The sequence below is a fragment of the Accipiter gentilis genome, chromosome 3 (genome assembly GCF_929443795.1).
Source record: "Accipiter gentilis chromosome 3, bAccGen1.1, whole genome shotgun sequence".
NCBI classification, from domain to species: Eukaryota; Metazoa; Chordata; class Aves; order Accipitriformes; family Accipitridae; genus Astur; species Astur gentilis.
The window spans coordinates 42,750,637-42,870,286 of NC_064882.1; the positions used below are offsets into that span (position 1 = coordinate 42,750,637).

Consider the following 119,650-nt stretch of genomic DNA (forward strand, 5'->3'; position numbering starts at 1 on the left):
GTGATGCTTTGGCTTTATATACAATTCTTTGCCAACCCAATATTGTATTTGCAGGAAAAACATCACAGCAGCATTTCTGCCATCCCTGGAAGTTATCTAACTCCAGTCCTCTCTGGAGGCCACCCTGAAAGAGGTGAGACATGAAGGAGGAGGAGACTATAGGAAGGCCATACGGAGTTCCTCCTTTGACTAAGAAAGGGCTGGAGGGCTTAGGAGAAGAGGGAGGTGGTGAAGATCTGTGAGATGGAGAACAGCTTGGAGATCCCCAGGCAGCTGGGAGTGCCTGCAGGTCGTGGGGACCAGCCCGTCCTGGTTGGGATCGGGGCACGGGGTGTCAGGTGGGTGTGAGGATGGAACATTTTGTGGTTTGGGGAGCAAATTGCTATAGGTTAAAAGAAGTTTGGGAGTAGTCTTTGAACTGGAATCAGGCCTTCTACCTTCAGTGACACATTTCTAGCTTTTAAGTAATAGGGCAGGAAAGCAGAAGAACTTGAGGAAAGACAATACTCAGTCTTCTGGAAAATTATAATGGGTTTTTTTTCCATTCATTTTTGACTTAATGTGATCACCAACCTTTCCCAGGGCAGAGTCAGCTGTCCCTACAGTCAGCAGCATCCTAACCATGTTAGCATGTGGTGTTTGGTGAAACCCACCTGAATTTTTAAATGACTTTGTGATCAAAAGGTTTTTCCAATATGAAAGAATGCTGCATTGAAGGGGACCCTCCCCTTGCCCCCAAATTTCATTTCTGGGAAGGAGGGGGAAAGTGCCCAAGTGTGAGCCCCAGACTCCCAGGACCGCATCTTCTGGGGAAGGAAGGACTGGATGGACTGGGGGTGGTCCTGGGGATGGGGCTTGCCAGACAGGACAGAAATCTCAGCAGCTGGAGATGGAACTCTCCTGCTGAGTCACCTCAGCTCTGCAATGCAGGTGCTTTCCCGTCGCTGTATTCCCAACTGTTTTGACCACTCTTCTGGGGATGACCAATGTCTGAGTCATCCTCTCATAAAGATGCTTCTGGATTCACGTTTTCCACGGTTACTGCACATCCTGTAATAGATGTTTTCCTATGCAAGCACTGGATTTTTTTTTCTCCTTGGAAATAGAAGGAACCCACTCCTCTGTCCGTTGTTCACTCAAAAACTTGATCAATATGAATAATTAATAGTCTTACCTGGTGGATGGCATTGAAAACTGTTTTTTTTAATTGTTTCCACATTTCAACGAAGCATGGAGAATGGGGTTAAAAGGAATCCTGAAGGCACACCTATGCTGCTAAATGAGAGGGCCAGGGAAATCAGCTGAAGCCCTGGACCACTATGGTCCACATAACTGAATTGGCAGCTGACTGCATGGCTCTCCAAGTCAAACCTGCTATAGAGGATTAACCTTAATTAGTGTGGATGAAAGCCAGTTCTGGCTGCTCAGCCTTGTGGCCAGGGTTTGGTCTTGACCATTTTATATTTAGTACTGTGTGCCTATACATTTGTGTGTATGTATGTATATATATGTGTGTGTCTCGACCTAATTATAGGCACTTTACTGTATTTGCAGGAAAAATAGCATGAGCACCCCACATTCCGGATGCCCAGCATCCAAAATGTCCAAGTTACAGCTCCTCTTAATCAGTCCCTTTGCATCATACCATACCTCCGGCACCCAGTTACCTCCTGCCATTTATCTACCACGAACTGTTCATTTATAAGAGTCTTTTATCTGCTTGCTAAGCACCCAGGAAAGCTCCAGTAATTATGAGCTTTGGGAGTTCAGTTCAAGCTTTTAATGCCATACCTTCCTCCATATAGTACCACTTACTGCGGGCCAACCTTTGCTCATCTTGTGATACTCTGTAGACATTTACTGAGAGATATGAAACAACAATAAACATTCATCTCTTCTGGCCTGCGTCAGGTGCCGTCATCATTTAGTTTTTCTGGCAGCAAAGACTGCAGAGAGCTGAAAACGGATGGTTACATATCTGATGCAGCGTGGGAAGGAAGCATATTTAACTGCCAGATCACAAATGGTAAGCGGTGATATCCATTAATGCCAGCAGCATCGCGGTGGTCCCTGTGTGCCCTTCACCTCCAGCTTAGCACTAATTGCATTGCCAGGCTTGGCCGCACAGCACAACATGCAGTGACAACTAAAATCACTTTTCTTGTGAAGCAAGCTCGGAGATATTAACTAGCTGGATATAAATCTCCACTGGCAACTCATGAAATCTGCATTTTCCCTCCCATTTTGTGGCCAGAAATACAGCAACTGTATGTTGCTGAAGCCTATTACAGGTCAGTGGGCATTTCACAGTTATAAAATAGGGTAGGTACTTGCTTCAGTCAGTCTATTTGTTGTGCCAGGGGCAAAATGAGACCTCAGCTTTTCGTGTTGTGAATAAAATATTAAACTCCCTGGGTTTTGGTTTGTTTCATGATGAGACCATGTGGCAATGGATAACAAGAGGATTGGTTTGGCCTGACACTGAGCTGGGAACTTCACGCAGCTCATACAATTTTATCCTCAGCCTTTTTCTGACCTTCAGCCTCAGACTTTCTTTTTTCATTGCAGAAGAACTTGCTCCCAAGGGTGGACCACTGATGACTACCAACACAGATGTGTTTCACCTCTCTGGGGTTTTGAATTCAAATGATCATACTGTAGCAGCGATACAATTTGGCAAGGGAGCAGCAGATCACCAGTTGGAGTCTCACGGAGCACAGTTGGAAAACCAGTACGGCCAGAGATCTCACCGAGGCATTTGGTTTATAGCAGGAATCTCAAGAACATCTTCAGGACAAGCAGGAACACTGCAAGTAGGTTTAAATCCTTCGTGCATCCCTGTTCAGACCCATGGCTTGTTTTCCTCCAGGTATTTCCAAGCTGCAGTGAGTGCCTTGGCCATGGCTAGTAAGGCTGACCATAGGATGTGCTGTATGTGGCACTGCAATGGATGTTAGGGGCAGACTGTACATGCCATGGAGGAGTGGGTGCTCCTCTGTGGGGATCCAGAAAGCTGTAGGTCGGTCCTGCTGTGGAGATCTGTGGTGGTTTTGTGAACAGATCTCCAAGTGCCTACAAGAGCCCTGCAGGCTCCCACAGCTTTCTCCCACGTATTTGTTCATCCCCAGCTGACATCCCAGCTGACCACGCTTGGCAGGCGCTCTGATGCATTTGCTGAAGGATTCCTGCAGGCAAAAAGGAAAATAAAACTTTTTTTTTTTTTTTTTAATCGGCGTTGAAAATGTGTTTTCTAAATGTGGGTTGTTTCCCAAAGTGTCCTAGTGACTTAGAGGTCAATGGCTATGCCATAAAGGGATTACACAAGTCCAAATTATGGCTTTGAAAGCTGCACCGAGCCAGTACTGGAAGTCCATTTGCCCCTGTGGTTTTGGTAGGAAGGGTCTTTAGGGTGTTGTCCATCTGTCAAAGAAAGAGGATCCTGATTCCTCTTCAGGGATGGTCTAAGCCTATCTGTTATTCACGTTTAGTGGTTTATCTCAATTTTCTCAGTCGGGACTGATGCTGAAAACAAACTTTTCAAACAGGACCTCATCAAGAACATCCACTGAGAAGACAGAGGCTGGAAACAAGGCTGGGATGGGGGATGCTGTCCAAACCCTTCTGCTTTGGTGTGGTTCCTCTCCACACCAAGTTCCCACCATGCTTCAGGGTTGGCTGGGACCTGTGGGTCCAGGCTCCCGCAAAGCACTGGAAAATTGTCTAAGTATTGCAGCAAGGTGCTCTTTGGTGAGGGTGACCAGAAATGCTCAGAGCATTCATCTCACAGTACTATTATCCTCTTTCAGGCACTCTTCTGCCTGAGTTTGGTGCCTTCAACCCCATGGTAAAGCAAGGGGAGAACTGGACATGTGGGAAACATGATCCAGAAACAGTGGGAAGGGGAAGTTGTTGAACATGCCCACGGGGAGATGCTGAGCCCAGCCCTTCCCAGGGAAATCAGGCAACTTCCCCCACTTTGGATAGACAAGAAGAAATTGCTCGTGCAGTTTATGGTCTTTTCTATGCAGCTTAGTCAGGGCTGCCTCCTTACGCTGGGATCTGGTGGTAAAAGGCTGTGGCCGGGGGGAGATGACACTCGGATTGCTGAGGAAGGGCATCTGAAAAGTTTATTCTGGTCATTTGTTCTCCAAAACTAGCTTCTACCTGCTATCAGATAAAAAACTGTAACATTTGTTTCTCAGTTTGGATAAAAAAATTCTTTGGGTTTCTCTTTTCCCAGTGTTTTTGCCAACTTGAAAAAGGCACTTCAGGGCCCTATTTAAAGGGATAAAGAATGACAAATAGCAGGAAATGAAAGCTTTAAAAAGCAAACAGGCTTTTTTTTCCCTGAAACATGGAACTGGAAGGGTAAATCCAAGCACTAAGTCAAAACAGGCTATTTTTCATGTGTCAAAGTTTGAAATTAAAAATATAGATTGGCTCCAGCTGCAGTATTTTTATACCACATTTGTCCTTGATAGGGATGAGTGTGAATCACGGGAGAAGGATGCCACTTCAGAAGGAACAGCCAAGTGTGACATTGTCGCCAGTAACCTATAAATTATACACAGATAATTGCTGCTTGTTTAATCTTATACTCAAAGCCAATCAATACATTTTCTAGTTTGCACCGATGGAAGTGCACAGGCTCTCCCGGATACCTTGGCGGCATGTGTTGGGTGAGCGTTGCCTTTGCTGCTAATTCATCTACCTCTGATAACCCACTTCTGCCTCTGCAATGAATTTTCACATTGCTGCAGTAGCATATTTTCATTATTTTATGTTACACCACAAGCCAGTGAAGAAGTGCTGCTAGGTACCTTTACTTCAGGAGTTTAGAAAGTCTTCAAAGACAGATATCTTTCTTCTTTGAAAAGATATGAGCACTGGATTTTCCCTTTATTGCTTTCATATAGATTTGGTCTTACAGAAAAGCAATTTCACCTGAGATTAACTTATCCTTATAAAATATTCCTGTCTTCACTTTAAAGCTGGTTGGTTTTCCACTGTACATGATTTATTTTTTCAACCAAACAACAAGATTTTTGCATTATGGTGGGATTTTTCATTTTCTAATTAAATGCATCATCAGCCTATCATGCAGTCAAGTTTATGAAGATTCAGAAATAAGTTTCCCTTTCCCTGCTATCAAACATGAAAGACTGCGTTTCAGACTCAACCTGCTAACAGAAATGTTTTCTGTAACCTGCTGTCCCATTGGTATGGGATTCTGTGTGTTTGGGGTAAGCACAGAGCAATAAGCAGACTGAAGTCTTTTTTTAAACCAACCTCATCAGCCACCTCTTCTGGACACCGAATGTCTAAATACCCTCTCAAGACATTGCACGGAGAAGACTCAATAACATTCTCTTTTATCATATCTTTTTTTTTTGGATCTCTTCAGGCATTTTTTTGCTGGGCTCATTCTAGTTTTTAAGACCAATCTGTTTAAAACATGTATTATCATTCAAGTGGTGGAGGATGCTGGCACAGATCAATTACTGAACATGCTCTTGCTTTAACAGCCTCGCTGCAGAACTGCATATATTGGCTTTGCAATCCACAGAAGCACAGTGCCTACAAATGAAATGCTGCTTATTTTTTAAATGACAGCCTTTCTATCAGAGGAACCTGGGGAGTATGATCAATACATAAATCAACACATTGGGAAAAAGAAATAGAGTTGCAGGGTTCTGCTCCGCGATCTTCAATTTTGTGAGTCATGCAATTCACAAGTGAAGGTTAAAAATGTTCTTGGGCTTTAACTTGTTGTAATGTTGGGGTTGCCAAACTTTACTGATTGCTGTGTCTCTTAAAAAAGATGTGGAGAAATTTCATATTCAAGATTCTCCTCCTAACGCATGTTTAAGTAAAAACTTAATTGGCTTGAGCTAAGATTTCTGAACTCTGGTAAAGTAAATGAACATTTAAAGCTCCCTTGAGGCCATTATAACAAGCACTAGTCAGAAAAAAATAGGATTTTGTTCAACCAAAAATAAAGGCTTTAGTACGACACGATGTCACACCACGACCTGTCAAACAGCCAAAAGGGCAGTGGGCAGGACAGCCAGGTCTGAACTGGGCAGTGTGGGGGGAGCCTGGACTATTTCAGGGTATTTTTCTTTTGCCAGAAACTGTTTTGTTTTCTGTTCCCCAACAATTTTTTCTCTATTCTTTTTTTTTTTTTTTTTTTTTGGGGGGGGGGCTATATTTCTGTAATATGTCTTATTCTTTTTAATAGAGTAACATTTCCCAAGGAGTCACCTTGCTGGAAAGCGCTTGAATTGCTCTCATTAGAGCAGCCTTTGAGGACATCTTGTGTTTTCATTAAAAAAGGAACAGCATACAGTACTCTCCATTAATGCTCTGTGCAACATGAACTATAACAAAAAAAGAAAAAAACCCAATTATCAGAAAAAAAAAATCTTCATATCCCTCTTAATATTCTGCAATAATCTAGAAAAAAGATCTAGCCTAAGATCTGATGACCCATCAAAGGGACCTGTTCCCTGGGATGAAGCTTTGGGAAATGTAGGATTTTGTATTCGGGGGCTTGACTTGTAGCTAAATCTCTGCTGGGTTTTCCATACAAACCTCAGAAATTTGGAGACCACTCACAGGGATGGCCACCTTTGGGAAGGTGATCCAAGGGAAGAGGGGCAGAGACCATGCCTGATAGTCACTTTGAGCCAAAAAGCTGGAGCTCTGCCTCGTGTAGGGTCTGATTTTAGCACATCAGAAACACAAGTTGCCCATTGCTCGGTCTTCCTCTGTAGACTCATCCCCATGCCGCAGGGTGGTACTTACCATTCAGCATTAACGCAGCAGAGAATTTAAAATGCTTTAAATTCAATCTCTTACGTGAGAAGTGTTCAGATCCCCCCTGTGATGCTTTGGGGACCTGTTGATCACTCAGAGCATCAAGCTGAAGCTGGCAGAGTCCTACCACGGCTTGTGAAGTCTTTCCTATCTGCGGTGATGGCTTCAGCTGGGGTTATTGTCCTCATCTTATTCCTGGTATAATGTGGGATTCAGCCTTCAGAGCCAAAGGACTCTGCTTCATCCACAGTTTTAATGGATGAGCGCTAATTATTGACCATGACTTTCTGCAAAAGGCAGCCGATTCCAGCTCGTTCATGTCAGATTGCCCGAAGGCTCCTGGAGACGCTCTGCCAGCAGTGCTGGGCGAACTGGTCTCCCGCTGGATGGTGGGACGGGAAGGTTTCCTCAGCCCGTGCACTGGGTTGTCCTCCTGCACCTGCCCAGCCAGCCAGCCCTCCTGGCTGAACGGAGCGGCCAGGAAACCTTCTCCTGCTCCTCAGGCATTTTGCCATGTACTTGAGCTCCTGAGTTAGCTGCTGAGCTCAAAAGGTCATTTAGAAGAACATCTGGAAAAATAAGAAAAAATAAACTCCCACTCTAGATGAACCCACATCCCACCAGTGACAGAGGTACCGCAGATCTCCTCTGATGTGAGTCCGTGTCTCTGTACTACCACACATCCCTGCCCATGTCCACATACGTCCCAGCTGAGTGGACCATGCGGACAAGAAATCAGAGGACAGCATGCATTTTTGTCATTGTCAACCTTTATTTCTCCATAAAGGGATTGTTTTTCTATTGATTTTGAGACAAGTCCAAGCAAATTCCCCATCCTGATAGCTGGATGCGTCTTCTCCAGAGCTTAGAGAGGTCCTTGGTGTGAGGTGGTGAATGAAGAATACCTCAGGTCCATACATTTTCTAGGTAAAGGAGAGAGAAGTCCTGCTTAACTCACTCTCAGACAGAAGGGAGCTAAGAAAGTCTTCCTGAAATTGCCTGGGCTGCATCCAGCTTCTCGCTTTGCCACAACGAGGGCAGATAACGGCTGCCTGGTCCTCTGACAGAGGATGCAGATGTACAAAGCAAATGTCCAAGAACAAAACCTACGCTACAGAGACTGAACTGGGCAGCCCACAGCTTCAGAAGTACCATGAGCTCAGGCAAACATCACCATGCAAACTGCTTTTTTTCAGCTAAGGAGACTTTTTAGTGAGCTTGAGGAAGCTGAGATAAAGCAACCCCCCAGGTCCTCTTCCAAACTAAGCTCTGCTTATACTGGTCTTGCTGAGCTTGGAGCACTCTGGTGTTCAGCCCAGTGAGAGGAGGGAAGGGCCCTCAGTGCAGAGCTGTGATTTCTTTGGGTTGGCTCTCCTGACTTTGAAAGGGGGGAGTTGCGCAGCCCGAGTGATACAACGCAGAGAGCAAAGCTTTGCTACAGGTAGTGCTAGCAGTTAGACTTACACTTGACGGTGCCTCTCACTGATGTCCTGGCGAGCCTGAAGGTCACTCTGTCCTTAATCTGCTTTTGTGGGTGTGCCTGATTTGGGAAATGCCAGCTTTGTGGCTATGGATCGTGTCACCTTAGATCTAAGGGGTGAATGACAACTTCATCATAATAATCTGAAAAGGGTAGTTTTGCGAAGAAAAGAAAAGGTGCCAGAACATCTTACAACCTGTGTCTTTGTTTATATCTGGTTCCTTTTCTATATTCAGATTTTATTTCTCTTAACTTGATTAAAACTGATTCAGTAAAACCGCTAACATACATAGTCTGGATATCAATTCTTTGAATCCAACCTATATTTATCCAGCATAAATCATCTTTATCTAGCATAAGTCGGTGTCAAATAAACCAACATAGCCTGGCTTGTATGGAGGAATATTGTGCCTCTTTTGCATTGTCTAGCTGGATTAAAAGGGGATATCTCTGTAACCACCTTTGGAGACAGAAGAGGGGTACCTCTCACCAGCTACTGAGCACCCCTCTTCTGCCAGTGCCTGATCTTGACCCTCTCCAATTGAGCTATCTGTGAGAGCTTTCTAGGCATTTCAGTCAAAATTACCCAGGTTATCTTAAATGTAGCTGACAGGTCTACATCTAGCAGCTGATTTTTGACTAAAATCGATATTAGTGCGTACACACAAGCAGTCCTCTGGCACGCCAGCAAGAGACGTGGGGACAGGAACACGGGGCGCTGATCCTGTGCAACCCAACACGGGCATCGCTCCCTTAGTGCCTCTGCTGTGAATACGGGCACAGGCTTTAGGCAAATACCTCCTTTGAGCAATAAAAGAGGCTTTATTTAGATCCTGATCTAGCAGCTACACTGGACATTGGAGCAGATCCATTGACGAAGAGTTAAAGTGCAGCTTTGGCAGAATCTAAGCATTTAAGTACAATAAACCAAGTATTAAAACAAGCAGCCAAAACATAAAGAGAGCCAAGCACCTGAGATGTCATAGACACCTGTCCCAGGGAATTTCTACCAGGAAAACTTGTTTAGAAACCTAAAATCCTCCTATGTGTGCCTAGAAGAGCCCACGTCATGGCTTTGGGTAAACACCCAGCTACTTACTTATCTCTAGGCTGATGCTGTCTGGGAATTAATAAGTAAGGCAAGTCTGCACTTAAAACCTTTCCAAATCACACACAGCATGGCTAGGGTGCACAGAGAGGAGGGAACAGCTGACTTTAATAGTAATAATAGTAAGAATTTAGTTCAACAAGGAGAAGTGCAAAGTCCTGCACCTGGGGAGGAGCATCTCTGTGCACCAATATATGCCGGAGGATATCCAGCTGAAAAGCAGCTTGGCAGAAAAGGATCTGGGGGTCCTGGTGAGCACCAAGTCGAACATGAGCCAGCAATGTGCACTTGCGGCCAAGAAGACGGGAAGCTTTCTGTTGTGTGCAGATGACAGGATTTGAGTGTAGTGCAACCACAGAGCTAATACAGACATGAAAACATATAAACTTTTACTTCAGCACTCTGCTTTCCAAAGGACGGGAACAGAATTCATGGAAGAAAGCAGAAGAGGAGGAATATTTCTCCTTTTTTATAGAAATCATAACTTTTGCTCTGTAATGTTGAATCCCGATTTCGCATGAATGCAGTCCTTTGACTGAAAATATAACATAGCCACCCTACTCTTATCAAGTACAGAGTTTTCTTAGTGCATGCACACACATATCCATAAATATATATCACATCTTTGAATACTCCATCTTAGATATGTCAGTGATAGAAACTAAAACACGAAAAGCACGTAAAATGGAAATAGGAGAAAAGTGTGCATTCTCTCATTATGATGACAAAGGTGTTCAGCAGAATTAAAGATTTCCAAACTCTATTAAGATCAGATTGCCAGACCTGAAGCCAGCCATGAAAAATAGAATAACCAAAAAGTTGGTAAACCTGTGTTTTAGTATTCCAGATCAGGCAGTGGAAAGCAGATGATGATGATGATGATGATGATGATGATGATGATGATTGTGAAAGGAGGTCTTTTGGGGTCCTTAGGACTCAGTCTGACACAGTTGTCAACAGAAATACATTTTTGGACTTTGTTCATAAGTTATTGGCTAGATAAAGTAACTTGTGTTATAGACCCACACAGAGACAGCACCTGGTGCATTGCTTTACGCGAATGGCTAGGAGAGAATTACAGAGCTGGAAGATCAGGGGGAAAGGGGGAAAAAAAAGCAAATACAAGAAAGCAAAGAGGTGATACAGAGATCTGCAGGGCAGGTGGAGTTCACTAGCAGGGCATTGTTGTTCCCTCCCTGCCAGTTTCTGTTGTCCTCATCAATGATGCTGTAAGTTTTTCATTCCCTTCTCCACTTTCTTTATATTTGTTCCTGGAAAGGATAGGGTTTTGATGAGATGGGTTTTTGTCCTGCTCCTGAAGAGCCATGTGTTCCAGCTCACAGTAGTTCATCTTCCTAGCAGACAAGATGTATTATCCTCTTTTCAGCCTCTTTTATATCATGACTTACCAAATGAAGTTTCCCTCTCTCCTGCTCTTCTGAGACCCAGCAGATACAACTGCGCAGTGGCAGGAGGCACAGCTGGGCGTCCCAGCAGAAGTGCCAGGAGCTGCTGCTGCACTCCACGCAAGCCCTTAACAAGTGCCAGCATGTGCAATAATTCTTGCTGGCTCCCAAACAGTTTAATTTTTGTGTTTTCCTTCACTGACCTTGCATTTAAATTCTAGCCCTTCTCTTGCCATCCTGATTTTATGACCAAGTAAGATTCACACATTGTACAAAAAAAAAAAAAATCCTTGGAGTATAATATCTAATTTCTAACACAAGCTCCTTTAATCTCCCCAGGGCTTACTTACCTTTGGAGCAAAATACCATTGCCAGAGTTTGATTTCCCATCGCAGTGAAGCAGCATGTTTCTCATCTTGCTAGTTTAAACACATCCTCATTTCTACAAACACTTCCATAGATATTCAGATCAGGTGTGTATTCTCAGCACAACCGTGGGCAATTATCCCACACTTTCCGGTGGAACAGCAACGCTTTGACTGCTCTGTTCAACTTTCCACCCATGGAGCTGCAAGGCATATTACAGCATTAGTTAAGCTTAAAAAGACAAGTGATGGTATGTTTTTTATATGTGAATGCTCTATGGACTTAGCATCACCAAGTTACTGAAGTTAGTAAAAGTTTCTTCTATACTGGCAAGGGAATTAAGTTATGCAGCTCTAAAGTATTTTGTAACCCAAACTTGATTTTATTGAGAATTACTGCAGGGGGGAGGGGTAATCATGTTCTTAATTTAAAAAAAAATGAAAATTTGCTGCAAAAAATTGTGTGTAGATCAGGCTTTAAGGTTTGTAAATATTTTGAGATCCTCAGGTGAAAATCCATATTAAAATGTGAAATATCAACCTTGCCAGATAATATTTTATTCTTCAGCCATGAATCACATCAGTAAACAAGTCTCTCCTGGATTTGAGATAAAATGCCTGCGAAAAAAGATTATTAATTTGCTGTTGCTGTGCTCTTCAGCATAAGGTAGTCTACGTTATGTTTGTATTTATTTCCGTTCCACTTGATCTGGGTGGGCAGTGATAAGATTTGAAAGGAGATATTCAATTAAAGCTAAAAATAAACCACAGTTATATTTGCCTAATGACAAAAACATAACGTAGCTGTTTGTAGAGGAGAGCACAATATCTCAATGCAGCATAGGATGCTCCGAGATTTAAACAGTCTAGAGCCAAAAAAGCATCATGCCTAGATCTTTTACTTTCCACAATTTCCCTGTCTACCTGAGTATTTCTTCCTGATTTGTAATTTTCTACTGTGAATCTTCTCCGAAGATCAGGCACCACCGTGCTGACATCACCCAGCGAGATAAAGTCTTTGCTCCAGGCGTGTCAGAAGGAGCCGGTGGAGTGGAAGCACACGCGTTTCACAGCTCAGCAGCCAGCCTTGGCTCGAACCGTGCTGGGAAATGCCGTGCATGGGAATGAGACCGAGTGCTGCGCTCCGGGGATGGGAAATTAAACAGCGAGGGGATGCATTTTCAAATGGGCTTGTAAAATCAAAATGAGAATGGCTCTTGTTGGGCCAGACAGGTCCTGGCACCAGGATCTGTGGCAGCAGATCGGTGCCATGAAAGCTGAAGAAGAGCACTTCAGAAACACTGCGTTTCAGAAATACACCGCCCGCCTCGCTATGAAGGGATGAGTTTCTTCGAAGTTCTCCAGCATTTCAGAAGCAACTTTGATTTTTTATTTATTTATTTGATTTTAAAAGCTTACCTATACCAGATTCGTGGTGTCTAATGCCCTGAGACTGAGACGTACTCTTTTGGCCCCATCTTCTACTCAGCCCAATGCACTTCTCTTTGGCTCTGCTCTGCCCCAACACGTGTGGTCCCAGGGCAGAAGACAAGCTGTGCTGCACCTAGCCGGGCCCCCATCTTCCAGTGGGGTCTGCAAGGAAATAAAATGCATTTACTGTGCAGCACTGCCTGCAGCCATGTGAGAAGGTGCACCCTGGTGAGGATGTCCAGGGTCTCACCACGGTCTACTGGAAACCCTTCTCCTCACCCCCTGGTCCGGAGCAGGGCTTTCAGGGATCAGCCTCACGCCTGCACAGGAGGTGGCCATGAAGACGTAAGCCGGAGAGGGGTCGACTTTTTGTTTTAAAGCAGAAGGCCCAAGTTCTGTTTTCACAGCCCTTTATTTTAGATGCAAGGCTAAATTTGACTTCCTGGATCAGAACTGGACAGCCTGATTAAGGCAGAGCAACCCCAACGAAGAACTCAACTTGTGTTTGTGCTACAAGCGGAGTTTGTGGTCCCATTCCACACGCTTCCCAAGGTCTATCCGGGGTGGGAAGTTCAAGTGATGATAGCAGAGACTCAATAGTCTGAGCTTTGGTTTCTGGGGCTGCCGCAGCAAGAGGGTGCATGAGAAGAAAACCATTCCCAGGGAATGGTTGTGTTCAAGACATTACTGTCCTTAGGTGTTGCTAAATGTGGGTGTCTCTTCTTCCACTTGGACAACGCTCTGTTTCTTCATGTCTTCTGGGCTGCACAAACCATAATGCCCTGCAATGGGGATTGCCGTTGAAAGCACTAGATGACTGCCTTTTGGTGGTTTATCTTCTGCAATGTTTCCAGCACACAGTAATCTCAGATGCCCAGTCAAATCTTCCTCCCAACTTCTCCCAATTACTCAGCCTAATCCTTGCCAGCCTGTAATCAAGCCAAGCAGCCTTGTGAGACACTAATGTGTTTCGTGGTTGTAGTTTGCTTGCCAGCATTTATGACATTTGGAAAGACAGTGGTGAGTCATGCGAGACAAATGGTTAGTGCCGTCTATTTTTTTATGTATGTATATAATTAGATTTTGCAGCATGAAGGAAAACAGCCCCTGTCCAGCTTGTCAGGAAAACAATAAAAAGGGAAAAGAAAAATTTGCTTTGGCAACTTTTTTTTCAGTCTGACAGGTGGTTTTGATAATAAGTTTCTTAGGTGCCTTTTTTTCCCCGAGTTATAAAATAATTTCAGCACTGTTGCTAGAAGTACATAATAGAGCCATGAAACAGAATTGTTGGAAGCAAGTAAAAAAATGGCAGCTATTCAAATAGATACTGCGTCCTGATACAGTGTGTAGGATATACTGTCTTTTTTCCCCCGGTGTTTTTTTCTGTGGGCATTTAGTGCTCTCCTCTCTCTCAGGACACTGTTTTGCGTATCGCTGTGCCCACTGGTGGTCTTTTCTTCCAAGGTCAACGAAAGCCTTTGCAACTCCCCTTGGTGGTCTCTGCAGCAGATCTCTAGTGTCTGCTCAGTGGGATTTCTGACTAGATTTATATTTTTCTCTCTCCCTCACATCAGACATGGTCTAATAGTTAACACACAGAACTGAGGGGTTTTGTTCCAGACCATGATGTTGAGTCATTATGCAGTTTCTGGCGAGCAACGGAGGCTTTCAAAAACGTCCACTCATTTCTGATGACTCAGTTTGAGCTTCTTCATACCTCTTGGGCTTGAATTTTCTGAAGGTCTTTGAGAACTCAAAGCACACACAAGACCTAGTTACACAACCCTGCTGCAAACCCAGCCAAGGTATCCCAATCTGGATGCTTAGGAACGGAGGTGCCCATAATTAGAGAGCACTTTGGGGAATGTCTGTCTTACTCACTGGGTTTCGGTTTATTCCTCATTAACATAAGCATAAAAATACCAAGGCTCCTTCTTGACAATGGGGTTTTGTTTGCAAAACAGAGTTATCCTCAGGTGAAAGTGCAGTGGTGTAAACAAGGGAAAGGAGTGTGCCCATGTTGAAAACCTGACCATCTGATAACTAGGACATGCCCTTTTACAGGCAAACCCATTTTGCTTAGAAGTACCATCAAATTTCTGGAGAAATCTCCCACACAAATACAAGGCATCTGCCCAGCAGCTACAAAGAGATAAACAAGCCACTTCAGAGATGTGAGCAAGCAATTTCATTAGAATATATAGCAGATGCATGCACACTTCAATGCAAGCTAACCAAAGTTTGCAGAAAGTCTCCTGATACGTAACAGCTGGTCCTACTGTAAAAATCTTGATTGCTTTCATGTAAACACAGGGCTATTCTCCTGCCAGTCTTCGATACCTCTATTTGAATTACAGGATATCTCAGGCATAACTATGGCTATCGGATTATCAGTCAGTGCGACAGGACTGTGGTCTGACAGGATTAGATCTACTGCAGTTCTGTGGGATAAAATGCCCAAGGTCTCCTCAAGGTGTGATGAAGATTCAGCTGAAGCTGCTCACTCCTTGTGGAGTGAAGTCTGTGTGTGGCTGAGCTGAAAAGAAGGGATAACAAAAATTCAAACGTTGAAGCAGGAGAGCGTTCGGGAACTGTCACCATTGTAAGTCATGGGCAGTGCTATGCAAACATGCTTTTGCAGCTTAGAAGCCTCAAACTTTTCTGTAGCTCAAGGGAAAATCATAACTGAGCAGAATTTGGACACGTAACTCCATGTAAAAATTAAATTGGTTCAGTACCTACAGCCTTGCAATTGAGGGGTTGTGAGCAGACGTATGGGGAGAGACCACAGGTCCTTCTGGAAACTGCACTTTGCTTGCTTGTACCAATGCGAAACCCATGTAGAATAATAGAATAGGGATTTTGAAACTCATTTTCATGAACAAGCAGTTACCAAGGATACACTGTCCTCTCCACATGAGTCACACAGGCCATGCTTTTGGAGTTCTCCTGCAAAACTGCCCTCTTCTTTGCCCTGATCTCTATTGCAGCTGCCTAATCCTGCTCTTTGTCAGACATTACGTTTGCATCCTCAACACCGAGAAGGACTGAGATAGATCAGCGCTTGGATGGGAGACTTCTACCCCATTTTAGAGTTTGGTTTTGGAAGTTTTCCAATTACAACTGCTCTTCTTCCTCTCCAAATGGGATTTATCCAATGACCCCAAAAGGCCCCACAAGACCAAAACCATTGAGCAATTCCATAAAAACCTCCTGATGCTTACAAACACTCGCTGCCTTGAGGCAGTTTCAATTTTGAGGATTGCTTTTCTTTTATTCTTTCTATAATTCCATAACTATACATTCATCTTCCTGCCTTGAATTAATGGGTGCTGTGATAACAAGTGTCTGATAAACACTGTCCCAGGCTCCAGTAATGTCCATGGATTTCAGTAGGAATGTTTTGGGGATTTCTAGTTTCCTTGAAAACCAGGAGGAACCTGATTTTTCAACAGAATGGCACAGGCTATGGTTCAGCTAGGGCATGAACAAAGGCATGGAGGCGTTTGTAGAAGTGTATCAACAGAAACATTACTGGAAGCCAAATGTGGAAGGCCAGTGGGAGTATCTGTATTATTTACTTCCAGAATATAAATTAGATACAATTGAGACAGGAAAAATTAGGAGTGTATATCCCCTACACAGCAACTGTAGAAAAGTGAGACCAATTTTGGGGTCAGAGTGGCAAGTGGAAGCAGCGTAGAACAGTTGAGCTGGATGCCTGCAGCAGGCAATAAGAGTAATCCCTCGGTGTTCATTTTAGGAGTGAATATATCAAGGTAGAAGGATTACAAATCCCACCTGAAAGAGAAAATATAAATATACGGGGTCTGATGAGGGAAAATGGAAAGGGAAGTTGTCAGATAGAATTCATCAAGTACAAGAAATGTCTCAAACACAACGGCACAGAAGATATTTCAAAAAAGCACAATCCGTGAGCACAGCAGGTATCGTGTGTCAAAGGAACTTCATTGCTTCAGCTGGTGACTAACACCGTTCATACAGAAATCGAGCATAGCGTGCCAATGCGACCTGACAGAGAGCTCATCCCAGAGGCGGCTGCCTCTGATCCGTAGTGCTGCTAGAAAAGCAGTGGTTAGCAAGCGTCTTTGGTGGCTTCTGTTCAGAAACCCTGCCAATCAGTGGAGTTATTAAAGAGTTATTTAACAGTAGAGACAACTGGTTGTACAGTTTCACACCTGGCTAAATCAAGACCGACAGGAAAGCGAATGCTCCGTTCTTCCTTCTACCTTTCATGCAGCTGCCCTAAGAAAGGTGCTGAACATGGGGCAAGTACCGTCAGGACAGGCTCCCCCTCAAAAGACAGAGGAAGAGGAAACACAAAACCAAACCTGCCACTCCTATGGGACTGTATTTACCCAATGCCATGGGATTTACAGGCCTTTTTATTCTCTTTATTCCCTGTGCATTTGGCAAATCTGCTTGTGTGATGGGGTTATCATACGTCATGGCTATCCTCCCTGCCAAAGCCTCGATGTCCAAACCCCACCGTTTCCTTGTATCCTTCCACCTGGCAACACAAGACATTCGTCTGAGATCCTCCCCCCTTCCCAGGGGTTTTTACAATGCTTTCCAAGTGGGTACCAAGTGGAAATGAAGCCTCAAAGCGTTTCTAAGTATTCCACACCCTGTACCCTCTTATTTAGCAATTTCAGGAGATTTGTTGCATTCTACCTTTGGCTGTACCTCGGTGTCTGCACGAACACAGCTCTACTACTGTTCAGGTTTTCTGAGATCAAGCTGCTTTTGATACGCAAAAGACTCTAGGTTGTGCATTTCCTATTACTCTTCTTGTTGCCAAGATCAGAAAGTCAATTAGATTCTATTTTTCCTCACTTCTCCCTTTCCAGATAACATTGCATATAATGTAAAACCAAAACTCCAGCAACCCATGAGATGATACCCTAGAGATTCCTGCTTGACAATATCCTAGAAATGCCACTAAATATTAAATCGTGCCATGTTTTTTGATGGTTTGTGACATGCTGACAGGTGATATCGATCACGGATGACATTAATATGAGTGGCTGACTCAGCATTTGCAGCACTTTGTCCGAACCACGTTCTTCTTGCTGTTGTCCATCTTCTTGGTGAGTTTTTTGGGGGGAAGGGGATGGGTGCTATTATGCTTGAAGAGCTGCAGGCCTTTATAATTACCCTCTACTATGTCAAAACTCTATTATTCGAGTCCGACAGCCTGCCTAGGTCACAGGAAGATAAAGAAAGCCTATATATCATAATTATATATCATATACTGAATATAATGATATATACTGATATATCATGAAATTATATATCATATACTATATATCATAATTTATAATTTTATATATTATATATATAATTTCATACTAGTTCTTGATATTTTGTGGGCAGCACTGGAGAAATAACAGAGTTTGGTACAAGCTTTTTAATAAAACCCTCAATCCCTCAATTATTTTTATTACAACTTCTTCCCCTTTGTTTATCTTCCCTGGTCAGGTGCTCCTGTTTGGCTCAGTGGCATTAACGGTGTGAGGAAGAAGGTCAGAAAGTGGCTTCAAGAGTTTGGCTTGCAATGAAGGTTGGTGATCAGTACACAAAACCTTTTCTTCAGGTTTGAAAATTTTTCTTTTTGATCAGAAATAAAATATTTTTATCAGATTCCAAGTTTTATAAAAGCCTTTAATTTTTTTAAATTAAATGTAAATTAGAAGATAACTTTAAACACAATAATGTTAACATATTTTACACAGAAGTTGCCAAAACTGACTTTTTTAGAAATACACAGAACTTTATGTTGACTAAAGCAATGAAATCTGTCTAGATTCACAAAATACTCTGATCCATCCAAATCTTATTTCTCCATCTCCATAGAAAATATTTTATACAACTTTATTAAAGAAAATACAGAGATGAGATCATGTTTGGCTGTGATACAAATAGTTTCTTCTTTCTTTCTTTCTTTCTTTCTTTCTTTCTTTCTTTCTTTCTTTCTTTCTTTCTTTTTTCTTTCTTTCCATTTCTGGAGTCAAAAAACATCATTTAAAGTAGATCTTATTATTTTCAAAGGGTAATCTGCTATTTCTGAAGCATGATACAAAATGTTCCAAACATGCTCATCCATCACAGTTTGATTGTTAATGTCAAACACAAGTTTGAAACCTGAAAGGCCAATGGCCAGCCAAGAGTTGAGCTGTTCCAGGGAAAGGACAATAAATCTGGGTTTCTTTATTTTCCACCAACCCTCCTCAAGACGTTTTCTCTCCAGACACATTGAGAAAATGCTCCAAGGACATTTTTCGTGATGGGTCCAAAACCTTAGTGATTGTCTTTGGAAAACAGGTGGGAAAGGAGAAGGACTTTTTGGTGATAGCAAGCAAGTGTGAAGAGTTGATGGATTTGGGGGGGATTTGGGGGGCGGGGTGGTTTAGGACAGGAGCTAGGGGCAGGGTTTACACACTCCCAGCTTCATGTGTGACACTCACCCAAGCTTTCAAAGAACCAGAATTTTTTACCTTTCCTTGCCGAGTTCATTTTCTGCCAGACCATTTTGCTGAATCACCTCCCTGAGGAGTCCAAGAGGTGCCAGTTAGTCCCCCGAGCCCAGACCTGCACCTGGAAGGAGGACCTCTCCTTTCCAAGCAGCCACTTTAATCATAGAATTGTTTAGGTTGGAAAAGACCTTTAAGATCATCGAGTCCAACCGTCAACCCAACACCACCATGCCCACTAAACCATGTCATGAAGTGCCTCATCTATGTGTTTTTTGAACACCTCCAGGGATGGTGACTCAACCACTCCCCTGGGCAGCTTGTTCCAGTGCTTGACAACCCTTTTGGTGAAGAAATTTTTCCTGATACCCAGTCTAAACCTCCCCTGGTGAAACTTGAGGCCATTTCCTCTCATCCTATCACTAGTTACTTGATAGAAGATACCAGTACCCACGTCACCACAACCTCCTTTCAGGTAGTTGTAGAGAGTGATAAGGTCTCCCCTCAGCCTCCTTTTCTCCAGAACTTAGCCAGGTTTCCCCCAGGGACATGCCTAAACAACCCACTGCCCAGTTTCCACCCTGGCCAGCTCTGCTCTAAAACCCAACAGCTGCCATCCCATCCCACCACCCCATCGCACCAGCTCATCCCTCCATCCGATCCCACCATCCCATTGCAGCATCCCATCCCACCATCCCATCCCACTATCCCATCCCATCCCACCATCCCATTGCACCATCCCATCTCACCGTCCCATCCCACCATCCTATCCCATCATTCCATCCCACCATCCCATTGCACAATCCCATCCCATCCCACTGTCCCATCCCACCATCCCATCCCATCATCCCATCCCACTGCACCATCCCATCCCATCCCACCATCCCATCCCACTATCCCATCCCATCCCACCATCCTATCCCATCATTCCATCCCACCATCCCATTGCACAATCCCATCCCATCCCACCATCCCATCCCACCATCCCATCCCGTCATCCCATCCCACTGCACCATCCCATCCCATCCCACTACCCCATTGCACCACCTCATCCCTCCATCCAATCCCACCATCCCATCCCACCATCCCGTTGCATCATCCCATTGCACCATCCCATCCCATCCCACCATCCCATCCCATCCCACCATCCCATTGCACCATCCCATTGCACCATCCCATCCCATCCCACTGTCCCATCCCACCATCCCATCCCATCCTACTGTCCCATCCCACCATCCCATCCCATCCCACCATCCCATCCCACCATCCCATCCCATCCCACCGTCCCATCCCACCATCCCATCCCATCATCCCATCCCATTGCACCATCCCATCCCATCCCACCATCCCATCGCACCGAGCCCGACTCAGCCTCCCTGGCAAGGCAAAGAGGGGCTGGACAGGTAACATCTCACCAACGCTGAAGCTAACAGGTTCCTCTTTAGTTAAAATCTGGGATTTTTTAGCATTTTCCTTCACTTTATGAACAAAGCACCCCTTTGCTTTTAGCAACAGGGAAGCCAATCCGATTGAACGCCTCTTTTTTTTTTTTTTTTTTTTTTTGTTTTTTTTTTTTTTTTATACAGTTGTGCACTCGCCGCGCCCGTGCAGCTGCTGTGTGTTATAGGAAGGACTGGTTTGAAAGCAGAAACAAAGCACCGTTTCCACGGGGAGCCAGGACCACCCGGGGGGGGCTGGATGAACCTCCTCCCGGCTGGAAGCAGGACGGAGGAGCAGAGCTGCTGCACCGGCCCCCCCCTCCGCTGCCGGTAAGTACGGCTGCCGGTATCCCCCTCCCCATCCCCGGGCAGGGCTGACCCCCACACCCCCGTAGATCCATCCCACCCCCCCTTCCCAGGCAGGTCCTGCTCCCTTCGGGCACTAGTCCCCCCCAAAGTGACACCTCCCCCCCCAAACACTGCTTCTCCCCAGGCAGGGGTCCCCCCATTCCTTCCCTACCTCCAAGACAGACCCCCTTCCCGGGCAGGACCCCCCCAGCCTCTTCCCAGGCAGTGTGTCCCCTGGCTCCAGGCTGGGGTGTGTGTGTGTGTGTGGGGGGGTGCCCTTTAGCATCGTTGGCATTTTACTCTCCCTGGAATTGGGGGATTTTGCCTACCCCCCCTCCCCCCCCCCCCAGGGGTTGGGATTTTTGACCCCCAGTGGGTGGGATTTGGCACCCCAGCGCTGGGGTTTTGCACCTTAGGGTTTGGGGGGGTTTCACCCTAGGGCTTGGGGGTTTTGCAACCCAAGGGTAGGGGGGTTTTGCCCCCCCCCCCCCCATCCCAGGGGGGCTGGGGTTTGGCACCCTGGCTCAGTCACCCCCCTAACGCCAACGGGTACCCCCACATTTGAGGCAGGGGTTTAACTTTGCCTTGAGTTTTAATGCTGTGCTCAGGCTTCAGTCTCTCCTCGCAGAGGTGGTTGCGATAGACTTGCTTTTGCTGCGGAAGAGCGGGCGGTTCTGCTGGGGGCACGTCTCAAAGGGCTCTGCTGGCTCATAGGTGCACGTTCGTCATCCTGCACCTGGGACAGAAACCATCAGCCTCGCACAGCCGGATTGGGAGCAGCTCCGTGGGATGGGATCTGGGAGCCCTGCGAACTGGCCTCAGTCCCTCGGACCCTGTTGCTGGGAAAAGCACCGTGCAGCCAGCTCAGCCGTACTGCCGAGCTGCTCCAAGGCGGCTGGCTGCGTTCAACGGTCAGTTTTGAAGGTAAGGATCGCGCCTTGGCCTCTGCTGCGTTTCCAGACCTGGGGCTGGTTAGCTGTTGGAAAGGTTGTAGGAGTTGTTCTGCGCTGATTTGGGGGCGGAAAGAAACCGTGCCCTGAGAAATGCTGCCCTTCAAATGGGAAAGTTGGCTGGAGGAAGAGAGAGAGAGAGAGAAGGAAAGTCAGTGCAAAGGCTTTCTTGCTGCCTGGCCTCCTTGAATTCATGTTTTACAGGTGGAAGCATCCCCAGGGATGTTCCTCCTCTTTATCACCGCACAGCAGCCTTGCAGAGCAATGCACTGTTTGACAAATTACTGAGCTGCTGCCGTCTCGGCTCGCAGCAGAGAGGAGGAGGGAAATGTGTTTTGAGGTCCTGGGGCAGGTACGGTTGCATGCTGCCGTACGCTGATTCGTACTTGGTTTAGTAGAGGAGCAGAGTCTGGCAGCAAATATATTTCCAATTTTCGTAATTCCTCTCAGATTTTAAAGTGCAGTCAGCCTTGAGATTGCAGAGCTTTTTTTTTCCTCCTCTGTCATCCAAAGATACCATTTAATGATGAAATTAACCTTTTACTTGGGATTTGCCTGCTGAATAAATTAGGTCAAACTTTCTGTATATTAAAGGAAAACTACTGAAATGATGGGGTTGCCTCTCAGGTAGACTGAGAGCAGAACCTAGCCCATCAGTTTTTGAAGGGAAGCAAAACTGTGATGTCCAAATGAGAACAACGCAAACCCTAAGGCAGCTGAGATCCCCAGGGAATCTGGTATGATCCCACACCATGGTACAAATGGGCATTTATCCCATTGATTTAAGAAGACTCCTTACAGGAAAGGCTGAAAGACTGACGTTAAAGAAAGACACTGTGCCGTATCAGCAGCGTAACCACACGAGCTGCTGCAGCTCATAGGAAAACTTAAAAGCTCCAATATTTAAGTCGTGGAAGTACATCCTTGGGAAGGATGGCACATCCTGCTTTGTCCCAGAGATTTCCACAGAGATTGTATCACCCCCTGCTTTCCTGTGTTCACAATTCTCCAGATGGTTCAGGAGTAGCACCTCTTTGCTTAGATAAGTTGCTGGCTGCCCAGCGAAAGGCAAAAAGGATGACAGACATCAACCTTGGGTGCTTGGCTGTGACACAGGCTGCGGATGAGCTGCCAGGGACTCTCTGCCTGGGGATCCTTGAAAAGGAGCCAGGAGCAGCAGGACCCCGTTATCTGCACCCTGAATTAGAGCTCAGGGCTCAAACCTGAAGTTTCAAGCATCCATCATCCCTTCTTTTTGTTGCCGGAGGAATCACGGATGTCAAATGAGCGGAGTCTCGTTTCCAGCCCCTCAGCCTGTCTTTGTGTTGACCAAAAACCAGTATGACCAAGAGAGGGTTTCTCTAACGTTTCGTGAGCGTGGACACATTTGATGCCTGTATTTGTGCGTCGTTGTGTCGTGCTCCTAGATGTATCCTTGTGATGGGTTAACCCTGGCTGAACACCAGGTGCCCACCAAAGCCGTTCTATCACTCCCCCATCCTCAGCTGGACAGGGGAGAGAAAATATAACAAAAGGCTCACGGGTCGAGATAAGAACAGGAAAGAGCATTCACTATTACCGTCACGGGCAAAACAGACTCAATTTGCAAAACATACTCAATTTATTACAAATCAACCAGAGCAAGGTAATGAGAAGTAAAATGAAATCTCAGAACACCTTCCCACCACCCCTCCCTTCTTCCCGGGCACAACTACCCTCCCGGATTTCACCACCAAGCCCCCCCAGCGGCACAGGGGGACAGGGATGGGGTTTATGGTCATCACACGTTATTTTCTGCCGCTTCACCTCCTCAGGACGAGGGCTGATCACACTCTTCCCCTGCTCCAGCGTGGGGTCCCACCCACGGGAGACAGTCCTCCACGAACTCCTCCAACGTGGGCCATTCCCACGGGCTGCAGTTCTTCACGAACTGCTCCAGCATGGGTCCATTCCACGGGGTGCAGTCCTTCAGGAGCTCACTGCTCCAGCGTGGGTCCCCCACGGGGTCACAAGTCCTGCCAGAAAACCTGCTCCATGGACTCCTCTCTCCACAGATCCGCAGGTCCTGCCAGGAGCCTGCTCCAGCCCAGGGTTCCCACGGGGTCACAGCCTCCTTCGGGAACCCACCTGCTCCGGCCTGGGGTCCTCCACGGGCTACAGGTGGAGATCTGCTCCACCGTGGACCTCCCTGGGCTGCAGGGGGACAGCCTGCCTCACCAGGGGCTTCACCACGGGCTGCAGGGGAATCTTTGCTCCGGCACCTGGAGCATCTCCTCCCCCTCCTTCTGCACTGACCTTGGTGTCCGCAGGCTTGTTTCTCTTACATGTTCTCGCTCCTCACTCCGGCGGCTGTTTCTCTCCGTCCCAACTTTTTTTCCTTCTTAAAAATGTTATCACAGAGGCGTTACCACTATCACTGATTGGCTCGGTCTTGGCTGGCGGTGGGTCCGTCTTAGAGCCGGCTGGTATGGGCTCGCTCTCTCTCGAACACAGGGGAAGCTTCCAGCAGCTTCTTACAGAAGCCACCCCTGTAACCCCACCCCCCCCCGCTACCAAAACCTTGCCAAACAAAACCAATACAATCCTGCATTAAGCAACCTGCCGTTACTTTTTCATTTGGTAAGACCTTTTAACCCAGGCTGGTGGCTGAGGTGGTACTTGAGTAGCATAGGGAGCTTGCAGAGATGAACTCTAATAGCTGTGTCCTAATTCGACCTAAAGTTTGAGTGCAGTGTGTGTTCAGAGATCAGTACCAGAGCCACACTGTGTAAATAATGATATGCTTTAATCACAGTTGTACTAACACCGATACATACTTAACAACTGTGTGAGCACCGTCATTGTTTGCAGAAGGAAAATGTGACTGCTAAATCTTCTTGTTTCAGTGTTACATCTAAAAAAAACAAGGAACGAATCCAGCATTCTCATCTGTGATTAGTCAAGGCCATCGACCAAAAATTTGACATTGATTTTTTTGAACCTTAAGACCTGATTTTTTAAAACTTTAAAATTCAACATTGTTCTCTTTAAACCATTGATTTTTCATTAAACCTGTTTTTTGCCGTTCATGTCTTGGGAGCCTATCTTAATGCTGCACACTCTTCTGGGAGAACACAGGGCTAACTGGGTGGTGTTCATGTGCTTAAACTGGTTAGGGAGTCAACTCGAGCTGGAAATCAGAGGCAGTTTCCATACCTTGGAGAGGCTCCAGAGGACACCGGCATCTCCCAGCAAGTATGGGAGACGGTGGATGTCCAGATGAGCTGGAGGATGGACGCGGACCATGTAACGGACCTTGCAGTGGCAGGTTCTGCAGCTCGGCTGCTGTGCGGCCAGGCGTTGTCACCACCTGGTTTTGCCAGCCAGCAGTCACTGTGCCATCCGTGCGGACCATGTCGGGAGGAGAACGGGCTGAACAATTTTTCTGCCAGAAAGTGCGGTTGCATTGAAATCAAATCGTTCCGCAGGAGTTCTTCCAGTTTGATGACATCCTCGGCAGGGTTGTTAGAAAGAATAGCGTAGATTGTCCTCTTTCCTGTCAATAACGTGAGAGCTGGAGACAGGACTTTTTATTTTATTCTTATGGGCTGACATCAGGATGTGAAATGTTGTCCAAGGAACATTTTCATTAAGACTGATGTACTTAAGACACCCTGTAGACTTTTAGCAGCACCTGCTCGGGGGCTTGCCACAGAGCTTGATGTCCAACAGACCTGCTTGTTGTCAGTGCTGGAGGAGCAGGAGAGCTTCAGATCTCAGTCAGAAAGTCCCAACTCCGGTGAGGAGGGGCAAAGGAAGAGCTTTCCTTCTTAACTTTTTCTAGACAGCTTTAGTTATTTCTTGATTTTTGTTTTTTAACCTGTAAGAAAGGAAACCACTGAATCCAGCAAGTAAATAGAAGTCAAAGGAGGGAGCTGAGGATTTTGAAGGATGAGTGGGTGCATGTAATACATGATTACAGCCAAGGGAAAGGCCAGTACTGCTTTTACAAAAGGCAGCCCAGCTTCACAGTCATACGGGAGTGCTTGAAAGAAGTCAGCAAGTATGGGGATGAGAAGCACCTAGTTGGTGTAGTCTGCCTGCATTTCTGAAAGGTTTTCAATATGGTCCCTCACGGCGGGGGCTTTTAAGGAAACTTAAAATTCCTGAGTTAAGAAGGAAGTTCCTTGTGTGAATAAGTACTTGTCTAAAAGGTGAAATACAGGGGGGAAGTGGATGGTGTTACCATGTGGAAGAGAGGTCAGCAATCCTCATTCCAGGGACAGGGGCTGGGATATGTGGGGTTCAATACACCTCTAGCCGGAAAAGCTGTGTATCGTGAAGTGGTGATATTTGCAAGTGAAACAAAGTTTAATCAGGCCATGGAGGATAAGGCCTGACATAAAGAATTGCAGAGAAGCTTTCATGAGGCTCGGTGAGCATTAAAATGGAAGAGTAAATTCGACTGTGAAGTGGCGGAGTTTGGGGAAGATGGAGAGAACCTAATTTCCTCATTTCATCCTATTTCCCTATCTAAAGCAGCGGGCTCCGAGCTGACTGTTGCTGCTGTGGAACGAGCTCTTTGCATGGCGATAGGCAGTCCTGCGGAAAGGTCAGCTCAGTGCTAAGTGCCAATCAAAAGCAGCAAACCACATTAGGGATTGTTATGAAAGGGAAGCAGGACAAGAGAACATCATTACGGCCTCATATAAATCCACAGTGCATTTTCCTCTCGGAAATTGCAGTTTCGGTCCATCTCAGAGGCTCAGAAGAGCGGGAGGGATGGTCAGGAGTCCTCAATGGCTTCTGTACAAGGAATGAGAAAGGCTCCTCAGCCTGATCAAGAGATGACAAGGGGGCTGGGGATGTGACAGAGATTAAAGAGCCCACCAGTGGCATTGAGAGAGTGGATGGGGATTGCTTGTGTGATGTCTCTTCCAATAAAAGGGCCAGAGGCCATCAAATGAAACTAGCTGGTGACGGGCTCAAAAAAAGCAAAAAGAAGTGTTTCTTTGCATGGCGCATAGCTAAGCTGTGAAAGTTGTTGCTATAGGAGGTCATGGATGCTAAAACTTTGTGTGGGCCAAAGGGGAAGCAGGACAACTTCATGATACAGACATTCTTGAAACCATCTGCAGAAGTAACTCTGGATCATGGGCTGCGGGAAGGAAAAGCAGGCATTGGGGAAATTTTGATACATTGCTGTCTTGTTCTTTTAATCTTCCTGAAGGCAAAGTTTGGCCACCGTGAGATAAGGCATGTTGGACTATATGGATGTTTATCCTGACCCATTCTCATGCTGCACTCAGTAGTGATGCCCTGGAGATGTGGGATTTACCTGAGGGTACTGTGGAAGCAGAGCCCAGTCACAGCAGCAGTGGTGGTATTCAAATATAACAATTTGATGTCTGGAAATATTTCTATAATTTTCTTTTTTCCCCACAGGTTTTGTCTTTGTGTTCCCATTAGCCACATCAGTGCATTTTGAACGGCCAGAATTTTTGCAGCACGTCATTCCCACCTTCCCAGGTACCCGTGACACCGCTCAGTCAAAGGCTGGGAACTGAGCTGTGGACACGAGCACATGAATTTCCTTGACTTGAAGTCCCCAGTTGTGGAGTCGGGAGCATCCTCTCCCAGCTGGGTACAGAAGGGCACATAAATCCGAGGTCACTGCTGCACCTGAGACACCTCGATTACTTGCTTACTTGCTCCTTGTGTGGTTGCTGGCAGCTCTGCGTGGCCATTCAGACTGTAGGATGGAGCTGCCCACCATGGGAGTAAAAAGCTCTTAACTTCAGAGCCTAAAAAAGTACCAGGGCAGAGCATGTACTGAATAGTGGGGTTATGGAGGCAGCCAGCCTGGGCAAACAGCCTCATCTGGTCTGTGGGTGGCAAAGATGATAATGAGAATATAGAATCATAGAACGGTTTGGGTTGGAAGGGACCTTAAAGATCATCTGGCTCCAACCCCCATATTTTGTGAACAGGGCACGCTGTTCAGTGGTATTTAGCAGAGCTGCTTTAATTTTGGATTTCAGTCACTTGCTTGTCCTCTCTCTGCTCTCAGTGCTTTTGTCTTTTTTTTGTATCAAGCTTCACCCGATGATGCATTTTCGTTCACAGGAGTGCTTCTAATTGCCATGAAGAACCTCAGTCAGTACCGCAATATATTTATCCTCATCCTCAGGATTCCAGGCACTTCTAACAGACTGATAACCATGGGACAGTGATGGCACAGACACAGCAGGGTGTGTGGGTTTTTCTTGCAGTAAAAGAAGGATAAACATTATTTCTGTACTTCCTTTCATAGACCTACAAGTCACGTGCATTAAAGTCCTTCTTTATTTTTTTTCCCCTTTCCTCTTTTTCAGATTTTAACGGTGGGAAGATGCTGACGGACAAAAATGAATCTTGGTTCTCTAATTTCTCCTCTGCTGCCTCCTCCTTTGTGAAAGGAGGTGGCAGCTGGGCAGGGATCGGCCTCCACGAGGTGGTCGTTGGGCTGATACTAACCCTCATTGACTTGATCACGCTCCTGGGAAATACAGTAGTCTTCATCTGCCCGGTGGTGGAAAAGAGGCTGCGCACCGTCACCTATATGTTTATCATGTCCTTAGCCATGGCAGACTTCCTCGTAGCCTGCCTGGTCATGCCCTTTAGGTAAGAAGTGCCTGTAAGGTCAGGTCAGACGGCGGTGTGAGCGTGCAACGTCATTTCTCCCAGCTCAGCAGCCGCTCTTCGAGCAGGGCTGGCTAGAAGTTCACGCGCTGTGCTTAGGGCTGGGCTTTCCAAAGAGCTTAACTGTGGGCCGGTCATTAGATGCGCTTCCGTGCCTCAGTTTCCCTACCCTTTATAATGGGTCCGCTTATAATGAATGGAGAGAGACTTCCCAAGGGTATTTTTCCTGTTGGCTGCATAGGGACCCTGGCTGCTGGTCTGAACTAGCTATCCAGTGTCTCGGGCGGCTCCGGTGCGATGAGTCCCCTCTTCCAGGACTAGTTCTGCGTTGCACACAGGGCCAACGTGGTTGCTGGATGATTTTGCACGCTCTGAGTGTTTGGGGAATGTGAGATGAAGACTGCCGCTGGTGCGTCAGCGTTAAGTGCAATGATTGCGCTGGTCCTGCTAACTTCTCAAAGGTAGAGCAAATCACGGAGTATATTTTTCCCCCTATTTTTCTTAGTCAAGAATGACTATTAAGATCAGTGGATTTAAATTCTGTGCTTTTGGTTTTACACTTCTTCAACCTTATCTTTTATTTTCTGGTAGGGGGAGAGAAAAGTAAAATAGTTCCTTACTAGCATAAGAAAATGGATGATTTCGTATTGCTGAACTTGACAGGCAGAGATGTTATTCTTCATATTCTTGGTGAAACACAGAATTTTGATTGCTTCTTCCGGTTCAGACAACATACCACTGGAGTTCATGGGGAAAGCTGGTGACCTTGCAAAATAAATCTTTTGCCTGCATAAACAGACTAGAAGAACCGCGCTCTGCAGTGGGATAACAAATGGGATTCGCTGCCTTTGGGGAATTGTTTTGCCCCTATTACCTGACTGCATTGCACATGGATAACTGGCAGTGGTGACATGGGGACAAAGGCCATTTCCCCTCTCTCTGTGTAAATGTAAGGGTTTTATTTTAGTATAAGTAGGGTAATTTAGGATCCCCCTATATTTAATGGAGGAAGAGGCACTTCAGAGGGCAGTTCTCCCTGCATGAGGTTTATATTTACAGGAGCTTCACTACCTGGCTAAAACATAGTAAAACAAATCCAGAAACCAGTTTACTTGTAGGTTCTGTATGTCTTGTGCTGAAAAAGGGCCAGAGGTTTGTGTAAAATGGGGGGCTGCACCCTATTTAGTGTTCCTGGAGCAATATTAAGCAGCTGAACTCTTGTCACATTCTGTGCTTCAGTTCTCACGGGGCTGCCCACGCTTTTGAATTTGGCACTGAAAGATATTTTTCCAGCAAGCACTTACAAACTGAGTTATAAGTTTATAGCGTCAGGTGAAAAAAAAGCAGTTAATGACGCCCTTTAAGAAATATTACTGCCAATTTCAGTTCTAAGCTCGGTGAATTTTTAAGTTCAGGTTCTGAAATCATCCATCTGTATTCACCTGTATTCTCTCCCCTCCACCTGGTGCTACAAATACCTGCCCGAAGGGCTCGGACTGCAGCTTAGTTGAGGACGATCTAGCCTCTCCTACCCTTTTAAAGCCGGTGGGAATGAGGGTAGTGACTTAACCAGGAGATTTGTATCGCTGAGAGCGGGGGTTTTGCTCTACGTTGGAGAAAGACGGGATTGTGGAAGTGGCTCTTTGCCAGACAGGGGTGGAAAGGGTCTCCAGGTCGGCTGATCTTGTTCCCTGAGGATCACCAGTGGGTGTGTGGGTGAGGACCTGGCTGGCGTGGCTGCCGCAGTCTGGCTATCCGCTTCCTTCCCCATTTCCAGCTACCAGGCTAAACTGGGCTGGAGCTGGGCTGCAACTGGTGATGGTGGAGTCTGCAGGGCCTGAGCTGGGCTTGCCTGCAAAACAACGTGGTTCCCCCTGCCCTACCTAGAGAGGATACAAAAATGATCCGTGTGCTCCTGTCAACAGCAGCACCCACTAATTTTTCCCAAGAGAAGCTCTGATTTTTCCCAGTGCGTGGATGAGGTCACTGCAATAAAATGTGGCAGACAATTTCAGCCTCCTAGAAAGAGAAAAAGAGTGTGTCAGTCACCAAAGATGAGCTAAAGCGACAATCTTTCTGCTACCTGGCATTTCCCTGGGCTATTTTTTTTTTTTTTTTCTTTCCATGTTCTTGTTAAGCCCAGAAATGAGAGGTTTGCATCCCAGTTCAACCCAGGTGTCTTAAGGGCTCCTCTCTGGGAATGCACAGCATCACCTGCTCTTCCACCCATTCCAACCATCCCTCCAGGAGATCACCTTCTTCATTACCCCAGTTGAACCCAGGAATGGCAGCACCCCATTTGCTCAAAGAAGACAAATCTGAACAATTTCTTCTTTGGAGTGAGTTCCAGCTGATAACCTCTACCACTGCTTCCTCTCTGATTTTGTCTGTTGTCTACTTGATGACTCCTCTGGTGTCTCCACGTTCTGCTCGTGCTTGGCAATATCTGTCCTCGATTTCTTTTCTTCTAAATGGAGTTTGGGCATTTCTAGTTACCCAGCATCCTCGTTACTTCTGCCTCCCACCTACTGACATGGTATTTGCAATCTGGGCAATGGGAGGGAGAGGTAGCAAAAAGTGAAGGCAGGTGGGTGTCTCGGCAGCTGTAATTTCCCCTGTAAGACTGGTAGCATCCCTCAAAACCGGAGTAAGACATCTTCCTTGGCAAGGGGAAAAAGGGAATTTGGCACTAGGTTTTGCTCAGTTAGGAATGCAAAGGGGAAGGAAATTGGTCAATTCCTACTCCTAGGCTCCCAGGAAGGTGTGGAAGAAATGAGAAGAAGCAGATGAAAATACGTTTCATTGGGAAATCTGTCTGTGGCTTCTCATGCCCACCAAGGAAGGAGAAGGGCACAACAAGGATGAGGAGGGGACCATAGCTGTAAAGAATATGAGGGGAAAGATCATAGAACCATAGAGTAGTTTGGGTTGGAGGGGACCTTTAAAGGTCATCTAGTTCAACCCCCCTGCCATGATCAGGGACATCTTTCACTAGATCAGGTTGCTCCGAGCCCCGTCCAGCCTGACCTGGAATGTTCCCAGGGATGGGGCATCGACCACCTCTCTGGGCAACCTGTGCCAGGATTTCACCACCTTCATCGTAAGACATTTCTTCCTTATTTCTAGTCTGAATCTACCTTCTTTTTAGCTTAAAACCATTACCCCTTGTCTTATCAAAGGATGGTAGAGGGGGGGAAGTCCTTCCATGAAAACCAATGGATTTGCTATGTAGCCAGAGAGAAAACAGCCCACCTAGGAGAGCGATGTCTTATTTCACACACACACAGAAAACCACAACAAAAAACTATGAAGGTGACCAAAGAGCAGAGCACGACCGATGCTTTGTGCCCCTCCTGAATGTCCTGGTGTTGCCTGGTGTGAAGACTTGCCGGCTCTTGGTGGGCCACGTGGTGAGGAACGGACCCTGCCAGCTCCATTGGGCGTTGTTTGGCCCTGCTGCTGGAGTGACTGTTGTTTCACATCTTTCCCACTGTTTTGAATTCTTATCTACGTTGCTCTTTTGAATTGCAGTTTGCTCCTCAGTTGGCAAGTTAGCACATGCCAAAGAGAAGGAAAAGAAATTACCTTAGGAGCCAGTTTGGCTCAGGAAAATGTGATAGAAAGGAAAGACAAGGTTTTTGCCTGGTCCCTTAATTTCGTAAGAGTAAGACTTCTGTTTTGTTCCTGGCTTCGTTTGTTTGCAGGAGCAGTGCAGCTGTGCTTAGCTTGTCGCCTGGGTACTCCAGCCAACCCAGTCATTTCCAGGCTGAATACTTCCAGCTACTCGTTTATTTTGCAAGCATAAGTAAAACACAGAGGTGACTTCGCTTCTGCTTATACTGTGCGTTTCTTTGGGCTTTTATTATTCCTTTTGAACTAGCATCACTTCCAAGCTGCAGAGACCTTTCACATCAGAGGAGAGGGAACAGGTACCCACCACCCTGCCCTGTGAGAACATCTGCTAGGTCAGGTGCATCCCACCAGACGCGTGCTGAGGAGATCTAGGTCCCCGCTCCGCCGGGATCCGTGTGCGGGAATATTCATGACAGCAGCATGGTCTACTTCTGGAAGGCCACGGTGCTCACCCCGCAGGCTTTGCAGCATCTCTGGGGGTAAGGAAGGCTCCTGAGGAGTGGCAACAAGGCACCCAAGTCCGTTACCGAACCCGTGCTTCGACTTCTACATGTCTTGTTTCCCCATCTGAGAAAGAGCCCTGAAACCTGTCCATGGGACCCTCCATGCTGCCCGTGTGGAGGCCACCACGGCGTAGGGACAGGTTCTGCTGTAGATTAAGGTTTGCTTGAATTCTTGCGTAGCATCCCACATAACAAAAAGCTGCCGAGGGCTGGGGGCCCTTCAGCAGCACCGTACCCACCCACAGCAGCTGTCGTGCTCTATAACAACCTTCACAAGTCCTTTTAATGAATTGTTGCTAATTAGTTGCAGAGCAGGCGCTGGTTTCTGACTCCTCTGACATCAGGTTGACTCTTTTTGCCGTTGCCAGACGGCAGAGCTCGCAGTGCACTGCAGTGCAGCAGCCCTATTTTCACTATATTTGACCAGCAATCTGTGAGGCTACAGGATAATTAAAGCTTTGCAGGACTAGGCAGTTACTCAGTCTTTCGCATCAAATTCCCACACAGTGGTTATTTCAGCAGCACCCCAGGAGTTGCAGAAAGCTGTCGAAAGAAAGGGGAAGCGCACGGCATCTAATTGAATGCTATAGAAACAAGCATCAGCCTTCCTACAGCTGCCATATGTTCCTTCCTTTGCTGCTCACTTCTTACAGGCCCCTCTTGACTTTGTTAGAAATAATTTTGGCATAATGTCTGCTTTTTTGCTGGTGTGTTTACCTCGCTGAGGCATTTGTGAGCTACATAACGTACAAGCCATATAGGCTTCCTCCTAGGATTTTAATTTTTTTTAACCAAGAGTTGAAATCCTCTAGTTTTGAAGCATGAGACCAGGTGAAAAGTGAGTTTCTTGGAGGAGGGAGCCTCTTCCATGCCACAGGAATTGGGGAGGAATCATAAAAGTTTGTGCTGCATGGAGCACTGGAAAAAGCTGTGATAAACAAAGCTGTGCAGATGTAAATTTGGGGAGCTTTGCGGGGCAAAGCACCTCTATCAAGGCACCTGCTTATAACAGAGTGCAGGCAAGAAGCATAGGTTTGGTCTTCTTCAACCATGTCCCACCTGGGGGTTATTGCCGTGGGTTGCCCTTTGAGGATGAAACCCTGCTGTCTAACTGAGCCGTACGCCCATCTTTAGTCCCTCCGTGTTAAAATGTGGTGTTACTTCAGCGGAGTCTTGAAGAAATGCATAAAATCGGTCCTTCTAGCTTTGGTCTCTCCCCGTTTTCTCTCGCAGTATCATTTACGAGGTGACGGGGATGTGGTTGTTCGGGAAGCTGTTCTGCAAAGTCTGGATCTCTTTTGACGTCATGTTCTGCACCGCATCCATTGTCACGTTGTGTTTCATCAGCCTGGACAGATACTGCTCCGTGGTGACCCCGTACCACTATTCAAGAAGGATGTCCCGTGGCAGGTGAGTGGAGTTGCTCCTCACTTAGGGTCCCTCCAAATTTTTCTTTGGCTATGGTCTATATTGTCTCGGGACCAAACGAGCTATTGACAGTTGCTGCCCAAAAGCAGAGCGAGGTGGCAAAAGGATCTTCGCACCATTTAAAACTTTGCAGACAATTTTTAATGTGGTGCAGGAGAAAAGGAGAATGCAGCTGAGCTGGTTTGATGGTGCTCCTGGGAAAGCACCTTTTGAGCTAAGGATAGATCAAAATGGGGTAGAAGCCAGTGATGTAGGCTGACTCGTACCTACAACTTCTGCCCTTTGCAGGAATTTCATGGGAATTTTCCCAAGGACTAGGGGAAATGACACCCAGAAGAATGCACGTAGCGGTAGTCTTCCCCTTCTTAAATTCACAGTGTTTTCCGAAGCGATATTCATGGGGGAAATGCGGAGAAAACGGGACGAGTTTCTAAGCTCCTGTCAAGGTTTGACGTGAAATGTCGAAATGAGGACTGCAGGGTGGGGAAAGTTGTCTGAGGGTGGGCAGAGAGGACGCCGCAGCTGCAGGGTGCTTTAGGAGGTGGTTTCAGGCTCTTTTGGGGATGCTTTTCCCACTGCAACCCTTGCCGTGTACGATTTGTGGAGGGCAAGCAGCTGCCGAACCGAGGAGGGAGCCCACCGTGCCGCAGAGCGAGTGCTGCAGCGGTACTGAGCATCCAGTGTCCACCAGCTCCAGCCCTATCGCTCCTCAGAGGGTAGCGACCAGATATTAAAGCTGAAACCAAATAGAAAAATCTACATGCTGTTGTTTTAAATGTTAATGAAAATCCTCTGTACAGCCCTTCCTCCTCTTTTTTTGAGTCCGCTCTGAGCATCCCTTACACCGACCCCAGTTTTGTAAACCGCAGACCCAATTACCCAGTCGTTAGAGATATTCACGTATGGACTTAATTGTACCCCAGCTTTTTCCCTTCTCCAAGCCCTGTGGGACTGCTGAGCAGCGATATCCCACACGGGTTACCAGGGGGATTGAATTGTACTGGATGTCCTCAACTCTAAAAATTACTCAGACCCTCTCTCCCCTCCCCGACTCTTTCCTTTCGCAGATGCATCATGATGACCTGCATGGTCTGGGTGTATTCCTCCCTCATTTCCTTCCTTCCCGTCATGCAAGGCTGGAACGAGATCCCCGGGGTGGACTTTGATGCAGGCAGAGAATGCATCTTTGTCACCAACTGGATTTTTGCCATTGTGGCTTCTGCTCTGGCATTTTTTGTCCCCTTCATGGTCATGTGCAGCATGTATTTCTTCATCTACCGAGCTTCGCGGCTCAAGGCCACCCGTATCATGTCTCAGACCCTGGAGATTCACTACCACCCCAACAGCAAGCGGCAGAACCATCTGCAGCTGGAGAACAAGGCCACGCGGACCATTTGCATTATCATTTCGGTCTTTGTGCTGTGCTGGCTGCCCTACTTTGTCCTGAACGTCTGGCTCGCTGCCAGAGGCACCGACTCCACCAGCACGGTCTTGGTTGACACCTTCAAGATCATCACTTGGTTAGGGTATTGCAACTCCACCATCAACCCAATGCTCTACGCTTTCCTGAACCGGGACTTCCAACGGGCCCTGAAGAAGCTGCTCATTTGCAGGCACAGGTCTCAGGTGGACATTGGAGAAGACATGGTTTCCATAGCCACGTTTTCCAAGACTGCTCCAGACCTAGAATATAGCGTTACGGTGCCAGTGCCTAATGGTGCCCTAAAGGGCAAACCCAAATAATCGGGATTCAGAATCAGTTGCTGGAGGTGGTGGTACAGAAAGTGCCAGAGCACAGCCTAATGGAAAAATAATGGGTAGGAAAATAAGGGAAGGACGAGTTGGAATATTACAGCTGGGGGCATAGAACAAAGATGCATTTCTTCTTCTTCCACAGTTTTACGGACAAGGAACTTTGATATTTTAGGGGCAATTTGTTATAACTAATGGAGCTAATTCCTTCCTGGGTAATTATTTTTTTAATGAGCATTTCCTAAGACAAAATCAACCTTCATGCTGGGGGGGGGGGGGGGGGGTGGAATCTGCGTGATAACGTGAACTTGTCTTTGTGTACATCCTGGTGATCCACAATGTAAGGTGGGACAGTATTTCTTTCTTATCAAGCCACTGTAGCTCTCATCTTGCAGCTTACATTACAATTTGACCAGTTTTGGTAACTCCACATGCGTCAATCTGTGTATGGGAGGTAGGAGGGACGTGGTCAAAGAGCAGAGGTCACTTCTTTGCAAAGGCACCACGCTGCAGTCTGGGCTGTTGCTCAGTGTTCAACTCACTCGCTTCTGAAATATCAACAGGTTCAGAGCTTTCAGTGGCTTTCTGTGAACCATCTGTGAGTGTCCTTATTAATTCTGGAAGGGAATATCCTATGTGGCAGACCCCAGGAGACGAGCAAGACTTGCTCTAACACTGAGAGCACCTAGTGCCCAGGGGGTTCAAAGGGAGCTACAGGTGACCGACACCAGCCAAAGAGGGGCTGTGAAGAGGAATTATTATTTACTTGTGGGTTTTGTGCTGTGATGTCTATGCCTCAATGCTAGGAGCGTAGCTATAGAATATTGCTGGACCACGCAGCCATAAAAAAGAGAAACGATGATAAATGGGAATGATTATTTTTACCACTCCCAAGTGCTTGTCTGGACTTCAACCAGCATCAAAGAGCACCGGCTCCCCTCAGGAGGGCCATGGAGTAGCTCACTGAAGGATTACCCTGAAAAGGCAGGACTGCTCCCAAACGACTCTGCAGCATCGTAACAGTGAGTAGAAGGAGAAGCTGAGCCCCCAGGACCACTGCTTTTCTGTAGCAGGGTCACGCGAGGGCTGGTGACCGCTCAGGCAACAGCCATCGCTTCCCCTGGCACAGTTCTGGTGGGGTCTCACGCTGGTTTACACGGGACAGTCACTGCGCTCAGAGCCTGCTCTTAGATCGGTCTTCTATGGACATGACACACTTCAAGGAGGGTTTCTAAAATAGCTTTTTCTGAGTGCTCAGTCACCTACTTGGGACAGGCAAGGCTTCTGCAGCCTGGGAAGCAGAGCAAACACAGCAGAAAGATATCCAGGCTAACATTTAATGCTAAAACTACCGGACTGAGGCACTCAGAAGGGTTAAGAATGTCACTTTGTTAATAAATAAAAAAAAAAAAGGGAGGGTTAGTAAAAGTCCCAAGTCCAGCTCAAAGGTAGCAGAGGATTGTCCTCAGAGGCATAGCAAAAAGCAACTAGCTACTACCTGGAGCAGCTCAGCTACTGAAGACACTGGTACGAGGGCACTGGTACTGATTTTCGTGGCCGCAAGAAGTCCCGAGACAGTCAGATAGTTGGTTTCTAGATGTTAAACTAACAGAAGGCAAATAAACTTGTCTATGAGCCATCAGATGTTCCTGGCACCAGGGCTGTCGGGTAAAGACTGGGCTCTCACAGACAAGGTGGAAAGCTGCTGCTGTCATCTGTACAGAGCAGAGAAAAGCCTGCCTTCACTGCTTTCCCTTCCAGGATGTGAGCATAGAGCAAATGCACATTAGACCAAAGCCTTTTGGTCTTTTCAGTCACGTTTGACCATTTGGTCCGAGTTGACCGAAGAACATCCTCCGGCAGAAGGACAGGGATAGAACATGGAAGTGTAGTATAATTAAAACGTGACTTAAAGAAGGGAAACAACACGGGAGGTGCATCCCTCTGGTTAGCCTGGTTCTGAAGAACTGGTAAAATAGTCTTGGAGCTGATGGGGGTGTTGAAGCCCAGGTGGATATTTCATAGCACAAAGAAGTGTCCTCTTCCCCACTGGTGGGGCACAGCAAGTGGAGCTGCCAGAGGCAAGGAAATGAGTGCTTGAAGGCATGACCTGAGGTCAGAAGAAAACCTGTCTGGTTAAAGACTTTCTTAGCCACACCCTGGAGCAAAAAGGAGCAAAGACAGGGGCAACACACTCCAGCATCCAGTGCCAAGAGAAGCAAAGACTCACTGACACAGGCAGTTAAGAGCTGAGCGTGGCCAGCTGCTTTTGTGGCTGGGCATGCACCACACAGGGTAGGATTCATAGATGCCTTCGAGGATAACTGTAACAGCCCTGAACACATAGACACACCTACTGTGAACACGTATGCCATTTTTGGTAATGAAATGCTGCAGGGCCCTTGGAATAGGCTGCTACTTACATCCAGCACAGATATACAGCAAGTTAAAAATACCTTATTCTTAATTTCCTGTGCTCCACCTGTAATCACTGAACTGGCAGGGAAGCTAGAGAGGCTTCAAACGTGGCCATTTAACTGTGCATTTATAGCTGACGCTAACAGGGAAATCCAAGGCAAGAGGATGCACTTAACTGTCTTCTGGTTTAACCCAGCTAAACTCAATAAAGTTCTGTTTCTGACCAAATATTCACTGCAGCATTCTGGCTTCAACTGGACAAGCCGGTTATCTAGGAGAGTTATCCAAGAGCAGAAGGAAGACAATCTTTGTAATTTACTTTTGCTTTCTCATAAGGCTGCAGAGTGTCAGCTGGTTTAATTGCCAATCGTAGTGTCACACCACAGTGCAGTGATCCCCAGAAGGACCTGAACCCAGCATCTTTTCTAAAAACTGATTTCAGAGCATACAACTTCAGAAATTTAAACCTGTAAAACAGGCAAACGCATTTATGCAAAAACAGTTCTAACAGCGTAAGAATTATCCCTTCAAGACTTCCCTCCCTGTTAACAGTTGAGATTGCCTCCATAATCCACGCAGTTTAGAAGAGCTCAGTTCCCTTCTTTCTTCAGATAGTATCTCACTTACAAGCAGCATACGCATCTTTGCATCACCACGTGCGCTGTGGCAAGTACGAGATAGGAAAGCAAAGCAAGTTAGAGAAATGCAGTGCCTGTCCTGTTCCAACTGCACAAGGCTGCCATCTGCAGCATGCACTGATGCAGGCTTTGAATAGAAGCAACTACTATTTTTTTTTTATAAATAAAAAAAGTTTATTAAATCATTTAGACTTGAAAGAAGTCACAATAATTAATGCACTCAACAATTATAGCAAGTGCATTCTGTACACCACCAACCCAAATGGATTGATTCTGTATTTTATAAATAAAAATTAACATATTTACAATGAGAAATAAAAGCATGGCATTAGGCAGTTAAATTAGCAGATTACACAAATGCCTACCAGTTGATTTTTTTAAAAAGTACAAATCTACAAGATTACATACGACACGTATGACTTCATTAGGTTTAAGTTTTCAGAATCACAACATTTTCGTACATAATTTTTACTATGGCTCTTCCAACCACTGCCTATAAAACCCCCTTTTTTAATGGCAAAAAGCTCCTTTTCTTTCTCTACAGGTTTATCTGTATAAAATGCATTCCCTAAGATCTACTATAGTGCAGAAGTATGAAACGATTTCCTCTAATGACTGGCTATGGAGAGTGACAGTATGTACAACTTGTGGTAATTTTTTGCTTTAAAAATAGTGCAGATTCCCAGTTTACCCACCAGGGACAAAAATGGAGTCATAGTTCATTTCAAAATCATCTTAATTTCACCAAAGAGCAAGTGATCCAGATAGATACTCACTAGGCTTAGAGACTGTAATTTGCTCTATAAAAATACAGTATTTTAATTCTATTTACATGTTACAGATCTCTCACTTACCCAGCAAGCTGACATTTACAAGCTTCTAAAAAACCCAATAAACCCAAAAAACCGATAATGGAGCACAGCATTGGTAAGCACAGTAGCTGAACCCATCCACCTAGGAGAGCTAAGGTAAGAAAAATGGAATGTGAAAAGTGTGGTTACTGGCTTTCGTTGGCTGTCAAAGTAAATGAAAATCTGTCCAACACGTCTTATACATTAAACATGGCAAAAAAAGTTTAAGTAAACTATTTCCAAGATAGACATTCTGCATCATAGGATCCTTCTGCTGAACAATCCCTGTAAAACCTGCCGAGTGGAAGAAGTCATCCTGAGGATAGTTATTTGCTTGGTTGTCTGGAATGCTTATTTCCTGATAAACTCATTGTCCGTGACCTCTGCCTAAGCACTGGTTTTGGTGGGAGTTCCAAGTCTTCAAATACAGGATTTTCAATGATTGCTGCAGCCTCTGGTCTTTCAGTGGGACTTGGAGAAAGCATGTCCTTCACCATGGTGTACTAAAAGAAAACAAGTGTTACATGAACCAGTTCATAAATTCTTTCTTATTTAATGTTCTGACTTCAATTGTGGCTGTATGAACAAGTGGAAAATGTCCCCAGCTGCTTTCTAAGTAATTTGGGTATTACTGCTTTGGCACAGTAGCTAGAATTGCATTAAATTTTTGAAAATGTATCACTGTGCATCTGTTAGACTGTCTTTACTGTCAAGGACTCCAATCAATTTGGCAAGTCAAATCTAACCAAGGATTCAATACAGTTATAAAACCTTTACATTATTTGCAATGAAAAAATTTTTAAAACATGTGAAGTAATTTATGAGTAATTTTTAGCTCCATGTTTAAGCTGCCATGTTTTAAGCCATGCAATAATTCTTCACAGTGAATTAGACCTTCTCCTTTAAATATAGAGGCAGTAAGAAAATTTGTCTCAAATTTAATCAGAATTAGCATCCTGCTCCAGCTCAGTACAGCACATCACATTCCCCCAGGCAGCCTACAGCTGTGAAGCAAGAAAGGCTATTCTCCTTTAGCTGCTGGTCTGAAGCTACCATGAACACCTGAAAACATCTCAGCTTGGAGGTTTTGTACATCACCACCTCTTCATCTGCAACTGTACCACTTTAAAGATCTGACCAGTAAGAACACGGCGCAGTTTGCTCATATGGTTTCCCACTTGAGAGATCCAATTCCTGGAGTGAGATCCCATGTGGCCAAGGTGCTACCTGCAGTCCGGTCTCCCCTTTACCTGTCTAGAACTCTGCGCTTTCTCTTTGTGAATATGGATTTGCAGCAAGAAATCACGTCAGAATGTACGTGAAATGAGTGACTGCAAGTGACAAAGGGAAGCCAGGTAATACTGTATAGTTACTGGAGGTAAACTGTGTGACAAAAGGTCATATCATCATCCACATTATTGTAATGTTATAGCTTTGAAATGTAGAAAAGTACAGGGATAGAGAAATGCATCTTAATAACACAAAAGGTACTTTTTTTTTTTTCTCCATTTTTACCTGCAAAGCAATTGGAAAGCAAAGGAAAAAAAGCTACAATTATTAAAGAAAAAGCTACAATTAACAGCATCAGATATACTTACTTCTTGTGCATATTTCTGAGTGAACAATGGTGGAAACTTCAAATTTCTAACATCGCTTAAGGTCTGCAAAAATATTAAGAAAAAACACGTAACTTTTCCAAAATACCATTCTTTGGTAGTATTACTCTATTACTCTTCAAAAAATATGCAAACAAATCAGCCTGATGGAAAACAATACTTGGTTTAAAGTCTTGCTTTAATGGTTAAAAATCACAACATACTTAAATGAGCAAGTTGCTGCTTTCCTAGGTATACAGACTGCAATAGGAGTCATGGTACAAGAATTCTGATCTCTGCAGTTTTAAAGTCAGCCAGATACACGAACTTGTACTTTCTCACTTTGGCTCAACAAAGTCAACACACCTGTGTACCATCCATAATCCCCAAGATCATCTACACCAGTATTAAGACACGTGAAATGACTGGCTCTGTCTTAACAGCATAAGCACTAGTCTTTATTTAACGTCTAGGGACCAAGGAGCCTATTTAATAGCCGTTCCGAAAGCAGCTCGCGGATTTCTGCATCCTCACAAGGTAGCTGGATTCCTTCAGTGTTTCTTCCATGACAAGCACATTGGCTCCATCTAGTGACAGTAATTTTCCCATGTTCAGGCACACAATTACTTGCAGCAGGCTACCTTATGAATTTCAGTTCTGTAATTGCCAGCAATCCATGACCCATTTTAGCATGTTTTTAGCACAATATTTAGCACTTAATTTCTTTTAGGAAGACACTCCTTTTGCAAAAGTTTGAGCACAAAATATAAGAATTCTAAAATTAAAACAAGATTCAATTCACTATCACTCCACTGAAAGTATAAACTGACCAGTTAATAGTGATGGGCAATAGTGAAACTCCTGTTCAAGAGAACTGAGTTTTATGACAATAAAATGCTTCAAAAAAGTGTTCTCCTTCTCTATCAATTCAGTCTCCATTTAGTGATCTGTTTTCAAACGTCTAATTTGGAAATAAACTGCACTGCCATAGACTGACTGCTAACAGCCTGACACAGAGGCAGGGCTCACACTCCTCATCCGCTGGGGGTTGTTCCAGCCTTTTGTCACAGAGTCCTAGAATTTGCTGGGTTACCTGGTCAGGCAGAGCATGTTTTGCTTCAGCAAGAAGTGCTAATGCTTGGCTGATGCCAACGAAAACTTCAGTGTAACAACTTGGAAACGGCTACTGAAGTTAAGTAAACTCCAGAACTTGACAATAAAGGGGTGGGGGTTTCTTTTGATTTTATCAAAAAGAGTGGACTGACAGTGAAAATCACAGGAAGTTAGGGGACTCTTTTTACCCTCTTATGAAGTAAAGCAGAGTTAGATGCAATTTAGGATTCACTTTGATTACTTGCTTTGCTTCTACAATTAGGACAGAAACTGGAAGGGCAAAGCCTATAGTCACTGCTGCAGGAAATCTTAAGAATCCAGGATAACTCTTTAGCAGCTATGTGTCTCAGTAAAACTGATTCTATTTAGGGAAACTGAAACTGGTTTCAGTGCAAGGGGTTCAAATTAAGCACTGTCATTCCTCCTCTAGACTACGCTCTTTTGTACCATAAAAAGTCAGTGCATTTTAAGCAAGAGAATGTAATACCAGCATAGGTGAAACATTTGGTCAGGCAGCATTCATGGTGTGGTTCAAGTTGCTTCTTACATCTCTGCTAAAAGGAAGCCATCTTCACATGAGAATTTAACCCCCCCAAACACATATAAATGATAAACACAAGCTATAATGACTCCTTCTTTCCTGCACAGGCCACTGGTCACCATATACAAGAGGAAAAACCTTTCTGGCTGTAGTCCCTGTTCTCTATGAACTTGTTCCTCAGCAAGATGGATCTTATGTGCATTTTAACAGCAAGGAAGAGTCGTAACGCACCATCAAACCTCCCAAATTCACATTTGATGCAATGAAGGTCATCAATTACTGGGAAAATTGTGCTTGAAGTCAAGTGAGACTCACAGCTAAGAATTACTACAGGAAAAGGAAAGCGATTTTTCACTAAATGCTTTGGGTAAAGAAGCACTGCAGATGCAAATGAAGGAAGAAATCATAAAAATGCACAGCATGGTTCCAATTCTTGAACGAAAAACAAGCTGGCAGGCTTAAAGTCACAAGCTATATTTGTTGCTTGAGTTCTTGGATATCCTAGTTCAATAGTTTCTCTTACTTGGCTTGACAACAGAGGAGCTTTGTAAAGAAATTAAGGCCTCAATTCAACTGCACACATTAGGAAGACTGCAATTTATTTTCAATGATTGAGGGGGTCTGTACAAGGCTGATAAAGAAGTTGTGCTCCTAATTGCAAGGCTTTTTCAAAACTGAAAAGAACCTCTTGCAAGTGTTTCACCAAGCGAATAGCTATTTTAAATAAATGATCAAACTGAGGATAATCCAATACCATACATACCCTGACTCTCTCCATCTGTGTGCTGAAAGGGTAAAGCAGCTCAAAGAGAATGAGTCCCAGAGAAAAGATATCCACTTTGTGTGAATAGGTGTTCCCACAGATCTGAAAATTCAAAATAAGGGTTAGGTCAATCAAGCTACTCACTGTATGTAATTATGTACAATGTAAACAACGCCCTTTCAAGTCAACATATGGAAGTGATTAGCCCTGTGCAGAGCTGAAAACTACAGGACAGGCACATTGGCAAACTTCATCAAATGAGCATGGCTGAGCAAGGTCCTGAACCTCAGCTCCTCTTTGCAGACACAACTTCAAAGCAAAATGTTTCAACTTCCTTAAACCTCATGCACAACAGCGTGTCCTTGCTCAATTAACTTGAATATTATACAATTATCTTTCTACTACATTAAAAGCATGATAAATAAATGCATCTAAGTACAAATCATTAGCCACTTTTTTGCTACAATAAATATATATATATATATATTAAAAAAATATATTAATTTTGGAATTCAGTTTAGCTCAAAACTCTACTTTGGTGATAAAGAATTTAAGTAACTTGATTGCACCAATTTACTAGAAAGAGTGCCTGATCTTTGAGCTGCTGGGAATTCAAGCATCTTCCAGGCACTGCCAGATACAGCTGTAGAGCAGAGAGCACAAACCTGTTCTGGGCTCATGTAGAGTTTGGTCCCTACTTGTCCTGTGTGCCTGGCATAAGCTGGCATTGGGGTAAGTACTGATTCCTCCTCCTCATCTTGGTCCATAGCAGTTACCAGTCCAAAATCCCCAACCTTTACTATGTCATCCATTGTGAAAAATATATTGGAAGGCTAAGAAAACAAACAGGTGAAAAGAAAAAACACACATAAGTAATAAACAAGTCTCTGTGTTTCAGTAAACACAACACTTTGTTCTAACTCAGATAAACCACGCTGTCAAGGCTAAAAACACTCATTAAACGTAAGGTTAGCAGAACCAGCTAAGAATCTTAGCTCTTCAGGAAAAAGGAATTACTCTTGCATTAAACAGTCTCCCTTCCTGAAACACAAACTGCTCATTTCTTGTCATCCAGTAGAGGTTTACTAGCACTACATAGGTCTGCTGAGTAACGCACGCAAAAGTCAGCAGCTGTTGGGAACAGCACAGCTAAGTTATCCAATTCTCCATCACATGGCAAATTCACACCAGATGCTGGAGTTCTGACTCCTAGTCTTTTTTATTCTAATCTCTGAGTACTAAACTCATTCACCATATTATTAACCAGCACGGAGCACATCATCTTAAGTTATAGATACATCAGAAGTCTGGGAACAAGATCTGCTTTTCAGTTGGTCCTGTGCAGTTTTACTGTGGGAATAGCTGTTTGCATAACAGAATTACAAGTTTATTTTTGACAGAAGCTCAAGAACTTTGCAATTCACAAGAGCAGCACCAGTGGCCATTTGGCTTAACGCTCCTTTTGCTTGTTTGCCATGTACCGCCATCCTCGGCTTAACCTACTAATAAAAGAGGCTGGAACTGAGATGCCCCCTCGCTAAAGGTACCCGTCTCAGATGGTTTTTCAAGAGATTTGCATCTCTTGATAGAATACCTGGCTGATAGAATAGCACACACCAGACGAATGATTATTTCTTTGAAACATAGCCCAGTATAAGCCAGACCAGTAGTATTGTTCCACCTCAGTTACAAAGACAGACAGACACACAGTTTTGGGGGAAGAACAGACTGATCCTGCAAGGGGGAAGAAGCAGCAGGATTATGTACGGGGAAAGGGCTGACGCATGGTAAAGAGGCAGGTGGTGCTGGGCAAGCTCTTCTCAGAGCTCCTGGACCTTCAAGGGTGGGAGAACATGGTCCATGCTTTGTTGACGTAAGTCCTGGAACAGGAGGAAGCAGACAGATAGAGGGCAATATTTTTCCACGAGATTAAAGGACTACAAAGCTGACCTATTTCAAAGTCCACCCGACTTCCTCATTTAAGGACAAACCCACTCTGTGCAAGAGAGAAATAAGACAGAAAAAAGGCTTTTTTTTTTTTTTTTAAAGCAACTGACAGCTCTGAGATAAGCACTACAGAAACAGTTAGTTACAACTTGTTAGTTCCACAGTGCCCACATCCTGCCTCTAAAACTGCCTTCTGAGCCAGGTCTTATCTCCCGCTATATTTTCCTGTAATGAACGTCATGCCCTTTGGAGTCACTGCTCATTTAGTGCACAAAAACTACTACCTTGTAAACCAATGGCGTCTCCAGGCTCTCTCTGAAGCACTTACTTATACGGCACCCACCCTCTGATTGCACACCCACGTTGTCAAAAATCTCTGTATCAGATTTTTAATGCTCAAGGCACAAACGTCTCCATTAGGGATTTGTATCCCATTGCCTTGATCTCCATTCCCCTCCTCCTCCAATAAACATACAAGAAGTCAACAAGATCTGTCTTGCTTTACAGAGCAAAAGGCTTCTTAACGGAAAGTTTTATTTCATGTACTTCTCTGGCTGAAAACAGGCTGTCTCTGAACGGGCTGGTGTATAGTTTCTACAAATTAAGGAGAATGGCCTCTCTGCTATCAGAAACTGTCAGCAAAAATAAGCCATCAAGTCCACATTCGGAAAGAGGAAGTCTAAGGCAGATGCACAGTTTTGATTTAAATCAGAAGAACACAACCACTCTCTAGTTTAGTTATCTTGCCACTTGCACAAAGAAATTTCTCTCCAGATTCTTCAATCAGAATAAGAATTCCCATTTTCTTCACAGATATGAATAAGCAACTCACATCTGGAAGACTACTGTTTAATTCAATTAATGCTGCGAAATGTATCTAAGACTGTTCTTGCAGTTCTATGGAACGCATAATTTCTTTTAAGCTGTCAAGCATGACCGACAACTTATCCTGGGAATAACAATAAATTCACTTCACAGACAGATTTCTGCTTCTGTACTTGATTTTCTCCAAAAGAATTTGAACTGCGACCTATTCACTTGCCTACCCAAATTCCTGCCATCTTGTCATTATGGTATCTCTGATTAGTAGGAGCCTCATCAATGCATCTCAGTGTGCACTGTTGATAGAAAATATTTAAAAGATCTTCTTGAATCTTTTAATATGCATGCATACAAATTTATTTTCACATAGGTCAATGAGTTTTTGCTGGTGCCAATGGGAGCAAGAACTGGCTTCTGCTATCAGGTAGCTCTGCCTCTAGCAAAGAAAACATCTTTGCAGGTTATTTGCTTATTAGTGCTGGCATGAACTTACTGAGTTGCATGACCAGTCTCTTGGACAAATTACAAGATTAGGTGAGATATGTTCCTAGGAGCTTCTGAAAGTTACAGAAAAACATTAAATATATTGGCTGTTGTTTTGACCAGATTAACAGGTAACAGACAAACTTCCAGGATCCAAGAATAACATCTATACACGCATGGGAAGTTTTCTGAAGCAGGAAGTTTTTCGTTCAGGGAGAGCCTTTCCAAGTTGTTTATACCAAGTAAACAAAATGAAATCTCTTTTTCAAATTGCTGCCAATATTGAACTTTTAAGATGTTCCAACAAAACACTACACAATCGCTGATTAAGACTAATACAGCTTTAAGGGAAGATCTACATAAGCTTTACTGAACAGTGATCTCAGTAAAGACTGTAGAGAGTTACAACTGACAGTACTGTTAAGAAAGGTTATTAATTAACATGTCTAGCAACATATTAGTATAGGGATTTAATTACTTTTCTGGTCAGTTTCTCAAGCACTGAAGATTTTTCAGATAACTGGTTCAAGGTAATTGCTTAATGCTGATGGGAAAGAAAATACTTGGATGGGTTCATGAGTTTTTCCAACTTTGACATATCCCTTCAGTGTTACTGAATTTGAGTCCCCTTTTACTGCCACATCTGAGATGGCATTTTCATCTTTTGTTTCTACTGATACCAAATGATTACCATCTGAGAAGCTACAACAATGGTTATAATCATTTCAGTATTTAACTCCATTGAGGTAGGTATTAATGCCTCCTCAAATAAGCAAAGAGAAACAGGAACTGCCTCTCCACTGTTTGGCAAAAGCAATCCATTTCTCAAAGCTTATAATACTAAGACTAATTTCACCTGGGCTCTTTAATTAAATTCTGGTATTTGGTAACACATACTGACACTTCCAGTGCTAAAAGTTCCAGCAATATTAGGCACTAACATAGTATCAGAAGCAAAAATGAAAGAAAAGCTATGAAAAGTTACTCCTGACTTCAGTTAATGTTAAACGCCAGGAGGTGAAAATCACCTTTCCCAGTCTTAACTGTCTGGATGTTATCAGATGTTAAAAAGATTACAAATTCTTCAGAAAGCTACATTGTGATAGTTGGCACTGACTTGGAATTCAACTCCAGGACAGTTTATATTTCAATCCTAGAGGAGTAATAACTTAATTTTTACTTCCTCCAACCAGGAGTAACACCACCGCTCCTAGGCAGTATTGCTATAGAAAGAAGGAAAATACCAGAATTAGAATCATAGAATCATTTAGGTTGGAAAAGACCTTTAATATCATCAATTCCACCCGTAAACTTAACACTGCCAATTATCTGCTTCACTTGAAACTGTAGAACAAGATAGATCCAAAATAGCTTTCTCTGCCACACAGTTCAGCAACGAACAACCCTGTATAAAGAACCTGAATTAAAAATGCTATAAACCAAATGCAACTGATCTGTGCCAGGTACAAGTAGTCTTGCTGTAAGAAAAACTTTAATTGCAATAATGAATGATTAATGTTTATTTCCTGGAGCACTGCACTTCCAGATTATTGTAGATATGTTAACTCAGCTTTTTTAACACCCATGTTGAGGTCACTGATAAGAGACAACTATTTTAGCAGGATTTGTCTCCAGTGCCATATTACTCCATCCCCCCCCCCCCCCCCCAAAAAAAAAAATTTACCTGTATCCACACACTCATGATCTGTCAGTTTGAAGCAGAACTTGACACTGAGCTAAAACAGCCTAGCACTGCTGTATTAGGAGCAGCCAAGTTTGGAATTGCTGATGCTCAAGTTTGCAATGCAGTGGAGGGACAGTTACCCTGTGATGACATTTGAGTCAGTCCATGTGTTTCAGCACCAGACTTTTGCATGATACTTTGGGTACAAATAATTCAAGTTACGATAGCTCCAAAGATAATCTCACAGTACTAAACCAAAAAAAATTTGCCTGTAAGACACAGCCAGTGAGATAACTAACCAGTTACAACCAGAATTTGGAAAGCTCAGGCATTCAGTGATGATCATGCCAATAAATAAATTAAAAAAAAACAACAAAAACCAAAAACAAACCCCAACATTTCCTACAGTAAACTAAGAATACAAACCTTGAGATCCCTGTGCATTAATCCTTTGCTATGCAGAAAGTCAACTGCTTCAGCTATCTGCAGAAATATCTGCAGACACTCTGTCCTTTCCCTCTCCTCTATCATGCATCTTCTGCTCATCCAGTCTTTAAGGTTCTCTTTCCGGCAGAGCTGCATCTGGATGTAAAGATACACCTTTGGAGAGGTGGGCTTGACTTTTTCTGCAGTATTTTTAGAAAGGTCCAGGCTTAAACTTGTTGGCCTTGGTGGAGAAACAGAGAGGGGACTTCCTGAAGCAGACTTCTTGTTATCAGATTCCTTTGTACTTTTTGCCTTTCCCTCAGGAAGACTCTCATCGTGCGAAACATCAACTTTATCCTCCTTACTAGAAGCATTTCCACAACCAGAATCCTCAAACACAATAGAAGAGGAGGTCCCTTCCCTCAGGTGTACAACAGGAGCAGCTGAAGAGCAAATTTCCAAGGAGTGATCCAGCTCATTATTGTTGATAGTACTGTCTTCTACATCACAGCCTGTAAGGACGCTGTCCTGAAGGTTTAATAGCGGATCTTCTGACTGGTTGTCCCTGTTGTCCATGGCAGAAAATTCCAGAGGAGAAAACTGGCTTCCAGACGAATCGGACTGACCACAGGGTATTCCCACAGACCTTACCCTCTCTGATGAAGTGGCAATAACTTCAATGTGCTCCTTTGTAGAAAATGGCTCTGTTCTGATCTTAAATGATGGGACATCCATCGGACTGGGAGAACTGAGTGGCCAATCAGTGCTAGAAGAACAAAATCGAGAGATCAATACTACAGAACTTAATTCCACCAGAAATGCATTTTCAGAAGCCCAGGTTTTAACAACTGCTATCTCTGAGAACTGTGTCATGCCATAATTGTAAATGACTACCCAAGTGTGGGAATCACTAATAACCAGGATTTAGCATCCATTTTTCTTAGCAAGGATGATGTTTTCTCACTGAGACAAGAGTGTTGATAAAAGGAAAATTTAGCAAGCTCTACTGCCTGGATTCCCAATGTGCAATCAGGCTCATCTTCAGCTTGAAAAAATTCAGTCCTTTAGAACATGCATTGCAATAACTATTTAAAGTGCCTTGGAAGAATTACAGCTGTGAAATAGTAATTTGATGCCTGAAATATAAAGGTCGCTCAATTCTAAAAATTGTTAGGCATGTTAAGATGTTATTATGAGACCACTAAATAGTCTTGTATTAGGCCTCATTCTTTAAATGCTAACATACACCCACTTTTTCCTTTCTCCTAACATCATTTAACTCCTTTATCTAATTTTCCATTTTTAATCTACTTCTACCAAGCTTTATAAATTGTCACTCTGATTATCCCTCACATATTCCTGCTGAAATAAATTCATTGAAGCATTGCAGTACTGAATCAGATCCATCTAAACCAAGACAACAAAGAGGAGGAAAGCAGTGGAAAGGAACAAAGAGGACAAAGATGCCAAAGCTTAAAATTGAATCACAGTAGCAATGCTCCAACCTTCCAACCACCCAAAGATTCAATTACAGAAGTTAAATTAAGAAGTACAAGATGTTTCCTAAGTGAAAGAAGGACCTTAACACAACAGAGGACTCAAATCAAAAGACACCACGCACAAGTGTGATACATTTTTACCTTGTTCAATTGAAAAGTTGACAGGCTAAGTTAATAACCATCTCTTTCCTACATAGCCTCTCCATCTTCCTGGATCATCTACCAGTTCTCCCATTCTGTTGATGTACAATCTCAAATTCAGTTGTTAAAAAAAACCCACAAGTTACCTTTCATCTTTTAACCACTGTTCATCCATCTTTTCCTGCCATCTCTCAGGTGGAGCTTCCAGCCACGCGTTAAAATACCGAACAATACCTGGATGCTCAAGTTTAGCTAACGCTTTGACTTCCCGCATCACCTTTTCACGAGCCAGCTCCCTACAATTTGGGGTGAGGAGAACGACAGAGACATGGTCACATAAAGCAACAGCATAGTACAGAAATTTCTGCAAAGGAATTTAATCAAAGCTAGCCCAGTATAAACCAGGCCAGTAGTATTACTCTTCACAACAAAAGACAGATATGTCTTATATTCCCCAGAGTAACTCCTTTAGGTTAGAAGTGTGGAGGAGCAGTACGTGCTCATAACGGCTTAGTATTTAGTTATCCCTTTTCTAATAATTACAGGCAGCAAAACTGAGAAGAAAAGGTTCACCTTGCTCTCAACTGTTTACAAGGATAGAAAAAAGACCACTAACAGCAATATTCTACAGGGATGTAGAAGACACTGACACAAAAGAAGACAGACAGTAATACCTTAGTATTTCTTTTTTAATTGGCATAATGTAAAGGAGACTGCGTAAATACTATCTCCATTCTACGGACAGGAAAGCAGGTAGCCTGGTATGTTATTGAAGTAAATAATCTCTCTTCATATGACCGTAACTGGATCAAATGAAGTCAGATGGTTTTATTTAATGGGTTTGAGTATGCTTGAAAAAGAAGAATTTAGGCTACCTTAAATGTCTGAGCAAAACCTTTAATCTTAAATAGTCACGCTTATTTAACACATTCAAAAAAATAGTAATTCTAGATTTCATAGCTTTACCCCCTCCCTCTACTGGCCTGCCTGTTGCTGTTCTAACTTGAGATTTCCAGAAGCAGTGTCTCCCATCTCCCACTAAAAGGAACTGCTGCAAGCTCTGTGTAGGGTAATTCAGCAGCATGGCTTGACCACCTATGACTGAAAGAAAAGGTAGGGGTTGTGGGACCAGAAAAATGAAACAAATGGACAAATGGAGTCAGAAAAGCTGGTGAAGGAGAGAGAAAAGAAAGAGAAGGTGGAGTAGGAGAGGTAAGGAGAGGAAGGAGAGAGGCAAATTAACAGCGCTACAAATAACTGGTCCTGTTATCAAAGGCTCTATTCATCAAGGAAATCAAAGGAGTTCCCATGTAGCCGCAGCATCCTCACAAGGGTTCTGCTATGCAAGAATTTTAGCCAAGCAGGTCACCCTTCTGCTGCGATTACATATGCCAAATTCTTGATGCCAAAACTAAGTCAGCCCCCCCATTAAAAAGTATGCCATTCATCCTAACGTAGTATCTGGGAAATCAGTTCAGGAACAGATGGTTCAGTGTAGGATGGGATCCCACCATTCAATTCATTACTCCTCCTATATTGCAACAAGCTCATTCATTACCTGTTAGGTAAACGGATACGTTTGATAGCATAGTTGCAGTCATCCACTTTATTTCTGGCTTCAAAAACTACTCCAAAACCTCCACGACCCAGACACTGAATTGGTTCAAAATCTGTCAGGTATCTAGGAGGAAAAGGGCGTGAGGAAGGGACAGAAGAATGGAGGGAGGATAGAGGAGAAAAATGCATTAGTAAAAATTGAAAAATAAAGTCATTTAAAAATAAGGTAATTTATGACTAAGAGTAAAATATTTCTGTACAGGCAAAACACAATGAACAACTCAAAGCGTTTCTTATCTTTTTTCCCTGCTCACCCACTGAGGCAATCAGATGGTTACCTATTTATGAAATGGACAATTGCTGATTATGCAGCGTGTATCACAACCCAGCAGGATCCATTATGCATGCACACAACAAACTGAGGCAGTTTTTCAGAATATCAGGTTGCATGCTTACTGGATCATGGACCTTGAATCTGTAGCCCAAGTTTCTATACCCAAACTAGGTGGTGACATCTAAGTATTTTCTAAGTCATGATTTGCCTTTAACCCCACCCCAAATAACTACTTTTGCAACTAGTCCCTCTAAGCATCCCTTCTGAAACATCAGTGTTCTTAAATCTCACTATCTTACTCTTTCTCATTTTAAATACTCTAGTTCTTACTTTCAGTGAGTTACAAATGTACAGGAAATAGTCACATTTTCTTCAAAGTATCATGACATGGCCCTACACACCCTTCTGTCTTAACCAACTCCTTCGTAACAGCAACAAAACTTTGTTCCAAATATAGTCTGCTTTTTCTGCAGAGTATATAAAACATCATCAGTTTCCATCTGCAATTGTCTTTCTCTGCTTTAATCCATAAACACAAAAACAGAGGGAGTAAAGACTGATTGAGACCTTCGAGAATCAATCTTCCATTTCACATATCAGCAGGCAATACGAGAGCAACGTTCCTGATCACAGGTATCCTGTAGACTCTCCAAGACTGCTTAGACTAATTGTAACGGCAATCTCCCATCAGTAATGGGGTGACAGGGTTATTTGTGTCAGTTGCCGATTATCCTGTGAAATCAGAGGACTAGGACAGGTAAGAACAAGTGAACACCTACTTTTTCCTCCAGATAGTATTAGTTGTCACACTGACTGAAAACCCTATACATGTTGTGTTGAACTGAGCTCACCTTGACACGTATCCAGAGTTCTTGACATCACTCCAGCTGCTGTCTTTAACATCTCCACAGGTGGGCTCATATTTACTATCAGTCTGACACTGTGTTTCAGATTCCTTCCGCAGCTAACAAAGGTTACCAAAACAAGAACAAAAACCAACCAAACAAAAAAATTCAGCTCCTTGAGTACTTGAGACCAGTTTGTAACCCTAGATATGACATTCAATAATTTCAGTGTAAATATCTCCAAAGACGTCAGATAAGGTTGAAGCAGTCTAATCTGCTTGCCGAAGCAGTCAAGCAAATTGTACATGGCAGCTGACAGCCTTCACGGATAGATTAAAGAATAAATTTAGACTTTTGATTTTGTTATCTCATTAGTTATTAACTTATTAATACTACTCATTGCAGACTCAAAACCAAAAGAAAAAGCTAGAATAATACCTTCTATATTCAGAAAAAAATACTTACTCTGCTGTAAGGATGGGGATGGAAGAGTTTGCGTACTATAAAAGTTGTGGCCACAATGCAAAATACAATGGTGCCAACAATTTCTTTCCACCAGTGAAGCAGAAGAACAGGATCTTTTTTGCGAATGTTTTTGTAATTTGTATCATCAAAAAATCTGACAGTGATCTGGGTGCTACGTTTATTTCTCTCTCTCTTGTAGTAGGGTAAGTAATAACCATTATCTGTGTATAAAAGACAGAAAGAGGGCATAGGTTTATTTGCAGGTAATTACAAAACAATTTTGTCTTCTCATTAATAGGTTTCCTCAAGAGACACATGGTATTTTTGTTTGCATGCCCCATGATTTTAAACGGCACATAAGCAAATTCAGTTAATCAATGTTGTGGACTCCATGGCAGCTAGGCCTCCCATCAAAGTTTACTACTCCAGAAGGCCTGACCACTGATAGCTTTAAACCAGAGTATCTTCCATATGGAAAACTTTATACCTCCAGGCTGAGACTCTAGCACTGTTAGCAAATTCTGAAAAAAATAATTCACAAGCTTTTTCCTCTCGGACCAACTATCAGTGGCAATGGCAGTACACACAATACCTCTGCAGTAGGAATTTCTGGCACTCAGAAGTGCTTTGTGTGGCACTAATTGTACATACACCGCAATTTGGAAATCCTAGTTTGGGCAATAATTTCCCAGTTCATTAAATGTTAAAAAAATACACATATTTAAGATCAAACATATGGCCATTTATTGAATTTCACAGATAATAAATGGGCAAACCTGGCTATTTGAAACAGTTCAAAATTTGGAACTTCCACCTACCATATGGATACTGCAGAACTGAAAGTGCTCCATTACTGTATTCTTCATGAGAATACTTGTCATTGCTGAGACACTTATCAAACTCATCAGACCCCACCAACACTGGAGTCCTGGAAGGAGAATCTAAGCATACAAATGACACAATTTTCTGAGCTGAATTGTTATAGAAATTCTGTTCTTGTATTAATTTAATGAGAACTCCAATTACATAATCTTAGAAAACGTCTCTTGGACCAGATCATGAGAACCAAAATTAATCCAAGGAACCATTAAGAAGGGTATTTTAAGGTAACAGTTACTTAACACCTCTCCCCCTTGCCAAAATACTAGTTTTGGACAAGTCAATTCACTCATATTCACATCACTGCAAAAAAACCTACTTCTTTTTGTTGAAAAATTTGATTTAGAACACCCAACACTTCATTACTAAAAAAGACCCTGTCAAATCCATACTAAAAGAAAGCAGACATTAAACATTTAATTAGAAAAAAATTAAACTATTAATAAAGCACAGAGATAGTTCCTGAACTGGTTTACAGCTGGAAGCATTTGACTAGTTTGGAACATATTGGAAATCAGAAAGATATCCTGTCTTTTCAGAGCTAAGACAGTAAATGAAACTCTGAATTGTTACTTACGGATTAAAGGTTTCCATTTGATTTTGGGGAGAGGAATAATTGCATTATCATTCCTGGATTCCAGAGCCTTTGGGTTGGTTGGGAATTTCTCAGAAATTCTGACTGATGACTGAAGATACAACTGGCCCCTGTACATACCTAAGTAATGAACCAGAGAGCATATTAGTCTTAAGATCTCATTCTCTTCACTCCTGAATAAAATTGCCCAGTTAAAATACATGGTTAAAAACATTTCCGAAAATGTTTCTTTATATTCTAAGAATCTGAGATACTGATTCTGACTGCTAGGCTGGACAAATTCCAGTAATATGTTCCCTCTGTTCTAGAAAAGCAAGACACCAGGACATCTCATTTTCACTGTTGGAGAGCTGGTGCTACAGAAAAATGCCAGCAGTTTTTAAGAGCTATAAAGAGCTTGGGCTTTGCATAGGTAAGACTTCTTTCAAACTTCCTACCCTTGTTAACGCTGGTACAGATTACTCCTCAACAGCCATTACCAGGAAGGCTGGAACAATCTGGCTTCTTCCTATTGTTATACTTTATCTGTGTAACCACTAACAGGAAAGCTACAAGGTGTAAAGACTTCTAGAAAAAGGCTAAGGCAAACAAAGTCTTAGAAAACCAAAGCATGTTTACCTCCCAGAGACAGCTGAGAGGAAGAAGGACCTGGGACCACTCTTTCAAATTGTCACAAACCACATCAAATGAATTCTGACAGCTGGATGAAAACTTAGTCACATAAAATCTTAACTGAAATTTCTTCATGGTAAGTTAACATAATCAGTGTAGAGGAAAAAATGAATGAAACAAATTAGCGTGCTTGGAGGGAGATCCTGCTTATTGCTTACAGAGCAGTAAGACTGCCTTGTTAACTATAAACCTATCTTTAAAAGTTTCAAGACTTTCAATCATCTCCAATGTACTGAAACTACAAAGCAGTGAATGTTTCAGAATCAAAATGGGAAAGATTTATGGTTTTGAAATGTTTTGGTTTTGAAAAAGAAAAAAAAAAGAAAGAAAAAAAAAATCAATCTTTTAACTATCACTGTTTAGGCTAAACAGTCATAGATACTAAATTCTGCCATAGCCAAAGGCATGCCATACCTTCTGTAATTGTCAGAATTTCCAAGATGGGTACACAGAACTCTAACTGTGAATGACAACAGCAAAGATGACCAGAGCAGGCTAGAAGAGATGAGAACATATCTCTACCTTTTGAAGTCTTTAAATCAAGTCAAGGTGCCTTTTTAGGATATATGTTATTGAAGCCTCAATTTTGGGGCTTTATAAAGCAATGTGGGTTGAATTTAACAGCTTTCATTATGCAGAATATCAGACTGGACATGTTACAGCAACTCTTAATTGTAATCTAGCAGTACAGAAAGATCTGCTTTATTACGACCTCCACAGAGAAAAGAATAACATTTACTACAGAAAATGCTGCAGTCAGTGTCTCACCCAAATAGACACTGGATTCTGTGGCCCCTCTGGCAGCTTCCACAAGATCTTCCTCATCTTCCAATACTTCATTGTTTGCAGTGTAACTTGTGTCATCAAAGAGACTGATTGGAATTACTTTGCCATCCTTAACCAGCCATGCAGAAGCAATTGGAGTGCAAAACTGAAGAAAAGAGAGGTAACTGGAAAATTAATGTTGTATTAACTAGATATTATGTAAGAATAATGCTAAACAATGTGCTTAAATTCCTTGGGTTAGTTTTTGTAACAGATGTAGCAGCTCAAAGTCAGAACTTCAGTCAAAAAAAATTACAAGCAGATGTGTGCTTCTTTACAAAGACAGCACCTGAAACCCAAGATGAAAGAGCTCATCTATGATGCTGCAAAACTTCTACTTTTGTAACATTTAATATTCTGTCTTTTCCCCTACCTGGTATTCCCATTCCAGATGTCCTCCTTGTTTGTTAAAAGCCATCACCTTCCAATCAGCTACTGAGACCTTTATCACTGTATCTTTCATCATGGCTTCCTGCTCATCCACATCTGAAATAATTTTTGTTTCTTCCTTGTTCATATTTGATTTAAAATTGCTCTCAATATATCCTGCTCTAGTTTCAATATCTGGAACATAGCGCAGCTCAAAGTGACCAACGCTGAAATTCCACCTTAAAGAAAAAGAGAAAAACTTTATAGAAACAACTTACATATTCCAAGGAAGTCCCAAATCCCTTGTCCAGAAGATTCTTAAATTGAATTACCTATATTTGGCCCACATTTTCACAGTAAACTCTCAGATTGTCAGATGAACACAACTGTACCAGGAGGGGGAGTGCTACACCAGAATACAAACCAAACAAGCTGAGAAATCTTATCCAACATGATGATGGGCGAGTTGAGAAAACAACTGGTGAGGTAGGACCAATGGCATTAGAGGTTTAGTATATGGAAAGGACAATTAAAATCATCAAGTAGTACAGCTGGGTCTGTTTAGTAGGAAAACGTTATTTAGCTGATGAAAGCAACAAGTATAAAGCATTTAGGAAGTAGCATTCTACACAAGACATGTATCTCTTCATTAATAAAGTGGATTTAATTTGAAACCTTAGGTTTTTCAAGCTGAGGGAGGGGCAATGCCTTCCCCCCCCCTTTTTTTTTTAATCCCACACACAACCTAACACAGGATTTCTTTGACTGGTACTTCATGAAACCAGGACTGCTCATGTACCATAGGTTAACACCGAAAAAAGACAACTGAATAAGTAACACAGAGTTGTCTTGCAGAGCCAAAAGCTCTTTAATTTTTGTAAACCAACAAATTAGGGCAGAAACTGAAAATCATTTTCAGAAAGAGCAAGAATAATTATTTTCCTTTTTCCATGATATAGACCAGTGCTGTAGAGAAGATACAGATGGGAAAGGATTGCAAGTTTGTGTCTCCAACAGCAAGAAGGGGGAAAACATTTCCTGAGCAGTATGTTTGGTACCCAAAGTTTCTTAGGACCAGTCTGGCAACCACCAGGAGCCCAAACTGTCTCCTTAAAGAATTTACAACCTTATGGTAAAAATTTGGCATATTTTATACAGTCAGTTGATCTATTAAAAATTTTTCTTTCTCTGGATTAAAAACCCAGATCTATCCTATAAACTCTGCAGCAGCCATACCACGTCAGCAGGAAAGCACCTCTGTTTCTGACTACAAAGACAGGAAGATTCTGGTGCACAAGATGCCACACTATATTTTTGAAAGAGATGTATGAAGGAAAAAGTATGTTTTTATGACATACCTCTCCCTGCCAGTATCAGTCTCCAAGAACTGCGGAACCCAAGATTTCTCTTTTCAGACATCTGATCTGCTAATCTATTGGAGTTCTAATTAGGTTCCCTCTGCTAGACTACGGATGCACAACCTGTCAAATCCTGCTGCAAACAGAAGAGGGAGCAGGGGAACAGGAAATAACTAGTTCTCCACTAAATTGTTGGGCAGTTATTGTATCTATGTATGGCAACCAGCCTTTTAGACTCGTATTTTATGAAGTGGGAGTTGTTTGGGGTTTTTTTAGTACAATACATGTCTGTGTTTTTACAGAAATCTCGATGTATTAAAACTTCAATGTGACAGCATTAGGAAAGTCACAGACTGAACCAGTTTCTACAGCTTGTAAAGAACAGACCACCTACGTTATGAAATGAACAAAGTAGATTTAAGAATGGGACTTTTAAAAAAATAAGACTGAAGACGTTTTAAAATATCAACTTAAAATGAAAGCTAAAGACATCAAGTATGAAAAAAACAGTGACAGTTACCATGAGTAGGTAAAGAACTTAAAAGTGAATCAGTAGGTCATAAGAAGACTTTTAAACTGTCTCCTTTTGTACAAAAATCAACAGTTGGAACAAACATTAGTGACATTTGCCTTGTGCAGTAGAGCAGTGACAAACTCTTTTGACGTATGCAAGGACAAGGAAAACAATTTTCATTTGATTTAGAGGGAATACATATGTGCACATCTTTTCTGTCTAAACATCTATAAAACTGAAGTTCAAGACATTTTTCAAAAGCAATGAAGAGCAAAGCGGTTAGATCCTAGCCAACAGCCTGGTGCATTCCTTTAGTTAACAATCTAAACTCCCTTGTGCAATTCCTAGACTAACTAGAGTAAAAAAGAAGGTAAAACCCTTAAAATGTTACGTATTAAGAACTTATCTCTATTGGATTGTTTCTGAACAATTCTTATGCTTACTTTTCATTGCCACTGCGTGGTCCAACAGCACGGACTGTTTTCTGGGTTCGGTGTAATAGGAGTGTCTCTTCCTGCTCTGTTTCATCGTCATCCCACCGGCGACAGCCCATAGCTGAGCAGATGTACTTCACCTAAGGGACAAGGCAAGAGACTTGCACATGCTTTGAAGTTCTGAAGAACTTCAAGACAAACAAATGTAATCAACAGCAATATTCAAAGCTAACAATCCTTACAACGTATTTTTGGCTCACAGGCTATTTGGAGGTCTGTGATTTTAGATACTCAACTTGAGGGATGTTGAAAAGCCTGGTTTAAGAGATAAGGACTTTTCAGAACTCGAATTTTCAAAAGATTCTAGTAAGTCTACAGTTTGGGCTATTTTTACTACCTTTTGACTGTATTTTGCATGTATGCCTACTTCTAACAGAAAGAAATCTTAACTCTCTCTTTTCCCACCATTTCTATGGACATCAAGAGAACATTCCTACAAGACCCACAGCATAATTCTGCTTTCATGCCACATTTGTCTCAGCATAACTCTATTAGCTTCAAGTGAAGTACTATTGATTTATATAAAATAGTTCAGAGCCTTACACCTTTGCCTTGTCAGCTATTAAAGGGGAAAGAAGACCTTATTTAACTCTCACAGTGACACAGACTTTGCAAGAGTCCCAATGTTGAACAGAATTTGTATTATATGGGCAACTGTATTTTGAAAAGGAAGTTGAACACACTTTCAGAAAGTCTGAATCAACATCATACTGCCAAAGACAACAGACTGCCCAAACTCTTAACGAGGAAGAGTAAGGCACTATTTCCTGTATGAAGCACCTCTGCTACTGTGAGCATAAGCCAGGAATCAAAGCAGAAACCGAAATTTCCACTTCTTGAACACTGGGGGAGGAGCAGTCTGTTGGTTCATAGTGCCCTCTGCTATCAATGAGGAAATCAAAATGATTTCATCAACTCTTGTTTTGGATCTATGCTCTTTATGACTACTGACTACTCTACACCGTGCCATAGAAGTGTTCTACATTAAAATGCATGGTCAAAATGAAAAACCTGATTTTGTGGAAAACAAACATTGGAAGTTTAAAGTTCTGAAACTTTTTAAACTCGTTTTGAAATACAAATTTATTTGAAATTTAGCAAATGTCTGTTCTTCACTACACAAAGTTTCTACCAGCATTTTAATGACATCTGACACTAACGAGGGGGAAAGAGATGTCAATTCTAGGACTCTGAATAATGCAATTAATTCCTGTTCTTTTTCTAGCCTTTTCAAAATATACAACTTTTAACCAATGGATTTTGGAAGAAAAATACATTCTGAACTAGTCAGGTAGCAAGTAGTTTTCAACTTAACTTTTGGAGATAGTAAACTCACTGAAAACAACTACAAGTCTTAACTTTTGCATATGTTGAATGTTTTTCTTGTTTTCAACCAGCTATCTCTCATTACTTCTGAAAAATCTGAAATTGTGAAAAAAGTGTGTCACCTAAAGCCTTCTTTGATATGCAGTAAGCTGAACAGCAAAGTTCAAGCAGAGCTATATGATCAAGCTGTATGATCACTCCTCTCCCAGCTCAGTAGAGAAAGGGGTCATCCCTCTTTCCCCCCCCTCACTCACCTCTGGTCACAACCGCCCCGTCCCTTCCCTTATGCTATCTCTGGCACTCCCCAACCCCTTGCTGAGCTGGCTACAGCTAACCCAGCACAAAACTAACCCAATAAAAAGTGAACAGTTTTCTGTTGGGTTAGCAAGTAAAGCCAGCACAGGGGATACAGCAGGAGTTCACAGGCAGGAGAAAACTGCAGTGGGGGCTCAGCCATACCATCTAAAACTGCACCAGCTGTTAGCCTTACTCCAGCCCGCTGCAGCTGTTGCCCAGAGAACCAAGATTCTGCTCTTTTATGCCACGCAGTTGTACACTTGAGCTGTACTGCAGTTTCAATCTCAAGAGCAACCTATTTGCAAGACAGTGCTTGAAACACACACCCCGAAGGCAACTTTTCAGGCTCTTACCTTCCCTGAGTATGAGCTCAGCCCATAGGTCGTCAAAGACTTTCCCCCAACTAAGACAACGTCCTCGCCAAATTTGTAGGATGACTCAAGAAGAGATTCAACTGTGAAAGGAACCGCTTCCATGCTCTCTCGATCCCGATCCCACTGGAAAAGGTCCCCATCCAAGGAAGGGATTATCATCTTATTTCCAAATACCTAAAATAATTGAATTGAAGGTTAGCTACCATTTAACCACAATTTTATCAAAACACACAGATCACAAATGGAAACAGAAATGCTGTATAAACAAGTACAGTGCATTATATTCCAGTATCCTATTTTATGGTTTTGTATCCCAGAGCCTTATTTTTCAAAGTTATACTGAAGACAGAAAACTTTCAGGCATTCAGATCAAATCCATATTTCAGTACTCTTAACTAAAAAACAGTTCAGCGTGTGACACTTCTTCCACTTTAAGCAAAATATTTTAAAGCTCAATCAGTTGATAGATTAGTATTAATCCAAACTGTAGAAAATATAATACTGGGAGAAGCATTCTTGAAGAGACAGTCACTGGTTAAAGTGCAAGTTTTGCAGATTATTTGTGTAGTTTCAAGACAGTGACATTGTAGGTAAAGTTCTACTTCATTGGTTTTTTTTCCTGGAGCTAGTTTACTGCTAAACACAGAATCAATCACTCTCTCTAGATCAGAAGACTGAATTTGGTTTTAAAAGAAAAGCTGAGGCTCTTTTGCAATTAGTGACTACTCCAGAACATCTACCGTCCTGTAAAGCAGAGAGCGCAATTATCACTGAGATCAGAGCTCATATTTCACCTTTGCCTTCCCAGACAGTTAAATCTAACTTCTCCCCCCCAGAATTTCTTATGTTTTAGTATACCATTCCTTTAAAATTTGCCTGGCTTTTTCTTTAAACACACAAGTCAAAAAAAAAAGTCTTCACCAGGATATGGCATTTCATCCATTAACACTGAGATTTTCAAGGAGATCCTAGTTCGGAAGTATGAGTCATTGTCAATGAGTACTAAGGGACTTATTAAGAAACTCATTATCAGCATGATAGACCATAACTAATACTGTGGAGCCACAGTGGCTGTGCCCATCAAGAACAGTGAGAAACCATAGTCCACATAATCTTAGCTTTTGAGGATATGGATTAACATGGAAGATTTTAAAGCGTTTTCAGAACCTCTGTTCATTTGGGCAGTATCCTACAACATAATTACATTAAATTCAGACACTTTACACATTAGGATTTAAAGACTACTTCTGGTACATGTATATTAGTCACTTCAAACAAAGTATTCCTGCTCAGACTCCAAGGCACAGATGTGTATTACGAAGCCACACAAAAGATCCAGAAGGTTTCTGGTTATTATTTCTGGAACCGCTGTGAGGATCTGAAACCACTTCTCCTTCATGATTAAAATTCTCTATAACATGAGACATTTTATTCTTACTAATTGGGTCACAGACAAGGAAACAGCATTAAGCAAAACGGATTCACCTAAACAGGAAGGGAAAGACAGATCTTGTAAATGCGTGCATGTCATGACTGTTTGACACACCTCATTCAAAGAGAAAATTTAGGTGAGTTACCCAACAATGCTGGTGACTTATTTAAGATCCCTAAAGGATCCAACACTGATGCTTTCTGGCTTTGAAAAGCCTCATGATGACTGACAATTAAAATAAAAACTCCTCTCAGGAGCACAACGTGTAATTGAAGGGATGATAAAAGTAAATAGCCGAGAGTAGCTGTGAAGGTGCTTTACAAAGCAAAATGAGGTATGTTCTTTCCCTCCCAGATATTCACCTTATGGCAAAACAGGCCAAATGTCGTGGAAGAAACATTGCATGAGATCTGTGATGCACGAGAAATGTTGCATTATGGCCTACCGTTGGGCAAGAAAAATACACACACACACAGGTCTATACATATGCTTACGAAAATAAACTAACAAAAAAGCAAAGAATTTTGCAAGGAGGGGTCATTTGTAGAAATCACCTGATCAGTGGAAAAATAAAGCAAATAAGGTTTACATAAACATTCATTTTCAAGAGCAGCCTTGTGATCTTGAGAAACAAAGGCATGCAGATTTTGGAAAACACCTTTTTAAAAACAAAAGATGCCAGTGCCAAAGTTGCAGCTGTAACCACGTTAGAGTATCTTGTTAAAACATTCAGCACAGAAAAGTAACATCATAAAACGTTTTTGTAATATATAATTTCAGAAATGCATAATAGTTTTGATGACAACTTTTAGACTGTGCAGCTGTTACTTTGCATTAATAAATCTTCTCTAAGTTTTCTTCCTGCACGTGGTCCAGATACCTGTGAGTAGTTTGGAGGCCCACGCTCACCTCCAGCAATATGAGATATTCCATACATAAATAAGAATGAACAGCAAAGGTTCTTTTTACAAGCAGTTTTCCAAGTATACAAAAGCCAAACCAGCTCCTGTACTACTGTTTCAGCACACAGAGCCCAAGCCCGGCAAACCTAGCCAACAACAGACTTCAAGTCAGATCCTGAAGAAATGCTACTGGCCGTCAGTCAGCTGAATTCATTGAATAGCACGATCAAACTAGATGTGTGCCACTGGTAGCTAGACAGCCACTTGCAAGTTCAGACTTTCAGATACGCTTGCTGGAATCCACAACCTCAATGGCTTTGTAACGCAGCATGCTCCAAGGGCTGCAGACCACCCCATCGGTTTGCGAATAGAGGCGGCAGCGGTGCAAACTGCCCAGGAATCACTGCTGAGCGAGGAAGACTCTCGGTGGGTAACTCTGCAAGCTCTGGGGACAGCGTGACACACGTCACCTTAAGTGTTTCCCTTGTCCTGAAGCTCTTGCTCCAGGGCCTGAGAAGGAAATTTTCCACTAGCAAACAACAGGCAAAACGTTGGCCATTTCTGGGAACCACACACCCAAATTCCCAACACGCATGAAGCTCACTCAGCAACACGCACTTGTATACTCCCAAGATACGGGTCAAATCAGGTCATGGCTTGTGTGCCTTCAAAAATTCCCTGACAGTGGGGCACTGTCTGCTCATCTGTTAAAACCTCAGTCCCCATAAGCTGCAGAGGACAGACGAGACTGTTTCGGTCATCTCTGCTGATCACCTGCCCGTGCTCCCAACCTTGAGGGTGCCTACAGGAGCAGCACAACCTGCGTGACATTGGGAAAGAAAGGCTGAGAAAAGACACAACTGCTGCTGGTGAACACATCAGGAAAGGCAGCACAGGCAGCAGAAAGAGCTGTTGCATTGAAGGACAATGCCAGAATACGAGCAGATGGGGTTAAACTGACCGTAAGTAAGTGCAAGCCAGACATTTAGGCTACTTATCATCACAAATGTGGTATTTCACAACAGAAGCTGAGAAGAGAGGGGGGAAAAAAAAATCACCTTCTTTTAAGATGAATCTATCTATAAATGGGACTACATGACATAGTGCTGACAAGGGACTGCACCCGATTACCACAAAGGTCGTCTTTTACTAAAATACCTTTGTTTGAAGAATGGGGCAGGTATGCAAACGTGCATACTTGCAGGTGCCCACATACACATGTAACAAAAGGCGTTTGTGTCCACTTGCGCTGACATCTTTTAAAAGAGCAGTTTAGCCAGAGGCTTTAGAAGGACATTAATAATAACAACTCCTATACAAGTTATGCAGCTCATTCTCTAGTACCTCAGTAGCAGCAAAGGGACTTTCCTTGAAAGTACTAGCAACGAGCATCGGCATGCAGCTCAGGTAAAGGAATGACATCACCCTGTATCTCAAAAGCATTACCTCATCTCCTAATCCAAGGAGTGAGTCACCCAGGCAGTCAGCTGCAAATCTCTTGGCACAGAAAATGTAGGTTACCACGATGCACTTACACATTCCTCTGATCTGTCAATGTAAATAGCTATTTGTTCAGCTTCACTGGTCAGCAATATGGCACATAATTGTTAAGTGGCTTGTCTTTCAGAAGTAACACTTAAAAAAACCCCCCACATTAACTATCGAGCCCTAAATGAGACGCTGCTCTTTTGCTCATTAAGAGTTTGAAGCTGAAGTTCTCCATTGGTTCGGCGCAGGGTGCCGCAGCCCTATCAGCAGCGCTGGCTGCTCAATCTCCAGGCCGACGGGTGAGGTAATGCAGTTTCTAAAAAGCCTTCACAAAAAAGCAAAAAAGCATAACGATCCGAAATGGCATACGCTACCAGGGAATTTGCTGTCTAGACTCTTTACTGGAAAGGAGGGCACTGCACACGAGGTTCCACGGCAGGTTGATCGGTGCAGGAAGAAAGCTGCTGATTTGTAGCAGTGGAGAAAAGAAAAAAAGAAAGAAAGAAAATATCGTGTAAACAGAGATCAAAACAAGCTGAAGTACTAAAGCTTCCATGATCTGTTTAACAGTAAGTGTGACATTCATTTCCCATGCCTAACACTCTTTATCACAAGAAGCAAAAATCAAGCCTGCTCACATGCAGGCACATCTGAGACAAGTCTGGTGCCAAAACAGTCAATATTACCATTTTCAGATGGGCTGGACTTTCCAATAACTCTGAAGAAATAACTAAGCACAGGTAAAATCTTTTCCTTAGAACAGGAAATGTTATGTCTTTCTGTTTTTCTAACACTTCAGCTTCTGCTTTTCAAACCTTACTCTTACCATAAACTGCAAGAGTTTAATTCCAGTTACTAATTAACTAAGACTAACCTATATAATCTTAAACGTTACTGGTAACAATTTTTTTTCCTCTACAGTTATCTCTACAATAGGATCACTGTAACAAAAAAGATCAAAGCCAACATCAGGCATGTTCTTAAGAAAGCTACTTCTCAGCAAGAACTATGTCTTTTAAGCCCCTCTAAAATTAATCTAGGTAACATATTAAAAGCCACATGCAGCAGCTTCACTCTAAAGGGTAGAAACAAGAGTCTACACAAACAAATCTGGGAAAGAGAAAGCAATCATTATATGTTCCACTTTTTTTTTAATTCATAGGTGTACAGTAATACAGGTATCCATATTATAAATGTTCACAGTATTTTCAGGAGAGATATACATCTCTCTAAACACACACACACTGGGCAAGGTCTTGAGATGTCCCTAGTTCAGGCTAATCTGGAACTGATTTATTGTCTGCTCTTTTTTGGTATGCATGCAGGGAGCTATCGCTGGTTTATGACTTCCTTCCAGTATAAGAGGTTATTTCTCCTCTTCAGCTTGGATTTCAGGATGTCAATTCATCTGTTTTCCCTTTACCTACCTGCAGAAATCCTGAAGCACAGAGCACTACAAGGATGACAGCATGCTGTTCGCAACAGGCAAACCCTAATCAAACAGGAGTACACTGGGATGAAGGGGCCAGCTAGAGTCTAAAGAGATGTTTTTCTTGAAACTTTCTGCAAGGCGCACAACATCACCGCTTCCTTAAGAAGAGAACAAAGACCCAGGCACTAGTACAATCTTTTGAAAAACAAAGGCTGTTGAGCTAAGCTACTCCACTGCCTAAAGCACTGGTAAAAGAGCAAAGTATTCTTCAGAGCATACAGTGCTGTTTAACCAGCCAAGGAAGAAGAAAATTGACTGCAAAGCGGAGTCCATGATTTACATCAGTAAAATGACCTTCTTAGACATGTTCAAGGGCAATGAGGAAGCTGAAGCAGGAAATACCAACAGACAGGTGGTTGTTTTGTCTAGAAAAACTTTCCTTCTTGTGAATGCCATCACTTCTGATCTCGGCACTACACTTGTTTACAAAGCGCGTACCTGCTCCTGACCACCTCCTGTTTCCATTAACCAGCGTCAGTGCCCAGACCATCTCCGAGACCAGGACCGTGAGAAAGGCTGCACTTGGACATCTGATGAATCAGTATTTTACGGAGCAGTTTATGGAGGCAGGATTACATGGCCTTCCTCCTCTGAAGAGGTAAGAGCCAGCCTGTGCCAGGGCGGCACATCAGAGAAGCCATGGAAATAGGTTTCATCTCAGCTGGGGTGTGACAGACCCAAAGGGCACACCAGCTCTGCACAGCAACAGAGGGTGGATGTTTCTCAGACCTCACAATGACTTTCACCATCAGGACGTATAGCTCACCCAAAAACAGTTCACGGGATCAGCCAAGTGACCAAATGTGGTCCCCTGCTCCTGCCCACATTAAGACCCGTATGACGAGTTTGTATCTATTACGGTCTTTCTTCTCCTTCCACTAACGCTCGTACTCCACAAGCTGGTAGTTTCTATTTCATTTTTCGTTGGTTAGAGAAGACTGCACCAAGCCATAAACAACTTTCACGGCCCTGTATTTTGCGTATGATAAGTACACGAAGTGATGCTGTAATCCTGTGCTGGATGAGTACTAAAGAACTTGTTTGAATACTCCTTTTTATCTCTTCTCAAAGCAACACCTGCAATGTCCTTCCAATAACTTCATTAAATTACTACAGTTGGTATCTCTGTTGTGATTCTACACTTCAGATCTTAAAATCTGATCAGGTGTAAGCTACCAGGGTCCTGACAAAACTGCCTTTTACACAAACAGTGCAGAAAGCAACAGAGGACAGCAGCACTGTAGCTTGAGCATTATACTCTCCTTTCCAGTGTCAAGGGTACAGCATCTTGTTCATCTTGAGTTTGCCATTAAAAGAATTAATCCTACTCTTGCCTCTGCCCTCCTTTGAGGGGCCATGCAGGGAAACGGAGGAACCTCAGTGTGTTAACCAGACCACCCCACCTTCAAAAGAGATCAGGGCCCCAGTACTGTTTGCTGTGCAATCAAACAGACCCTTCTTCTGAAGGCTAGAAAACTAAAACACCACTGTTACTTTAATCATAGTCAAACAAGACTTGGGATTTTGACTACAGAGATGCCAGCCTGCTTTGCTGCCATGGTAACAGACTTTTAAAAACTGTTCTTCTTAATAATAATAATAAAAAAAAAAAAGCACAGTGCTTTAAGAAAGACTTTATTTTGACACTATTCCATCCCCCTCTAACATGGCAAGTTTTATTAACAAGAAAAGACTGCAACAGTCTTCTGGAACTTAAGAGCAGTCCTTTCTGAGACAAACCAGAGCTGCTGCTACTGAGCCCATCACTGAGCGCCTTAAAACTAATAGCACATTAGGGAGAAGATCAGTGAAGAAAATTAAAATTACTCAAAACCTTGCCTCTACAGGAACAGGCCCTATACAGAAGCTCATTAGCCACCATGTCAAAATCAGTACTGGTCCAGTATCGGGATGTTTGAAGATGGTGTTTTAACTCCACCACCACTTCCACCCACCCCACTCCGACCTCTCTTGCAGAGTACCTGGGCTCCTAGAGCAGCAGCTGGGAGCTAAAAACATGCTTCCCTTCAGAAGTGGGGAGAACAGGCAATAGCAGAAGCTCATGTCACTTCGGGATTTAAGCTGATCCCTGCCGGACCTCGCGTGTTTCTTCCCCTGGCCCTGCCTGGACAGGGTGTTTTTTTAGATAAGGACAGAGTCCACGTGTCTTGAAAAATTAAGTCACAGAGCAACTTCTATGGAAAAAGAGAGCCCAATACAGGAGAAGAACACAACACGGCAAATGCACCGTCTCCTCTTTCAAGGATGCAAAGAAAGTAGAGTGCATGAAACATGCAGTGACTCTGACAGATTAATAGTTACCTGCGTGTGGAGGACAAAGTCTAGAAGAAATTCGGAAATGAGATGTCAGTGGCCGTGCTGCTAGAAGAATGATTTGCTAAACTAAAATGCTTAGCACTTGAAACAAGCAATTTCTTTTACAGAAAAAGATACAAGCTGTAAGTTCAGAAAGTCTTTAGGGCAGAGTAAATCACTTTGTTGTGTACTGGGCAGCTGAGCTCCAAATATCCAAGTTATCCATTCCCTGTGCTGAAATAGGTATTTGTCTAGGTATTACTAGATTTGATCCGTTTTAATATCTGTAAACACTAGAACTGCTTAACAGCCAATACAAAACATTCAGTGTACCGTATGTAATTAAATTACAAGCTACTATACAGATAACTAAACATCAGAGACAGTGAGCTGATGGTAAACGTCCTTTCCAAGATTTGCACCACTTTGGCCATGTCTGTGAGCAGAAGAAAGCTGGTGACAAACACTAGCCCAGAGTGACTCTGAGAAACTTTCCTGGCTTCGTTTGAGGCAGAGCATCACTTGTGAGGAGTGGGGTTGAGAGCTCTGATATCATACAAGCCACAAGATCTCATTCTGTAGCTTCCCATGTGTCTCGTAACGGAAGCTGTCATGCCCCCAAACATCCTTACAGCACGAGTGAGAGGACACATGTCAGCACTTTATCAGAGCTTTATCAGTGCTAACTACATCAAGTGTCAGCAAGAAAGCCACCAAGCTGCAGTTATAGGAAGTCTTTTGTTTTTTCAACTGAACAAGACATTGGACTAAGATGACTGAAGATGTGCAGTTTCGATAGATACGTAAGATCACTTGTCTAAGCAACAGCCCTACTTGTCACCTTGACAAAAATCATGATGCTGTATCATACTAACCACTAACTCAGCTTGGGCATCCATCAGCAATTCCCCTTCTCCACACGTGTACCACTTCACATTAAAAAGTTTGGTTGCATTTCCTAGAAAAGCACAACTTCTTGCTATCCAAATATTTTAAAACAATTAGTCTTTTGCTGATGACTTTTTGTCCACTAAAGATCATTAGAAGTTTATTTTCAGGAGAATTATAAATTATATTTTTTAGTTTCACCAAGAAAGCAGGAAAGGTCTGTACTTGGAAATCCACAGGTCTCTCTAGCAATTCTCCCAAGCCTGTCACCTCTTTATGCCCATGAACACTGTGCATGTTTCCAGTAACAGAAATAGAAAGAACCGCTTGTGCCACCAGTAATCGTAATATATCGATGTAGTTAAAGGGCAGTCACATCTATTCTCTTCTTGCAAAACACAGGCTCCACTCCCCTTGATAGCCCTAATAAGCCTTCTCTGCCTCAATTGCAATTAGAATTTATCTTCCTTTGAAGTACAATTCTGGACACTCACTTCTTATTCATTATGAGCTTTTCCAGGAGCATTTAAGACACTAATATCTCTCTCTCCCCACAGGCAGCACAGGATCACATTTCCTTCCCCTGCAGAGGAATCGAGATGGCAGCTGATAACCTGTCATGGGATCTCTTAGTACACAGTATTCTCAGTTTTAAACTGGTCACCTCCAACCCTCAACAAAATTGTTATCAATCCCCACATCTAGTATTTCACTTAGTACAATTTAATTCCAGTTCTATTATGGAAAACCTGTACGATAGAGAACTGGATAATGCTCTAGTCCTCCTCTACAGGAGTGATACCTTCAGCTATCAAAGCATCTGGTATCTGGTGGTCCTACATCTGTCTCAGTAGTACACAAAAATAAGGATCAGCTACAGAACACAAAGAACTCTACTAGAATACTCTTCTAGGCAACTAAAATTATACCACCGTACCTGCAAGGAAATAGTTTCCCCAGATTAGTCACCTCAACAACCAGTCCACTGGTTTACACTCTGCCTGCTTGAACAGAGTGGCAATTTGGAGCTTTACATCTGGTCACAACGTACTAGAGCTGGAAAGTAATTTTACAGCATTAACAGAAATTTTTAAAATTTTAGTCTTCATTGTGTTGAGTAAAACTTCGACTTAGAAAGTTTTGTACACACTCAAAGGCTTAAGAGAACCAACTTGTTATTCTCTGTGTATGGAAGTCTGACCCCATTGCACAGCATTTGCTCCTGCAAGCAGCCTGTACATTGCACAAAGACTCTTCAAAGTGCTAAGCAGGCAAGATTGCTTCTGTTGCTGTTGTGCCTCATGCCAAATGTTTTAAGATGCACAAATACATTAAAAGTTAAGATTAACACTAGTGAGCTAGACAGAGCGAATTGTTTTTAAGCAGAATCCCGAGAGAAAGCCATTTGCTCAAAATGTTTGTGTAGTTTGAAACAAATCTCCTTTTTGTTTGTCCAGTGACTGTTAGCAGAGTCAGAACAGACTTATACAGGTTTAACAGAAATTGATAATATTCAGCACTGTATTCAACAGCTGCTATAATAACCTTTTAAGTGAAAATACTCAAACAAGTCTGACAGTCTTAAGTATTCCCCACCCATGCCCAAAAAAAACATATCTCAGCTTCTCATTGGATGATATTTACAGGCAGTGACTTAACTGAAAAATAACTAAAGTAGAAAGCCATGGACCAAACAAAACCCTCATTTTTATCCAGGCTAATAAAATGCTGCTGCAGGGGTGCCTTAAGTGGTGGGTATGATTGTCCTAAACCTGATGTCACAAGATTCAAAGAGATTGTTAAATTATTTACTCTCCCATAACCTCTGGGAGGGCACATAAAAGAATCGAGAAGCCACGATTTAAGCCCCTCAGAAGGCGTTTTGACCTCTTGTCTTGCCCTGATCTTCTTCAGTGTGGGTTTTGCAATTTCTTCTACACCACAGCGCAAGAGGCCAAAGGATGAGAGCTGCTGAATTTCTTCCTGCATTCCCAAAGCAACCCAGGACAGCTTTTGGCTCTTCTTGGGCTTGACTAGGTACAGCGATTACCTTTTCCAATGTATGGGGAAGTGCAGGCAGTCAGTACCTTAAAGGGACTCCCAGGTGCCTGGAACTTAGTATTTCTTTTGGGGAACCATAGCAGTGAAAATTTGAACTTGTTTATAATGCAGATAAAGGGAAGGAAAAAAAAGAAACAAAAAAAAAAGATACATTCATACTGTACATTAAATCCTGTCACTAGTACAGCCTTGGAGATTTCAAAAATCCTCTCTCAACTCACTGCTCTAAGCATCAGTCTATCCTCTCCAAAGGGCAAAAAAGGAACAATCTGCTAAAGGTATGTATGGGTTCACTTTGCCTACAATGCAATTAGTTTTCAGCTGACTTCAGTATAAAACTTCACATCTCCACATTTCTCTGGAGGAAAAAAAATATAATACTGGGCTATTCCACACAAACATGCCATTTTTATGTCCAAAAAAGATCACACAGATGTCTAAGTTTGTAGAAAAGTTTATTTTATGTGGCTATCACAATAAAAAATGGTAAGAATTTAAAATATATACAATGCAATTCAAAGACACTGGGACCCTTGAGAGGGATAAGAATGTTGACAGATTTTGTGACACAGCATAAGCCAATTATTTCATTTTTCAGGATACAGTGGTATGTTTACTATGACTGCTCTAAATGTCAGCCTTGTGGACTGAAACTCATTTTGTCCCATGATCCCCAGTCTCTCAAATAAGGAAATAAGATGCTTACTTAGGGATTAGTCTGTAACAGCCAAATCATGAGCCAATACAGTTACTTTTATTGAGTACATCCCAGTGTAGCATCTGGTCAGAGCACTGAAACTACTACAACTGGAGCTGCCCTGTCAGGCTGAACTCCCTGCAGCGTTCCTGACAGCACAAAGAAAAATCGCGTCGCAGTCGTCAATGTATTTTTAAGCTGTTAGTCTCACATCATCACCACCAAGTCTCCCACTTATTCTCCCCTTTCCCATCAAACATCAGCTACCAGCTTTTTCACAGGAGTATCTCTACTATTTATCCAGCCCACAGTAGGTTGTTTTTTTTTCTGTCTCCTCTTCTCCAGCCTCCCAGTGTCCCATCAGTCATGCTAGCCACCACTGGCCAGTCTTTTGAATATATAGGCAAGCTCACGCTTTCATTTCTCTCATTAATAGATTCTCATAAAAGAAAGATGCAGAAGCCCATTAAGTAATTTAGTATAAAGGTGTGAAGGTAAAAGAACGTGTCACCCTCATTAGTAAACAACAGTCTCATAATGATGGGCTATGAACCATTTCCACTGCTTGAGAGGCAGTTCTCTATTTTCACTATGATTAAGCATCGTTATTTTAAAAGGCTGATTCTCCCAAAAGTATTCTCTTTTGTCTAAGTACAGACGATACATTCATTACAAAGCTAAATTGTAAAGAGTAAATTAAAGTGTTTTCATTAAAAGTAAGCTCCCTTTTAGAAAAGTTGAGATTCAATGACCTTACACTGAACTTCAACAGGCAATCTTTATGTGCAAGTAACAAGAAATCTTGGAGTTGTAAACATACAGCTATTATAGAGAAGGGCTTTTCATTTTAACACAACGGACAGGGAAACAAAGTTTTTAAATTCTTATACAGAAGATCAAAATGCAAAGTCATACCTTTTCAGCATTGGCACCCTGACCATGATTGTTTATGTTGGAGTTTGAGCCAAGGAATGAATTTTACCATTTTAGTTACCCAGACACACAATCAGTAGTTCAGCAGCCTTTCCTTTCCAATTGATCCGTTCACATGACAAATGATGAACATCTCACTTGTCAGTGTCTTAAGCAGTAGTTTCAAGATCTGAAGTGTTTGACAGAGCTGCTGGAACATTTGAAATTTTACTACCTCACTTTCCTAATTAACACGAGCTCCAGACAGCCAAGTTCACATTTTACAGTTAGGCAAACGAAGTAACTACAGTTCTATTAAACACTGAAAGTTTGAAGATCTAATGTCTTTTCTTAAAAGGCACTTGAAAATTAAATTGATGCTTTCACACCAGGACCTGGAACTACAGTTCATTGCGTTCTCACCCAAGATAGCTAAAAAAACCTCATCAAAACAATTGAGACACAGCAGCACACACTTTACTCACTCTGAAAGAACACAAACCTTTTAACACTGCAAGTGTAACGCAAAAAGTTTCTCATCTACCACTTCTTGCAAGATGTATGTTAACAGCTTACATAATGATATTGTTCTATGATGAAGGTAATACTGTGGTTGAAAGCCCAGAGACCTTTTTCACCTCAAAATGTTGGAAGAGGAAGAAAAAGCCTCAATAGTTAGTTTGAGAGGGTAAAACTCAACATGCCACATGCCCAAATCAGAAAGGAAATACTGTAGAGCTGGGGAGATGACAGACTCTGAGACTTCAATAAATTTAATATTTTGATCCAAACCAAAATTGTCCCAACAATTTTAATGAGGCCAATTACTCACTCAAGTAGTGTCTAGATTCACTGCATGAAGTCTTCCAGCTGATACTGACAGCAGATTAAACATTTAAATATTTATTTTAAACATTTAAATATTTAAATGTTTAGGTGTAGCTTATTTGGAGTATTCATCACTTTTGTTTCTTGTTAAATTCTGTCTTATCTTAACAGCATTTGTTTACATGACAGTAAGTCTATATTCATAACACTTAACGGCTTCTAAAAGGCCAGAATGAAGTTTTACTTCCAAAATTAGTTCTCTCACAGGCTCTGCATTTTAACTGCCAAAATCCATCAGTGTCTTTGGCCACAGTTGTAGAAATGAAACAATTGGAAATTCATCTGAAAACTTTCTATATGCATAACGAACGCTCTTTAAAAGTGTATTCTTATGACACCCACAACCTACTAACTTGTAGCCACAAAAGGGAATTAAACATTGCACGGACAAACTACAATTTCTGTTGTCTAAGCACCAACCTTTAGTTTCTACAGTCATGCCACATTGGAAAAAGATCAAAACTCTGGACAGATCAGTTGAGTGACAAAATCTATATTTGCAAAACCACTTCTATAGCATTAAATGCTTGCAATCTTGAAATCTTTTAAAACCTGGACTCATGTCTTAATTTGTAGTGAAAAATTAAGTTTATATTTGCACAGATTTCAAATGTGTTTTATAACCAGTGGTTCTATTTTCACTGTGGTCATCAGAAACTATTTGCAGCAATAGATAACAGACCCAATTTTTTTAAGTATCTAGCATTGAAAACATTTGTGAAGGACCACAGGTTATAACTGACACCTTCCTCTTCACAGAGCTCTTTACCGTTTTTGTATTCTTTTCAATTCTGCTCTAGAACATATTTTTTTGGAGAAGTTCTTCTTTCCTACGGTGTTTTTTCTTAAACACAAAAATACATCTGAACAACTCTCAGAAAGTTGCATCCATAAATAAAATTGTCTCTCAGAAACAAAGGAACACGAGTTAACACTCACATTACTTTTGCAATCCAAGATACCTATTACTAGCTCTCATACTTACACTACCACAGCAACAGACCAGATCTTTCCTTAGATTTCTTTATACCAAAACAGAGGTCATGTAAACAGACAGCAGCAAAGAACCACAAGCAGGAAGCTCATACAGTCCGAGCATCCCTGAATTCAACTTTCATTCTCCAATGCTCGTCATGCAAAAGCACGATACAGGACTGGTCATCAAATCCAACAATCCACGACAGAGAAGGACCGTGCACTTTGTCATCACCACAAAGTACCTCTTAGTTGGTATATTTATTCCTCCTAATCCTAGGAGAGAATGACTCATGGTTCTCACTTTTTCAGTGCAGAAAAAATAAAAAAAAGTCAAAAAACTTCCTTCTAATTTCTAGCCTAAGTTTATTCAAACTGATGGTGGAAATAGCACCAAACAAGAAATTTAATTCTTTAGATTTCCTTCTTACAGTTCATCAGCAAGAAGTGATGCAACCCTTTACCACTCAGTACTCCAGGGTGACCTTCAGCACTATTTCATTGCTAACACATTCTACTTCATAGGCAGCCTGCTTATCTGGGATAAAAAAACCCAATTCTTTCTTTATTAAGTCACAAGGACTTTTGCTTTTCTTAAGGGGGGGGGGGGGGGGGGGGGAAGACACAGCCACTACTTGCCAAAACACACTCTAGTAATACAAAGCAGATGATCCTTTCATTTGCTTCAAATTACAAGTAACTTGTTTTCAATCAGCAATTACATACAATTCCCAAACTCAAGTTACATCATCTAGTTTGACAGTTATCACATACGTCAATTGCAAGACTAAAATGCTGACACACTCTAGTTTGAAATGGCAACATGATGTAAGCACTCCAAATAAAAGTTTGAGAATAGCTGTTAAACTTTATCCATACTAACTTTGCTGCGTTATTTAACATCAAATACAGAGAAAGTTGCCTTCATTTCATTACAGAAAATTCTGGTTTTAAAGACTTAGTCAGGAAAGAGCTTTAGCCTTACCTCTGGTTTACTGAGACTGGATGACACAAGAGAACCTGATCCCACATCCAGATCCCACTGTTTTCTCCCACTGTTTTCTGGATCCAGTGCAGCAATTCGTCCATCCAAAGTGCTGATAATTACTAGAGATCTGCAAGTTGCAAGCATTCACAGTCAAAACTACAGCCATATGGAGTTTATCTATTAGCTGCTTCCTATATTTAATAGAGTGCAACTCCAACTTTAAAGTTAAGTCTATATAGTCCGCAAAAGAGCAATTTAACTTGGTAGCTCTACCTAGACCAACAAGAGAGAGTAGAAAAGTTGAAGTCTTTGGCTGGATGTCATAAACCAATTTACATGCCATAAGACACTTTCAGAGTTCAGTTTCAGGGGAAAATAGTTGACTTTTTGCTCCCACATGCAGGTGTTACCACTGAATGAAATACAACACTGAATGAAATTATTTTCTTTTGAGATATTTACATGAACAGTATAGATCCTATTTTTTCCAGTCCCTTCCACACTGATCTTCAATACGTCCTTTCAAAACAACCTAAACCCAAAACTATTAACCCAGCAAATCAGTACGTAAGAAATATTAAGTCGCAACTAAGTTTTCAGTACCTCTGGAGGAAACATGGAAATCCTGGAGATAAGTCAAGTCTTAGAATAAAACAAGTCTCACCTAAAGCATACACAGGACACCAGAAACAACCTCCAACGTCTGTGGACAACAAAGCAAGCAAACTGCCTTATGCAGCTTAGGCTTTAAGTAGCCTATCTGTCTGAGGATACATGGTAATAGCAGGCTAGCTGTTAATTTCTACAGTGCCTGAAGCTCATCGTTTCTAGTAAATCTTGTTTCTTACACAGCAGTACAATTAGAATAAGCTTTTCTGGTTGGGCTAGAATTCAAGCACTAAAATAAAAAAAAAAGCAAAAAAAAAAACCAAACCAAAAAAACTGAACAACACATCAGAGACAAAACACTGACAAGGCATTTTTGAAGGGCCTTTTTTCCTTGACGATTGATTGTTTCACTCTGACCTGAAAAAGCTGGGATGTGTTGGCAGTTTTCAGTTGCAGCAGGCTCAACAATCTTCAAAGGCTGTGGGAGTAAAGCTTGATCACTTTATACACTGCTTGCACTGAGGGGGGCTGGATCTAGTGACCCATAAAGACCTTTATAGACATTGGTTTCAATGAGAATAAGGAACTGTGCAAATAAACCTGATGGGCAGATTAACTATTTGGGGGGGGTGGGGGGTAGGGTGTGAAAGAGCGGCAGGGTGAGGTAGTGCACACACAGACACGTATATGAATCATTACTTTAAACAGTAGGGACACTAGATTGTTGTGTAGCACTGAAGCCAAATATATTCACTTGTCCAAAGCCACCAGTGTAGTAAGCTGAAGTAGGGAGGAAATGATGGGGGCTACTGTTTTTCTTTGAAGAGGAAAAAAGTAGAATCATGATAAAAACATGTTCAAGGATACTGGTTTATTACATCACCTATAACAAAGGTCATGTAAAACATTGCTGTTTTACACGTAAAATTAACCCACACATTTTACAGGACCTTATACTGTACTACAGCACTACATTGTTAATGAGAAAATTAAATACACCTTTCACCTGTACCAAAAATAATATAGTAGCTCCTACTTCTGAAGGTGGCCAAGCACCAGATTCCTCCAAAAGCTTAGTTTAAGAAACTGTTAGAAAAATACCAATTGTGCAAATATTTGAACAGTAGGATACATGAGGTTTTATAAGCTGAGTACATACAAATATTCCAACTGTACAGAAACCAAGACCGGGTTAATAATAAACTGGATTGCAGGAGACTATTCTCAAGCACCGTAAACAAGTGCTCACACGCTAAAGGCCTTGGACACACATTTAACATAATCTGTTTGCTTTATGGTAAAATAATTTATCTGAAGTCCTCTAGCACTGCATAAAAATATTATTCCAAGTGGGTCTATTTAAATTTTATGTTGATCCAGCTGACAACTAGGTTATAAAAAAGGTAGAAATGTAGCTAGAACGGAGGGAATTTTGGCAGTAACACTGTAGAGAAGAAAAATCCTAAAACCGTACTGTGAAATGTTTCCTTCCCATCTACCCCCATTGTTTTCCTTTATCTAATTCCTCCTGCTTGACTTCTCCCTCAAGTACCAGATGTTTTATGCCTTTGTATCTTACCTTTGCACATCTTTCCCCACAAGATGCAAACCTCAACCTTCCCCAAGAGTTCTCATTATTAAAGGCTCACCACTGCCACCCAGACGGTAGTTTTGGAATCTGTCCCTCCATCATGACCTGCAGTCACCCAAATCATGGTGTAACCACACTAACATTTTAAGTTTAGCTGATTAGGAAGGGGGGGGGGGGGGGGGAGGCACGAGACATGCCTTCAAAGGGAACCTTTGTACCAATAGCACACACTGAGAAACTGGTTTAACCAACCACTTCTCCATACCCTAAAAATCCTGACTTTTCTTGGGTGCAATGGTACTCTTTATTAGTGTCCTTGGCCACCAACTCTATAATGGACTTCGTTTCACAAACTCCACCTACTGAGCAAACACTTTGGTGAGACATAGGAACAGGACCAACTTGGCTGTACCTAAATCTTGCATGTGGCTACCTTTAGAACTGGAACTAGGTGCAAGAAAAGCATACATTTATCTGTTTTTTTAATGAGTGACTGACTCATTTTGAACTAAACAATCATGCTTCCGGTCCCATCTTCATGTTGCTCTTCAACAATAATCCTGCATGTCAGAAAAAAACTTCTAAAAATCCGTATTCTTGTAATAAATTCCTTGCGTTACTTAACTCTATTTTTCTATAAATTAAAATCTTAATACCTGTTCTCCCCATCTCTGACCGAATCCAGTGAGTTAAAATCCTGTCACTTGAACTCTAATTGGTATAAGACCTGCAATTTGTCTACATGTGCCCTAGACCCGTGCTAGTGTTACACATTCTCGCTATCAGATTTTCCTTTTTTCAAGCTTCCTCCCTTTCTCTGCGAGATTTCACTGCTTGCAGCTTTGCATACCAAGAGCATGAAGCAGTAAAAAGAGATCTTCCCATCTTTCAGGTAGTCTAGTCAAGCACTAGATTAACACATTCTGACAAAAGCAATTTAGGCAACTACTTCAAGAAACTATTTCAGAGCTTAAAAACAAGCAGGCAACTTGCTCTTTGTCACCCCACAGTGCTATCGTAAGTTTACTGTAGCACATTATGCCCAATTCTTACAGTGAATTCGTATAAACATCAGTAGAATATGGCCATGATTCAAGAATAAAGAGCTGTCCTTTTAACCATCTCTTTGCAAGTCTTTGCTGTCTGAAGAGGTTAGAGGGACCTGCAACTCCATTACATTAAACTGAAATAGTGATATTCTGGGTGCATCTTTGGGATACCTAACTGACAAGTTGCAAGGAAAAGGAATTCCTGTGTTAGCTTCTATTTCGGTTAAACCTGATAAACTCTGTTATTCTCTGCAAAGCGATACCTTATCACTGGCTTTAGCAACACTACCTCCTGACTGGGGTAAAGCTTAAAGACTACCTTGACCAAAGAAGTCAGCTTCCAACAACATACAAGTTTTCCAAGAACACTACCAAACTAGACCTCAATTCTGCATACCATCCCACACAAAACACAAAATATTACCCAACTTAAGGTCGAAGGTAAAAAGGTCAAAAGTCACAACTATAAGGCCAAGGAAGCAAGGAGGATAGAGTCAAACAGCACCCGGGCTGCAAATTCTTGAAACAGCAAGACATTTGTTGAAAGTAAATCACTGGCTATATACTAAGGAGTGAATCACATCCCACAGATAGAGAGAAGGAAAAAACCCCACCAACGCAAAACCAGAACTGCAATAGTCTCTATAAGCCTGGACCAGAGGAAAAAAGATACAGAAAGGAATCACTCCAAACTTGGCAATTACTTAAATCCCAGGATCCATCAACCAGGCACCTGAACAACAAACTTCAGTAAAATGAAGATGACACTTACGCATTTCACCTTGCCTTTAGCTGCTGCTCCAGAACATATTATGAACCAAGTGATGGAGAAGAAAATCCCTTCTGGGCCCTTACAGATGGCCTGCAGAAGGACTAAAGCAAGGGGCCAGTACAACGTAGTGCATACAAAGGTATCTGTAATCACAGCAGCTGGCAGAGGCTAAGCTAATACTATATAGCCACGATTTTATTTGCACTTTGTCAATATGAAAGAAAACATATCTGGACATACTTCCCCCACCCCGACCATGTACAAACAGCCTCTACAGTTAAATGAAAATGTTTTCTTACCATTTCCTATCCTCTTTCACTCACAGACACACGCTTGTTATTGAAGTGCAGTTACAATGTTCCCCCTTGAAACTATGCAAAATACCTACTACAAACTTCCACATACATTGACAAAAGGCCATTCTGGGCCTTAAAACCATTGTTTATATCCCATCATGAACACAGCCCACTTTTTGAGATCAGGTGGTCTAAGCACAGCTCTGTTCTACTTTACAGAATTGAAGGTATCTGATTTACCTATGAACAGAAGAAAAGGGCTAAGATTGCAAGGGAAGAGGTAAACAGGATAGGGATGAACACCTCGTTAGCTCATCTACACCCTTTCACTACAGAAAAACTTTGTATTTATTCAAATAAGTTGGTTTTGTTCAAGAAACAAAGCAGAACTTATCATCAACATTTACCACTACTGCTGTTTCAATTAAAAAACCAAAACCCTAATAACCTCAACCCTCAAAAACCATTTGGGACATTGCAAATACGGTTGTTTGTCAAACTTGAACTCTAAACAGCTATTCCAATTTCAAAACCTGCATGTTTGTATGTAAAGAACACAGTAATTCACTAACCCTCACATTTTCTTCCAGGAAATTAAAAAAATCCTCAAACCCAAGATGATTATATTCATTTGCCTACAGCAAAAACATCTGAGGTTTGGGGTTTGTTGGTTTTTTTCCAGATTACACTGACCTGCTATATTATATGGATATTTTATTGCTGAAGAACAATTAGCTGAGGTGAATAGAGATCTCGCAAATACAGATGAAAAAAATGAAGAAATGCAAGCAAATACTATGGCCAGGCAGCCATTCTATTTTACTTTATGACAGCAAATCTATTCCTATGCACTAATCAATTAGAGAACAGCTACATTTAATCTCAGGCTTAAATTACTAAATTGAACATCTTTAGTTTATTTTACTTAGTTCTAGTAGTCAAACAGAAAATTCATTTTTAAATATTTTCAGGGCTAAATAAATGAAGGTCTTATTGAAAACTGAATACAGTAGAATTGTAATAAACTAGGTAGGATTTTGATGACCTGATACACAAAAGAACGATCCTGTTGCTAATAGGTGACTAGATTTTCCTGAAAGAAAAGAGGGTGCCAAGTTATCAGCCGGTTTCTTGCTCTAAGTGAATGCTCAGGTAAACTAGCAAAAAGCTTTGGGCTTTTCATTTTTAGAACAGGTCATCAAATATAGTAGGCACTTAGTCATGCGCTTCTTCCTTTAAACTCTGGCTGTGGCTTATCACCTCATCTTTCTCAGCCAATTCAGAGACTGGAAACAGCTCAGTAACATTTCTGCACTTGAGTCATTCATTAAAATCTTCCTTTTGCCAGAGCTTCTTGCCACATGCGGTTATCCCCCCTCGTTATATTCTGAAACTTGTTCGGCAATTTGTCTTGCGTGTTTGGCTTCCCTGCAAGCCTGCACCAGTGCCTGCGTTTAACAGACAATTAAGTAAACAGGAGAACTGCGTTTTCTTTAAAAGAAGAGAAAAGATGACAGAAAGGGGTATGATGCTCTGAACCACCGTGAGTCGCAGGTGTTGGAAAGAGTTTAGAGTACAGACGCAGTGCTTTTGGGTCTCCTTCCTGCAGGCACAGCACCGGCACCCCGTAACAAGTCAAGGAAGGGATCGAGACTTGACATTACCAGTCTAAGCAGACCGGCCAGATGTCACATAGCGTGACATCCGCCAGCTTATTTGTCGAAGAATTAAGGCACCCTTTCTTCTTACCAACAGCCACAGAAAACCCCAAGTACGTTGGCGATGGCGAGGTCCTGCCATACGCTCTCCCTCGGCCCTCGGTCCAGCCCGTCCATCACTGCAGCGCTACGTCCAGCCGCATCACGAGATTCATCTCTCCCCCCCTTCCCCTCTCCTCCCACCCTCCGATACTTCCCTGCGCGTCACTACACTCAGCCCCACGCACCACCCCCCAGCACCCTCACTTCTCCGTGCCCCCCCCCCCCCAAACAACCCACAGCCCAACTCTCCCACCTCTCTCCCCACTCCAACCCTTCTGACCCGACCGAGTGCTGTTCCACCCCCCCCCGCAGCGCAACCCCACTCCTGCACGACCCCCTTCTCCACAACACGACCCCCAGGACCCCCCCCAGCCCCGGACCCTGCCTCCTTCTCCCCTGAGGCACCGACCCCCCCTCCGAGCACCCCCAAACCGGGTGCTAACCCCCCCCCCCAACATCTCTACTCAGACCCCCCCTGCCCAGAGGGACGAACGCCTCCCAGCAGCCCCACGCACCGACCCTCCCCCCTCCCAGCACTCCCAGTCACCGACCCTCATCCCAGTCACCCCCCCTTCCCCCCCGCCCACCTGCCGCCGGTCCGGGCCTCTCCGCTCTCCTCAGGCTCCTGCTCGCCGGGTGCCGCCGGGGCCACACCGGCCTCATCGTCCTCCACCGTCACGTCAGCCGAACCTGCCGGCAAAGCGGCGGGAGCGGCGGCCGCCCCCAACCCAAAAACGGCCTCCACGGCCACGGCATCGCCCAACGGCGGCGGCGGCGGTTCCGGGCCGCCCGCCGCCAACCCTAACAGCACCAGCAAAGCGAAGGCGGCCAGAGCGCTGCGGCACCGCGGCCCCCGCATGGAGGGGCCCCGCCTCGCCCGCCGCCAACCAGCCGTTAGGACATGAACGCTGCCAACCCCGCCGCCGCCGCCGCCGCCACAGAATGGGCGCCCGCCGCAGCCCTCCCCGCCCCGCCCGGCGCCCCGCCCCAGCCCCGCTCGCCCGCCACGTACCGGCACTCCGCGCGCAACCCGCCCCCTCCACACCGCCGCCCAGCCCCCTTCGCGGCGGGGAGGGAGCCCATTGGGCCGGCGCCACGCCGCTCCGCCCGACGCTTCCCTTTGATTGGCGCGGCCGGCGGCGAGGGAGGGAGGGTGGGAGCGGTGTTTGTCAACACGGCCGCCGGGCCAATCGGAGTCAGGCCGCTCTCTCCCCCTCCCCTCTACCCGCCGCTCCGACCAGTCGAAAGCGCATGATTCACCGACCTGCTCTGGGATTGGCGGAGCCGGCGCGCCACACGTGCTGCTGACTGGAGCGCCGGGCGGTGCGGCCCCGCCCCTTCCCGGCCGGCCCTCCGCCGGGCTGGAGACGTGGCTGTTCCCCCGTGTCGGCAGGGCGGGGCCAGCGGCGCGCACCACCCGGCGCGCGGGACGAAGGGGGGGGGCGGGTAAAGGCCCCCTCCGGGGCGAAATGGACTCGTCGGGCGGGAACGGCGGAGGGCGCCCGGCCCCGCCGTGTCCCCCCGGGCGGGCTGAGGGAACGGCGGCCCCGGCGAGGGCCCGCGTACGCTGCTCGATACCCGCACCAACACATAGAGGCTCTGCTGAGGTGCCCGTAGCCGTCATCCCCCTCCCGAGGTCGGCGGTTTAGATTGCCTCAGGCACCTTGTCCGGCCGAGGGCCCTGTCTCCTTCAGGAAAGGGCATGGCGGGATCAACCGCTCCCCTCAGGAGCTCGTTCCCCAGTTAATGGCTGCCCCGGCTGGCCTGGCTCTGGCGGACGAGCTTGGCTGGGTTGGTACCCACCTGACACAACGTGGTGACCGGGAGGCCCAAGGACGGCTGTCCCAGCATGTTGGCCAAGTGTCGCCACAGCCTCGCCGGCCATCTGTGGTACGCTTAACTCATATTTCCTTCATGTATTCACGGATTTTGATGATCCAGCAGGTAACACCTCTGCATCCTTCATGGACGGTTTTTCCACCCCTTCCAGCAGTTACCATTCTCTCCTTTGCTCTGGAGAGCAGGAGGGGCAGCTCCCTCAGCTCCCATCTCCGAGGCAGGCTGTTGCCCACACCAACTGCATGCCCATGGCCTGCCATCGATCATGCCGTGAGATCATGCCGTGACTCGTGGTGCTACCGTGAGTCTTTTTGTGTCAGTGTTGATCCCTGTAGTGGTAGGTATGTAGTTATGAAGCCACACCTTTTATCTTCTTGCTAACAAAGCAAATTAGTTACAAACTCTTCAATTCTGGCATCTCCCCCAGCCCTTAAATTACAGTTCTCCGTCCCTCCCCTTTTCCTTTTTTTTTCTCCAGTATTCCATTTCAGAATATGGAGATTAGGGTGCTGTGTTCATCTGTATCCAGGGCTAGAAAAGGCTCTAGTATATCCCTAGGTGTGCCTCCAAAGACTGACTGTAGGCCATTAGAGAGCACACAGCATGATGCTTTTCTTCCTCCACATACATACGCATACCTGAGATGCGTGGCTTTGCATTTGACTGTCTTACGTGGCAGTCCCTTTATCCAGACCAAGTTTGCCATGTTTTGAACAATGGCCCTTGTCATCCTGATTGTACCACCCTGCTGATGCACATGTCATCTGCAAATTGTATTAGGAGTGATTTTGTATTTACTTCCAGATGACTAATGAAAATATTGATTATGGACATGCGTATTATAGCATACATGATCCTGGAGGGATCCCATTAGAAGTAGCCTTATTCAGTAATGATTCATAGCCAGTTCTAAAAAAAAAAAATAATCTATGTGGCCAGTGTTTAATATATTCCTAACTGATGCTTTATTACCCTGGTTTTTTAATTAAAATATTGTGTCATTCTAAGTAAAAATCCTTTAAAAAGTTTATTACACCTTCCAGAGGAAATTGAATTATTTGTTGTCTTCTTGAAGCATGAAACGAGATTTCTATTTGACCTCTGACTGGCATTACTAATTCTTTAATCTGAGTCACATACGAACTTTCTGTGGTCCTTATCCAGGAACTGTTCTTACATTTACATTTACTACGTATGATACAAACTGTCATTTCTGAAGACAGATAGCAACCTGGCACTTTTTTAGCTTTCTAGGATTGCCCTAGTATATCAAGGTTTACCAAAGACGACTGTCAACAGACAAGGGGTGTCCACAGCCAGCTGTTTCAGAGCTACTGGGCCACAGTTACCCTAGAAGACAAGAGCTTCATTGGTTACTAATGGACTGAAATTTATCACATCACTGTTAAGTAATCCACCCACATATCTTCCTGCTTCTTTACAAACATAGATCATAAATGTTCAATGAACACTTCTGCATCATTATTGACATTTTAATCATGTCCATCTAGTAATGGGCCTGTAGCATTACTAGGGTTTTCTGGGATTTAGCCTTGCCAGCTATGGATTTCCTTTGATGTGCTTCACTTCCAATAACTCCTCTGCTTCTCATAACTTCTGATTTATACCAACACTTTTTTATTTCCCGCTTTCCCCATTTTGTCTATTTATTTTTCATTTTTAATCACTCTCTCCAGTCCACTAATAAACCAGGAATTGTCAGTGTATTTTCTCTCGTGATTTTGAAATTGTGGCTCTTTGCTCGCTCAGTGAGCTGTTTTTAAAGAGCTTGTATTTGTCATTTTTAGACTTCTACCTAAATTTTTCTTCCTGCTTGCACTCTTATTTTCTGATGAGTTGGAAATATGGCTCTTTTAAAGCACCAGATGTATGCAAAGTCAGGTCATGAACACTGCTCCCCAGACAACCACTGAACTGCAGTCCAGAGGTTTGGGGTTTTTTTTAACTTACTTCATTATAAGAAAGTCCGAAAGAGTTTACCTTGTGCCACATGCGAAATGGCTCATGTCACTTTTAGGAACTTAAATGACATTTTATTATTGTACCCATATGGTCTTGTGCTAATATTTTCTTTATTTAGATAACTCCTCTCTCTTGAGTGTCTACCCTTTCATATGTTTATGAAGAGTAATCAAATTCCTTCTGTTTTGCTAGGCAAACCAAGCCAAAGGCTTTTATTCTTCCCTTACACTTTTAGCTCTCTGCTCCCCCCATTCATGTCACTAGCCCTCCCCTGCACCTGTTCCCATTAAATTAATCTTTCTTGCATAGTGATGTTTTGAACAGTCATGTTGAAGGGTAACTCTAATGTATTTAAATTTTAAACTCCATTATATTTATAGACCATGCAGAAAAACTAGTTCTGTGCCATGGTTTTTACAGTAATTTATCTCTTGTCCCACTAGTTATTCGAGGGGCTTAGAGACCACAGACCCCAGCAAGTTTCAGAATATCAGAATACTTCACAAGTAGACTTGCACTTCTGCCTTTGTGCTGGTTCATGAAGGTGTATTACGCTTAAGGCAAAGCAGTAACAGCCTTGTGCAAGCACTCCTATCACACCCATGAGTATTACCTCATTTTCTTCTATTTCCTCCCACCCCCTGCCCCAGATCAGCAGTCTTCCAATTGCAGCCTTTTATTTTAGGAGGGCTCTAACAGTTTTCACAAGAGTACGCTTTTTCTTCTAGGCTCCTCCTAGATGCCTTACCACTGAGGCATAAGGAATAACTATCATTATCTAAAAGCTTTTACTTTTCTGTTTTGGAAACATTCTCTAAGGCATGGACAATGTTATTCACAAATCCCTAAGACAAACACTGCAATACAGCCGTGTAATTTTCTCTCTGTATTAAAAATTTGTGCCAACAAAACCAAACTTCCTGCTTTTTGCAAAGCATGACTCATTCTCCATTCTGTTTTGACTGACTGACATAAGAGATCTATTTCAATCATATGACAATAACTGTAAATTTGACCAGCCATTTATGTGGAAATCAAAGCCTGTTCTTGCAGGATGGATGGATGTTAATAGGAATGGTGTTTTACGTAACACTGCTAAAGATCTGCCTGCTTTTCTTGAATAACTTGCTCTCAGAGCGGCGAGGCGCAGCGGCAAAAGCCCAGCGTGCCACCTCGTGGCTTCCCTGTACCAAGGGCCAGTCGTAGTCCCATGCAAAATAGCCTGCCTTTCCCCCCAGGAGAATTCAGACCATCAAAAAGCTGCGTATGTTGCAATTAGTATACCAGCACCCCTGCTGATGTCTTTTCACAAGCAGAATAAAACCAAGCAATTCTTCATCCAACAGATCAAACCAGAGACAAGCAGTGAAGCAGGTGTTATTCAGAAGAAATGTCACTGAACTGGAGTTTGCAGGATAAAAAATTAGGTAACAAGAATGTAATTGCTGGAACATGACAGGCTTGGAGACCCACTGCCAACCAGAGAGAGCGTTTACCTGGAAAGATGAGTTAGAAATGCTTCATCTTCCACTTGGTTTCCCCAGTGTGTTGGTGAAGTTTTACTTTCATAGGTCTTGTTGGTTTTTAGTTGTTTCATGCCTTACCAAATGACAGGGACATACAGATAATTGGATAAACACACCCGACACCCAGAGGCTGCTGTGCCTTCACTAGGATTTCACTCAGGTTAGTGTGCGCCTTTCCAACAGGTTTAAGCTGGGCTAAATCTGCCACAGAAGATGGTCATACAGCTTTCCCACTCCCAGCTGATTGATCTTGCTGCCTTCCTCAAGAAAGGTCAAGGAAAGCTCACCTTGATTTTGTTCGTTGCTTTACGTATCAGAAAAAACAGCAAGAAGAGGCAAGAAGAAACTGCTTTTTTTTGCCTGTGTGGCAAGGTGAATCTGCACAGGGGCACAGGAATGCCAGAGCCAGCATAAACTCTGTACCCGGCTTGAGAGTGTATGGTGGGTGAAGGGAGTAAAGAGCAGGATCTTCCCTTTTTGTCAACAGCAAGCTGTTATCTCAGCTACCGTGTAATTTCCTAACATGTAATTTCAGCCTCAGATGCAGAATCCAGCACCCATAATCATGCAGCCACTCTTACCAGCCTAATGGCCCAGGCTACTCCGTTCATCAGTGTGGCACCTAGCTCGGGGTAACACCTCGCAGTTACCACCCTGTTCGACAAGCAAAATATCTGTTCAAACAAAGCAGTTTCAAACACCTCCCTCCATACTGAAGCAGAGAAGGATGAGAGTTGGCTTCCGGAGAGGCTTTGACACGGGACAAACACAGGCTTGTACAAAAGGACTTTGAGCTGTTTGCAGAGCTGGTTGTTGCTGAAACTTAAAGAAAATCAATTTCTAAAATGTCCGACGACGCCTTTCTGTGCATAAGCAAGGCTCAGCACACCATAAGTGAAGGATTTTCCTGCATTCACTGAAACTCACCAGCACATTCCGATAAATTGCTAACAGAAAGCCCCATTATCTATAAGTGGAAACGTTTGTATTCCTCCAGGCAGAAAGCCATCAGCCATTGCTGTGAGGATAAAAACAGGTTTATCACCCCATAGTTAACTTCGGGGCTAACACTCCCCGCTCCAGTGGGATTTGAGAGATGCCCACATGTAAGGATGGGCTTCCTGGATCAGTGTAAAACCCCAATGACTGTTTTTTGTTTCAGGCAGCAGTCAAACATTTAGGATACTGAACAGAATAACCCCAAACCCTGTCAGCTGCTCCTCCAGTTTTACCATTAATGCATCATGGAAGAACACAGTACTTAGGTCTGAATCTTTCCGAAATCTATATCCCACTAGATGTGCATATTTACACTTTAAAATGTGTAACTTGCAGGAAAGATCGTTGCCAGCTAGCAGAAAACACCGGGCGACTACAGCAATCACGTGCCGCTCTTAATAGCAAGTCACCTGCTCTGTGCAGAAAGGTAAGGCCTTACCGCACTGAGATAAGCCTGGGTAATGATAATAGAGTCTTTGTTGAAATACCACCCCATTGTTCAAAGACTGGTGTGCCGACACCGGGAAAACAAAAGGAAACGTTTCTAGCCCTTAAAAATCACAGCAGAATCACGAGAGGTTGGCAACAAAGCAAGTCAGTCATGCACAGAATTAAAAAAAAAAAAAAAGCCAACGGCGGCTTTCCTGTTGTGCACATAATAAAAAAAAAAAATTATTCTCTGTGCATTGTGGTCTGACCTTGGAGTGAGTAATAAGGGGTAAATATCTGCAATTCTCATCGTCTTGGTGGGATTGCAGCCTGGAGAGAAACCGAGATGCCGGTGCATGGTCTTAATGTGGCTCCCAGGACTCAAAATGCTGGTGCAGAGGTACTTGAAGGTTGACCTGCCTCTCCAATACCGATTTTTCAGAAACGCTTTCAGCAGATGCCAACCCAGGATGGAGGGGAACAACAACAACAACAGCAACAAGGCTCTGTGTGCTCCCTGACAGAAAACCTCCGTCGGGTTTTATCCTGACCCTGCTGCAGGCTGGGGTAAGGACGAGTGAGTGCTGGTTGATAACCACACGCTCCAAGGGCCGGCGTCTTTGGTCACGTCCACGTTCCGACTTGTGAGTCCTGCGACGCCGCACCGCTCCCGGCTGGGGCAGGCTCTGCCTCACCAGTCCTGAACCCCCCCCAACACGCATCAAAACTTCCCAGCCAGATCGTGCTCCGAAGTTTTGCGTGAAAGTCCCAGAAAGGCTCTTAACACCTCTGGGAGCCCAGGCGGAGTTTGAATAAACCCCTTGAGCTCACCGCACCGCCTAGCACCGTGCAAGGGCTTCCCCCCGCACCTCCAGGTGGAACATTTCCCCTTCCTCTGCACTTTAGGGGAAAAGCCTCAACCCCTCCATCCCCGGCAGACCCCGCATATCGGTCTATATGCCTGCACATCCACCCATAACACAAGTTGCTTCGGGCTTGCGGGTCGCCCGGGCGCAGCGGGCGACCCCCCGAGCCGAGCCGAGCCCTGTCGTGCATTGTGGGAGCTGTAGTTCGCGGCTCGCAGCACTACAAGTCCCAGCCTCCCGGAGGAGGAGGAGGAGGAGAAGGAGAAGGAGGAGGAAGGGAGCGGGCTCGGCCCAGGCCTCCAGCCCGTGCGGGAGAGCCCCCCCGGGGGCGGGCCGCGGCGGCATGCGGCTCCCCGGCCGGCTCGGCCCGTTCCGCAGCACGCCCCTGGCTGCCCGGCCGCCGGGGAGGGTCAGAGCGGGGCCGGCGGCGGGGAGACGCGCCTCGGCCCGCCGGCGGCTCGGAGGCACCATGGCAGAGGAGGCCAAGAGGCTGGCCGCCTGCGCGGCCGTGGACAAGCACGTCCAGGTGAGACGGTCCGGACCCCGGTCCCCACGCGGGGGGCACGGCGTGGAGCCGGAGCCTCCCACCGCACGGGAGGACGGAACCCCGGGGTGCGCGGAGCGGCTCCGTGGGGGGCTCTGGGGTGCCGGGACAGCCCCCTCTCTCCCCTCCCCTCAATGCACGCAGCGGCCGTGGGGTGTACGGAGCCTCCCACGGGCGGACTTCGGGTTGCACGGACCCCCTCCCGGTGCGCGGACGGGTTTTGGGGGGCACGGACAACCCACCCCTCCCCGGCTGCGGCATGGACAGTCGTGGGGTGCAAGGAGAGGGACCCTGGGGTGAACAGACGAGCCCCGCCGAGCCTCTTCCTTCTCCGCTTTTGGACCGCGCTCCTTTAGCCCGGGGAGAAGGGAGAAAACTACTTTTTCCCTTCCCGGCTCTGCGCTCGCCCAGCGCGCACCTCCCAGGCAGCGGCTCCGTGCCTCGCACCTCCAAACTTTCACCGTGCACCCTCCGGCGAGCTGGGCTGCGGCGGGGGTTCAGGCTAACGCCGCGTCCCGCTCTTTTCTCCAAGTCCGGGGTGCTCTGCTGCTGCTGCACCCTATTTCTGAGCACCCCAGCGAGGTGAAACAGCCCCTAACGGGGGAGTCGTGTCCCGTCCTCTGCAGGGAGGGACGTGCAGCAAGGGGCTTTAATCAACCCCTTGGAAGGTCAAATGGGACTGGAGCTGCTTGAGGTTTGGCACAGCCCGAGCGCGAATGCTTGGAAGAGCAACGGTTAAAGTCGCGCAGTGGCTTATCGCAATGTTTGCTGTGCAGGCCCTTTTGCAACAGCAGTGGTGAAACGGGCGTAGAGTCGCTGCCAAGGAGGTAGATGTTGGCAGTCAAGGGGGAAAAAAATTCCCTTTGCCTTCCCGCTCCCCTCCACTGGGTTGGCGTCTTGAGGTTCAGTTGCTGGTGGCTTCCCTGATGTCCCGTAAATGTTTCGCTTGTTTTGCAGCAGCCTCCCTTTCCTCCAAGCAGTCTGTACCTGCCTGCAGAGAGCACAGCTACGTGCTATTTGAGTCCTACCCCTCTGCCAGGCCAACGAGCAAAAAAGCGGTCTGTGGGGTGGGGAAGCCCGGGGGATGGAACGACAATTGCATAAAACCCCCCTTTCTTACCCAAAGCAAGCCCCATAGTTGCACGTTGAGGGGTTGCAGGAGGAAGGACTTTGTGTCGCGAGGTGTAGAGCCCGAGGCATGACTGCTGCAGCGTGTTGTCACGAGCTGGGTGCCTTTGATTTGGGCTAAAACGTGACTCTTAATCTTGGACTTTTCGTAGTGAAACAGCTGGCCTTTGTGCTGTTTTATGGTCAGGCAAACTTAGGATAATGTTTCTGGCCATGTCCCAGCTGATTAAAGTTTTGGGCCTGGCTAGCGAGGCCGATTAAGTAAAATATCCAGCGGCTGGGGTAATATTGCGATGTTTGCCATGCAAGTTGGTTTGAAGTGATGGTGAAGCAGATTAGAGCCACCGCCAAGGAGTTGGATGGTCTCCGCTGTCAGAGAAAACCCGTCTCCCCTTCAGTTTGCACTGGGAGGGCACAGCCGCTGTTTGTAACGGATAGTTTTGTGTTTGGCCGTTAATTGCTGTTAACGGAGGGAGCAACATAGTCTCCGAAAGCAAAGCTGCAGAGTCCCTCCCTTGCACGTTAGGGACATGTGGGAGACGCCACTGACTTCAGGGTTGGGTTATGCTGGGCAAATCTCTTCCGCTGAACTGTGCCGTAAATCGTGGCACCAGGGGCTTGGTACTGGATCAGGCTTCTCGCTCGGCATCCTCCTTCACACCCGTCCCTGTCGGTGCCAGCGCAGCAGCTCCTCGTGCAGCCTGCGGCAGATGTAAACCTGGGGGTGTGAGGGGGATTAGGATTTTTTCTCTTTTTTTTTTTTATTAAAGCCAGATTGGTGTGTTTACCCACAGCACTTGTCCCTGGGAAGCTGTAGGAGCAGAGTTCCCCGGTACTGGAGCGGACACTGAGATGACCAACCTCAGAAACCATGGGCTGTGATGCTATGATGGCTCGGAGGAGCGGGGCAGGCACGGGGCTTGGGGCTTTAGAGCCGTAAGCTGCTTGGGGAGAGCTGGCTTTGCGTTTATACAACACCTCCGAAGGCAGGCCCTGTTAGCGTCTCTGTTAGAAATGGAAAGATGGGTGAGAACCATAGGTCCTGCTGCCCCAGAGGGCTGAGGATTAATAAGAGGAAACTGGGCTTTACACAATGTTTATCTCCTGCTCTTTGCCCACGTTAAATCCTAGTCTTGGAAACTTATGTTGGACCGGCCAGCCCCTGTGGGACTGCTGACGGCCACTCGATGTGCGTTGCCTTGTTGGCATCTCCAACGTTGGGCAGCATCCCTTGGTCCCTGGGTTAGCAGGGACAACGCTCTGGTTGCTGCTGACTCCACTCGTGGAGTCCATATGTGGGTCCTCAGCTGTGCTGTGGCTCGGTGCCTTGGTTCTGCTTGCTCGGGTTTTAGTAAACAGGCTGAAAAGTCTTTTTTTTTTTTTTTTTTTCTTTTTTTTTTGCATGGGGTGCTGCTTCTCAGTGCTGTGACCTGGACCTGCCCCTTGCACACTGACCTTGTGCTCTGCTTCTCGCCAACGTTCACCCTGTCCCTGTTTTTAAAAGTGGATGTTTTTTGGCTGGTTTTGCGTCTGGTCCGGCTGGCGTTGGAGCTGAGGAGGTGGGAGCCGCAGTAAGGCAGGGATTGTGACAGCACCGGTTTAGACTGGCTTAAACCGTATTTCTGGGAAACCCAGTTAGCGTAAGGTCTTGCCACCGCCTAAGGGAGGGTGCTTAACCTGTCATCACTAATAAATGCCTTCAAAATTATTGCCAGAGATGGGCTGGGACCCTTGTGAGCTCTTCCCACTTCATTACAGTGGAGTGGCTGATGCTGAGGCTTTCCCCATCCCTTTAGGGCTGCTGCTCCAAGACATTGTCCCACCCTCTAGAAATGAGGGCAAAGAGAAGAAACTGCCTCTTCCCAGGTCGAAACAAGTCTCTTGGGAACACCGGTACTGCCCGTGTCCTGCCAGCCTCTGCGCAGCTTTGCTTGCCCCTTCTTTCCTTCGCTGGCCGCGCTTGGCTCTGCCTGCCAGGCGGGTGACACCGAGAAACCTCGGAGCTATTGGGTTTCTGCTGGCAATGGTGCAGGCGTGCAGCTGCGATCTGTTGCTTTCCCCATCTTCTGCAGAGTCACGGTGATTAGTGAGGGCCGGGGTATAAGATGAGTCTCTGGTTGTACACTGGGTTTTGGAGAACTTTCGGGTTTTTAAACTTGTAACCTGCAGAAGCAAGGGAAATCATTAATCCTAGGGGAGCGTGACCTGCCTTGAGCTCCACCTTTCCAGGCAAGCTTGCATGCCGGTAGGATTTTAGCTGGTTGAAATGCTGTAGGTGTGGCTTTTTCCACAGCTGCTGAACTCTGGATTTGCTGCACATGGAGAAAGAGCTCCAGACATGTCTAGTGTCCAAGAGATAATGCACAACAGCTCTGTGCCTGCATCTCTGGCTGGCTTGAAGTCTCCCTCATCTGAAGTCTCTGTAGTTATAGTGGGCCTCCTTAAGTCAATTTAAGCTTTGGATCCCATCCAAAGAAGGGGAAGTACATTGAAAATTGGAAATGTGCAAGAGGCTGCAGGTAGCTCTCAGAGGATGGGAGACTGAGCTGATAATAAACAGTGATTTACATCACAGAGCATCCTCTTGCAGAGGTAACACATTTGCACCCATCCACCCTCAGCCTGCAGCACCTTTTAGAACTGTGTCTAACCATATTGAGAACTGTATTACTGATGAGGCAGTGGTGATCCTTCTTAAGCCAGACCGTATGCAGAGAAAGGCTAGGGCTGAGCTGTGGTTAAAATATGATCCTCTTCAGCATATGCTGCCAGGCTCACCCACCTTTCAAATGTGTTGCTGGACTCTCATATAGGCAGTTATATACTCTGTTTTCCAGAGCAGTTTTTATTATGCTCCAGGAACGGCTGCTGTGCTCTTTGCTTTGGCCGCTGGTGCATCCGTACTGTTTACTAACAATACCGTTGGCAGCAAACCCATGCTTTTACTGTGCGGCTTCCTTGGGAGATGTTATCTTGAGGTTGTTTCAGCTTCTTCCTTTGTGGTATTGTCTGAAACTCCCAGCTTTCCGGCAGGAGAGGGTGCATGGAGTGCCAGCAAACAGCAATGAGCGTGCATTGAACGCCCTGAGAGTCAGACCGTGGTGGTGTTTAGCAAGCACGTGTCCTTTGAGGAGAGGGCAAGTTGCTTAAAATCCCTTAGCCTCAGACAGTGGTCGTGCCCTCTCTGGCACAGCGTGTTCCCTTCCTTGCCTGCAGCGTGCTACGACGTGTGTCAGCATGCATCTCTCGGCAAGGTTCCTCTTGCATGTGTTTATAATGTCAGGTTTACTGGGAAAAGTGGACAGCCCTTGTTCCAAGCCCCCAGTAACAGCTCTCCTCTGTCTCTCTTTGATTTGCAGAACAATCAAGTTCTTGGGATTGGAAGTGGTTCTACGATTGTCCACGCGGTGCATCGATTAGGTAGGATGCTCCCCTTCGTGTCCCTCCCACCGCAGAAAGTCCCCTTGTCCAGCTGCCCCAACTACTTGAAAAACATGCTAAATCGTCTGGATGCCGACTTATTGCTGATGTGTCGGGTCTGTTCACTGACTGCTGTGTCCTCCTTGAAGCTGAAGGTTAAAACTGGGTGTTGTGCTCCAAATTTATGGCATAGAGAGCCCTGAGGAGGTAATGATTTGCCACCTGTTCTCCCCATACAGCCAGGCAAAGCGCTTCACTGGCATCCGCCACAAACTGGAGCTAAACCCCTCCGTTTCGTTCCAGCTCTGCCCAGTCCTGACTTGCTTTGTGGCTGTGGGCCATGCAGCTGCTCTGCTTCCGTTAACCCGTTTGTATGTGGCTGACGCTGCTTGCTCACATCCACGTTATTCATGTTGAGAGTCCTGCTGCGATGTCATGAAAACGAGGAATGTGAAATACTGCTGCTTTTTTTTTTTTTTATATACCCTGCAGCTAGGTTTATCTGCTTGCCCCAGGTGCAAGTTTGCTCAAGGTGTGATTCAGAAAATTTCGGCAAAACACTCAAGTGAGGGAAATGCATTTTTGCAAAGCGAATGGGAGGGTAATTATCCTCACCTCACCTCATTACAGAGGGCGCAGAGGTTTAAAGTTGCCTTCACAGGGCACTCTCAGCCCTAGGGCAGATCTGCTTGTGGAGGTGCCGTACCTTGTTCTGTTTCGCTGTCCTTGGATGCAAAACAGAGCAGCCGCGTGTGACGGGTGAGAAGTGCGGCGTCAGCCCTGTTGTTCATGGGGGTCTTGCTCAGACACGGAGCCAGGGCTCCTGCTCAGAAGCAGAGCTCAGTGTGTCCCACCTGGGTGGCTCTGCGTGGCTGGGAAGTCCCTGTGTCATCTCCAGCTCCCTGGGGCAGAGCCGTCCCCCAGCCCACCGCAGGCAAGCGGGACTGAGGTTTTCGCAGGGAAACCGCAGAGATGGTGCTGTGCCTGTCCTGTGGCACCCACCTTGCCCCCACGCTGTGTGTGTGATACAATTATTTGTCTGGGAGCTGCGGTTCAGTTTTCTGGGTTTGGCTCAGTATTGCAACCACTCCTGATTCTTAACAGAGAATTAGTCTCTAAATAAATGGGTATAGTCAAGTGGAGTGCCTGTTCCAGGCTGCAAATTCTGACTTTTCATGTCTACTGAATGTGTTAGCGCTGGGATGCGGGTTGTAACAACATACGGCCTCACATCTTCCATCTTCAATCCTTCCAGCAGCAGCGTTACCTTGAAGCATGTAGCCCGTGTGCTTGCTCTGGCGCGAGAGCTGTTGCTGACTCTCGGGCTGTTGGCTTATGCCTAAGTATTGTAATTACTAAAATAACATTTTGTCCATAATCATATCTTAGTAATAGATTTTAGTCATTTGAGGTTAACCTGGGGGAGGTAATATTTCCTTCCATTTAATGGAATACTGTATTTTATTAGTCCTTTCCCTGCCATATATTTAAATGTTCTATAATAAATGAATGTGATGTCCCCAAGGCAACAAGCCAGAAAACCTTTCAGACAGCTGCTGAAGCTGTCTGTTTACAGGGAGCGCAGCAAAACCTGTCTAATGGAGTGAGAGGGGAATGGGGCTAATTTCCCAGGTGACGATTTGCTGACAAGGCTCCTCTGCCGCTGGAGACACAAAGGTTAATGGCTCGTGGTGTCTTGGGCTGAGCCAGGGTGGGTGTTTAAACATTTCTCACTGTAGAAACTGAGCCTTAGCCTATGCAGGGTGGCACCTGTTTGCATTTTGAGCATGACTGAGTTATTTGCAAGCCAAGCAAGTAATTGCAGTGATTCAAAGGGGCTGCTCTGAACTGAAATTTATTAAAGTGAAAGTTGATGGGTTTTTTCCTTCTGCAATGAACAAACGGAGGCTTCTGCTTTTTTTCCTACAGCCGAGCGGGTTAAGGAGGAGAACCTGACAATTGTCTGCATCCCTACGTCTTTTCAGGTAAGTGCTTTCCTCCTTTGCTTTCCGCTAGTCCAAACGCTCACACAGGGGATCTTCCCTTTGGCTGCGGGAGGCAACCACGCCGCTCGCTGCGGTGTGAGTTAACCGGTGAAAGCAGTCGTGATGCAGCCTGCAGATGGACCTCGTTGAACCCAGCGGTGATGGTGCTGCGTTACCCTGACCTGAGCTGCAGGGATGCCGTAGTGCTAGGAGGTGTGTTTTGAACCAGTGTGGTAATGCTGGTTATGCCGGTGTTGGTGCGTGGCTTGCTCTGGGTCCTGCTTACAGAAAAATGCTCTTTAGTGGTGAACCAGACTCATAATGCAAAACTCATTGGAGACACTTAGTCTCCTTTGATTCTGTATCAAGCCCTGAAAGCTGTGAAAATCACGCTGCAAGCAATAATAGCAAACTCTCGTGTTTTCAGGAGGAACTTGAAATGTATCAACTGGCTTTTATAAGGAATTGCAGAAGATAAATCAGCTTACTTTTTCTTTTCCTGTGCAGCTTTTGCAGGGATTGGTTCATACCAAACTAGCTGTTGAGAGGTTTGCAGGGAGAGGGAGAACGCGGCTTGGTGGTGAAATGCAGAGCTGCTGGGAAGCTTCTGAGCTGCTTCCATGCCTTCAGGCAACTGGCATTGGTCTCTCTGCCTCTATTCCCTGAGGTAGGAATGTGCTGCAGAGGAGCAGCTGTCACCCTGTCCCCTTTGGGCAGGGAGAGGTGACGTGATGGGGACCACCCATGGGATTTTCAAGGCTGGGTGGCAATTTCCCTGTCTAGGAATTGGGCACGTGTCCTTCTCACAGTCCCGGTGTGGACCTTGGGATTGTACTTTTGTCACTACTTTTTCACTGTGAGGACAATCAAGCAGTGAGGCAGGCTGTGCAGAGTCCGCCCTTCAAGGTTTTCAAGACCTGAGTGGGTAAAACCCTGAGCAACCTGGTAGCTGACCCTGCTTTGACCTGGAGATTGGATAGAGACCAACCTGAATTATTCAAAAATCTTATGAAAACTTAACATCCTCTTACCCTGCAGATGCTTTTTAAGTGTGAGTGTGGGGCGATGGGACACTTTTTTTTCCTAGCTGTTGCAAACCACCAGTGGCCAACTGGGGTATAATACAAACTGCTGCAAAGGGCAAAAAGTGAAAACTAGATATGTTTTTTTTTCTTTTTTAACCTTTATCAGTACTTCTGGTGCATATGTAGACTGTGGTGAGAGTCTGTCTTCAATCTGTCTAAAGTGATCCCCATCCTGAGATACCATGTCCCATTTGAACCTAGGAAAAGTGCTCTGAGTTCAGTCATTAGGTCTTACAGAAAATACTGATAAAGCTCTCGTAGTGAATGTGGGCTGGAGCCTGTCCTGCCTTGAAATGTTGGGATAGTTCGTGTAGCACTGCAGAGTTTCTTACCAGTAAAACAAAAAAGGTTGCTGTTAAAGCAAGAGATCGATTGTATACCTGCAGGAGCCAAAATCCCCCAGACATGGGGCTGCCTCCTATCTTTTGCAGTCTCTTGGACCTCAACCACTTCCAAGTGAAGTGTTCCCAGGTCAGCAAAACAGCATCTTATTTTCGCTACGTACAGGTGTAAATGGCTGCCTGAGGTCACTGGCAAGGAAGAATTGGTTTCAGTAGGCTTTTATTGTCCTCCCTTCCTTGTTGTCAGGTTGGGTTATTCCATCACCATCAGTAAAGCTAGAGCCGGGGTAAGTATCTGTCCCTTGGCTTTTGCGTTTTTCTTTTTGCCTGGACGCGTGCTGAGAGCACAGAGTGTACTGAGAACACAGAGTGAGACCGTTTTGGCAAGTGCTGTGCAGTTACCAACGCTTTTTCCCCAGTTGTGGGAGCTCTCGCTTTTGATTCCTGCTGGTCTGCTCCCATCGCCTCGCAAACAGAGAGCCTGAAGACAGCCACCTCGTTTCCACACTGCTGACTCTAAGCCTGTTCAGGATCTGGCCTGCATGTGCAGCACAGTGTTTTTCAATGCTTTCAATTTCCAGATCCCTGAAATCTCTTTATGTGGACACCATGTAATGAATGTAAACCCACTGATTTTTATTCTTTTTATTTTGTGAGTCCTTAGGGCAATCCCACTGCACAGGTGAAGAGCCCACAGACCATGGGCGTAAAAATTGCATGCTACGAAACGCCACGATAAACAATTCAAATCGTATCTCATTGCCAGGAGTACCACCTGCTAAGTCTTCTTATTGTTTCTGGGATGCCAATACATGTGACTGATGCACCTTGTTAGCATTAGTGGGTAAAATTCAGGGGAATGAGTTGATCCAGGCTACCGCACCGTGGTTTCTTGGTCTAGCTACCGCATGGTAGGAAGTTCAGACTTGAGCAGAGTCCGTGCAAGGAGGGATTCTCACTCAGATGATGATTTGTAACACAGAAAATTCAACCAATTCAAGGTTCTCTAAGCTTCAACTTCTGTTTAAACTGATGCACCAAGTGGAGGGTAACTCCAGGTGCTCTGTGTTGTATTGCCACTAGAGGGAAATACATGGCCGCTTCAGTAAAAGTAGGTTGGAGCCACGAAACGGCTGTTTCGGGAGGCTTCCCACACTTCTTCCATGAGTTGTGCTTTTCTTTTTTGCCTTTTTGTTAGCGCCGCATTGCTATGGTGTAAATATTTCATTTTCCATTTTTCAGCTGAAGGAAATCAGAGGGGCTGGATGGGTGCAAGGGAGAATGATGTCCAAGCTGAAACAACACAGGACTCAAAAATCCCGCATCTGCTCTAATGCTTAAATGCAAGTGATTCCCACCAAGCTGGTGGGGCCTCCTGCTCTTTAGTATGAAGAGTCCTGTTGCACCCAGGAGTCCTCCTGAACCCAGGAGTCCTGTTGCACCATCTGAGCATTTTAGTTCAAATCAGCAGCAGGGTTTTCACTTGATTAAAATAATCTGGTCTGGAAGTGCCATTTTCTCCTTGCCGTGCGTTCCCGCTGCTGGCTGCAGCCTGTCCACCAGCTCTCCCAGGGATACTCCATCCTTGCCGCAGCCAGGGGAATGACACCACAAGTCTTGTTTTCCTTTCCTGCCGCCAGTAAATGGTGTTTGCTGTGTTCTTGGTGCACAGGCCCGACAGCTGATCCTGCAGAACGGCTTAACGCTAAGTGACTTGGACCGACATCCAGAGGTAAGTGGGACTGCGGAGGTGAGACCTCGCCTGACCTTCCTCTAACCTGGTCCTTCATAACGCATCAGGCTCCTTTGTCCTCCCCCGAGGACGAGAGTTCAGGCAGCCACACTGCAGGACATGAGCAAGAACTAGCTTAGTTTATTTTCTTCCCCAAGCCTTAGACTTGGCTTAGTGCTTGTCCCTTTAGATGGCAAGTAGGCTGCCAAGCTGTGTTTCCTCCAGGTGTTTGGCATCTTTTCCAGGCTGAGGCTTGCTGGCCCGAGACAGGAGTATTATGTTGCTGAACTGCCACCGAGATTTTCCCCGGGAGTCCCTTGCTTGCGTGCTGGTCCTTAAGTGACACTAGAGGCTAAAGTGATGTGCCTTGCAGGCCAGCAGTTGGTTTTGGTTTTCCTTTCTCCTGCTCTCACATACTTGTGGTTTAGCGGGGGCTGGTATCCTTGGGTGGCCGATCAGACACTCATCTCTGGTCAGGCTGGCATCGAGGTGGTCCCAGCTCTGGTGACATTTCTGGCTGCTGCGTGGGACCTGACACCCCCCCCGAGCTGCGCCAAGAGCCGTGCCTGGATGCTGCGCAGGAGGGGTTTCCACACCAAGTTTCTCATCTTCCTACAGCTCGATGTTGCCATCGATGGAGCAGATGAAGTGGACTCTGACCTCAACCTTATCAAAGGTGGCGGGTGAGCCTTGCTGTCTGTCCGTCTGTGTGCGGCACTGGTGGCGGTGGCCTCTGAGCATCCTTTTCTGGCTATGGATGTCTCTGGGATGGGCTGGAGAGGCTGGTGGGATCCTGTGCAGAGCCGTGGGTGTACCTGCAGTGGGAGGTGGCTCTTGACCGGGAGTGTGTGCAAGGGACAAGGAGGATAAAGTGATGGGGCAGGGGAAGGAGCCCTGGTGTGGGGCAACGGCAGCACCAAAACCAGCAAGAACATGATGGAGGGGACCGGACTTCAAGGTCATCAGGCACATTGAGGAGCAGTCTGATGTTTACTGACTTTTTTATTTTTATTTTCCCCCCCTTGCAGTGGCTGCCTGACGCAGGAGAAGATAGTTGCAGGATATGCAAAATGCTTCATCGTTATTGCGGATTACAGGTGAAAATATTATTGTTCATTATACCTCTCTGTCCCATGGGAGGATTTGGGTGGTTCTGTGTTAGGCCATTATTGTCCTTCCAGTGGGTCAGGAGAGCAGGAATAGATGGAAATGAGCCTGGCTCCCAGTGCTTTAGCAATTCAATTTAGCTTTTTTTCTTAATTTTCAACTCAGCAGGCCTGCTTAGGAGTCAGCAGAGCTTGTGGGGAGATGGCTGCTCTGCTTTTTGAGCTCAGTGATTGTCAGCACGGAATAAATTTCCCCTTCTGTACATACAACTGCGGGGCTGTATTAAAAACAACTCGTGTCCTGCTTGTCCAAAACATGTCAAAACAGGGTTTATGAGTGAATAGAGCATCATGTATTAAACTGGTTCTTCCTACACATGTGCACGTGTGAGCTGACCGCCGCGCACTCCAGGGCCTTATGCCTGAGGGGTTTGGAAGAGGGAATGTGATAATGTTAATGGGGTTAGCGATGTCATGTCTGATGCTAATCCCACCTCAAACTGTGTCTTCAGGAAAAAATCAGAGAGCCTCGGGGAGCGATGGAAGAAGGGAATTCCTATCGAAGTCATCCCCATGGCTTACGTCCCCGTCACCAGGGCCCTGACCAAAAACTTCGGAGGTGCCGCAGAGCTGCGGATGGCTGTTAGCAAAGCGGTACGTGTCCCTGATCAGCCCCGCATCCCCAGAGGAGCCACCTGAACGTGGGCAAATGGAGGACCAGAGTTCTGGCCTTCCACCTAACTAAATCTGGGCTTTCACTCCCACGAGTGGCATCTTGTGTAATTCCTCCTAATTATATACCCAGTTAATGAACTGTGTGTTTAGGTGTTCAGGCTGCTCGTTGAAAGCCTCTCTGGCTTGCGTCTCCTAAAGCAAGCATCCCTGAGCAGGGAGAAGAGGGATTGCCAGTCTGGGTCTGACCTCCTGCTCTGTGGGGATACTGCGGGGCTGGAAGGCAGTCTGCACTACCAAAGAGGGTCTCAAGTTGTGGGGGGCAGCTCATGCTCAATCCCAGGCTCCTCTGTTCCACACAGAGCCAGACTAAATTAAAACTGAAGCTGCTCTGTCTCCGCTGCCTCTGTCCTATCCTGGCTTGGGCAGCGGGGCTTTGCCAGCCCACGTTGCATGGCAAGGGAAAAGGAGAGCTGTCTGCAGTAACGACTGGAGTTAATGCCTGAAGGCTGAGTGCTTGTTTTTAATGTGTCTAATCCCAAGAGGCTCTAGGGATTGCATTTGGGTGCCTGAGAAGAGCAAACCAGTCGTTCTCTGTGAACTTGAGACCAGCGTCGCTTGGGGAATGCACATCAGTGCTGCTCCAGCATGAGCCCTGTCCTTGGAGGATGCTGATCCCTCCTGGGATGTATGGCTGCACACCCTGCTCAGCGCTGCCAAAACACCTTGTCCTCAACCCCAGCTGTCTCTCCTCTGTAGAAAGGAACCAATTGCTCCTTCTGTTGGGCTTGAGGGAGTGCTGAGCACATCTGGGATGCTTAAGTCCAGCAGTTCTTCAACTCCCCATGGCATCCAGCAGCATGCTGTTAGCACTGGGGCAGAGGGGTCTTACTTTGGCTTCAATTGCCTGTAATAGCCTTTGTAGGACATTTACCTAGCTTTGCTCTTGTAAAGAGGCTCCCCTGTTGCAGTGATGTTTCCAACTTCTGCATGATTATCTGTACGCGGGAGAATGAGGAACGAGCAGTTGCCTTGGGTGATGGTTTTACTTACAGGCTTATTGTGGACTGCGCTGATTTACTTGAATGATGACTCTCTCTAAACTGTTGCAGTGGAGGTGGCTGGTCCCAGTGAGGGCTGTGACAGTCTCTGGCTGGGCTCGGTAGACAAGGAGCTCATGGTGGTGACAAATGGGTTTGCTTCTCAGGGCCCTGTGGTGACAGACAACGGGAACTTCATCCTGGACTGGAAGTTTGACAAAGTTCATGAATGGAGTGAAGTGAACACCGCTATAAAAATGATACCAGGTAATGTTTATGATTTAAAAAAACCCAAATGCTGGCTAAGGTTGGTCTGTGCTAGATAACCCTGACTGTGGGAGTTCTCCCCTGGATAGGAGGAAATGTGTGTGTATGTGTGTGTGTTTGTTCACTGCCCTCTTATGGGTCCCTACATTTGTTTCTACTCAAGAGATCTATCTGCTCAATTACTGCAATGGTACCCATGTGGCGTTTCCATATGGTGGTAAAAACCTGGGGGTGATGCTGGGTGACTTAGGATGCTGTTTCCCATTAGGCACACAAGTCCTGTGTTCTTCCTTACTCTCTTTGTGCCAGTTTGGAGAGGGACTTTTAATGGAAACGCTGGTAGACTCTGGAGGGAGGGTTTGCACTGGGTTACAGTATTTTCGAGGAGCTGCTTACAGCTCTGTGTCCCATTTCCATTGTGTAGTCCTATGGGCTCACCTTGCTGTGGGAGTGCAGCGTATCCTAGCTATTGCTGTGCAAGAGAGAAGCAGTGACTGATCGCACTGTTTGCAAATGAAACAGCCTCTCTGCAAGGACTCCTGCCTTGCATGAAGACCTGCTGCCCAGGCTGGAGCTGCTTCTGGACAATCCAGGTCTGCCCAGGGGCAGTGGCACTCTCTGGACTTCAGTGAATCAGCAGATAGGCTGGCTCAGCCACATCTGGATATCTCTCTGGTTATGTTGGCAAAGTCTGCTCTTGAATCTGGTCAGCTTTCGAGTACGTGTTGTTGTATCTCCTTATCTCTGAGTTTATCTCAGATACCTGCCTGCCCCTGAAGTGCGTAACACAACTGCCTTCACTGACTGTGCATTGTCCGAACATGCAGGAATAGGTTGGGATCTTGTTGCACAAACCTCAAAGTCCCCACAAAGCAGCAATATATTGTCCTGACACCACAATTAAAATACAAGAGCAGGCAGAGGCCATGGGTGTAGGCTGGGTGAAGAGTTGCCAGTAACTTCCAGTTGCTTCTGTTTGGTGGCTTTGCTTCCCTCAATGCTTCTTAGAAGGGTGATTTACTGAAAATACACCCATTTTCTTTTTTCCTGCTCTAGGAGCAAACTGCTAGGATGCTACCTCTGCCTTGACTTGTCCCAGTGTCTTTGCAATCAGAATAATTACCTGGTAGTAGCTTGCAGACAGCAGTAGATGGCAGGTTTGGACCTTTGGCAGGAGCAGATTTAACCGAACCAGTGGCCAATCTAAATGAACCAGTGGCCACTGCCCATCTGGGCTGTCCCAGGTGCAGTGCTCCGTATCCCAATGCAGTTTCTGCCCGTGGCTGTACAAATGTCTACATCACTAGAGCTGTTTCTGTGCAAGAGAAAAACAGTGGCCGGTTACGCTGTTTGCAAACAAACCAGCAAGGACTTCTTCCTTGCATCTCTGCAAGGAAGATGAATGGTAAACGATGGGACCTGCTCCATTGTGTTGGTGTGGAGATGGTCTCGGCACCATTTGCTGCTCAGAAATGGACTCGCTATGGGGAGAAGAGCATCTTCCCTACCCAGAAGTGGATCAGCAGAACTGTTAAAGCCTAAATACAGTGGTGATAGCAGGGGTCTGGCCACCTTGCACTTGCGGTAGCCCTTGTTCTCCATTTCTTTCCACCTTTCTGGCCTCTGGCTGTGGCTCAGTGATCACTGTGAAGTTAGGAGCACCCCAATATTAAATGCAACCAGAAGTACCTTTGCAAGTGGGCTACAAATTGCAGAGGTAGCATCAGATCTGCTGAGTCTTAACATTTGAACAAGTGTTATCCAGGTGTTCTCTAACAGGATAGCTTTTTAGATTTGTTTAAAGGCAAAGTGAGTAAATGAGTGGCTGCGTATAGCTTCCTCTTGCTCCCGTGGATCATCAGATGGCTGAAAATGCCATGCTCATGATTATGTTAGTGAACAGTGGCGGCTGGCATGGTGTGAATGTCAGGGGGAGCTTTGGGAGTTGTTTCTCACTCTCTGGAGAGAGTTTCTTCTGGGGGTGGCAGCATGGAAAAGACTTCCCGCAGGCTCCCTGTGTGGCTGATTCAACATCACCCAGGTTGGACACCTCTCTCCAAACCTCTGGTGGAGGCATTAGCACCTTTTAATGAACAAAAACACAGGTGGAGCAGAGGATTCAAGCAATGGGGTGGCTGCGGCATTAACTGGCACGTGAACTCTTGTTCCCCAGGTGTGGTGGAGACGGGACTCTTCATCGACATGGCAGAGGTGGTGTACTTTGGCATGGAGGACGGCTCGGTCAGCGTGCGGGAGAAGCAGCCTCGCTGATGCCAGCGCGCTGCCTGCTCTGCTTCGCCTTCGGCCAGTTTGATTCAGCTGTTGTAATGGTGCCAACCTGACGTTTTGCCTTAATGAGCAGCGGTTATTGCAGAAGACGGACGGGAAGTTGATCAGAATCCGCTGACGTGATACTGAATGTCTTTTTTAAAAACAAAACAAAAATTATATTCTATTTCTATATATATATATATTTTTACTTTACAGGAATGTTGTCTTTTTTTAAAGAATCATTTAAACAAATTGCTTTAATGTTTTTATTTTATTTTCTAAGAAATACTTACCAAAAAGAATACTCCTTGTTTTGTGTTTTGGGTTGTTTGGTTTTTTTTCGTTTTTCGAACAGAACTTGAACCCTTCTGGTTGCTCATAGTGCTTAGTGATTGAGGTCAGAAATACAATCCTAATGCATCATCCTAACCCCCCTGGCTGGGAGGGTAGTGCACGTAACGGGAGCGCATCCAGTCGGGACCTGCTGATGCCTTATTTGGAACCTTTTTGGTTCGGTATTTTATGCCTTTTATTTTTCTATACCACTGTTTTTTAATAGTTCAGGATGTCTAGTTGTCCTCTGTGCACATGACAATTCTCTGAGCCAAGGGTGGTCTCTACATCCCTCTGTCTGGAACATTAATAAGGGCCTTTTTTGAGCCTCTGTATGGAGGAGATGTTCATCCTTTGAGCCAAATTCTGCTCTCCATTAATCCAGTACCTCTGATTAAGATCTGTTCCTTTAGCTGGAGGTGTTTGGGACTTTGTCCTTGTAAACTGAGAGCAGAACTGGGTCCTTGATAAAGTTTACAGAAGCACGCTTGAGTAGCTTAGGGCAGCGTGGAATACCGTTCAGTGGCAAATTATTTGATTAGGAATGAAGGTTGATTATCACCCCTCACAGCTGGTTGATTTGTGGAAGGATAGAGCGGAACGCACAGGAAAACCGAGTCTTCCTGCCAAAATTTCCCACATGTAGCAGGAGAGAGACACTCGTTCAATATCTTGTTCTCGGTGTATAGGTGCTTTGCATGGTTCTGATGTCAAAATGCAAGCCCTCTCTTTGTGTTGTAGACACTGAAATAAAGAACTGTTACACCAGATTTAGTGGTAATTCGGTTCTTACAGTATTTTGTGGACAACGGGGCAGATTGTTGTCTGACTAACTTCTGCTGTAGTTTTCCCATTACAAGGGCTGTTCACCCAGGCGAAATTCACCTTTCTGCATTTGATTTCCTTTCGCTTAAGGTAAATACATTATTTTAAATTAACCAGATTATTTAATCAATGCTCGTTAGCTGCAGCGCTTACCTCGAGACTGTCTTAAATTTGCATGTCTAAAACCTGTGCATCTAAATACAGCTCCAAAGGAACTACTTCTTTAAATCTTCCCCTTCCTGTGCATCTCTTCTGTTAATTCTGAAGCACTTGTACTGAGCAAACTGGCTGCCATCCAGCCAACAGCTTGGTGGAAACACTGGAATATCTCTTCCCGCAAACCCGATGCTGCAGAAGCCATTTGCAAAGCCCTAGTTCTTGCCATGGGCTGTTTTCAGCTGTGTCTTGGGCTCCTAATGTAATCCTAGATAAACAGAGAGCAATCGAGCAAAGCTTTGTGCCCAAGCGCCTCCTCACTCAGCATGCTTCTGGAAATGAGATTAGCAGGAGCGAATGTTGCTGTTGACTGTCTTCTCTCTCTCTCAAATCAAACAGCTCCTTCTCAAAAAGCTAATAAAACCATTACCGCACCATTACTTTCTGGCCCTGGACCAGATGTGATCTCATTCAGCTTTGTGCTTAGCAAGGGCTTGTTAAATCTAAGCCTGAAGGTGGCAGGTCTGATTTTTGAGTTTCTCCGGGCACTTGGGATGCAGGTAGTGCTGGTGGGTACTTTGGCGATGGATGCCCCTGCTGGGGTGGGACTTTGAGTGGGTCTTGGGCTGTGGGGTATGGGTACAGAGTTCACTGTGCTAAAGAGGTGGAATTAAAATCTCAGGATGGAATTAAAATCCCTGAAGTGCTGGAGAAGATGTGGTGTCTGAACCAGTTCTGGAGGCTTTGCGCAGATTTCCCACGTGTAAAGTGCCCCAGCTCAGATTTCCCAACTCTGGATGGATTTTTGAGTTAAGGGGCTCTTAAGAATGGTCTGGTCCTTTCCCTCGGAGGCTGCGAGGCTCCCTGACCTGTCACAACCATCCACACCTTTGTCTGCCAGCACGTGTGGGGCACATCTAGATGGGGTGCAGGGGGTCTGTCCCCTCCTGGGGTGGCTTTGGCGTGCCGTGGCTCTGCCCTGTCACCGACACAGCCTGCTTACGCTGATGCTTAGCTGCCTAGCCACGAGCATGTTTGATGAAAATTAACTGTACAGGCAGCAGAGGTATTTCTGGTGCGTGGTCCTTGCTTTCCTAGGCTATCACCGTTATCATTATGTATGTTTTTTGGAGAGAGAACGGTTTATAGGTGAGCGTGCCATGGTAGAACTTCAGGTAGGGGCAGTTCAGCTGTGGCCACACCAGTGGGCTGCTCCCAACAGCTCTTGGGCTTGAGTTGGTTGAATTTGATTTTAACACCTTGGCTGGTTTGCACTGTGGCATTTGCTCTGGGCTTTCATTTTTCAAGGTGCTCTTCAAAAGAGCCTTAAGAAGCCTTTAGAAATGGGGCTGCCACATCGATCCCACCCTGCCCCCTTGCAGGGATGTATTTTTAGAAGACGGCATTGGGAAAAAAAAAAATAAAAATCAAAAGCAAGTGGAAGGAGGTGTCCTTTTAAAGCCCAAGGTGTGTTGGTTGGGTGCATTTATTTAGGGTGCGTTCCCGCAGGGGGTCCTGTTACCCGATGCTAACCACAGTGAGACAATGCAATCCAGCCCCCGCACACAAACCCTGGCGTCGCCTTTTGGACCGTGCACAGCGGGTAATGCACAACTGATTTACCATTAGTGCTAAATTATGGATTAACTTGGCCCTGGAGAAAACAAACGTTTCAAGAAAGAGCAACAGCAGCACTAAAATTAATGAGCATGAGAGGTAATGAAACACTAGTCCCGTTCCAAAAAAATAAGCAATATAAATATAGTAAGAGAGTGCTTCAGATTCAATTTAATTAACCTTTGGTTAATAGGTTAAATAATTAAGCTGAATTAATTAAACTAAGTAGAAAGAAATGAAGAGTTTAGTTAAAGTGAATCACCCTGTTCCGTGTTATAAAGCAACTATTACTGTCTGTCAGGTTTTTATGATTGTCACTGTAGGACAGGATTTATGATCTGACATAATTATTGTTCTGAGAAATATGACATAAAAAGAGATGAAAAATAATTAAGCAGGCAGCATAGAAGATGCGTGCTCTGTATACTAAACCAAACAATTATAGCCAAAGTGATAAGGATCAAATAAGCATATTATAACCAGTGATAAAAATTAGCTGTAATGAATATTAATAAGCTGTAACGAGTATTAATATCTTTTAAACATAAAGCCACATCCATTTAGTAACCAGGTGGATTTAACCAAAAATTGCGTAGTGACGTTGGCTTTGGTCCAGCTGCACCAGGAGAGAAGGAGGAAAAGGAAAGAAATCCTCATTTTCAAAGTGATTTTTCAAATTTATCAAGCCTTGTGAATCCTCCAAAACTTCTTTGCAGTTTTATTTTGCTTAGTACATCAGCAAAAAGGTGATGTGTTTTAGCTTGAAGATGATCTTAAAGACCTATAGACTGCCATTTTTTGGTACCTAAAACTTCTAAAGTTTATTCATTTCCCCTTCCAGTAACTTTAATGGGAGTTGTATCACCCCTGTATCTCCATAACCCATCAGGATCAGAAGAGTTAAAAAGCCCCCATATAATTACAGAACTTGACAGATCTGCTATTTAGATAGCTTGAATCTCGTGTGGGATTTATCTCCTGACAGGGCACTATAAATTACCATGAAATTCCCTAATGAAAATTTTTCTGTAGAAGATTTTTTGTAACATCATCTCTGTAGGAAAACTGATACCTGATATTTATTGTTTTCAGTTCAGTAGATTTTCCTGTTTGTATTTTTACAGCTACTGACACAAACATCTTTTAAAAGCCCTTAATTACACTTACAGCCTTGTGAAAATAATGTCAGATTATCGAGGTGAACGTAGCGAGCAAAACAGTAAAGGATCAGTGACTTGGGTTTGACTATAAGAAATTACATAAACTACTTTTTTAATGAAAGAAGAAAAGACTGTGCAAGAATGTCTTAGCGTAAGAGAAGTTTTCTAACAAATCATCAATCATGTTGGAAAGTTAAATGCTGCTACTGATTTATGTTGTTTCTGGAAGTCAGGAGCAGAAAGATGAAATTCAGTGGAAGAAAAAAAGTGACTATTAAGTCAACCATCTTGTATCTGTAAACCTCCCTACACTTCAATATCCAAGTTCACTTGGGGTATTGAATTAGGAATATTCTTAATCACGCTACATTCTAAGTTCATCTCATGCTGTATTGTTAAAAAAATGTGCATGTAAGTTTGATCATGCAAAAAAAAAATCACAGAAGCTGAAGTGCCTGCTAACCGGAATGGTCATTTTATTGTGCACCAAACTCTAAATTCCTTCGTCGTGGTCTTCCAGTGCAGGATTAATTAAAAAAAATACTAACATCAAGTATCCTTTCTACTTATGAATGTTTCACAGGCTTGTGTAATCTCTTACTGAAGCTATTACTGGAATGCCTTATAGATCAAAATCATTAATTAAACATTAATTCCCTTAAAACATTTTCAAAGCCTTAATTTCAGTAACTTGTAAGTTATTTGCCTGCCACAGTGCACTGTCTTCTTGTAATCAGTATTTAATAACCTGTACAGTTTAATCCCAACGTAATGTATTTGGTAATGACAAATTAAATTGAAAAACCCTGCTGTAAATCTAGATGGTACACTGTGATGCTTTTCTTACTATCTTAATTCCTTGCTGAAAAGGACAGTCTTGCCTTCATCTGATCCTTACATGAGCATTGTTTTTCGAAGGGGAGATTATCATTCTCTTCTTTACTTTTATGTATAGCTTACAGAGGGCTGGACCAGATCAGTGAAGAGTCAAGTCCAACAGCTCATAACTAATGTACCAAAAATCTTGTGTAATTGAAGAGCAAGTAGATATTCACTGCTTCTCTCTCCTGAGATGGTCATGGGGCTTCAGGATATGATCCACTATCTGAGCATCTTGAGAAAACTCAGCCACTTTGCTGCAGACCCCCACTTACTTTTTTGTCGGATTACTTGCAGGTTTCTCAGCTGTGTGCAGAAAGCTCCTGGGGTCGTGATTTATCATTTATGACAAGTTTCTTCTACCCTCGTTTGAGAGCTCAAGCAACACGTGTTGACTCTGGCCAGGGTTTTGAGGTCTGCGCTGTATGTTTTTCCCGAGGCTCTACATTTTTCCAGGGAATTTGCTGATGTGACTAGCCCTGGCTACCTACAGCCTTGTCTTGACTCTCCTGGGCAGGAGGCTCCCCAGCAGTCCAAGGCCACTATCGCTCCCTCACCTGATCTTTGGAAGCTTGGCAAGGGCTTGCTGGAGGACAGGAGGTATTATTGCACAGAGGTCCATGTGTCCCATGGATCTACCAAGCTTTGGGAGGGATACCTGGGCTGGAAGGATTCACCACTGAACTCCCCCCCCTTCTGTGCTCTCCTGCAATGACCTGGACAAATGTCCACCAGGGAACTGGTGGCATTCCGTTGTATAGCCCGTAGTTAACAGTGTTTCTCTACGCATGGTAGTGAAGTCAAAATGGCACTGGCTTCCCCATAAACAGCGGAGGTCCCCAAGGATGGGGGTTTTGTGTTTGGGTTGGTCTTCTGTAACCCAGCCCATCGTGCCTTCGACACGGTGACTAGCAGTAGCTGGCGGAAAAACAACCACGGCTGTGGCCAGCCGAGCCTACAATCGTATCTTCGGATGCAGGGACTCATCCTAGGAGCCCAGGGCAGGATCTTCAACAAAATCATTGCCCTGATCCAGGATTTTGACAGTGTTGCTTGTATGCATCTGGATACCACAGATAGGTTCAGCTCCGTGCACTAAGTTTGGAACGAGGCGTTGGTCGTTCTGCCAGGGATGGAGCCCATTCCTTATTGGAGGGCAATGGAGGGATTAAAGGAAGTGAAAAGCATCTACAGATCCTTTAAAGGTATTAATATCTCATTAGCAGTGACCTTGCTATCTAAGGAAAGGATTATCCTGGAAAACAAATTGGGGAATAGTGATTTGGAATATAGAGAATTATCTCTGTAGTTATTACTTAACTGATTTGGAAATACTTTTAATGAGGAAGGAGTAATGTCAGTAGGTATCTGCAGAGAATCCATCTGAGTTTTATTTTACTGGAATATTTGAAACTCGAGGTGGCATTTGGGCATTTGCACTAGCTGGGAAAGCAGAGAAGTCCAGGCAGTGCAAAAGATGCTTCACAAATTACTTTGTTTTGAACGTTGTGTTATAAAACTGATGAATCCCTTATTTACTTAGCCATATCTCTCGCCTATCAGACAGTTTTATGTGGGGCTGGAGAGATGGCTTTTTACTAAAAAAATTTGGTTTTCAACTTGAGTAGGAATGAGTGTTTCAGAAGAACTAGATCCTTTTTATTATTGTGTTTCTCTGTGACAGCTATTGCTGTAATTCATACTCCATGAGGCTTTGCCTGCGGTGAAGCCCCTGCAGCAGTATTTTCTGCGCACGTCCCTGCTAACTACAGAACAGGGGCCCCATGAAGGGTCTCCTCCCTCCTCCACCCCTTCGCAGCACTCCTTTCCTCCAGGTCAGAAAAACTGGTGGAGACCATTAAAAAAATTAACTTTTAATCCATAGGTTTGTTGGGACAGGTTGGGTTGACGTGTCAGTACCTCCGATGCCCACAGGCGCTCATCGGGCTTCATTTCCAGTTCCTCGGATGCTCTGCCCGACCGCCACCGATGTCTCAGCAGCAGCTAGGCTGGCCAAGGGCTGTCCCCTTTTTATCGCTTTTAAAAACAAGTCAGCAAGAAACTTTTAGCAGTTCGAACACCCTCAGTTGCAGAAGAACTATAGAAGAATTGGTATTTTTTAATCTATCCCGCCTGGGAAATTTCTTCCCTTTACTGTTTTGCAACCAAATTAGTTTGGGGTCCTGTAAAAAAATTGGAAAGATATGATGTTTCTTTTCTGGAAGTCAGATGGACGAACTTTTAAGCTCCCAGGCAGGCAGCATTTCACATGGGGGTTCATATGCCATTTCTATATGCGTTTTGTGTTTTAACACAGCTCGCGTACTCACCTTCATAAAAGTGGTGCAGTCACTAAATACTTAATGTGAGCTCTTGTAGCTTATTTCAATCATCCAGATTAGGAACATTTTGGTTATAAAGGAACAAATAAGCTTCGTTCGGTCAATGACCACTTAGAAAACTTGAACTTTTCTGGATTAAGTAATACTCAAAGTTCCAAACTGAATATTCAGTTAATGAGAGGGAAAAGAAACGTGATACTTTTCTGGTCTTCATTTGACTGATTTCAGAGAAATACACAAGATACACCCAGTGTGAGAGAGAGTCCATGTTATGCAGTTACTCTGTGGTGGATGGCTGCCTTTCCCAAGAAAAAATCAGTAGAGAGAGAAATCCATGCCCTAAAGCCTGTATTTACTGCTTGAGGATTAAGTTAGATATTTTAGGGATGTCATTTTTTACAGGATCAATATTGCTATTTAGCCAGACAGCTGGCCAAGCACGGACAAATATTGTCTGCTATAATACATTTATCTGTCTATTGATCTATCTCTGTACCCGTTTTGCTGATCAAACAGACAGTTATAGCAGGACCAGGAGCAACTTATTCCTAGTTTTACCGCATCAGTAATAGGATTTGTCTCACATAACTTCCCACTCCAAAGCTACGTGAGCAGTTAGCTTGAGGAAACGTGGAGCCCTATGGAAAGAGCCAAATGGATTCACCCTGTCTATTTTAGGCAGGACCCATCATGTCCTGGGAGTGTCTACTCCAGATAAATGCACCCCACATCCCCTCCTGCCTCCTAATCTCTCAACATCAGAGAACCATGATAACCCTTTACCAAAGTATTGCATTACTTAAAGCAGAAAATACAATTTTAGTACAGCTGGGTCAAAGTGAAAAGGATGGATACAAAATTTTCCCGCATTCAGAATATTCAACGGAGGATGCGGAGAGATTTTTTCAGGTCTACTCCAGAAAATACACAGAGTACTTCATGTCAGTCCAAGCTGTTGCTTACTTGCTAGGAAAGTGTGGTCTAGGAAAAGGCTTGGACTGATCAGAGGGCGATGACCCACGGTTCCTCACCTCCACGCAAATCAGGAACAACTCCCGTGACACGGGTGAAGCTAATGAGCAAGAAATCACTGTTAGCTGCAGATGGAGCCAAAGATGGAGAAGGAAGATGTTTTGAAATTTTGAGTCAGATGTGGTTTTAAAAATCTAGGTGATTCATAGAACCCCCCCGATGTGACATATTTACTGGGCTTGTTCTACACCGAGGTGTGCTCAGGGGGAGGATATGGAGATTGATGAGCTGAAAAGTCCCACAAAACCTGGGTGGGAGCCGGGGATGCTTCCTGGGAACCAGCCAGGGCACAGCAGAAATGCCAGATGATATTTGTAGAGTAAGACGGAGGGCAACACACTCAAATTTATGTTGTTTAATCTCCCCATCAGATGGATGGTGAAATGTGGCTGTGCTGGGGATGGGGCTGCTTGCCAGACAGCCAGTCGCTCCCTACATCCAGTGCTTGCCACCCTATCAGTCCTGCCATTGCCTTCGCCACCCATGAAGGTCTGATTTAATGCCCTCAGATGCCAGAAGCCAGGTTGCTAAAGAGCATTGCTGGGTTGTGGCCAAACCTGACCAGCCATAGGGTTGCTTTTTTGCAATACAAGAAGACAAAAGAAACGAGGGCTCTCAGTTTTCACCTGGCAATACTAGTCGTCACCTCTGTTGATAAACAGACGGTTTGAAACCATCCTGTTTTTCTGGAGACGGGCAAGGACTCTCCAGACGAATATACGCAATGCCTGGGGAGGCCAGTCCACACGGTGGAGACAAAATACACCATGAACCTTTGGTGTCCTGAAGATGATCACCTAGGGCATCTCTGATACAGCTCCATCCCTCCGTGCCCCGAAGACAGGCTGGTCCAAGTGGCACAGCTTGGGCAGTACGCAGAGGGGAGGAAGCCTCCTGGGGTCTTACACGGTGCTTCTCCAGGCTGGAGATGGGCTATATCTATAGCTATGATTATTAATGTTTTCATCTAGGAATTGCTAGACTGACTTAGGAAAAGCTGGGCTACATATTGAGGATAGGAGGGGGGGAAAAGTTTGGGTTTGTTTTTGTCTTTTTTCTTCCTTTTTCTTTTTCTTTTTCTTTTTCTTTTTCTTTTTCTTTTCCTTTTCCTTTTCCTTTTTCTTTTCTTCTTTTCCTTTTTCTTTTCCTTTTTCTTTTTCTTTTTCTTTATCTTTTCCTTTTTCTTTTTTCTTTTCCTTTTCTCTTCTTTATATCCTACCTGGGGTAAATTATGGCCTGAGTTTCTTTTCCCTCTGGACATGAAGGGCAGTTGGCACCAGGCTTGGGTGGTTTGGTATTATCTCAAAAGAGTGTCACTGACCCTAACAAAAATGCTCATTTAGCAAAGCGTGTAAGCATGAGTAGACCTATTGGCCTCAGTTGGTTTTAGTCTGCATCTGAAGTCAGACAGACAAAAAAAGCATTGCTTTAAAGTGCGGAAGAGGAATTTGACTAAAGCCGCCGTAATAAATAATCTCATGACAGGCAAGTCATGCAAATTAGGCGAATGTAGACAAACAGGGTGGGAACCATCTGGCCAAGCTTCGGGATGGGTGAGGCAGTTCAGACACCTTCGGGCCACTCTGGGTTGACGTTGGAGCCCATCGGTGGAGAGCCGTGGGCCACCTCCTCCCCCACGCTCCATCTCCTAACCCGTGGTCCACCTCTCTCCTCTTCCAGCCCAACGTGGAGGAAGCAGAGCCAGCATGGGAGAAGGCCACTGTGGATGAGAAGAGGACACCAGGCTGCCCTTGAAGGCAACAGGCGAGTGCACAGGAGATGGATGTGGGGAACTAGAGCCAAGGGGAATACAAGGGCATTGCTCCAGCTTGTGGGGATAAAGGTGTTGGATGGGTATCTAGTGAGCAGATGACTTGGTCCCTGCAGCTAGGACTCTTGGTGGCTTTGGCCTCCTGCACTCTCAGATAACGCGTTCAAGGTCTCCTCTGTGGCTGCATGGGCCTTTTCACAGGTTATAATTTACTTGGGATCTTTGACTCGTTAAGACTTTTAAGATGATGACCACCTGAGATCAGATTACAACCCTAGCTCTCCTTTATACGATATTTCCCTAATCTCTTTGCTCACAAGGATGGTGTAAATAACGGAGAAATTGGTCATTTTAAAACTTATCTTCTGAATGTCTTGGTGTGTATCACCACAGAAGATATGGTTTTCTTACTACTGCACAAGCATATCCAATCAAAATCATATTTTGTCACCTCCAGATGTATGATGAGCGGTGTTTCGCTGTGGCCACCTTCAGGACTTGGGCTGGTCTAATTCTAAACCTGTGAATAATCCAAGCTATTTTCAATAACACAAATATTTCTGTTTGACGGTAAATGTCCCAGGGTGTTTCAGTGGAGTGCAAGAGCAGACAGCTAATAATCTTCTGTGGTACCCACTGAAGTGGTGTAACCAAGTGGAAACCCTACTGAGCCGAAAAATGCCCTTTGCTCAGGAAAAGCACTTTGCGCCTGCGTGCTTCCGATGCTCCGTGGTGGGACACCTCCCAGAGAGGTGGGAGAGCCGTGGGTGGGAGAGCCTCCAGTGGGTTTCCTCTGCTACCCACTGGAGGTCTGATCCAAAGCTCATTCAAGGTAAAAGTGTTGTTTATTTTTGTGGGAATTTAAATCTTTTTCCTGTTAAATGCACTCCGCTTTCAGAAAAGGACGCTGAGGATATGAATGAATTTAGCTGAATAATTTAAGGGGTGGGACGGAAAGTTCCTGGACTTCTCCATTTCACCTCCATTTTAAGGATGAAGTTAAACCAGGTTTTTCCTTGGTTTAAGCCTTGCTTTGGGTGCAGAGTCGGAGCAGCCAGACGAGTCAAGCCTGAAAGACCATCCTGGTGTGTCCACTAGGCTGGATGCTGATAGACGGTGTGTGAAAAGCAACGTGGAAAGCCTAGAGCAGGGCTATATGGGTGGCAATGTGGCACTGCGCAGGTGTGGGCTGTGCACCTCTGGTTTGCACAAAAATTCCTCAGCACCGGGCTGGAGAGGAGATGCCTGCAAGTTATTCTGGTGGACGCATGGGAGCTTCCCTTCCTTGTGTGGAAACAGCAACGGGAATTAACATTCCTCAGCCTTGGGCTCTCTAAGATGAACTCAATAAAAAGCAGGCGGTCGCTGCTGTGAAGCGACACGTGCAGCGGCGCTGGGCAGGGATGCGAGGCTCCGGGTGGCGTTTGTCGAGAAAGCAGATGTGATGCTGTGGAAATGACAGAAAGCAGATGCTGTGCAAGGTTGATGTATATTGTACAAATTCAGCACAGTGAGAACACTCCTACCAAACACGTCCACTGCTTTTCGTAAGGTGCAGTTGTTCTGATGAACACTTTTGCCTTCTTTTTTTCTCTTTTTACTTTTTTAAACTGTTTTTAGTCTTTTCTTTTTTTACCTTCAGGGAATGCTTTAATAGCAATTTCACAGGAATTCAGTTTTGGTTTTGTTTGTAATAAATGTTGTCATTGGAGTGAAAAAGGAATCCACAGGAGCAATTACTGGTCACAACAGAGTGAATAAAGGAATTAATTATCTTCGGCTTTGTTATTATTTTCATGTGCATAATGATGACACAGGCTGGCGCACTGACTACAGTGTGTTTGGAGGACGAAGAAAAAATCTCTGAAGGCCTGTGGGAGGTAATTAGTTTAAACCTCCCTCCAAAAAAAGGTGTATTTTTCTTTTGTGGTAACCTCAGTGCTAAGTCCTGAAGATGAAGAGGTTCCTAGGGATGACACCAGAGGAGACAAAAATCAGACTACCCTGGGAAGGGAGGAAGAATATTCTTCCCCTGATCTTCACATGGGCTAAAGCAACTGTGCTCGCTCCTTCACGTTGCAATCATTTGCCTCTCTGCCAGAAGTTGTTAAAATAGGGCAGAGATACAACCAACCTCTGTAGCAGTTTGACACTATAATTAGCTCCCTTCGACAGAAAATGCCCTGAGTTTGGCCTAGTTATGTTCAGTTGATGTTATTGTTCTTAACTATTTCAGTAGGAGCAGGCAGGTGCTCATGCGTTCCAGGACCAGAAAGCATCAATAACCACAGCAACAACGCACATGCCATACCCTAACTCTAGAGAAAGTACAGAAAAGTTACTTCCAACACTGAAATTATCAGAATAAAGCAGAAAATCATATCCTTGTGGTCACTTTGCATCCCTGCCGTCAGCAAAGTTTTTTGTGTCCCTCTTCAAACTTCTCCCTGATTTTCTGCTGTAGCTTCAGTCAGGGAGGTCCTGCAGGCTTGAGATAGTTTCCTTCAGATAGAACAAGCTGCAGAGTCTTTTTGTGCCTGAAACCAGAGGATTTCGGAAGCGCATGAAGTCTTTGCTCAAGAAAGGTCTGTCCTAAAGCATCCCGCACTTCCTGAGGACAAACCCTTGGTTCTGCTTAGTTGCATGGCCCTCGTTTTTTGCACTTCAGCTAAACCTGCAAAGGTCCTTCTCCAGCCAAGGCCGTGCAGTGAAACAGCCCTGGGAGAAAGTCAAACAGTGAAGCAATTGTGACATCTAGTGGTGCTGGTGGCTATTTCAGGACAGACAAAAATACACACTATAAATATGACCAGCTATATATATGACCACCCTATGACCAAAAAGAGAAGCCTTCATGAACAACGTGCACTTTTGCTCTACGATGGGGCTGCAGGAAAAAAAATAATTCATCATTTGAGTCATGGTTGTGACTATACTTTCCATGGAGGAGCAGGGCTGGTCAGCCATCCCTTGCTTTTCTCCACTGCAACTGTTGGAAAGGTTTCCCCGAATATAAGAATAGAAGAAAGTGCTGTAAAAGAGAGGTTTGAATTTCATTAATTCTGTGGGTTTTTCACCAAGGCCAAGGCAACTTTAGAGATAAATAGGAAAATATATATTAAACAACGTTAAGAATGTAAGAATAGGTATATTTAGTCAAAACTGATTTTGCGTGTCTGTAAAATAAGATAGCTGAAGATATGTCTGCAGTTTTTAAGGATATATAGCTGGAGGGATCTCACAGAGACCATAAGGTCTCAAGTGCTGTAATCGGAGTACCTTCACTGCTGGTGCTCCAAATTTAACTGCAAGTATGTGGAACGAGGATTAGTGCCTGTGTATTTAGTTTAGACATTTGTCGACATTTTGTAGTCATTCAATTTTAAGAACTAATCCCGAAGCAAAGAATTTCAGTAGAACATTAACTTGGTCCTGCAGAACACCGCATGGTGAAATTGCTGACTCGGCAAGATTTCAGCGGATGTTAAAACCTCAAAGAAAAATCTTCACTTTACAAAGAAGCTGGGTACTTTTTATGTTGTCAG

At 44.3% G+C, this 119,650-nt stretch overlaps 3 protein-coding genes across 3 annotated transcripts; 2 read left to right on the forward strand and 1 right to left on the reverse strand.

Annotated features, from left to right (window-relative positions):
- The first annotated feature begins 28,051 nt into the window (after positions 1-28,051).
- Positions 28,052-35,807, forward strand: LOC126053009 (octopamine receptor-like). The gene is made up of 4 exons (XM_049834476.1): positions 28,052-28,070; positions 28,194-28,482; positions 33,870-34,046; positions 35,132-35,807. The coding sequence occupies exons 1-4, from the start codon at positions 28,052-28,054 to the stop codon at positions 35,805-35,807; spliced, it is 1,161 nt and encodes a 386-aa protein (XP_049690433.1).
- Positions 35,808-39,081: 3,274 nt separating this feature from the next.
- Positions 39,082-83,700, reverse strand: EIF2AK3 (eukaryotic translation initiation factor 2 alpha kinase 3). The gene is made up of 17 exons (XM_049834414.1): positions 83,345-83,700; positions 76,678-76,807; positions 61,621-61,815; positions 59,594-59,724; positions 57,283-57,517; positions 56,853-57,015; positions 55,395-55,532; positions 54,757-54,879; positions 53,939-54,159; positions 53,480-53,592; positions 52,296-52,418; positions 50,884-51,033; positions 49,098-49,863; positions 44,401-44,568; positions 43,736-43,837; positions 41,322-41,384; positions 39,082-40,226 (listed from the first exon to the last, which is right to left on the reverse strand). Exons 1-17 carry the CDS (start codon positions 83,614-83,616, stop codon positions 40,050-40,052), a joined length of 3,270 nt encoding a protein of 1,089 aa, XP_049690371.1. The 5' UTR covers positions 83,617-83,700; the 3' UTR covers positions 39,082-40,049.
- Positions 83,701-90,660: 6,960 nt separating this feature from the next.
- On the forward strand, positions 90,661-107,093 carry RPIA (ribose 5-phosphate isomerase A). The gene is made up of 9 exons (XM_049832039.1): positions 90,661-90,925; positions 95,431-95,491; positions 97,421-97,476; positions 100,575-100,634; positions 101,253-101,317; positions 101,663-101,731; positions 102,253-102,394; positions 103,620-103,719; positions 105,893-107,093. Exons 1-9 carry the CDS (start codon positions 90,743-90,745, stop codon positions 105,988-105,990), a joined length of 834 nt encoding a protein of 277 aa, XP_049687996.1. The 5' UTR covers positions 90,661-90,742; the 3' UTR covers positions 105,991-107,093.
- The last annotated feature ends 12,557 nt before the right edge of the window (positions 107,094-119,650 follow it).

Coding starts and splice junctions, on each gene's coding strand:
- LOC126053009 (XM_049834476.1), top strand. Junction 28,483..33,869: donor TGCCTGGTCATGCCCTTTAG/GTAAGAAGTGCC, acceptor TTTCTCTCGCAG/TATCATTTACGAGGTGACGG. Junction 34,047..35,131: donor AGAAGGATGTCCCGTGGCAG/GTGAGTGGAGTT, acceptor TTCCTTTCGCAG/ATGCATCATGATGACCTGCA.
- EIF2AK3 (XM_049834414.1), bottom strand. CDS start 83,616: ATGCGGGGGCCGCGGTGCCGCAGCGCTCTGGCCGCCTTCGCTTTGCTG. Junction 57,016..57,282: donor ATCTGGAATGGGAATACCAG/GTAGGGGAAAAG, acceptor TCTTTTCTTCAG/TTTTGCACTCCAATTGCTTC. Junction 52,419..53,479: donor AACTCTGGATACGTGTCAAG/GTGAGCTCAGTT, acceptor TTTTCCTCCTAG/ATACCTGACAGATTTTGAAC.
- RPIA (XM_049832039.1), top strand. CDS start 90,743: ATGCGGCTCCCCGGCCGGCTCGGCCCGTTCCGCAGCACGCCCCTGGCT. Junction 97,477..100,574: donor GCATCCCTACGTCTTTTCAG/GTAAGTGCTTTC, acceptor CTTGGTGCACAG/GCCCGACAGCTGATCCTGCA. Junction 101,732..102,252: donor ATCGTTATTGCGGATTACAG/GTGAAAATATTA, acceptor CTGTGTCTTCAG/GAAAAAATCAGAGAGCCTCG.